The following is a 144,179-nucleotide window of genomic DNA, read 5'->3' on the forward strand; positions in this document are numbered from 1 at the left end:
TGACTCTAGCTGTTCTTCTTTCTCCAAATGAAAACCAGAGCCTGTGGTCTGAGTCACACAACTAAGGGATTGAGATAGTAATGTTTACTTCCCCGATCGCTGAGTGCATTTGGGAAGGACCTGACAGGTGGTGGCTTAGGTGAGATACTAGCTGCTGTGAGTTTGTGTGAGTCTTTGAACTTGTCTGAAAGCTGATTGTGTACTGGAAGCTCCTGGTAGAGGCTGGAGAGACCCGTTCCCACTTTGTCCATCTGTGTGCATGACTAGAAGTCCTGGGACTCATCACAGTTTCTCTCTAGGTTTGTGCCTCATACTCCTAGACAATAATGCTCCGTGAATTTCTTTAGCATGCAAACATGGTTCTCTCTCTCTCTCTCTCTCTCTCTCTCTCTCTCTCTCTCTCTCTCTCTCTCTTTCTCTCTTTCTCTCTCTCACTCACTCTCTCTGTCTGTCTTCCTTTTTTCCCCTCTCTGCTTCCTCTCCCTAATGTGTTTGTGATTTTATTTGTTTGTTTGTGTGCACGCGCACGCACATGCATTTTCAGGTTTGTGTGTCCATAGAGACTCTGGGATTCAGGGGTCTGTAAGGGACATGATGATTTGCCTGCACCAATTTCCAGGTGTTGCTAGTGCTGAGATCAGAAAACCCCACTTTAAGCAGCATAGCTCTTGTCCTACATACTCCCCTTCATGACCCCTAGGCATCCCTTGTGGGAGCTCATATCACTATCCTGTGTCATAGTCACAGGGGATCTAGAATCGCTGTTCCGAAGTGGGAGAAATGTCATTGTAATATTGGTGTGGCAAGACGTGTAGCATAAACCCTGGTAACATGGGGAGCTACACTGAGTCTCTAAGCATACACAGTGAACACAAGCAACCATGGCATCCTCCATCTGTGAGCCAGCTGATCTAGTGCCAAGATAACAAGTTTAAAAGCACCAGGAGGTCCCTGTACATAGGATGCAGAATGTGGCATTCACTGGACTGTGGTAGACCGGGATACAACATGCATTATCATGATCCTTGAGGCCTCTGATCACAAGGTTCTTTCCTCCTGTTTCTAGGCCCTACCACAAGCCATATCCTTTCTATGAAAAGCTGAATTGGAGCATGTACAGGTCATGTCAGACCTAAGGACCTCGGAAGTTGATTACACTGAGACCTCAGAGAAGTTCAGTGAGCTGACCAAGGAGACAGTTTTCTATCAGTAAGTGCCCATCTTGGCATGGACCCCAAAAGTTGTGAAATGGCCATCTTTGCCTTCATTTTTCTCTGGATTCAGTGTCCGCAACTCGGGATCTAGCCTTTCTGCTTCTTAGCAAGCAGCTCTACCATGCATCTCTTGAACTTTTGTCTCTTGGACCTAGTATTCCTCCATGTGAAAGAGATTGTTAGCTGGAGGCAGGGGTTCCTGGAGTCAGGGGTGGCAGGAGGATGCTGGCAGGATCTTACTATGCAGAGCGTCTCCAGCAGTCTGCACAGCTGGCTCCTAGGGGAGCTGACTCAACTGGAGAAGTTGTACATGCTGAGGCAGGAGAAAAAGAAACAGCTGGATAACTAGGTGACTGGCCTCCTACTGAAGCACCACTTGGAGGACTTGAATGTGATCTGTAAGGACCGAGAGGAAGAGACTAGTGGCCTCAAGACCCAGCAACAAGAGGTAGGAGCAGACAAATCAGGGTAAAGTTGGGCACCTTTTGCCCATTTGACTGCCTCTCTGCCCATCTACCCACCTGTGCTTTCACCCATCACCTTACTTATCCATGTTCCCATCCAGCCACCCACCTCATGCTACCTGGGGTGTTCATTTCAGTGTTCATGCACAAGTACTTCTGGGGCGTTAGCCTCTCATGAGAAACTGAATTATTGGCAAGCTATCCGTGAGTCTCTGTTTGGAGTTGCAGTCCAGTGAAGGAGAAGGGTCAATAACATATAATACACCCACATGTCATTATATAGGTAGCATTCTGTGCACAGAGCTTTGAGTAAGTGAGTTCCTGGTCCTGGGGCTCATTCACTCAGCAGGGCTCTTGTGAGATCACACATGGGCAGCAGTTTGCAAGGAGGAAATCCCCATGCACATGCCAAATGAGTGATTCTCACAGTCATGGATGTGGTTGACATGCGGCCCTCTCCTTTCTTCCTGCATCCCAATATTTTCTCTTCCCATTGCCCAGCTCTTGGTTTACAGTAATAGAAATTGAATAGCAGTTTGTCAGCCTCTTTTCTGTGAGTGGTGCTGGACAGTTCTGCCATCCAGTTGTATATAGTCTGGGATTATTGGATGATCTGCTGTGGGCTTTTGACAAGCTGGTGGTGGATGGGGTGAGACTTGGGCTTTCAGGAGGAAAATTTTCTAACTAGTTCAACACAGTCTGGTCAAGAATATCCTATTTTTAACAATAGTATTTCTCCCCAGGGAATTATGTGTGAGTTGTGAGATTCTTTTGAAAGGTTGGGTGTGGTTAGTCTGAACTGAAAATGTGTGTTGTTGGAGGCTGCTTGTTCATTTCCCAACTGCCCTGACTCAAAACAGCCACACAAAATATATATTATTTGCAATACTGTTTGGCCAATAGCTTAAGTATATTTCTGACTAACTTTTATATCTTAATTATCCCATTTCTATTAATCTGTGTATCACCACATGGCTTTGACTTACCGGCAAGTTGCCAGTGCATTTGACTCCTGTGGGGGGCTACATGATTTTTCTCTGACTCTGCCTACTCTCTCTCTTTCTGCTGGGCTTTACTCTGTTAAGCCATTGAGTGAAAATAGCTTCTTTGTTAACCAATGGCAATAAAACAGATTAACAGCATACAGAAGGGAATCCCACATTACCTCCCTATTTCTGTCCAATTAAAAAGGAAGGTTTTAACTTTAACATAGCAAGATTGCATACAACAAAACAGTTTTCAAGCAAGAATTATAGTTACAATATTTATATCTACTTTCTCTTTTATTATAACTAAGGAACACTATAATTGTAACTACCTATTCTTCAACTCCTTCAAAGACATCAAAGAGTTCAGAAGGATATATTACGAAAGTAAGCAGGAAGTGCATTGTAAGCAACTTCTGAAATTCCAGAATTGACAGAGACATCTCGTTGCCTGGACAGTCATGAAAATTTCTTCTGTAACTTTGAGGCATACCATTTTCAGACCACAGGCACATAGTATCTGGCAGACTTTTCCATGAAGCAGGAAATTTCCAAGACAGTTCCACGTATATTGGTAGTTTGTCAGTCACGGTCTTCTGTATCCTGCAGAATGTCTGGCAGACTTGTTCATGACACAGGAACCCAGAAAGACCATCTCACATTCTTCAGACAACTTCAGTAGTAATTTTTCTTTGGGTTCTGAAAGTCCAGTCAGGCAATTCAGGCAAGAGCAGTTTCTTGCCCTCGTGATTAACAAACTCCATGAGGAGACTCTTTGATGTCCATCATCCTCTTAAAGTAGATTGGTGCTGCCAAGAGCAGATGTGTCATGAGAAGTTTTAAGTTTTTAAAACATTTTAAATGCCATATTCTGTTAGTCTTTGAAAGGTTTGAAGATTATCTATCTAACTGAAATATATATATCTCTATATATCTAGATAGCCTAACTAACATAATGACATTCTTGATCACTGAAGATGAATATTATTAGCCTATATTTCTTAATTATTCACTACATTTTAAATGAGCTGCACAAACACAACACTTTAATCAAGAGCATAAATGTACAAATAACAAAACTGACCTAAAATTTGTATCATTGAACAAAGATCTATACCAATGCAAAGTACCCATCTCTATAGAGTATCCCCTTTAAATGTAAACGCCTTTATAAACAATCATTTAGGGAATTTGGATGTAGTTCTCTCCACTACTTCCTGCTTTTTGTTGGGTGAAGTAATTTTTTTAAATCTTTTTTTTATTGAGAAAATGAGAAAAAAAACAGGTTTCCACCTCCTCCCAGCCTCCCATTTCCCTCCCCCTCCTTCCCCTTCCCCCCTCCTCCCACTCCTTTCCCCCTCCCTCTCCAGTCCAAAGAGCAGTCAGGGTTCCCTGCCCTGTGATAAGTCCTAGGTCCGCCCCCTCCATCCATATCTAGGAAGGTGAACATCCAAATTGACTAGGCTCCCACAAAGCCAGCACATTACGTAGGATCAAAACCCCTTGCCATTGTCCTTGGCATCTCATCAGCTCTCACTGTTCGCCATGTTCAGAGAGTCCAGTTTTATCCCATGCTTTTTTGGTAACAGTCCAGCTGGCCTTGGTGAGCTCCCAATAGATCAGCTACACTGTCTCAGTGGGTGGGTGCACCCCTCGTGGTCCCGACTTCTTTGCTCATGTTCTCCCTCCTTCTGCTCCTCATTGGGACCTTGGGGGCTCAGTCCGGTGCTCCAGTGTGGGTCTCTGTCTCTATCTCCATCCATCACCAGATGAAGGTTCTATGATGATATGCAAGATATTCGTCAGTATTGCTCTAGGATAGGGTCATTTCAGGTTCCCTATCCCCAGTTGCCCAAGGAATTAACTGGGGACCTTGGCTTGGGAACCTGGGAGCCACTCTAGGTTCAAGTCTCTTGCCGACCCTAAGGTGGCTCCCTTAACTAAAAATTGTGCTTCCGTGCTCCCGTATCCAACCTTCCTTTATCCCAATCCTACTTTTTCCCCAAGTTCCCTCCTTCGTCCCCTTTTCCCTTTTCTCTCCCCATCTCCCCTTACCCCTATCCCACCTCACCCCCAAGATCTCAATTTTCTCCCCGGCAACTTTGTCTGCTTCCCATAGCCAAGAGGATAACTATATGTTTTTCCTTTGGTTCACCTTCTAACTTAGCTTCTTTAGGATCACCAATTGTAGGCTCCGTGTCCCTTATTTATGGCTAGAAACCAATTATGAGTGAGTACATCCCATGTTCCTCTTTTTGGGTCTTGCTTACCTCACTCAGGATAGTGTTTTCTATTTCCATCCATTTGCATGCAAAATTCGAGAAGTCATTGTTTTTTACCGCAGCATAGTACTATAATGTGTAGATATTCCATTTAATGCTTCTGCAGGCATTAGCATCCCTGACTTCAAACTGTATTACAGAGCTACAGTGATGAAAACAGTGTGGTACTGGCATAAAAACAGAGAAGTCGACCAATGGAATCATATAGAAGACGCGAATTTTAACCCACAAACCTATGAACACCTCATTTTTGATAAAGGAGCCAAAAGTATACAATGGAAGAAGGAGAGCATCTTCAACAAATGGTGCTGGCATAACTGGATGTAATATAACTTTCTTCATCCATTCTTCCATTGAAGGGCGTCTAGGTTGTTTCCAGGTTCTGGCTATTACAAATAATACTGCTATGAACATAGTTGAACAAATGCTCTTGGCATATGATAGGGCATCTCTTGGGTATATTCCCAGAAGTGGTATTGCTGGGTCCAGGGGTAGGTTGATCCCGAATTTCCTGAGAAACCGAAACACTGATTTCCAAAGTAGTTGCACAAGATTGCATTCCCACCAGCAATGGATGAGGGTACCCCGTCCTCCACAGCCTCTCCAGCAAAGGCTATCATTGGAGTTTTTTATTTTAGCCATTCTGACAGGTGTAAGATGATATCTCAAAGTTGTTTTGATTTGCATTTCCCTGATCGCTAAGGAGGTTGAACATGACCTTAAGTGTCTTTTGTCCATTTGAACTTCTTCTGTTGAGAATTCACTGTTCAGTTCAGTGCCCCATTTTGTAATTGGGTTAATTAGCATTTTAAAGTCTAGTTTCCTGAGTTCTCTATATATTTTGGAGATCAGACCTTTGTTTGTTGTGGGGTTGGTGAAGATCTCCCAGTCAGTATGTTGCCTTTTTGTCTTGGTGACAGTGTCCTTTGCTTTACAGAAGCTTTTCAGTTTTAGTAGGTCCCATTTATTCAATGTTGCCCTTAATGTCTGAGCTGTTGGGGTTACACATAGGAAGCGATCTCCTGTGCCCATCTGATGTAGGGTACTTCCCACATTCTCTTCTATCAGGTTCAGTGTGTTCGCACTGATAGTGAGATCTTTAATCCACTTGGACTTGAGTTTTGTGCACGGTGATAGATATGGGTCTATTTTCATTCTTCTACAGGTTTACATCCAGTTATGCCAGCACCATTTGTTGAAGATGCTCTCCTTCTTCCATTGTATACTTTTGGCTCCTTTATCAAAAATGAGGTGTTCATAGGTTTGTGGGTTAAAATTCGCGTCTTCTATATGATTCCATTGGTCGACTTCTCTGTTTTTATGCCAGTACCACACTGTTTTCATCACTGTAGCTCTGTAATACAGTTTGAAGTCAGGGATGCTAATGCCTGCAGAAGATCCTTTATTGTATAGGATTGTTTTGGATATCCTAGGTTTTTTGTTTTTCCATAAAAAGTTGATTATTGTCCTCTCAAGATCTGTGAAGAATTTTGATGGGACCTTGATGGGGATTGCATTGAATCTATAAATTGCCTCTGGTAGAATTGCCATTTTTACTATGTTGATCCTCCCAATCCAAGAGCAAGGAAGGTCCTTCCATTTTCTGGTATACTCCTCAGTTTCTTCCTTGAATGCCTTAAAGTTCATGTCAAATAGATCTTTCACTTCCTTGGTTAGAGTTACCCCAAGATATTTTATGCTGTTTGTGGCGATCGTGAAAGGTGAAGCTTCTCTGATTTCCCTCTCTGCTTCCATATCCTATGTGTATAAGAGGGCGACTGATTTTTTGGAGTTGATCTTGTATCCTGCCACATTACTAAAGGTGTTTATCAGCTGTAAAAGTTCTTTGGTGGAGTTTTGGGGGTCGCTTATGTACACTATCATATCATCTGCAAATAATGAAAGTTTCACTTCTTCCTCTCCAATTCGAATCCGCTTAATCCCCTTATGTTGTCTTATTGCTATTGCTAGTACTTCAAGCACTATATTGAAGAGGTGTGGAGAGAGTGGACAGCCTTGTCGTGTTCCTGAGTTTAATGGGATGGCTTTGAGTTTCTCTCCATTTAATTTGATGTTATCTGTCGGCTTGCTGTAAATAGCTTTTATTATATTTAGGTATGACCCTTGTATCCCTAATCTCTCCAAGACTTTTATCATAAAGGGATGTTGAATTTTGTCAAATGCTTTTTCAGCATCTAATGAGATGATCATTTGGTTTTTTTCTTTCAGTTTATTTATATGATGGATTACATTGATAGATTTGCGTATGTTGAACCAGCCCTGCATCCCTGGGATGAAGCCTACTTGATCATAATGGATAATTTTTCGGATGTGTTCTTGGATTTGGTTTGCCAGTATTTTGTTGAGGATTTTTGCATCGATGTTCATGAGTGAGATTGGTCTATAATTCTCTTTCTTGGTTGAGTCTTTGTGCGGTTTTGGTAGCAGAGTAACTGTAGCTTCATAAAAGGAATTTGGCAGTGCCTCTTCTGTTTCTATATTGTGAAATACATTAAGGAGTATAGGTATTAGCTCTTCTTGGAAGTTCTGGTAGAATTCCGCATTGAAACCATCTGGTCCTGGGCTTTTTTTGGTAGGGAGGTTTTTGATAACAGCTTCTATTTCTTCGCGACTAACAGGTCTATTTAGATTGTTCACCTGATTTAACTTTGATAAATGATATTTATCTAAAAAAGTATCCATTTCCTTTACATTTTCCAGTTTTGTGGCATATAGGCTTTTGTAGTAAGATCTAATGATTCTCTGAATTTCCTCTGTGTCTGTGGTTATGTCCCCCTTTCCATTTCTGATCTTCTTAATTTGTAAATTCTCTCTCTGCCTTTTGATTAGTTTGGATAGGGGTTTGTCAATCTTGTTGATTTTCTCCAGGAACCAGCTTTTTGTTTCATTGATTCTTTGGATTGTTTTCTGTGTTTCTATTTTGTTGATTTCAGCCCTCAGTTTGATTATTTCCAGTCTTCTACTCCTCCTAGGTGAGTCTGCTTCTTTTTTTTCTAGAGCTTTCAGGTGGGCTGTTAAGTCTCCAATGTGAGCTTTCTCTGTTTTCTTTTAGTGGGCACTTAGTGCTATGAAGTTTCCTCTCAGGACTGCTTTCATAATGTCCCATAAGTTTGAGTAGGTTGTTTCTTTATTTTCGTTGAATTCCAGGAAGACTTTAATTTCTTTCTTTATTTCTTCCTTAATCCAGGTATGGTTCAGTAGTTGACTGTTCAGTTTCCATGAGTTTGTAGGCTTTCTGGGGGAAGCATCGTTGTTGAATTCTAAGTTTAATCCATGGTGATCTGATAAGACACAGGTGGTTACTAATATTTTTTTGTAACTGTGGATGCTTGCTTTGTTACCGACTATGTGGTCGATTTTCGAGAAGGTTCCATGAGCTGCAGAGAAGAAGGTATATTCTTTCCTATTTGGGTGGAATGTTCTATAGATGTCTGTTAAGTCCATTTGCTTCATTACCTCCATTAATTCTCTTATTTCTCTGTTAGGTTTCTGTTTGATTGACCTGTCCATTGGTGAGAGAGGAGTGTTGAAGTCTCTTACTATTATTGTGTGCGGTTTGATGGCTGCCTTGAGTTTTAGTAATGTTTCTTTTACATACGTGGGTGCTTTTATATTAGGGGCATAGATATTCAGGATTGAGACTTCATCCTGATGAATTGTTCCTGTTATGAGTATAAAATTTCTCTCTCCATCTCTTCTGATTGATTTTAGTTTGAAGTCAACTTTGTTAGAAATTAGTATGGCCACTCCTGCTTGTTTCTTAAGTTCATTTGTTTGATAAACCTTTTCCCACCCCTTTACTCTGAGTAGATGTCTGTCTTATTGGTTGAAGTGTGTTTCTTGTAAACAGCAGATTGTTGTTTTTCTGTACCATTGGAACATCCGTCTTCGGCCTTTAGGTGCATAGTATCCATCAGACTTTTCCATGAAACAGGAAATTTCAAAGACAGTTCAGTCACTTTCTTTTGTATCCTGCAGAATGTCTTGCAGACTCTTTCATGAAGCAGAAACCCCGAAGGACCATCTCAACTTTAGGCAAGTTTAACAGTCCTCTCTCTCTATCGGTTCTTCATGTCCAGTTTATGCAACAGTCTAGGCATGAGCAGTTTCTTGCCCACATTGCCAGCAAACTCCATAAGGAGCCTTTGTTGATGCCCATCGTCCTCTTGAAGTAGATTGGTGCTGCCAGGAGCAGATGTGTCTTATTTTCATGAAAAGCCCTAAGTTGTTAAAACATTTTAATGCCATAGTCTGTAGTCTTTGAAAGATATGAAGAATGCATTTCTAACTAAAATATATCTCTATATCCAGAAAATCTAACATGACTACAAGCTTCACTATTATTGAAGATTATCCATTAACAACCTATACTTCCTAATTATACATTACATTTTTAAATGAACTACACAATCACAATACCTTAATCAAGATCAAATATATATACATATAACAAAATTGACCTTACATTTCTCTCAATAAACCAAGATCTGTACCAAAGCAAATTATTCATATTTATATCTTATCTTCCTTTAAATGTAAACAAACTGTTATAAACAATATCTGGGAATATAGGTACAGCTATTTCTCTCCAAACTGCTTCGTGCTGTATGGGGGAACTGTTAATCTGGTATGCTATGGTATATCCTGTGCGCTAGGTTTATCTCAGTCTTAAGTTGACTGAAGTAATTTTTTGAGGGTGTTCACAGCAACCTTTCAGGAGGGCGTGGTCTATCATACCATATTGGTCTAGAAGCAATCCACAGGGTCTCATCCTCTGTGAAAACAAAAGAACCGTTTTTCCAAAGCATCATATCCCTAGACCAAAATTTGGGAAGTCATAATATCTTTAAAACATATATGCTGGTTTAGCTTAGCAGACCACACAATGAAATGTCTCTCTGTATTTAGCTCCTTCACAGTTAAAACATTTAAAGAAAACAAAATAATATAGATAATCTAGACTCTCTGTGAATTTTTCATTTTTATGTGGCTTATTTTTCTTTATGTCTTTACTCTGTCTCTTCAAAGACTTTACCCTTTTTCTAAAAGCATTATTTTATGACTATATACTCTTGATTTCTTTTCTTTTTTAAGTCTAATATGTACCTTTATTCAACAGTGTGACCCATTTAGAGGTCTTTTATGTCTGAATCTGTCCTATTGTGAATCTGTAATTCTTAACTATCCAGGAGTACTTACTAAAATGCTAAGCACTGCTTAAAAACTTCAGTTGTGCCATATAGTGATAATAAGGTACCACCTGTTTCCTGCCAGTCTTAACTTTAACTGTGCTGTTATTATGACAATTATGATAGTTCCTGCCTGAGATCAGCCCAGTTCAGCATAGTGGAGCCGCCTCTGTGTCACACACAGTTCCAGGCACATAGCAGTGCACATTGCCATCAAGCAAGCCATAGTAACACTTTACTCACAAAACCCCATCCAAAATCTCTGTCTTTCGCAAGAGACAGAGGTTGCGCTAGGAGCATAGCCCAGAAAGCCAGCGTATTAAAACTGTGTAGCTTTTTTCCCCTACATCTGAATCCAGAAAATCACTCTTTGGCATGTTGCCAGCAAAGAGCAAAAAGCTATGTTTAAGTCTGTTTTTTTTTCTGTGTGTCTAGAATTTTTTTAAAGACCTCTCAGGTGTTACGTGATGTTCATTGGCCACATTGGGCAGCCACTCTGTTGAAGGAGGAGTGGGTCGTGAGCCACCGCCCAGCTAGCTTAACCCCTGAAGTAACCATGCCAAAATTGTATTAATTAAATTACTGCCTATCACATTAATTCTAGCCTCTTATTGGCTACCTCTCACATCTTGATGCAACCCATTTCTAATCATCTGTGTTCTCAACAAGGTTGTGGCTTACTAGGAAAGATTCAGCATGTCTGACCTGGAGGCTCCATGGCAGGTCTCCCTGCCTTTCATCTTTCTCCCAGCATACAGTTTTCTTTTGCATGAAATCTAAGTGCTGCCCTATCTAAAGGCCAAGGCAGTTTCTTTATTCAACCAATGAAAGCAACATATAGACAGTAGAACCTCCTACACATAACTCCCAGGTCCAAGAATCTTCAGGTTGGGCTTGATCAGGCTACAGCCCAGACTGAGGGCCACTTTCAGAAGGAGCTGCTAGTGTAATAGCCACCAGTTTATCCCCATTTCCAGAAGCTACTCAATTTTGGGCATGCATGTTGTTCTTCAAATTTGGTTTCCTTGGTGTAATAGGCCTTGATTATGTCTAGCCAGTATTCCAGCATGGCTGCTTCTGGGTCTTGACTCCTTTTCCCCCTTGACAACACTGTTGTAGGAACTGAGGAAGCCAAAGGAACCCATAGACATCTTGAAAACATCTTATTTTTACCCTAGGATCTAGGCCTCTTCATAAACAGGCACCCCTTCGTGACTGGGAACTCACAAGGAGGAAAATGCCTTCTCACCCTTGGGGAGAACGTGACATATAAAGCCCCAAAGATGAGTGGCTGTTTTCATTTTGGAAATTCTGTTACAATTGGTGACTGTCTTCCTCTTAGGTCTCCAAGGCAAAGCATATGTTGTCGCTCTGTGCTGCTCAATCTGCAGAGAGAGAATGCGACTTATGTTCATTTTCTTTGGTTTTTGGTTTAGGGTTTTGTTTTGTTGTTATATTGATTTAATTTGTTCTTTTTCTTGCTTTTCCCAATTTGCTAAGGTTTTTCACTGTTTATATTGACTGCCCATTTAAAGCCCCTTTTGAGAAAAAAAAATCTATGTTCATGAATAAAAAAGCAATTACAGCTTTTCACACTTAAGTCCAGCTTTTTTAGTCAGGTGTTGTGTCAAACTCCTAGAACCCTGAACTCACAGGCACAGATGCAGCTACACAAGATTCAGCCAGTTCAGAGCTGAGGAAGTTACACTGGATATAAACATGCATGGCTATGTGCAGGATGCCTAAGGAAAATGAAAGAGCTGTGGGGTTCAGGACAAAGCACCAGGGAGACTCAGACTGCTAGAATCTGTATGGTACAAAAGTATCAGTGCGCATTAAGAAGATGAAGTTTCAGAATGTTTATATCCTTAGGAATGGAATGATTGCAGATGAGGAAAAGCCTTGGCCCGGGTATACTTAAGATGTTTCTGCAAATGGAGGAGTTTGGGACACCACTCTAGCTAAGGATGCGCAGGGGAGGGCTTCAGAAAAGAACTGAAGCAAATCCAGAGCTTGTGGACCTCCAGGAGGAGTCTGCGAGTATAACCAATGCTTGTCCTGATGGACCATTTAGGGCACTTTAGCGGACATGACTCAAGTGAATTCAACAGTCTTTGAGACAAAGCCTGTAACATGTTAATCCTTGACCTTGGTGAGAACGTGACATATAGTATAAAACCCCAAAGAGGCATGGCTCTTCTCATCTTGAAAAGGTTGTAAAAATCAGTGACTGTATTGCTTCCACCTGTCCAAGGTCAGCCGCAAGTTCTAGGTCTGTGCTGCTCAATCTGCACTGAGAGAATCCTGCCAGCTCAATTTTTTTTTTGGTCATTTTGTTTAGGTTTTTATTTTGTTATTTTATTTGTTCTTGTTTTTTCATAATTTGCTAAGGGTATCATTCACTGATTGCCCATTAAAAGCTTCATTTGAGAAAAATGTAGTGTTTATTAATAAAATATAAAGTGATTTCAAATTTTTTCACACTTAAGGGCAGTTTGTTTTTTCTGGAATTGTGCTACACTGCTGTAACCCCAGAACTCACAAACAGACATGGATCCCTACATGTTCCAGGCAGCATCGGCTGAATAGAGACTTCCCAGTCAGTCAGAGCCACACAGGTTATTGGTGTCTTGGTTATGGATAGCCTGGCTTGCTCCCTGGATACACACTTTATGAGGAAATCCGGATCCATACTCTGTGCATCATCAATGATAAGCACACAACGTACATAATGACCTTCCAAGTCACTTAGGGAAGCAGCGTTTGTCTAGATGCTGTTGTCCTTGCCCATGCATTTGACGTACTTTTTTTATTTTTAGATTTATTTATTTTTTATTTTATGTGAATGGGTGTTTTTCTTATTGTGCATTTGTGTGCATGTGATGAACAGTTGATTCTGCCCCTTGCCATTGGAGATGTCAGAGTATATTGTGGAGAGGTTTCTTCTGGGTGAGTGTTTTATGATTGTAGAACTCCTGGGGGCAGATCCAATTTCTGAGACTGGAAGTCAATCAGAGAGTTCAGATGTGGAAGGAAGCAAGCCTGTGGGTCCCCAGACAGGAATTTGATGGGGGAGTGTCATATATCAATCTGTTGATTTCCTTGGTTAAGCAATAAAGAAACTGCTAGGCCCATTGGATAGGCCCACCCTTAGGTGGGTGGAGTAAACAGAACAGAATGCCGGGAGGAAGAGGAAGTGAGGTCAGACTCCACTGCTCCGCTCTCCGGAGCAGACGCAGGAGAGACGCCATGCTACCTGCTCCAGGGAAGACGCACACCATGCCCCAGCTCCGACCCAGGATGGACATAGGCTAGAATCTTCCCGGTAAGCGCACCTAGGGGCGCTACACAGATGATTAGAAATGGGCCAGAGCAGTGTTTAAAAGAATACAGTGTCCGTGTAATTATTTGGGGCATAAGCTAGCCGAGCCAGGCGGCTGGGGATTTGGGGACCCAGCCCCGCCGCCGCTCCCCATATTACTACAAATGACGCCCAGACGTGTGGCTAACTGAGTCCACAGAAAGCCTGAGAAAGCTTGGAAAAGAAAAGAGTAAAGCATGTTTTCTTGATTGTGACAATTTCTCTGGTCTACTCTGCTTGCCAAAGGCAAGCAAGTGCCTCATTTAAGAGAGGCTTCCTGACTCAGCTTTAGCTGCAAAGCCTGCAGCTCATTAAGAGGTCCTGCCACAAAACACTTAAACGGTGTTGATGAAAAGCTGAACGCATGCTTTTCGGTTTTCAGCCGTAGCAGGAATAAAGCTGTGCCGTTTAAAAATGCCGGCTTTCTGGGCCATCCTGCCAGGGCAAACTCTGACTGTTTGAGGCAGGAGGGCCAGCTACCAAGAGAGGACTGGAGTGTTGTCTGTTGTAGCTCGCTGGCTGGCAGGGACCTTGCAGCCAGTACCTCAGCCATGAGGCTGAAAAGCTAAGGAATGGACTGGATCTAGCTGGCAAAGCCAAGCCTTTAGTCCTACAGAGACTGCCTGGTAAATTAAAGGCTCTTGTGGTCAGAAAAAGAGAGATATACAGTAAAGAGAGATTCAAAGACAGAGAAAATTTCTGAATGGTTTAAAGTGTGTTAAAAATATATGCAGACTAAAAGTTAAAATTCTTAAAGTAAACATCTGTGACTTCAAGGTGTGGTGGCACACGCCTTTAATCCCAGTGCCTAGAAGGCAGAGACAAACGGATCTCTGTGAGTTCAAGGTGTAGTAGTGTATGCCTTTAATCCCAATGCCTGGGAGGCAGAGACAGGCGGATCTCTGAGAGTTCAAAGACAGCCTGGTCTACAGATGTACGCTCAAAAAGCAAAAAGTTAACCTAGAAATGTCATAGCTTAGATTCTTAAGTGCCTAGTGATTTAAAGATTTAAATCAAAAGTGCTCCTGGATAGTAAAAAATTGCAGATTCACAATAGGACAGATTCAGACCACTGAATGAGTCACACTGTTGGTACGTAGGCTTGGGGCAGAGAAGAAAAAGAATATAGAGAATAAAGTTAATGGTTTAAAAAAAAAAGGTAAAGTCTTTAAAGAGACAGAATAAAGTAAAGTGATAGAGTAAAAATAAGCCGCGTAAAGATGGGAAATTCACAGAGAGTCTGGATTATGTACATTGTGTTTTCTTTAAAATTTTTGACTGTGAAGGAGCTAAGTACAGAGAGACATTTCATTACATGGGCTGCCAAGCTAAACCAGAATGGATATAAGGGTATTACGATTTCAGAATTTGGGTCTAAGGATATGATGCTTTGGAGAGAGTCTTCTTTTGTTTTCACAGAGGATGAGACTCTATGGATTTCTTCTATTCCGATTTGGTATGATGGACCACGTCCTCCTGAAGGGTTGCTGTGAACATCTTCAGAAAATTGCCTTGCTCAACTGCCAACTGAGATAAACCTGGCACACAGGTTACACCCTAAATAATCTGATTAACGACGCCCCCATTCAGCAGGAAGCAGTTTGGAGAGAAAAAACTGCGCCCATGTTCCCAAATATGGTTTATAAACGTTCTTTTACATTTAAAGGGGGATATGATATAGATATGAATAATTTGCATTAGTATAGATTTTGCTTTATTTATAGAGATTTAAGGTCAATTTTGTTATATGTATAAATGTTTCTGATGTAACTTTTACTTGATAACTGTTTTGTTATATGTAATTTTACTATGTTAAAGTTAAAGCCTTTCTTTTTTGTTTAAACAGAAAAAGGGGAAGTGATGGGGGAGTGTCATATATCAATCTGTTGATTTCCTTGGTTAAGCAATAAAGAAACTGCTAGGCCCATTGGATAGGCCCACCCTTAGGTGGGTGGAGTAAACAGAACAGAATGCCGGGAGGAAGAGGAAGTGAGGTCAGACTCCACTGCTCCGCTCTCCGGAGCAGACGCAGGAGAGACGCCATGCTACCTGCTCCAGGGAAGACGCACACCATGCCCCAGCTCCGACCCAGGATGGACATAGGCTAGAATCTTCCCGGTAAGCGCACCTAGGGGCGCTACACAGATGATTAGAAATGGGCCAGAGCAGTGTTTAAAAGAATACAGTGTCCGTGTAATTATTTGGGGCATAAGCTAGCCGAGCCAGGCGGCTGGGGATTTGGGGACCCAGCCCCGCCGCCGCTCCCCATATTACTACAGGAATTGACAACCCCAGGCATTTACAAACTCAGCAGGCAAAGAATTATAGTAGAGGCTTTGGCTACTCTCTGCCATAGGTCAACTCCTATTTCTGAGATGACCCTGACACAGAAAGAGCCATCTATAGATACACTGATAACTATGCAAGACTTGGGCTAGGCCACACTGCTAAGTTATTACTATATTTATTGGGTCTCTTTGTCTGTTTTAGTACCTTGTTGGATCTTGGGACAGCTATAGCTTACTCACTTGTGTGTCCTCAGCAGAGTGGCTGCTTTGGTAAATGCTGCCAGATGGGTATTTTCCTGGATTCTTCTACTGGCATTTGTGTAGGTAGATGGCAATTTCTTGTCAGCCTTCCTCAGTCTAAACTACCCTTATTTCATAGTTTAGACTGTGGACTTCTTTTTTATCTCCCAGATAACTAAATACTTCCTGTCTTGAAAGCATTCTCTCAACCATTCTCAAGGACCAGTGTTGGGATGAACAAATCGACAGCTGACTACCCTTATCCAGCCTGCCCTGTAATTGTTGTAGAAGATGAGTTTAGACCTGGGATGTAACTCAGTGGTAGAATAGTCACAGTGTGGCTCCAGGCAAGTGACTTCATCTGTCTGAGCTTCCATTTATTCACCTAGCAAATGGTAATTCTGTTAGTGCCTCCTTCTGAAAGCTGTTATGATCAGTACATGGACAAGGCAGTGCTCAGCACGGAGGCTGGTACCATGATGTCCCTCCTTGCCAGTGCTAGTGAGAAATGACTAAGTGCCTAGTGCTGAAGGACTTTCTGCAGTTTTCTTACTAACTGAAACAAGAAGAAACAGGAATTTCCTCCAGAAAAGTGACCAGATGGACAGACAATGGGAGGGAAGGGTATCCACAGCAGCACCAAGATGGCTTATGCAACGGCTCTGTGGCCACAGACTTTGAATCCACATGCAGGAGCTTTAGAAATTAAAGCAAGGGAAAAACAGGGTGTCAGTAAAGGCAATACTAAAACTCCTGGCAATTCTTTTGCTTCGCCCTCCCTAGTAATGAGATTAGAGACAGATACTAATGCACCAGCTAAGACAAGTGTTTGTGTTATTATCATAATGACTCCCAATGGCTTCAACCTCTAATTGGGATGCTAGTGAAAGTGGGGACCAGCTGGATCTAGAGACAGGAGTCATGATGATAGTAAATGAGATCTAGAGGAGATGGGGACAAAGCCAAATCTTAAGGAATCTGAGCCACCAAGAGATGAGGCCACAGACTGGTAGATTTCAGTAGCAAGTGGGTTTGGGAGACTCAGGAACCAGTGTAAACTGTCATCTTGCAGCCCCAATCTCTGACCAAAGGCCTCATTCCACACATCCATTTTGGTCTCAGATAGTCAGCCGCATGCTCATGTATCCCAGCTTCTGTGTCAGGGGTACTCCCATTATTCCATCTGAGCATCTTCTGTTCTTCCAGGTCTAACACAACTTTCTAAACCATGCTCTGAGTCTCTTGGTTATAGTCCAAAAGCCAGTGCAGGGAGTGAATCAGCACAAAATATACCCATCAGTCAGAGGTGCCAACCATAGGGTATAGGGCCATAGCTAGACAAGACATAAACCTAGACCCCCAGTACTGGGAGATCGAGACAAAAATCTGAGGAACCTTAGGCAATTATAAACACATCCACCACCCGGAGGAAAACAAAGTCCTTCACATTGTGTCACCCTTCAAAACCACAGACAGGGATCCAAGGCAGATGGACCTGTGTACAGTCCAAATCACGTCAGAGGTCTCTGCGCTTGCTTCCAGAGGTGACATCCCAGTTCTCTGTCTCTTGAGTTGGGTTCTTAAAGAGGATATGGGCCTGTCTGAGCCTCAGCTTCTACATCTGTGACATCACCAAAACAGCAGCATTATATGTCCTGGAACCACCCTGTTACTTTTTGCCTGGAAGAAGCCACCTCCATGGCATAGCCCTGTGAGACCTACACAGGGACCCAGGAAATCCCATGCAAACTCTAATGGGAGCTCAGAAAATGCTAATACTGACAGAAGCAAAGCCTTCCTTCTGTCCTGTGTGCCCAAACTGGGTTCTGGCACCCTTGGCACATCTCAGCAAAGCTTCTGGGGAACCTACTACTGAGCTTTCGGTTCTCAGGATGGTAAGAGTCCCTGCATCCACAGCAGAACTTCCCTGCTCTGCAAAGGGAATTAACCACAAAGTTCTTGGCTGAAGCAATCATGCTTCCCTACTGACTCTGACTGTGAATTTGCCACTCCATTTGACTCTCAGAAGCAGGGGAAATTGTGGCCCATGGTGGGGTCTTCGATTTGATTCCGTTGGTCAACATCTCTGTTTTTATGCCAATACCAAGCTGTTTTCATTACTGTAGCTCTGTAATAGACTTTGAAGTCAGGGATGGTATTTCCTCTGGGAGTATTTTTATTGTATAGGATTGGTTTTGCTATCCTGGTTTTTTGTTTCTCCATATAAAGTTTATTATTGTTCTCTCTAGGTCTGTGAAGAATTTTGTTGGGATTTTGATGGGGATTGCATTGAATCTATAGATTGCTTTTGGTATATTGCCATTTTTACTGTGTTGATACTACCAGTCCAAGAGCATGGGAGATGGTTCCATTTTTTTGGTATCCTCTTCAATTTCTTTCTTCAAAGACTTAAAGTTCTTGTCAAATAGATCTTGCACATCCTTGGTTAGAGTTACCCCAAGACACTTTATGCTATTTGTGGCTATTGTGAAAGGTGATGTTTCTCTGATTTCACTCTCTGCTTCTTTGTTCTTTGTGTATAGGAGGGCTACTGATTTTTTGGAGTTGATCTTGTATCCAGCCACATTACTAAAAGTGTTTATCAGCTGTAGGAGTTCTTTGGTAGAGGTTTTCGGGTCACTTTTGTACAGTATCATATCATTTGCAAATAATGAAAGTTTGACTTCTTCCTTTCTGATTCGAATTTTCTTGATATCTTTATGTTGTCTTGTTGCTATTGCTACAACTTCAAGCACTATATTGAAAAGGTATGGAGAGAGTGGACAGCCTTTGCTTGTTTCTGATTTTAGTGGAATGGCTTTAAGTTTCTCTCCATGTAATTTGATGTTAGTTGTCGGTTTGCTGTATATTGCTTTTATTATATTTAGGTATGAACCTTGTATCCTAGTATCTCCAAGACATTTATCATAAAGGGGTGTTGAACTTTTTTCAAATGCTTTTTCAGCGTCTATTGAAATAGTCATATGTTTTTTCCTTCGGTTTATTTATGTTATAGATTGCATTGATAGATTTGTGTAAGTTGAACCAGCCCTGCATCTCTGTGATGAAGCCTACATGATCATAATGGATAATTTTGTGGATGTGTTATTGGATTCGGTTTGCCAGTATTTTATTGAGAATTTTTGCATTGATGTTCATGAGTGTGATTGGTCTGTAATTCTCTTTCTTGGTTGTATCTTTGTGTGGTTTTGGAATTAGGGTAACTGTAGCTTCATAAAAGGGGTTGGAAATGACTCTTCTGTTTCTATTATGTGAAACACATTAAGGAGTATAGGTATTAGCTCTTCTTGGAAGGTCTGGTATTGTTGGAATAGGAGCGGCGGGGCTGCATCCCCGGCATCCGGCCACCCACTTGGCTAGCTTATGCCCGAAATAATTACATGAAAACTGTATTCTTTTAAACATTGCCTGGCCCATTAGTTTTAGCCTCTTAATCCATTTTTAATAATCTATGTAGCACCATGAGGTGTGCTTACCAGGAAAGATCTTAACCTGCATCTGTCTGGAATGGGAAAACCATGGCGACTGCCTTGACTCAGCTTCTTTCTCCCAGCATTCTGTTCTGTCTACCCCGCCTACCTAATTTTATGTCCTATTAAAGGGCCAAGGCAGTCTCTTTATTTAACCAATGAAATTAACACAAAACAGAAGACTCTCCCCCATCATTTCCCCTTTTTCTGTTTAAACAAAAAAGAAAGGCTTTAACATAGTTAGATTCCATATAACAAAACAGTTATCAAGTAAGAATTATAGGTACAATATTTATTTCTACTTTATCTTTTATCATAACTAAGGAAAACTATAAGTAACCATTCTTCAACTCCATCAAAGACTCCAGAAGGATATAATATTACCTAAGCAAATAAGAAATCCAAAACTCTAGAAATGACAGAGACATCTCGATGCCTGGACAGTCACCCAAAGTTCCTTTGTACCATTGGGGCATCCATCTTCGTCCTTCAGGCCCATAGTATCCAGCAGACATTTCCATGAAGCAGGAAATTTCAAAGACAGTTCAGTCACTTTCTGCTGTGTCCTGCAGAATGTCTCGCAGACTCTCATGAATCAGGAACCCAGAAAGACCATCTCACCTTTAGGCAAGTTCAGCAGTCCTCTCTCTGTGGGTTCTCTGTGTCCAGTTTATGCAACAGTCCAGGCAAGAACAGGTTCTTGCCCAAATGGCTATCAAACTCTATAAGGAGCCTCTTCAATGCCCATCTTCCTCTTCAAGTAGATTGGTGCCGCCAGGAGCAGACATGTCTCATTGTCATGAAAAGTCTTAAGTTATTAAAATATTTTAAATGCCATATTCTGCAGCCTTTGAAAGATATGAAGAATGCCTATCTGAAATATATCTATGTACATCTCGAAAATCTAACTAACATGACTACAAGCTTTACTATTATTAATGATTATCCATTAACCTATATTTTCTAATTATACATTACATTTTAAAAATGAACTACACAATCACAATACCTTAGTCAATATCAGAAATACATATAACAAAATTGACTTTAAAATCCATACCAATGCAAATTATTCATACCTATATCATTTCCCCCTTTAAATGTAAAAGAACATTTATAAACAATATTTGGGAACATTGGCGCAGTTTTTTCTCTCCAAACTGCTTCCTGCTGAATGGGGGTGCTGTTATTCAGGTCTTTTATGGGATAACCTGTCAGCTAGGTTCATCTCAGTCGGCATTTGAGCAAAGTAATTTTTTGAGGGTGTTCACAGCAACCTTTCAGGAAAGCGAGGTCTGGCATACCATATTGGAATAGAAGAAATCCATAGAGTCTCATCCTCTGTGAAAACAAAAGAAGGACTTTTCCAAAGCATCATAACCTTAGATCCAAATTCTGAAGTCAAGATACCTTTAGAACATATGTGCAGGTTCAGCTTAGCAGCCCATATAATGAAATGTCTCTCTGTACTTAGCTCCTTCACAGTAAAAATTTTAAAGAAAACACAATAATACAAAGAATCCAGACTCTCTGTGAATTTTCCATTTTTATGTGGCTTATTTTTACTCTATCACTTTACTTTATTCTGTCTCTTTAAAGACCTTACCTTTTTTTAACATTAACTTTATTCTTTATATTCTTTTTCTTCTCTCTCCCAAGCCTACGTACATTCATCCAACACTGTGATCCATAAAGGTTTTTTTTTATGTCTGAAATCTGTTCTATTGTTAATCTGCAATTTTTTTTACTATCCAGGAGCACTTTGTTTTGTGCCTTTAAATCACTAAGCGCTTAAGAATCTAAGCTGTGACAATTCCTAGGTCAAAAGCAGGTACTGCCTGCTTGCCCCGCCCAGTCCAACATGGCTGAGCCTCTCGTGCCTCTGATCCTTGCACATTGCACCAGTAGTGTGGTGGAGCTGCTTGTGCCTCTGAGCCACAGCACACAATGACTTCCTTTTAGGCACACAGCGAGTCTAGTTGCCATCAAACAAATCGTAGCACTTTACTCCAAATGCTCCATTCAAAAGCTCTGTCTCCCGCAGGAGCCAGACAGAGATCGCAATGGCGGCACAGCCCAGAAAGCCGGCATTTTAAAGCAGCCAGTTTTTTCCTGCTGCTGAGTCAGGAAAATTTCAAAATGGAGGATGTACCATTTTGTGCTAGCTCTGGGGCCGCCAGGTAGGAGCGGCACTCAGCACTTTAATTCTGAGACTGAGCGTGCAGCACAGAAATTCTTTTCATCCAAGTTACAGCCAAATCTGACAGGGAGAGCACTGCACAGTCTGAAAACACGTCTCTGTATAGCTGCAGGAATCCGCCATGCTCTTCCGCATGCCTAAGCCTTATTCTGCCATCTGCCCAGGTGAAGGAGAGGAGCACTGAGCCATCAGCAGGGTCTCAGAGCACTCTCCTTCCCATCTCAAGTGGGAACACAAACATCCAGTCCCATTAAAGCCATTGAAATGCTTTAAAGCCAGAGTTCACGCTGGCAGCACAGCCCCAAGAAGCCGTGCTTTAAAATGACACAGCATTTTTTCTGCTGCTGTTGCCGAATCAGGAAATCTCTCTACAGCACGCCACCAACAAACAGCAAAAATCTGTGTTAAACTCTCTCTCCCTTATTTTTAAGCCTTCTCAGGTTTTTAAGTGGATTTAATCCATCACGTCTGGGCGCCACTCTGTTGTGATATGGAGTGGCGGGGCTGCGTCTCCGGCACCCGGCCGCCCACATGGCTAGCTTATGCCCCGAAATAATTACATGGAAACTGTATTCTTTTAAACAGTGCCTGGCCCATTAGTTCCAGCCTCTTATTGGCTAGCTCTTACATATTGAGCTAACCCATTTCTAATAATCTGTGTAGCCACGAGATGGCTTACCAGGAAAGATCTTAACCTGTGTCTGTCTGGAGTGGGAGAATCATGGCAACCCTCTTGACTCAGCTTCTTTCTCCCAGCATTCTGTTCTGTCTACCCCGCCTACCTAATTTTATGTCCTATTATTTAACCAATGAAATTAAAACAGAAGACTCTACCCCTATTATGTTATAATTCTGCATTGAAACCATCTTGTCCAGGGCTTTTTTTGGTAGGGAGGTTTCTGATGACAGCTTCTAATTCCTTGACTTATAGGTCTATTTAAATTCTTAACCTGGTCTTGATTTAATTTTGGTAGAGGGTACTTATCTAACAAAAAGTCCATTTCCTTTACAATTCCCAAATTTGTGGCATACAAGCTTTTGTAGTAAGATCTGATGATTCTCGGAATTTTCTCTGTGTCTGCGGTTATGTCCTCCTTTTCATTTCTGATCTTATTTATTTGCAAATTCTCTCTCTGCCATTTGATTAGTTTGGATAGGGGTTTGTCAATCTTGTTGATTTTCTCCAAGAACCAGCTTTTTGTTTCATTGATTCTTTGGTTAGTTTTCTCTGTTTTATTTTGTTGATTTCAGCCCTCAGTTTGATTATTTTCATTCTTATCCCCCTCCTAGGTGAGTGTGCTTCTTTTTTTCTAGAGATATCAGGTGTGCTGTTAAGTATAATGTGAGCTTTCTCCCTTTTCTTAATGTGGGCACTTAGTGCTATGTACTTTCCTCTTAGCACTGCTTTCATAGTGTCCCATAGGTTTGGATATGTTATATCTTTATTTTTATTGAATTCAAGGAAGACTTTAATTTCTTTCTTTATTTCTTATTTGACCCAGGGGTGGTTCAGTAGTTGAGTGTTCAGTTTCCATGAGTTTGTAGGCTTTCTGGGGTTAGAATTGTTGTTGAATTCTAACTTTATTCCATGCTGATCTGATAGTACAAAGGTGGTTCCTACAATTTTTTGTATCTGTGGATGTTTGCTTTGTTACCAATTATGTGATCAATTTTTGAGAATGTTCCATGAAATGCTGAGAAGCAGGTATATTTTTTCTGTTTGGATGGAATGTTCTATAGATGTCTGTTAAGTCCATTTGATTCATTACATCTGTTAGTTCTCTTTTTTCTTTGTTAAGTTTGTGTCTGGTTGACCTGTTCATTGGTGAGAGAGGATTGTTGAAATCTCCTATGATTACAGTGTGGGTTTTGATGTATGCTTTGAGTTCTAGTAATGCTTTTTTCACTTATGTGGGTTCTTTTATATTAGGTGCTTAGATATTCAGGATTGAGACTTCTTCCTGATCAACTGTTTGTGTTATGAGTATAAAGTGTCCTTTATCTCTTCTAATTGATTTTAGTTTGAAATCAATTTTGTTAGATATTAGTATAGACACACCACTTGTTTCTTTGGTCCATTTGATTAAAAAAAAAACTTTTCCCAACCCTTTACTCTGAGGTAGTGTATGTCTTTGAGGTTGAAATGTGTTTCTTGTAAACAGCAGAATGTTGAATCCTGTTTTCGTATCCATTCTCTTTACCTGTACCCTTCTATAGGTGAATTGAGTCCATTGTTATTAAGTGATATTAATGACCAGTGGTTGTTAAATCTGGGTTTTTTTGTGGTATTGTCTGTATGTTTCCCTTCTTTGAGTTGTGCTGGTAGAGGGTTGTCAGATGCTGGGTTGTTATGGGTGTTGTTAGCTTCCTTGGTTTGTGGTCTTCCTTCTAATATTTTCTGTAAGTCTGGGTTTGTGGCTACATATTGTTTAAATCTGTTTTTGTCCTGGAATATCTTGTTTTCTCCATTGATGGTGAATACAAGCTTTGCTGGGTATAATAGTCTGGTCTCTTAATGTCTGTAGCACATCTATCTATCCAAGACCGTCTGGCTTTCATGTTTTCCATGGAGAAGTCAGGTATAATTCTGATAGGTTTCCACTTATATGTTACTTGACTCTTTTCCTTTACAGCGTTTAATATTCTTTCTTTATTCTGTATGTTTTGTGTTTTTATTATTACATGGCAAGGGAATGGGATTTTTTGATCCAGTCTATTCAGTGTTCTGTATGCTTCTTGTACCTTCATAGGAATATCCTTCTTTAGGTTGGAAAAGTTTTCTTCTATAATTTTCTTGAACATATTTTCTGGGCCTTTGTGCTGTAATTCTTCTCCTTCTTCTACTCCTATTATTCTTAGGTTTGGTCTTACCAGGATGTCCCATATCACCTGGATATTTTGTGTTAAGTATTTGTTGGATTTGTTATTGTCTTTAATCATTGAGTTTATTTCCTTTATAGTATGTTCAGTGTCTGAGATTCTTTCTTCTATCTCTTGTATTCTGTTGCTTATACTTTTCTCTGTAGTTCCTGTTCATTTACCCAGATTTTCCATATCAAGCCTTCCCTCAGTTTGTGTTTTCTTCATTACGACCATTTCATTTTTCAAGTCTTGAGCTTTATGCATTACCTGTTTGATTGCTTTTTCTTGGTTTTGTTTGGTATCTTTGAGAGATTTATTCATTTCTTCTACATTATTGTTTGTCTTCTCTGTTTCTTTTTTATTTTTATTTATTTATTTATTAAAAATATCCAACTCCTCCCATCCTCCCATTTACCTCCCACTTCCCCCAGTCTCCCTCCCCTTCGCTCTTCAATCCTCAGGAAAGTCAGGGTGCCCTGCCCTGTGGGAAGTTCAAGCCCCCCCCCATCCAGGACTAGGAATGTTTTTATACAAACAGACTAGGCTCCCAAAAAGTTAGTACATGCAGTAGAATCAAAATATGGGCCCTTATCCTTGGCTTTTCAGTCAGCCCTCATTGTCAGCGACATTCAGAGAGTCCGGTTTTATTCCATGCTTTTTCTGTCCCAGTCCAGCTGGCCTTGGTGAGCTCCCAATAGATCATCCCCACTATTTGATTGCTTTTTCTTGATTTTGTTGGATATCTTTGCGAGATTTTGTCATTTCTTCTACTTTTTTGTTTGTCTTCTCTGTTTCTTTAAAGCAGCTTTTCACATCCTTTTTAAGGTCCTCTATTATTTTCATAATGTTATGTTAAAAGTCGATTTCTTCTACTTCTTATGGAATAGGATATTCAAATCTTCTTGTTGTGTGATCCATGGACTCTGGTGATGTCATGTTGCCTTTCAGGTTGTTGGAGGAATTCTTGCATTAGTGCCTGCCCATCTCTTCCTTCAAATGCAGGCAGGAGAGTCTTGGCGTCTTGGTCCAATCCTTCCTGTACTAACTCTGGGTGGATCTTCTCAGTGCAGAAGCAAGAATTGTTCCTGGTCCAAGGACCTCACAGACAATAGGACATGCTTGGAGTAGGCAGGGTCATGTGGAACAAAGAAACCCCTGCAGCAAGAACTGGCAGGGCCCTGTGCTTTTTTTCCTGATGATCCTCCCCACCCCAGGATGGTACCCACTCACCTCTTTAGCACAGGGACAGGGACTCCTGGAAGTCCAAGGACCCCACAGACAAAAGGGTGAACTTTGTGGGAGGGGAGGGTTATGTGAAACAAAGAAGCCCCTGCAGCAGGAGCATAAGGTGTGTTGCACTCCCTCACCACTCTGGGTGGATAGCCTCAGTGTAGGAGCAGGAACTGTTCCTGAGCCAAGGACATCACAAACAATAGGGCAGGCTTGGGGGAGGCAGGTTCATGTGGACAAAGAAGCCCCTGCAGCAGGAGTTGGAGGGCCCCTGTGCTCCTTTCCTGGAATGCCCTCCCAACCCCGCAATGGCACCCAGTCACTGGTCTGGATTGTTCTCCACATAAGGACAGGGAATCCCAAACTTGACTATTATAGAGGATTATCTATTAACCTAAATTTCTTAATTATACATTAGAGTTTTAAATGAACTACACAATCACAACACCTCAATCAAGAAAAGAAATATTCTTATAACAAGATTGACCTTAAATTGTATAAATAAAACAAAGATCCATACCAAATGCAAATTATTCATATCTATATCATATCCCCATTTAAATGTAAAAGAACTTTTAAAATGATATTTGGGACTATGGGTATAGTTTTTTCTCTCCAAACTGTTTTGTGCTAACTGTTATTCAGGCGTTTTATGGTTTATCTTGTGTGCTAGGTTTATCTCAGTCAGCAGTTGAGTAAAGTAAGTTTTTGAGGGTGTACGTGACAACCTATCAGGAGGCCTTGGTCCATGAAACCATATTTGCCTGGAGGCAATCCACAGGTTCTCATGCTCTGTGAAAACAAAAGAAGAACCTCTTTTCCAAAGTAACTTAGACTCAATTTTGGAAGTCATATACCTTTATGATATACATGTTGGTTTAGCTTAGCAGCCAATTAAATGTCTCTCTGTATTTAGCTCCTTCACAGTCAAAAACAGCAAAGAAAACACAATGAAATACATAATCCAGACTCTCTGGGAATTTTCCAGTTTTATGTGGCTCATTTTTCATTACTTCTTTTCATCTATGACTATATATACTCTGTCTCTTTAAAGACTTTACCCTTTTTTTAAAGCATTAAATTTATGACTCTTCATACTCTTTTTTTCTTTTTTCTCTTAAGCTTACATACATTTATCCAACACTGTGACCCATTTTTAGGTCTTTTATGTCTGAATCTGTCCTTACTGCGTTGTCTGTAATTTTTTACTGTCTAGAAGAGCTTTTAAAATGCTAAGCAGCTTGGTAGCTTGGTTTCAGCTGCTCTGGATGTTGGCTCCGCCTTTCTCCAATTTTAAAATGGTGGAAGCACCACTACTGTTAGCTCTGGGGCTGCCAGGCAGGAGTCATGTTCAGCAGTCCAACCCTGAGAATGAGTGTGTAGGACATTAACCCTTTTTTTCTGAGTTACAACCAAATCTGCCATGCAGAGCACTGCACAACCTGGAAGCATCTCTCTGTATGGCAATAGGAATTGGCCATGCTCTTCTGCCTGCCCAAGCCTAGTAGACCTGATCCAACTGCCTGCTCAGGCAGGAAGAACCAAGCCATGAGCATGGTCTCAGCTACTTTCCTCCTGACCCCGAGTGGGCACACAAACACCTGAGCTCACAAATGCCCCATAGCCAGAGTTTGTATCAGCGGCAGTGCCCAGGAAGATTTGTTTTAAAATGGCGTGGCTGAGTCAGGAAAATCTCTCTGTGGCACTCCACCAGCAAACAGCAAAAGCTGTGCTAAACTGTGTTGTTGTTTTTTGTCTAGAAGGAATTACTTTTTAAGCCCTCTTGGGTTTTACGTGGAATTAGTTGATCACATAGGAGCGCCAAGTGTTGTAGGGGATGAGGGAGAGTCTGCTTTTCGTCCTGGCCATTCAGCTAGCTTACACACAAAATAACCACACAGAAACTTCAGTCTGGGCTCCAATGTGGGTCTCGGTCTCTATCTCCATCCATCCATCCATCCATCCATCCATCCATCCATCCATCCATCCATCCATCGCCAGATGAAGTTTCTATCTTGATATGCAAGATATTCATCAGTATGGCTATAGGATAGGGCCATTTCAGGTGCCCTCTCCTCAGCTGCCCAAGGACTAAACTTTGGGGTTTTATGTGTATCTAGAGTTCCTTTTCAAGCTTAACTAGGTTTTACATGGATATAGTCAACCACATTGGAGCACCAATTTGTTGTAAGGAATCTGCTTTTTTGTTTCTGGCTGCTCAGATCTGAAATAATCACACAAAACTGTATTAATTAAATCACTTCTTGGCCCATTAGCTCTAACTTCTTATTGGCTAACTCTTACATCTTAATTTAACCCATTTCTAGTAATCTGTGTATTGCCACGTAGCTGTGCCTTACTGGGTCAAGTTATGTCTGGCTCCAGAAGACTACGTGACTTCTGACTCTGCCTCCGTTCTCCCAGCATTCAGTTTAATTTTCCCCACCTTGCTCTATTCTACTCTGTCACAGTCTCAAGACAGTTTCTTTAATAGCACATTAAATATTCACAGCATACAAAGGGGAATCCCACATCACTCATCCACTTTGTTTCTATACTCTACTCGATCCTCTACCAGGCTCTGTTCCACAGCACCCACTCTTGTTTTAAAGCCTTGAGCTGGATTCCCATTCACAGAGAGACAACCTGATGAGGGAATTAATATGAGAGCTCTAGAGTCAGCAAAGCAAACCTGACTTTACTTTTGCCTCTGCATCCAATGCTGAGTGTAAAACCTGAGCAGACAGCTCAGTTGACTGGCCTGTGCTTCTCCAGACATTCCACACCCAGATGGTGCCAATTTATGTAGGGGAGAAAGGAAATGTATTTGAAGAGAGTTAAAGTAAAGAAGAGACTCTGCCCAGCAGTGAACTGCAGGCATCCAGGAAAAACTTTCCAGAGGCAGGGGACTGGGAGACTCAGTTTGCAAGCTGACCTAAAAGAATTATTCCATAGCTGATCACAAGGGGAGTGAGGGAAGAGCTGGATAAGTCCCTGCTCTGCACCTGGCCCCCAGAGCATCTCTGTCAGGCTAGGATGTACAGGATCATTGGGTTTACATTCAAACTGGCCTCATTCTTACACTTTGTTTACTTTGTGGGAACCGGAATGAGGCTAGCTAAAGGGATGATTCTAAGTAGGAGGGAAAAGCTGCTACTAGTGAGGATTGAGCATCGGATGGGTGGAAACAATCTCGTAAGGTTTAGAGAAAAGCCTCAAGGGTAGAAACTTTGGAGTCTGACAGTTCAAGTTCAAGTTACTTTTGTTTGTTCAGTTGTGTTTTTAATCAGGATTTCTCCATGTGTCCATGGCTGTCTTAGAACTTGCTCATAGATCAGGTTGGGATAAAACACAGAGCTCTGCCTGCCTCTGCCTCCCTAGTTCTGGGGGTAAGGTATGTACAATCACCACCCCGCCAAATTCAAGGACATGACTTGTGACAAGACGTTAATGTCTCTGAGACTGTTTCTTCATTGAAAAAAAAACCCGAGAAACAAAGACAATCCAACTGTTGTGTTATTCACCCCTAAGCGGGCCTAGACTCAGTGGAGAATAAATTTTAAATAGTACACCTCCTCACTCAAATTAATTTAGCTATTATGGGGTGCCTCTAATGTAGTAATAAGGGTGGCGGGGCTGCGTTCCCAGCACCCCGGCCGCCTGCTTGGCTAGCTTATGCCCCGAAATAATTACAGGGACACTATTCTTTTAATCACTGCTTGGCCCATTTCTATCTAGCCTCTTCTCGGCTATCTCTCACACCTGGACTAGCCCATTTCTAATATTCTATGTAGCACAGCTAGGTGCGCTTACTGGGAAGATTCTAGCCTAAGTCCATCCTGGGTCTGAGCTTCATCGCTTGCATCTTCCCTGGAGCGGGGAGCATGGCGTCTCTCTGAGGCATCTGCTCCTGAGAGGAGAGCTGTGGAGTCTGAGCTCACTTCCTCTTCCTCCCAGCATTCTGTTCTGTTTACTCCTCCCACCTATCTTCTAACCAATGAGGGCCAAGCAGTTTCTTTTTATTTAACCAATGACCATCCTCCATCACCTGTAATGTTTGCATTTGGGAGATTAAGGCAAGAGAATCTCAAGTAGAAGTTTAGACCCAGCTTGATAGAGAGAATCTGTCTCAAAAACACACCAAATATACAAAGAATTACTAATATTGAGGGGTAAGGTGGAAGTAGATTTCTTGTACTTTTTTTGGACGAAGATAACAAAACCCAGCTATAGCTCCTTACTCTAAAACTCTATTCACCATAAGAAACAGACGGTGTGGGATTCTGCTCTGTATGCTGTGAATGTGTTTTATTGTCATTGATTAAAAAGGAAGCTGATTAACAACTTTACCTAAGAGAGTAATGCCAAGTGACAACTCCAAACTGAGATATAAAGAGAAAATAGGCAGAGTCAAGAAGAAGCCATGTAGCTACCAGAGGAGAAAATGCCCAGAACTTTACTGGTAAACTATGAGCCTCGTGGTTAAGTATCAAATAATAGAATTGGGTTAATTTAACATGTAAGTTAGAAATACACTTAAGCTATCGGCCAAACAGTATTGCAAATAATGCAGTTTCTGTGTGATTATTTTGGGTCTGGGTGGCAAGGAAATAAACAATCAGCCTCCACCAACAGGCAGATCTCCTTCCATCATCTCACCCCACTTACCCAGGGTGTGAGGAAGGACAGGGCCAAGATATCTGTGGGTGCATGTGTATATGTGTTTATCAAACTATGTGTACATATGTTTGTGTGTGTGTGTGTGTGTGTGTGAGAGAGAGAGAGAGAGAGAGAGAGAGAGAGAAACGGAGGGAGGGAGGGTGAGGGAGGGAGGGAGGGAAGGAAGGAGGGAGGGAGAGAGAGAGAGAGAGAGAGAGAGAGAGAGAGAGAGAGAGAGAGAGAGAGAGAGAGAGAGAGAAACTTAGTTCTCCTACCCATGGTCAGCATGTCTGGGGTTCTGTATCCAGTCCTAAATCAGTCACTGTGGCCTATGAATAAAGTGACCCATCCTTATCAATTAAGTTGTCCAGTTATTCATCCTCACCTCTCACCAACTGCCCCATCCACTCCTTTCTCTGTAGCTTCCCACCAGATATGTGCTTTCTCACCTCTGGCTGTTTGCAGGTACTGCCTCTGTCTTTCTGGCTTACTTTGTCTTCACTGTTCTCCACCTTAGAGCCTATAGTGCTGGCCCAAGTCTGACACATAAGCCTTCTGTGTGCTCCAGTAGTTGCCTGTACTAAACGTGCATAGAATATGACCAGTATGGACATGCTGACCATCTGATTTGGGAGAGTTATATCGTATGGTTGCTGAATAGTGGATCTTGTCATGAGTCTACTGCTTGTTTTAGTACATGGTTGTTGACTAGATAACAAAGGAAATCTATCCAGCATTTAGCTAGATGATAACAAAGTCTGGGTGTAAACATAAGCATATTGCATTCTTCTCATTTTGTAATGTAGGGGTACTTACATAATTTTATTCTCAGCTATGAGTGGTTCTCTTAATATGCCTTACTGGCTTATGCTAACCTATTTCTATGCCTTTGAGATTGAGCATATTACTCTTGCTTTTCTGTCTAGTTTCTGCTCAAATACATCCTTGTTCCTTGTAAGCTCCTCCTTCAGGATCAGTATGCTGACATTCACAATCTATGTCAGGAAGAATTAAAAACATGAAAATTTTAAAGAAAAGCATTTTCTGAATGATGACAAAAATTTACTGAAGTGTTTGCATATTTAAGAGTTTTCTATTAAAATGCACTAATTAGAAATCATTCATTTAAAACTCTTTATGGCATCAGTAGCTTTTTGGTGGATTTTTAACGTGGCAACCAGTCCTTCTGCCCAAGTGTTACCCCCTTAAATATTATTCATATCACTAAATATTTTGGTAGAGAGAAAAAGCAGTATATTAATGGTTTACATACATGTTTCTCCTCTGTAAAAATTTTATGCTGATCCCTCACCTACCCTCCATTAACTTCTCATAGTTCCTCATAGAGGGATGGGACCTTATGAGCCTTTCTCAATGAATGATGGAGTGGTGAAGCCCCAGTATTATATAGCTCTGCTTCAGGAAAACATGGCTGCATGGAATTCCTGAGTGCAGTCATTGTGTCCTCTCCTGAAGACCCAGTTTCCGGCAATTCTCCCCCAACTCTGACTTTTATACCCTTTCTTGTTCCCTCTTCTACAGTAACACCAGAGCCTTCGGTGCTGCTGTGGTGGTTAATTTTTGCCAGTTTGACAGAAACCTAGACATAATGTGGGACAAGGGAGGGAAATTCTCCATCACATTTTCCTGTAGGCAAGTCATTGGAGTCATTTTCATGATTAATGATTGATGTAGGAAGGTCCAGCATACTGTGGGTAGCAGCAATCTGTACAGATGGTCCTCATTCCCATAAGGAAACAGGCTGAGAAAGCCATAGGGAACAGGCCAATAAGAAGTGGTGCTCTTTGGCCTCTCTCTCTCTCTCTCTCTCTCTCTCTCTCTCTCTCTCTCTCTCTCTCTCTCTCTCTGTGTGTGTGTGTGTGTGTGTGTGTGTGTGTGTTTGTCTTTGTGAAAGACAAGAAGGATATGTAGAGTTCAGAGACACCGTCTGGGAGTTGGTTTAATTCTGCTATCATGGATTCCAGAAATGGAATTCAAGTTATCAGACTTGTATGGAATATGGCCTTAGGTGCAGAGCCATTTCAATGGCCCTTTTCCCATGTTTTCTTTCCATTAAAAAATAAAAACAGAAGTGTTTTTTTTATATTTCTCTCCCTCCCTAAATAAGCAAATGCTTGTAAAATGCTAGCTAGTAAGGAAAACATAGGGCTGTGCATGAGCTTGGGGGTAGTGTGAGCTTGCCTCATACATGGATCCAGAAGAAATCATTATATATCCCCTGCTCTTTGATTTATTCTCATGTGTTGTATATAACCATATATAGGCCTATAGGGAATTTTCTTAAGAATTTAAGATTTCTTATAACTGGCAGCCCAGTGACACAGAGGGAAATAAATGGATCTGAAGAGAAATTTTGTTAGTATTCAGGCACACCCTCACACAGCACCTCACACCATCTGCCTGGCTATATAGCAAATGGTATCCTGTCCCTTTAAGAGACCCTCCGTTCACTCTCAGTCTCTCTAGTGCTCTCCTTCCCTCCCTCCCTCCCTCCCTCCCTCCCTCCCTCCCTCCCTCCCTCCCTTCCCTCTTTCTCTTCTCTTTTTTTTCCCACTGAGGAAAGCAGGTCTCAGCCTCTTTTCCTTCTCCCTCCTCCCTCTCTCTCTGTTTCTCTTTCTCTCTGTCCCTTCCTCCCATCCTTTCCTCCCCACTACACCTCCCCTTTTAATAAAACTTCGCACTCAAACTCCATCTACATGGCATATTTGTCTGTCCCTTACCAGCGTGGTTTGAACCTCACCCACATGCCATGGGACTGGAAAGATTTCCAAATGTCCCACTGGCACACTGAAAGATGTTCAACACCATCAGCCGTCAAGTGTTGCAAATCAAATTTCAATGAGATGATACTTGATATCATTAAGATAGTGAAAATACAAAAGATAAGTCAATCCCGATGGCACAGCTCTACAATTCCAGCACTTGGTAGAGGAGTGTGTGTGTGTGTGTGTGTGTGTGTGTGTGTGTGTGTGAGTGTGTGTGTGTGTGTATCACATATGAGTTTGAAGCTGGACAGCAAAATATGGTCTAAAAATTGAAAAGTACATGTTGCATGCTGAGGATATAAGTCACAGGGAAAGCACTTGTCTAGCATGCACAGGTGCTGGGACACATGTGAGAGTGTAAACATACCAGAGAACAGGAACATGCTACATTACTGCTGGAATGTAGATTAAAATGGTGCAGCCACCAGCACCTGAGCATTTATATAAGAAAAAAGGGAGATACCCCAATTACCTACTGCTTGATGAGTAGGTAAACAAAGGGTGGTGTGTTAATACAGTGGTCTAGTTTCTAATCATGGAAAGGGGTAGAGAAATATACATCCTATAACATGAATAAATATCACAAACATTAAGTTCAGTTGAATGTAGCCAAAGGACTGAAGAGTGGGACACTTCTTTATTAGATGATTTGATTTCTCTTTAATACCCAGAATGAGACACTTGAAACAGAAAGTTAGAGTGGTAACTAATAGGTGGTGGGGGTCTGGAGAAATGGAGAATAACTACTAATGAATAAAGTGGTTTTTCTCAAATGACAAAATTATTTTAAAAGTAAAAAAATGATGGTTGCATAATTTTAAGAACATAGTAAAAATACCTACTGGCTTATATACTTTAAAAGAGTGAGCTTACTACATAAATGTATTACTTCTCAATATCTACAGATCACATTTATTTCATGTCCATGTATGTTTTGTCTGCATCTATGTATGTCTAGTGCCTGCAAAGAGACAAGAGGGTGTTGGATCCCCTAGATATAAATATCTGTGAGCTTCCTTCCATTTGTGTGTGGTTGTAGGTTGAAGGGTTTGTGCTGAGAGGTATTGAGGACTACTTTTCTCCTCCAGGGGCATGTAGAGTACCTTCCAGTACAGTGAACTGTGGTTAGTAGGTGAATAATGTAGTTAGACACCAGCTCAACTTCTCCATATTCATTGACAGAAGTGTTACCTCTAGAAACAAGACCTTAACATCAGCTTGTGTGAGCAACCAAGAGCCTTGGCAATAGCCTGTGCTATTTGGTGGTTTCCATGGGTCCCTTTGGTGAATGACTCAACAGGCTGTAACCTGTTCCTGGCACTGGAGGTTTAATTTGGTGGCACAAGATATCTAGTTGAAGTCTTCACTCCCCTGTTGTTTTTTGTCTCCCTGTGGGTTCCTTTCACATATGTAAAGGAAGATTCTAGGATAGTCAGTGTCCATATAGTTTTTCTAAGTGCCTTTAGTATTGGTTGTCTCTCTCCATTTTCCTTCCTTTACCTTTCTGCCCATCCCCCTTTCATTAAAACATCCAATTCTAGTTTCCCTTAATAGCTACATAACACTATAGACTTTTTCCTTTCCTTGAGAGATACTCTCTTTCTCCTGGTCCCTTACTAGGTTCCATACCTCTGTGGGTATTCAGATTGAAGTTCCCATATCATCAGAACCTTAACACCCTTAAAAGAGAAAACATACAATATTTGTCTACATGTACTGAGCACTGTATGCTTTTGTCGCTTGAGTCTGACACGGGCATGCACAGAACACACACATGGTGCACAGCTGCTGAGTAACATTGTGAGCTCATAGCGCATCACTATGTCCCTGTAACTGTGTTGCTAAGGAGGAAGCAGAATTCAGCTCACACTGAACCAAGGATCTGCCCAAGCAGGACGCTTATTTGGTTCAGTGGGAATCTTAACTAGATTTTGAACGTTTACTTGTTGGATTTGGGAGGGTGCGGGTGGCTAAAGGGGAAGGCAGGGAGGGGCAGTAGGACATGGAGGGCCGGGAGGGCTGGGAGGGCCAGGAGGGCTGGGAGGGCAGGAGGGGGATACGGGGTTGTCAGGAAGGCCAGCAGGGCCAGGAGGGCTGGGACGGCCTGTGGAGCCTTGAGCCTCAACATGCAGGAGGACTTCACTTATGATACCCTTACCATTCGGGCCCCTCAGCGGACTCGCAGGTATACCCGCCTGTGGTCTGCATGCCGGAGTTGCGGGTGCTTGTGTCGAAAAAAGCGGCGATTTCCCTTGTACCTTATTGGGTACGATCCTGTGGGACGGTTCCAAAGGGCAGCCGGTGTGGGCAATGTCGCTTTAGTGGAGAGATTGATCAATGCCAGTGAACACCATGTTAACGAGTGCGACCGGAGGGGCAGGTAATGGGGCCTGAGGAGGGGCGAGGGGCAGGAGGGGCAGAAATTGTTGGGGACAGTCAGGGTTTACCAGGGAGAAACATACCTTCCAGATCTTCAGCCTGTAAGAGAGCAGATGTCATGCTTAAGGCTCTTCTTTCATGGAGACCTCTGGGTTTGTACCTGCTTTAAGCTCCTAGGCACCTGAAACCTGCACACCTTGGAAGGGCATCTCTGAGACTTTCTTTAAGAGAAGCAAAACAAAGAACTTCAGTTAGTTTACAAATCCCTTTACATTGTCTCTTTTAGAGCACTTTATTGAGGGCTTTACAGGAAGTTAGCTAAGAAAACCACATACATCTTTTTATGTGTACACTTAAAATTTTTTAGGTTTGAGTGTTTTGGCTGCATGTATTTTCAGTATACCACACAAGCATAGGAAGAGGGTGTTGGATCTCCTGGAACTGGAGTCATGGACAGTTGTGATCTGCTGTGTGGGTGCTAGGAATCAAACCCAGGCCCTCTGCAGGAAAAACTAGAGCTTGTAAATGCCAAGCATCTCTCCAACCCTTTAATGTATATGTTTTTAATGCTATGTTATATGCAACACAGAAAATTGTATCATAAGATAAATTTTCACATAAAAAGCCAACTCAAAGCCAAAAAAAAAAACCCAAAGAATTACCAAGAAATCTTATGTCTGTTTCATGCTTGCTGAGGGATTTCATAAGGAAATTTTGAACTTGAACTATAACTCTGTCCCCGGCCCCTTATATACATGTGTGTGTTTTGGTACATACATGAAGGCTAACGGTTGGCATTCTCTTTGAAAATTTCTTTTCATCTCATTAAAATATCATATGTGTGTTTGCACCTGTGCCTCACACATGCCAAGTAAGTGTGTGAAGGTCAGAAGAGAACTAGCGACAGCTGTGTTCTGCCACATTGTGGATTCTGGGGTTGAACATAGGCCATTGGCTCTGCCAGTAGGTGACCTCACCTCATGAACAACCCTGTGGTTCCTCCACCTCAGCTTTTTAGACAGATTCTCTCACCCAAATCCCCGCTGTGTTTGACTGATTGTCTTGGAGTATACTGATTGACCTAGACTTGCTGGCAAGATAGATTTGGGTATCCTCCTTGTATCCACATCTCCAGCACCAGTTTCTCAAGGTGCTGGGGGTTCTGAAGTTGGGGTCTCAGGCTTTCAGGGTGAGTGATTTCCCAACTGAGTTGTAACAATCACTGCAGCCCTCTCTCCTAGTCCTTGTTTCCTGTTTCTCACTAGATGATAGGCAGGAAACAATGACCCTCAACAGTAGATTCTCCATAGCTCACGTGCTTCTTGATCATGTCTGTAGTTGTGAGGTTATTTAGTCTATAGTTATTCAGTCTTCCAAATTAGAGCATCATACAAATAATAGGACAGTAAATTATTGTTTCAAAGTATTTTTGCTTAATAAGTGTATTCTTTAAAAACACTGAATTTTCCAGCTGTATTTATCCGTTATGCCAATCCACTTATTCCCTGCACGTAACTTAGATATCTATTGTACAGCATACAAATCTACTAGCTTTCAAGACCTTCTCATTCTTAAAATATTACATTTCTCTGTCCAGTCAGTTTTCCTGACGTTCTATAAATTTAAATAGTGAAAACAAGGAATGATGCTCAACTGAATCCCTAGTATCTTTTTGTCTTTAAGCTTTTTGAAAATCAAAGCAAGGGAGCTATGATACCAAGAGTTATCTCCTTCTGGATATATTTGCTCAGTTTTGGTGCTAATTCATGGAGGTATAAGGCAAAGCCATTTGCTACCACCTGGTGTCTATATTAACATGGACATTCTGTCTATTGACTGAGGACTATGCTGTGTCCCTATTGGCAGCAAATATAGAAACATTCATTCTGGGCATTGAGAAACGAAAAAATTAAAGTATTGATGAATGAAAATTTAGATTTTTGTTTGTTATTGCTATTCTAAATATGTTTACATATCATAGTGTTAAGAGCTGAAATTTACATCGATACATGTGACCTTTAGAAGTGTCATGGGCCTGTGGATTGTGTCATATTTCATTGGATGTAAGGCACAATGGACTGCATGGTGACCTTTTATTTTGTATGGTAGCAAAGTAAAAAACATTGCCTATTATATTCATAAAATATGAATTATAAGTGGCAGACATCAGCGATGCTAAAGTGTGAAATAAAGAGTAAGGTGGGTGCGGTGGAACTGCCTGCATTCCTACCTACTGGGAGATTACCAAGTTCAAGGCCAGCTTAGGGAATATAGTTTTAAAATATTGTAAAGATACTTTAGTAAAAACTTTCACATCTGCAGTAGGTATAATTCTGCTATTTCTCTTCATTGAAATATTGTGTTTGTTACCATTAGGAACAAATTGTAATCGTATCCAGCAACACTGAGCTGTCAGGTGCTGGAAGCATTTGTATGTGCTCTTGAAGATGTGAGTTGAAGCGTCACAGCAGCACTGTGTAAGAGAGCTGCAGTGTTGAATCCCCATTCTACAGATGGAGAGATTGATTTGTGGAGTTCATAGGAGGTCTATGTTGTAACTAGTAACACTCAATGATTAGAGTAGGATTCAAATCCAATTTGAGTTCAATCTACTGGGCATTCTCCTGTTATCCAGAGAGGCTGCTCTGAGGAAGGGTGAAGCTTGTGATAGAGCACTCGCCTTGAATGGGACAGCCATGCACTGTATACCTAGCACAGAAAATGAACACCTGAGTAGAGAAATAAGTAAATAAGAAAATTTTAGTTTCTTCTCTTACATCAGAAGGAAATGCACATTGGTGTCTACTTGAGTGTGCTTTTACATAATAATCTGAAATTTCCTAAAATGTCCTCTCAATTTGTAGGAGTCCACTTCACTACGCCTCTGCCCATAATCATCCTAATGTAGTAACATTGCTGTCATCCAACGACTGTACCGATATTAATATGAAGGATGATGAAGGCTGCACGCCCCTAATTAAGGTAGCTATCGTGAAACACTTTTGGTATAAAATGGATTAGAAATTATCCTTGTTTGGTTTTTGTTGCTGTGATGAAACACTGGCCCAAACCATCTCAGGAAAGGAAAGGTTTATTGGCTTACAATTCCACATCACAGTTAGCCATGAAGGGAAAGCAGGTCAGGAGTTCAATCAGGACCTGAGGCAGGAAATGAAGCAGAGGTCATGGGGGAATGATGCTTTTCCGTGGCTTTTTCCAAGGCTTGCTCAGATATCTTATACTACTCAGGATAACCTTCCCAGTCATGCCACCACCCCTAAGAAGCTGTGCCCTCCCAGATCAACCTCAATCAAGAAAATACTATACACGCTTCCCAGAGTCCAGTCTGGTGGAGCCAATTCTTCAAGTGAGGTTCCTTCTTTCCAGGTGTCTTCAACCTGTGTCAAGTTATCAAAACAAGCAAATGAACAAGCAACCTCCCCCACTACAACAATGGCCAAACAGTGCTAGTGAAATCCTTTAATATCTAGGTGTGGTGGCACACCTCTGAAACTCTACCACTTGGAAAACTTTGGTGGGGAGGTTATGAATTTAGGAAAGTCTGGGTACTTGAGAGGGATAATATGCATGACCTAAACAATTGGTCTCATCCAAGGGTAACTAGTCAATGGAATTGTTGGAATGCTTATTAGAGTTCTTGATTTCAGTGTCTCTTTCTTTATCCCATACCCACAGGCCACCCAATGGGACAATTTAGAATGCATCTCTATTCTGCTCATGCACGGTGCTAATCCCAACATTGTAGATGACAGTGGCTATGCTGCCCTCCACCACGCCATTTGCAGAGGGAACATAAGAGTTGTCAGCAAACTTCTGGAGTATAATGTAGACATTAAAGCCAAAACAGAGGTAAGAATCATTCAACTTAATTCACAATGTACTTCTAGTAATGACACTCAGATCACTTTTCACATTCTGAAGCTCAAGCAGTCTCACTGAATCTGTTCAGAGTAAAGCATTTTTTCCCAAATCTGTTTTTCATAGTTTTGTAGGTAACTTAAAGGAACTCAGCACAGCACATTTTGTTTCAGACTTGGGCTTTTCTGTAAAATTCAAGAAGTAAAGGACTTGGGCCCACACATACTTCACATACACACAAACAATAGAAAAAAATAATTTTAAGCTAAATGTCTGTAGAAAAAAACAGAAATCTGTTGCAATTAAGAAGTTACTGATGTGACTTGTCTCTCAGAGATGAGGCTAGAGTGGGAAGGTCACAGGCACACAGGTAAATGTGGAAATTTGATCATTGAAGAAAACATGCTGAGAAGACATTTTCACTTAACTTTTTCAGATTTTATATGTACATAACAAAGGGGCCAAAATGGGACTCTATCTTAGACAAGGAGCAACTCCATTGTAATTAATGACCTAAGACTGAATTCAGGACGTTCCCCAGTCAAGTTTAGCCAATTGGGTAAACAGTTCCAAACCTGGCCATATAGGGCCGGGAGACCAGAGTTGCAGGATCTGGCTGCTACTGACTATATGTGACAGAAAAATCCCACAATGGATGAAACTGTTACTAATTCTGTCCAATCAACATGCCCCCCATGTAACTGCTCCCTGACTGCCCAATTATTGAAAAATATTTAAAAGATTAAAAAGATAGAATTTCCCATGTCCACTTTAGAAGGGCCTGTAGGTCTTTGTCCGTGGTCCTCATTATCACTGTATATGGGTGATGGACTGTTGCATGCTGGCTATTTCTGAAGAATAAGCATTCTTTGTGTTTACATAACACTTGAGTCTGAGGTCTTCCTCCAGCATCATTTGGACCACTGCAACAGGAAACGATGTTTGGTTTGGGAGAAAATTTTTAGGTTAGGGAAAATAGTTTTGAAAAACAGGTTGAGAAACTGCTCCAGAGATGCCACTTGAGTTCACTCATTCAAGAGAGGCATACCAAATCTATCTCCACGTTTTAGGATTGGGGCGATGGAGGCACATCTCCATGGAGCTAAGAAACTTGGAACCAGCAAGCGTTTGTGGGAAGTTCTGGAAATAGTGGTGTTCATGGGCATTGTTGGACAGGGGAAGATGTTTCAAAGGAAAGGGAAGCCCTGTGTGTGTGAATCTGCAGCAAGGGCTGAAGGAAAATCTATCCCTTTGTGACTCATTTTGTTTACAAAAATATGATACATTTTTCATTTGAGAAGCATGTCAATTTATAAAATGAAATTTTTCCTTTACAGTACGGGTTGACACCCTATAAACTCGCTTTGTTTGAAAATCAACTTAAAATGGCGCAGTTTTTAATTGATAACGGTGCGGATGCACATTCTGAGCTTACACCATACAGGTACTGTTTCTTTTTTACAATCTTAGTGCTGTTCTTGAGGGTGTCATTGCTTAAGTAATGAACACTAAAATGGTAGAGGGAAAATGGCTTCAACTCTTAAGCATATATTGAGAAAGACTATCTCACAGGGAGTGTGAGCTGGAAAAGAGACTGTTCCAACATAAACAAAGGAACAGTGTGTACCAGGGCTCAGCTTCCCATTTAAAAACAAGTTGTCATTTCTAATCTGATTTGATTGGCAATTTTCTACTTGTTAAGGCAACTTCACATTAATGTTGTTTACTTTGAAAAGTGTCAACTTTATTATCAAAACTGAAATGTATAATTTTATTATTTTTAGCCTGTTCCTTATATATTTTCTTCTTATATATGTTCAACTTAATTTTTTTTTCAAATCATGTTGTCTCTTTGATCACTCACTCTACTTTAAGTGAATTTTGAATCAGCAAATAGATTAGGGTATCCATCAATTAGATGATATTACCAGATGCTATTATTTTCCCCTGTCCTGTCTGAACTATCTTGACACTGTGTTAGTCAGATGTGAGTCTGTACACCCAAACTCCTGAAACAGCTAATCTGGATAGGGACACTTGTCCAAAATGAGTACAAAGAACTAAGACTCCATTGAGAAAATGCCTCCATAAGATCTGGTTGTAAGGCATTTTCTTAATTAGTGATTGATGGATAAGGGCCCAACACATCATGGGAGGTGCTGTTCCAGGGCTCATGGCCCTGAGTTCTATAAGAAAGCAGAATGAGCAAGCCAGTAAGCAACTCCCTTCCATGGCCTCTGTAAGTTCCTGCCTCCAGCTTCCTTCCCTGTTTGAGTTCCTGCCCTGTCTGTCTTTAATGATGGACTATGATGCAGACATATAAACCAAATGAATCCTTTGGTCCCCAAGTTCATTTTGGTCATGGTGTTTTATCACAGAAATAGCAGCTCTAAATACTTGGTATTTAAGATTAGTTCAGCATTAAAAATCAAATGATTACCTTTTTTGTTCATACATACAAGCTTAAAGTCAGATGAATTAAAAAGTAAAGCCTGTGTGTTATGTATTTTTTATTGAAAATACACTTTGTACATACCATATATTCTAAAAATGGTTTAGCATCCCTCATCTTCATGTACTTGTTTTTGTGTCAGAGGACATGCATGCACTGATATTCCCAACCAAGACACAGTACAACACTGTGTGATGGCTTTGTCTTCCATCTTATTTGAGGCATTTTTTAAATTTTTATTTGGCAGTTGGCCACTTACTCCAGGTAAGCAGGCTGGGAAGCCTCTTTGGTATCTTACTACCTCCACTCCCTTTGTACTATAAAAGTGCTGGGATTATAGATACATTACACAGTGTCTGACTTTTTGTTGAATTCCAGGTATTCAAATTCTGGGCTAATGTGACAATTAAGTATACCCACTGAGCCATCTGTCTGGCTGTAAAACACTCAATTTTTATTTCTTAAAATTTATTTATTTATTTATTTATTTATTAAGGATTTCTGCCTCCTCCCCGCCACCATCTCCCATTTCCCTCCCCCTTCCCCAATCAAGTCCTCCTCCCTCGTCAGCCCGAAGAGCAACCAGGGTTCCTTGCCCTGTGAGACGTCCAAGGACCACCCACCTCCATCCAGGTCTAGTAAGGTGAGCATCCAAACTGCCTAGGCTCCCCCAAAGCCAGTACGTGAACAGTCAATTTTTAAAAAGAAGAGTTTGAGCCTAAATTAAAGAGGTGGTTATAATTATGGAACTAAGGCTTCTGAGTGCAGAGCACTTTCAATTAAACCTCTAATCCAGTTAGAGGGCCTGTGTTTCCCTCTAAGAAGAACCATTTGAGGTCATTTATTCTTCCTTTAATACATAATAGACAGAAATTTGTAAAGCTGGTACTTTTGATGAAAATAAAGTATGCTTATGACTTTGACATGGAATAGCACAGTTTTAGGAATTCATGACTAGGAACATGTCTCAGGAATAAAGTACTTATCACACAAACCCAAGATTTCAGAGTTCAACTCCTCAGAACACAGAAAGGGCCTCATGTGCATATGTGTATCTTAGCCTCAGGGAACCTTGAGGGACATGGGAGATGGAGACAGGAGACTGTCTGGAAAGTTATACTTTAGACAGTCTTGCTTTGTACAGCTGTTAACAGGAAACTCTGCCTCAAAACTAAGTTAGGAGGCAAGGACTGCCAGTCAAGGATGTCCTCTGACCTAAAAAACATGCACTGGGATCAACAGACACAAATGCATACACAGATGTGAACAGGAACGCATATCAAATATGAAGATGAAAAAGTAAGTTTAGGTTGTTGAACTAGTAAGACTGGGGATAATTATCTGCTAAAAAGACATTGGAAATAGTGGTCAAGGTTGAAGGTTTTCTTAGTTTTCTGGAGATCACTTCAGCAGCAGTGCTCTTTTGGACAAGGTTCACACCGCAGGTGAAAAGTCCCCTGACGAGCTCCAAGACTGTGATGACAGCCAAAGCAGAAACTAGGAAAGTAAAGCTGCTGGTCTAGAGTATCCTAGCAATAGGCCCTGAAGTACAGCAGTCTTAGGTCTGACCTGGGAAGAATATAGCTGACAAAAGAGTGTTGCTTTCCTTGAGTTTTGAAGCTGGTTGTGAGTTACAAAGACTCAGGATTACACAAAAAGGCTTATGAACAAAGAAACAGCCAGGCGGTGGTTTCAGCATTCACACATGAAAGAACTGTTAAAACAATTTGAAGGTACCACAACTGTCACAGCTTCTGAGAATGCAGGCAGAAGGCTGCTTAGAAGCAAAAAAATAAAAATACTTTTTCATATACTGACCATTGAGAGCATAGTACTCAACAAAATACCTCCAAAGAGTTCTGACAGATAGGACTGTGGGGCCTTAGGGACAAGCAGGCAGATGAGTGGAACAGGAACACTGACTCCACGAGCATAGAAATACAAGGTTACTGGAGCATTCAAAGCAAATCTATGGAAAAAGCACTGCTACCATTCGTGTGTGTGTGTGCGAGAGAGAGAGAGAGAGAGAGAGAGAGAGAGAGAGAGAGAGAGAGAGTTTCAATCAAGAGCTAAATTTTCTCTGTTTCTTCTCTATGAGAAGAAGGTGGGAAGGACAGCAGTCATTAATCATCACCAACTGTTGAATGAATTTAGAGTTCTTAGGCTGGGCCTTGTTGCCCATGCCTTTAATCCAGAAACTTGGAAAACAGGAGGCACAGAGATCTCTTTGATTTCAAGACCAACATGATGCATATAGTGGGATTAAAGTCAGCTGGACTGCATAATGAGATCCTGTTTCAAAAAATTATTTGTAAATATCTAATGTAAGATATATTAGGGACTCAAAAATAAAGAATTTAGAAAACATGCTAAGTGTTTTTATATGAATAGTTAAATGATGATCACTTTTAAACATATGTCACAGTGGAGGAGCAGCTGCAGTAGAATCAGAACAATCAATGAAAACGTGTGCCAACTCCAACGAAGGTAAGAATGACTCCAACTGCTCCTACCTTCCCTAAAGAAAATAAGGAAGAGTGAAGATTTTAGATCCCCAAAAAGGAGTTAAGGGAATCAAAGATAAATGCCGTTCTGTGGTTTTCAAATATTCTGAAAAGTCAGAATTAATTAAGAAATTATTTCAAAGAACTTTCAACTGTGAAAATATATTGTCAAAACATTGCTTATTCTATATTAATGCTGATATCTGTACTGCCGTTGAATAAAGGAGAAATCAACTTTACGTACACGTGTCCTCCATAGTCACATTGCAGCAAATAGGATTATTAGAGATACATATTCTCCTTGAGTTTTATGACAAACTTTGTATTTTGTACTGCATAACAGTACACAGGTAGGTGTCACTAGAATGTCATTATGTCACAAACCAACCTCAGTAATCAATAACTTTCATTAAATAATTTCCTACCTTATGATATAATTAAAATCTTCTGACCTCTTTAATGTCTGAGCAATTTCTCAATTTGGACAGTTTTGTCCTACTGTATAATTGTTTTCTTTAGAAATTTCCCATTTTAGGGTGAAAGCTTCGTTCTGTAATGAATGTATTGAGTTTATGAAGACTTATCGATCCTAACATGTTTTCCTTTTCTTTTTCTTTCTTCCTTCCTTCCTTTCTTCTCTTTTTTCCTTCTTTTTTTGTTTTGGTTTGGTTTTCTAAAGTGCTAGACATTGAGCACAAGGCTTTGGGAGCATTCTAGGCAAGCACCCTACCCATTATCCCTACCTTCAGTACTTTTCTCTTTAGTTTTTCTGAAATAGAACATGGTAAGGGTGAATATCATTTCCATGCTGCAAAGCATGATTCAGGAATAAACATTGGAACAAAAATCAGAGTGTAGAAAATGACATCGTTCTGTATTTCAAAGAATTGTCTGCTTGTCCATTGAGTCTGGAGAGACTTTGTGGCAGTGGCAGGAACACCACGTAGTATTTACTTTCAGTGGTAGTATTTACCACAGTGTCTTTTATACCTCAGTTGCCAGTGGCAACCACACTAGGTAGAGAATCCAAAACCCTCTTCCCTCAAGAGGTAAGATGAAGAGAGTCAATATTATTGTAATGGAGACAGCTTTGTGTCACTGTATTATGAAGTTTGCTGCTCATGGCATCTGTGGTGGTGAGAACTGACTGAGGCCTCCTGCATAATAAGCATAGGCTTTCCTACTGAGCCGCAATCCCAGTCCACTAGTTGGTGGCTCAAATGACCTTCCTGAGTCATGAGGAATGCTTAAAAGCACATTAAGTTTCTCTGACTTTAATCAAGACAAAAACAATGAATAAAGGTTTCATTTCATTTTTGTTTTCTTATGTTTATTTTCGTTTTGTGAGACAGGGTTTTCCTGTGTGTTGACTTTGAGCCTAACCTGAAACTCATTCTGTAGACAAGGCTAGGCTTGAAATTACAGAGATCTGCCTGTCTCTGTTACCAAGGCTGGGATTAAAGGAGTGTACCATCGCTGCCCAAATCAAATGTTTATTTCTAAAAGCAAGCTGCAAGTGTCTAGGGAAGGAGTCAGTGAGTTTATTGTTTATATATGTAAACATGTACAATGATCCTATGTCAGAAGGAAGCCCATGGAATTTGCTGCTGCAGTCTCACAGCTTCTTCTCTGCTGATCTCTCACCTTAGGTAGAGCTCGGGTTTATTACTATCAAGGCAGGGATCTTTCCAACAATTCTTTTCAGGGTAGATGATGCCTGCTTTCTTGAGCATCCTTTAAGCTGCATATAAGTCTGGGAACACAGATGGAACTAAGGAACTTCTTTTCTCAATGGGGATGAGGAGAGGAAGCCTGTTGCACTCCCTTGAGCTGTTATGTAAAAGTCTTTGCCCCTCTTCTCTTTCTTTCTGTTAGGTTATACCCTGATACAAAAGACAGAAGCCATACATCTAGTCCCAGTGGTAGCAATTTGCACCATAAAATGAACAATTTTAACTAAAAAGCTGAACAAGATTCTTTGTTTCCCTGAAGAACAAGAATGTGTATAGGCTCATGGATTTTTTTTCCATTTTGAATCTGTTGTTTTGTTTGTGAGACACAGTCTCATTTTTACATAGTTCTGGCTGTCTTGGGAATCACAGGGATCGACCTGCCTTTGCCACCCATGTGCTGGGATTAATGTTGTGTGCCACCATCTAGACTCTAGAATTTTTCTCAAGTGTCATTATCTCAAAGTCAAACAAGAACCACAGAAGCTATTTTGTGACACAGTCAATTGATGCTTATACTGGTAAGGATGCTGTTCTCCATCTGTCTGAGAGAGATCATTTAGGATCATCTCAATTGTTTATGGGTGGGTGTTTACCCTTAAGTATTATGCTTGTTAAATTTAAGTCTTCTTTGATTTGAAATATAAAGAAAATGAATGAATTCCACCTGAAGACATTTCTTACAAGGAAGTACTTATTCTAGAATAATCTAGATTCACCTAAAAAATTATACTATGCGTCTAATAATTTTATATGTTATATTTTTCTATCATTGTAATGAATTAATTTTGATTTTTTCAGAAGAAAATTTCTGCACTGACATAATGCCTTCTTGCAGGTAAGGTCTAATGATATCTAAAGACTAAGGAAATTCAAAGATAACAAGCTAACTATTGGTTGTATTCTCAGATAGATACTGATTTATACACTCAATTTTTGTGTTGTCTTACAATCCCCACAGTATTATCTGTATTTTTAGGCTGAAAATTTATTGTTTTTAGATCATGGGCATGAAGTTTATACTCAACCATCATTTCCCCTGTACCAATTCTGTGTTTTGGAAAATGAGCTTCCTAATGTTTACCACACACACTATGTCCATCTGACACTCCTTGCCTTTTCAAAAATTGCTGAAATCAGCTAGTTAACTAGATCTTCATTGCATTTGTCTTTCTGATAGCTGACAGAATTTGGGATCATTCTGCATTATCACAGAGAGTTACAAGAAATCAACATCCCCATTGTCTCAGTGTGTGGGTGCACCCCTTGCGGTCCTTAGTTCCTTGCTCGTGCTCTCTCTCCTTCTGCTCCTGATTTGGACCTTGATATTTCTGTCCTGTGCTCCAGTGTGGGTCTCTGTCTTTGTCTCCTTTCATCACCTGATGAAGGTTAATATTCAGGAGGATGCCTATATGTTTTTCTTTAAGTTCACCTTCTTATTTAGCTTCTCTAGGATCACAAATTATAGGCTCAATGTCCTTTATTTATGGCTAGAATGTTCTATTGTGAATTCACCAAGGCCAGCTGGCCTGGGTCTGAAAAAGCATGGGATAAAACCGGACTCGCTGAATATAGCGGACAATGAGGACTACTGAGAACTCAAGAACAGTGGCAATGGGTTTTTGATCCTACTGCACGTACTGGCTTTGTGGGAGCCTAGGCAGTTTGGATGCTCACCTTACTAAACCTGGATGGAGATGGATGGTCCTTGGACTTCCCACAGGGCAGGGAACCCTGATTGCTCTTTGGGCTGAAAAGGGAGGGGAACTTGATTGGGGGAGGGGAAGGGAAATGGGAGGCAGTGGCAGGAGGAGGCAGAAATCTTTAATAAATAAATAAATGAATTAAAAAAGAAATCAACAAATTGTTAGCCTCCTTTGACACCATCTCCACATGCAGAGGCCCTTTTGTTCTGCGTAGGACCCTTTTATAGATGGTGGAAGATCCCGTACCTTCCTCCTACCACAGTGCTCCATCCATCACTTCTCCATTCCTGTGAGCTGTTTTCTACAGTAATGAAGTCTCTGGATCTCGGTAGATTATCTGGATGTAGAGAGCCAAACTGTGGCATGTTTACTCTTTATGTGTCTATAAAAGGGGTTTTGTCTTCACCATCAGTAGGACATGAACATAGAGTAAAAGGCCCCTTCTGTCAGTGAGCTGCTATCTCATACATTGATTTGGCAGAAAATTAAAGGTGGTATGTCAAGCTAGTTCTGTGCTCATCTTAATTGATTACTTTCATAGTAAAGGACAATTGTGTTATCATTTGTGGGAACATGTATCATAAAGCATTTGATACACATTAGTAAATTGCTTATTACTAATGATTTATTAATAAATTACTCCAAGTTAAAAGGTCCAAAATGCATCACAGTTAATGTCCAAAGTGCAGATTCATAATTTACAACTGTTCAAAGGCACACCTTGTAAAAACCATGTTCTTTCTACTAGGAATTCTAAACTGTCTCAAGCTAATAACCTGAAATTATCCACTGAGTTTATATTGCTGTTTATTCATATTTTCATCTCATTAAATTAATAGCAATGCTCATTTGGCATAGAAACAAGCCGATTGTGGTTTCAAGATTCACTCATGAATGGACTATGAAGGGACAGCCTGAGCATATCCTAGACCATGGTATCTTGTCAGAGTGCTAGCAGAAGCAGGAATCTATTCTATGGTCCACAAACAAACCTTGTGAGAGATAGCATCACGTGCATTGAGAGCCCACAAAGTAACCTGAGAGAGAGGGGTTCTGTGGTGCTCTAGGAGCAGATGATGACATGACAAGTGGAATCGGGGTACTAATTACATTGAGCACAAGAGTGACCATCAGCTACTACAGCATTAAAAAAGTGCTGTGGAGAAACTTGTCTCTTTCTTCGTGTGTGTGTGTTTCTATGTTTTTAGTGGACTAAATTCTTTTTTTCACATGAGAAAAAGTTTTAAGGAAATTGTCAACAAACCTAATCAACTGATTGAAGGACAATTTAATGGCTGATGGTAAATCTCTAATGTATTATAGGAAAACATTTGGTAAATGTTTTTATACGAATATTAAAATATTACTTTTTAAAATATACCACAGTGCAGTAAGACCAGCAAGACAGCTAAATTCCCTATTGAAGAAGTCTTTCCTGATTAAGAGAGGTAAGAGTGAAGGTGAATACTTGACTACCCCCTCCCTAATTTCAAATACAGCTTGGTTTTTGCAAAAATATGAACAGAGGAAATAATATAGCAATGTAATTCTATCTTCTTTTGATTCGCCTTCAAATGTCCTTTGGATTCAGAATTATTTAAGAAGTAGTTTCTGATAAATTGTCAGTCTCAAACTATGTCATCTGAAACGTTTGTTTATTTAATGTCAGCCTCTGACTTACAGGGTATCTTTGTATAAATAAAAAGATCTCTAACGAATCCACAGTATGTGTCCTCTATGGTCATGTAACAGCAAGTTGACTTGTTATAAATGAATTTTTTATTAAAACCATATTGTGTTTATGCTACATATTATTATATACATCAATGTCAATGTCAATAAGATGATCATGTTAAAAAACAAAAATACAGTATTCAATTAATTTGTTTCTTGAGGACTAAATTCTAATAAGTTTTTCTGGATTTTGCTCCTTTCTATAATTTCCCAATTTAGACATATTAGACAATTCACATATGGTATTATGTTTATCTTTAATTATCTGTTATTTAATCTGAATAATCTTGACAAAAATCTTGACCTAAGAAATAATAGACTTGCTCAACATTTTAAAGAAATGAATGGACTTTGATTCCTGTAGGCAGTTCAGGGGATAGAACACTGCTGTTATAAACATTCTCTGGTAGGACACGCCCTATTGACTATACCACCACCACCTTTTTCCTTTGGTTTTATTAGTTAGTTTAAGATATGATGATACTTGGTTTATATGCTGATAGACATAATTTTCAGAGCAATTTGCCACAATAGGAGGAAGGCTGAGAAAGTGCATCATTCTACAGTCGACAGCACTGATTGGTCCATTGAGTATATGGTATCTATCTAAAAAAATTGTTCATTTCTTTTACATTTTCCAATTTTGTGTAGTACAGGTTTTGTAGTATGATTCTCTGAATTTCCTCAATGTCTATTGTTAAGTCCTTCTTTTCATTTCTGATTTTGTTAATTTGGGTGATCTCTCTCCATCTTTTGATTAGTTTATATAACGGTTTGTCAATCTTGTTGATTTTTTTTTCAAAGAAACAGCTCTTTGTGTCATTGATTCTTTGTATTCTTTTCTGTGTTTCTGTTTTGTTGATTTCAGCCCTCTGTTTGATTATTTCCTGTCTTCTACTAATTCTGGGTGAGTCTGCTTCTTTTTTTCCAGAGCTTTCAGGTGTGCTATTATGTCGCTAATGTGAACTTTCTCCATTTTCTTCATGTGGGCACTTACTGCTATGAATTTTCCTCTTAGCACTGCATTCATGGTGTCCCATAGGTTTGGATATGTTGTGCCTTCATTTTTGTTGAATTCAAGTAAGACTTTAATTTCTTTCTTTATTTCTTCTTCAACACAGGGGTGGTTCAGTAGTTGACTGTTCAGTTTCCATGAGTTTGTAGGCTTTCTGGGAGTAGTATTGTTGTTGAGTTCTAACTTTACTCCATGGTGAGCTGGTAAGACACGTGTTTACTCCAAATTTTTGTAACTGTGGGGCATTGCTTTGTTACTGATTATGTGATCAATTTTAGAGAAGGTTCCACAAGGTTCTAAGAAGAAGTTATATTCTTCTTTGGGGGGGGGAGGTTCTATAGATATCTGTTAAGTCCATGTGTCATTACATCTGTTAGTTCTCTTATTTCTCTCTTAAGTTTCTGTCTGGTTGTTCTGTCCATTGGAGAGAGAGGAGTGTTGAAATCTCCTATTATTAGTGTGTGGGGCTTGATGTATGATTTAAGTTTTAGTATTATTTCTTTTAGTATATGGGTACTCTTATATTTGGTGCATAGATATTCAGATTGATACTTCATCTTGATGAATTGTTCCTGTCATGAGTATAAAGTGTCCTTCTCTATCTCTTCCTATTGATTTTAGTTTGAAATCAATTTTGTTATTTATTAGGGTAGCCACACCTGCTTGTTTCTTAGGTCCATTTGATTGGAAGGCCTTTTCCCAACCCTTTACTCTGAGGTAGAGTCTGTCTTTGATGTTGAAGTGTGCTTCTTGTAAATAGCACAAGACTGCATTCTGTTTTCATATCCATTCTCTTAGCCTGTGTCTAAGAGTAGATTGATTTAAGCGATATTAATGACCAGTGGTTGTTAACTCTGGTTCTCTTTCAGTAGTGGTGTTTGTGTTTTTCCCTTCTTTGGGTTATGCTGGTAGGGGTTTTCCTGATTTCTGTGATATTGTGGGTGTAGTTAGCTTCATTGGGTTGAAGTTTTCCTACTAGTACTTTCTGTAAGGCTGAGTTTTTGTATATACTGTTTAAATCTGCTTTTGTCATGGAGTATCTTGCTTTCTCCATAGATGGTGAGTGAAAGCATTGCTGAGTATAGTAGCCTGGGCTTGCATCCATGGTTTCTTAGTGTCTGCAACACATTTATCCAGGACCTTCTCGCTTTCATGGTTTCCATTGAGAAGTCAGGCATAATTCTGATAGGCGTACCTTTATATGTTACTTGACCATTTTCCTTTGCACCTTTTAAATATTCTTTCATTATTCTGTATGTTCTTTGTTTTGATTATTATATGGCTAGGGGATACTATTCTTTTGATCCAGTCTATTTGGTGTTCTGTAAGCTTCTTGTATCTTCATAGGGATATCCTTCTTTAGGTTGGGAAAGTTTTCTTCTATAATTTTGTTGAATATGTTTTCTGTGCCTTTGAGCTGGAGTTCTTTTCCTTCTTCTACTCCTATTATTCTTAGTTTTAGCCTTTTCATGGTGGCTCAGATTTCCTGAATGTTTTGTGTTAAGAATTTGTTGGATTTAATGTTATCTTTGACCAATGAAAATTTTCTTTATAGTATGTTCAGCACCTGAGATTCTTTCTTCTATCTCTTATATTCCATTGGTTATACTTGTCTCTGTAGTTCCTGTTCATTTACCCAGATTTTCCATGTCTACAATTCCCTTGGTTTGTGTTTTCTTTATTACATGTATTTCAGTCTTCAAGTCTTCAACTGTTTCTTTCACTTGTTTGATTGTTTTATCATGGATATTTTTGGGTTTCTTTGAGGGATTTATTAATTTCTTCCAACTTTGTTGTCTTCTCTTAAATTTATTTAAGGGAGTTTTTCACTTCCTCTTTAAAGGTATCCATCATTTTCATAAAGTTACATTCAAAGTCGTTTTCTTCTACTTCTGGGTTAGAATGGTCAAGTCTTCCTTTTGTGTGTCTACAGGATTCTCGTGTTACCATGTTATTTTTTGGGGATGTTGGAGGAATTCTTGCATAGGCACCTACCCATCTCTTCCTTCAAATGAGGCCAGCAGTGTCTTGGCATCTTGGTCCAATCATTGCTGTGGCTGTCTCTTAGGTCTCCTCAGTATTGGAGCAAGCTGTATTTCAGAATTCAACGGAGCTTGCAGGCACTTGGGGGCCCTCAGTATTGGAACAATCTGTGTTTTAGGGTTCCACGGAGCTTGCAGGTGAACAGGCACCACCTTGGATTTTCATTGTGGTGAAGAGGGTTGTTGGAGGTCTCCCACCTGCTAAGCCTCATTGGCAACCCATTTGTTGGTGGGACCAACACTCCGCTTCAGCCATAGGCAATGATAAGGAAGTTATATTACAGTTTATATACTGTGAATAAAATAAACAAGAATTTGCTTTATTCCTTTTCAGAGGGCAGGCTTTTAGCATGTATTGGGAGCTTGAGGCATTGTCTGTGGGAACTCTGATGTTTCTTGTAAGGTACTACTACCATGGAATTGCTGCTTGGTCCCCACATTTCTTCCATGCTTCTTACCCTAGAGATACAGTTCAGGGTGCATAACTACTGCAGGGTGCTTTGCAATAGCTCTTACCATGGAGGTGATAGCTACTGATGCTGAATTTCTTTGCACTGCCATTCACGAGGGACCAGAAGCTAGAACTGAGGGGCTTCTACATCTTCCTCAGAAGCACTTGAGGAGAGTATACACCTTGACCCCTCTCTGGAGCTTTGCCAACCTATCAGTTTGAAATTCTTTGCAGGGTCCTTTGTCCTTGGAATGCTTGTGGGGTTTGTTTGTTTGTTTGTTTTTCATTTTTCTATGCTGCAAAGGGCAGTCACCGTAGACTTAGCTTCCTTGTGTCTGGAATTTTCATCTTCAATGGAATAAGGTCAACTTAAACCTTAGAGAAACTCTTTTCACTTACATACAAGGTAAGTATGCTCACTTACAATTCTCCTACCACCACTAGTCCAGAGACAAAATCAACAGCAGCATTGTGCTACTACTGTAACACTTCAGCTTGTGATACTGATTCTGGTTAAGATGTCTATAGTGCTCAAGATCATAGGTGTTTTGTACACCAATTTATTATAAGTAGTAACTTTTGATAAATTTGTCTCATTTGAAACATACAAAGAAGTCTCAATTAATTGTTATCCATATATTTGTTGTCTATAAATCAATATTCACTTTAAATTTTAGCCTCATTTGGGGACAAAGTAAATGTAGTAAAAAATATTGGCCTTGGCATTTAATGCTCTTATATTTTACAATTGATTATAACATATTTTGTTTTTCCACTTTATAGCTAGTCGAAGACTAAATGATCAGATCTCACTCAGGTAAGAATGTCTGGATTTTAAAATACATTGAGTATGTAGAGAATATAAAGTTCAGAAGCTGTCATCATGTTTTTTTCTGTGTAAGCCAGTTTCAACTTCTTGATTATATGCTAATCAAAGCTGAATATTTATCTATGGAGAAGCATATAGTTTTAAATAATTGATAATTCCTCTGATACAGCATGAAATGCTATAGGACTCCCTGTCTGTGGAGGTGATTCAGCAGATAAAGTGCTGGCTGTGCATATGGGAAAATGGGAGATGGATTCCCAGGGTCTATATGAGGCCTGTTGGTCTTGTGCACTTTTAAAATTCTGGTGAGCTTATGGTTAGATTGCAGGTGGAGACAGAGCATCCCTGACATTTTCTGGATTGCTTGCCTGAGGTTTGCATTCATGAGTGAGAAACCCAGCTAGTAAACTAATGTTTAAGGTTAGGGTCAACTCCCAAGTCTATATTCCAATCACCGCACCTACACACTGGCATGTATGTACCTTTTAAATCACACATACATAGAAATACACAGCATATACCATATTTTGCACATATATGTAAAAGGATCCATTTTTAAGTCATTAATCTTTTACACTAATTTGCTTGGCTGAGTTGTCTGTGGGAAGAGTGTGAAAAATATGGCAAGGTTCAAAACTCTCCAAGGCTTTGCTAAAGATCACCTCAGAATGGCCTTATAGACATGCTTCTGTCCTACAGGTTAATAGCTCCCTTAATGAGTTCCCCAACTACGGTGAATCACAAGGTAGATGAAGTTAGAAAAACAAACTGGTTGGTCCAGAGCTTACCAACCAGAATTCCTGAAATTTGGAGCTCTTAGCTGTAGTTCAGATGGAGTAGAGCTGAGGGTACTGTATTGCTCTGCAGTGCCCTGTAAATACTCAAGACTTGTGCAGGAAGTAATGGCCGTTGAATATAAAGAGGATCATCATAGATCCAGGTGCATGCTTTTAATCCTAGCACTCAGGAAAGTAGAGGCAGGTGGATCTGTGAGTTCAAGGCAAGCCTGGTTTACAAGGAGCAGTTCCAGGACAGGCTTCAAAACTACAGAGAAACTCTGTCTCAATAAACCAAAAAAAAAAGGATAAAAAGGAAAAAAAAGAATTTCATCATGTACTTGTGCACAGACTTCCAATAAAGCAGCTTCAAATCACCAAAATATGGTGAATTCTGATATTGTTGGCAGCTTGATGTTTAGATGTTTAGATTTTTAGATGTTTGATGTTTAGATCAAGATGTTGCTCCCAAAGCAATTTCTTGGGAGAGAGTGAGTGACTAAATGTAATGCCTAAAGAGTTTCTTGACAGAAAACAGGACAAGGTGCTTTAGGTTTAGGGGAAGAAATGAAATAGGAGCATTAAGTACTTAAAGCACAAAACAATCAGTTACTGCAACCATCAGAACAAAGTATGTGGTAAAACCGCCATTCCCCTGTCTTGTGTGCTTGAATGTGTGTGTGTGTGTGTGTGTGTGTGTGTGTGTTTCAATCAAGAGCTAAATTTTCTGTGTTTTTCTCCATGAGGAAAGGTGGAAAGGAGAGCAGTCATTAATCATCACCAACTGTTGAAGAATGAATTCAGAATTATTTGGCTGGGCTTCTGTCCCATGCCTTTAATCCCAGAATGTGGGAGGCAGGAGGCATAGATCTCTTTGATTTCAAGACAAACATGAAACATATAGTGTATTAAAAGTTAGCTGAAAAACATAATGAGACCCTGTTTCAAAAAATGTTTTTGTAAATATGTAATGTAAGATGTGTTAGAGACTCAAAAATAAAGAATTTAGAAACATGCTAAGTGTTTTTATATGGATAGTTAAATGATGATCACTTTCAACATATGTCACAGTGAAGGAACAATAACAAGAGAGCCGGAGCAGAGGAAGGAAAAGTGTGTCACCTTCAACGATGGTAAGAATTACTCCATCTGTCCTACCTTCCCTGAAGAAAATAAGGAAGAGTAAAGATTTTAGATCCCAAAAAGGAGTTAAGGAAAACAAGTATACATCAAGCACTTTCAAGTGTGAAGTATTTTTGTCAAAACATTGCTTATTTCACTTTAATGCTGATATCTGTACAGCCTTTGAATAAAAGAGAAAACATCTTTACACAGCACATGTCTTCCATAGTCACATTGCAGCAAATAGGATTGTCAGAAATCCAGATTCTTCTTGAGTTTATGACAAATGCTTGTATTTTGTACTGCGTATTGCTACACATCTCACTGCCACTAAAATGAAATTATGTCAAAAAAAAACCTTAATCAATTGTTTTCATTAACTAATTTCCTACCTTATGATGTAATTAAATCATCTGAGTTCTTAAATGTCTGTGAAAGTTCTCAATTTGGAAAGTTTTGGCATACTGTATAATTGTTTTCTTTAGAAATCTCCTACTTTAGGGTGGAAGTGTTTCTTTTATAGTGAATGCATTGATTTTAGGGAGACTTATCAATCCTTATATGTTTTCCTTTTCTTTCTTTTCCTTCTTCCTTTTTCTTGGTCCCTGCCTCCCCTTGTTTCCTCCACCCATCCCTAAATCCCTCCCTCCCTCTCTTCTTTCTTTCTTCCTTTCTTCCTTCCTTCCTTCCTTTCTTTCTTTCTTTTCTCTGAAGTGCTAGAGGTTAAACATAAGGCTTTGGGAGCATTGTAGGCAAGCCCCCTACCCATTATCTCTGCCTTCTGTTTTTGTTAAATAGAACATGGTAAGGGTGTATATCATTCCCATGCTGCAAAGCATGATTCAAGAATAAAAACTGAAAGAAAAAGCAGAGTGTAGAAAATGACATCATTCTGTATTTCAAAGAATTGTCTGCTTGTCCATTGAGTCTGGAGAGACTTTGTGGCAGTGGCAGGAACACCACGTAGTATTTACTTTCACCAACTGTCACCACAGTGTCTTTTATACCTTACGTTGTCAGTGGCAACCACACTAGGTAGTGCATCCAAAACCCTCTTCCCTCAAGAGGTAAGATGAAGAGAGTCAATATTATCGTAATGGAGACAGCTTTGTGTCACTGTATTATGAAGTTTGCTGTTCATGGCATTTGTGGTGGTGAGAACTGACTGAGGCCTCCTGCATAAAAAGCATAGGCTTTCCTACTGAGCCGCAATCCCAGTCCACTAGTTGGTGGCTCAAGTGGCTGTCCTGAGACATGGGGGAATGCTGAAAAGGCACACTAAGTTTCCTTGACTTTAAACAACACAAAAAAATGAATAAATATTTCATTTCTTTTTTGGTTGGTTTATGTTTATTTTAGTTTTTTGAGACAGGGTTTTTCTGTGTGTAGATTAGAGCCTGCCCTTTAATGTATTCTCTACACAAGCTTGCCTTGAACTCCCATAGAGCCTCCTGTCTCTGTTTCCAAGCACTGGGATTAAAGGTGTGAGCCACCACTGCCTGTTTCATTTCTAAAAGCAAACTGCAAGTGAACAGTGAAGGATTGAGTGAGTTTATTGTTTACATATGTGAACTTGTACAATGATCCTATGTCAGAAGGAAGCCCATGGAATTTGCTGCTCCAGTCTCACAGCTGCTTCTCTGATGCTCTTGCACCTGAGGTCGAGCTTGGGGTTATTACTACCAAGGGAGAGATCTTTCCAGTAAGTCATTTCAGGGGAGATGATGCCTGCTATCATGGGCATCCTTTAAGCTGCATATAAGTCTGGGAAAACAGATGTAACTAAGGATATTCTTCCCTCAAAGGTTATGAGGAGAGGAAGCTTGATGCCTTCCCTCCCTTGAGCTGTTACGTAAAGGTCCCTGTCCCTCTTCTCTTTCTTTCTGCCAGGTTTCATCCTGATACAAAAGACAGAAGCCATACATGTAGTCCCAGTGGTAGGAATTTGCCTGACAAAATGAACAATTTTAACCAAAAGGTTCAACAAGGTTCTTCATTTCCGTGAAGAACAAAAATGTGTATAGGCCTATGGATTTTTTTTCCATTTTCAATTTTGTCAGAGTGCTAGCAGAAGACACAGTTTTATTTTTATGTTTGTGAGACACAGTTTTATTGTTAGATAGTTCTGGCTGTCTTGGGAATCACAGGGTGAGTGTTTGGTTTTAGCTATTATAATTGATAAGTTTAAGTCTTATTTGATTTGAAATAAACAAAATAGATTAATTCTACATGAACAAATTTCCTACAAAAGAGTATTTACTCTAGAATAGTCTAGATTAGTCTCAAAAATGGATACTATGTATCTAATCATTTTATATGTTCTATTTCTCTAGCATTGTAACAAATTCATTTTGATTTTTTTTTTTAGAAATACATTACAATACTGATAAGAAGCCTTTTTGCAGGTAAGGTCTAAGAATAAATTAATCCTAAGGAAATTCTAAGATAAGCCAACTATTAGTTGTATTCTCAGATAGATACTGATTTTTACACTCAATTTTTGCTTTGTCTTACAATCCCCATATTATTATCAATGTATTTTAGCCAGAAATACTGTTGTTTTTAGATAATGGACATGAAGTGTATGCTCAACCATCATTTCCCAAGTACCAATTCTGCGTTTTGGAAAATGAGCCTACTGATGATAACCACACTCACTATGTCCATCTGACACTTAGTGCCTTTTCAATTTTTTTTCTGAACTCAGCTAGTGAACTAGATCTTCATCGCATTTGTCTTTCTGAGAGCTGACAGGATTTGCGATCTCTCTGCATTATCACACAGTATTACAAGAAGCCAACAAATTTCTTCCTTTGACGCCATCTCCACATGCAGAGGCCCTTTTGTTCTGCGTAGGACCCTTTCATAGTTGGTAGAAGATCCCGTACCTTCCTCCTACCACAGTGCTCCATCCATCACTTCTCCATTCCTGTGAGCTGTTTTCTACAGTAATGAAGTCTCTGGATCTCAGTAGATTATCTGGATGTAGAGAGCCAAACTGTGGCATGTTTACTCTTTATGTGTCTATAAAAGGGGCTTTGTCTTCCCCATCAGTAGGACATGAACATAGAGTAAAAGGCCCCTTCTGTCAGTGATCTGCTATCTCAAACATTGATTTGGCAGAAAATTAAAGGTGGTATGTCAAGCTAGTTCTGTGCTCATCTTAACTGATTACTTCCATAATAGAGGACAATTGTGTTATCATTTGTGGGAACATGTATCATAAAGCATTTGATACACATTAGTAAATTGCTTATTACTAATGATTTATTAATAAATTACTCCAAGTTAAAAGGTCCAAAATGCATCACAGTTAATGTCCAAAGTGCAGATTCATAATTTACAACTGTTCAAAGGCACACCTTGTAAAAACCATGTTCTTTCTACTAGGAATTCTAAACTGTCTCAAGCTAATAACCTGAAATTATCCACTGAGTTTTATTGCTGTTTGTTCATATTTTTATCTCGTTAAATTAATAGCAATGCTCATTTGGCATAGAAACAAGCCGATTGTGGTTTCAAGATCCATTCATGAATGGACTACGAAGGGACAGCTTGAGAATATCCTAGGCCATGGTATCTTGTCAGAGTGCTAGCAGAAGCGGGAATCTATTCTATGGTCCACAAACAAACCTTGTGAGAGATAGCATCACGTGCATTGAGAGCCCACAAAGTAACCTGAGAGAGAGGGGTTCTGTGGTGCTCTAGGAGCAGATGATGACATGACAAGTGGAATCGGGGTACTAATTACATTGAGCACAAGAGTGACCATCAGCTACTACAGCGTTAAAAAATGTGCTGGAGAAAAACTAGTGTCTTTTGCTTTTTAATTTTTATTGAGAAAAAAAGTTTCTGCCTTCTCCCAGCCTCCCATTTCCCTCCCCCTCCTCCCACTCTTCTCCTCCTCCCTCCACTCCTCTCCCCCTCCCTCTCCAGTCCAAAGAGAAGTCAGGGTTCCCTGCCCTGTGGGAAGTCCAAGGTCCTCCCCCCCCTCCGTCCAGGTCTAGGAAGGTGAACATCCAAACTGGCTAGGCTCCCAAAAAGCCAGAACACGAAGTAGGATCAAAACCTCATGCCATTGTCCTTGGCTTCTCATCAGCCCTCATTGTCCGCCATATTCAGAGAGTCTGGTTTTATCCCATGCTTTTTCAGTCACAGTCCAGCTGGCCTTGGTGAGCTCTTAATCGATCAGCCCCACTGTCTCAGTGGGTGGGTGCACCCCTCGTGGTTCTGACTTCCTTGCTCATGTTCTACCTCCTTCTGCTCCTCACTGGGACCTTGGGAGCTCAGTCCAGTGCTCCAGTGTGGGTCTCTGCCTCTATTTCCATCCATCGCCAGATGAAGGTTCTATGGTGATATGCAAGATATTCATCAGTATGGCTATAGGATAGGGTCATATCAGGTTCCCTATCCTCAGCTACCCAAGGAACTAACTGGGGACATCGCCTTGGGCACCTGGGAGCCACTCTAGGTTCAAGTCTCTTGCCAATTCTAAGGTGGCTCCCTTAACTAAAATAAGTGCTTCCCTGTTCCCCTATCCAGCCTTCCTTTATCCCAATCATCCCGTTTCCCCAAGTTTTCCCAATCCTCCCCTTCTCACTGTGCTCTCCCCATCTCCCCTTACCCCCATTCCACCCCACCCCCAAAACTAGTGTCTTTGGTGTTCTCTCTCTCTCTTTATCTCTATCTCTCTCTGTCTCTCTTTCTCTATCTATCTATCTATCTATCTATCTATCTATCTATCTATCTATCTATCTATCATCTATCTATCTATCTATCTATCTATCTATCTATCTATCTATCTATCTATCTATCTATCTCTGTCTCTCTCTCCCTTGTGTGTTTCTATGCTTTTGGTGGACTAATTTCTGTGGACTTAATTCTTTCCTTTCTTTCACATGGGAAAAGCTTTAAAAAGTGTCACCAAACCTAATCAACTGAAGGACAAGTTAATGCTTGACTGTAAATCTCTAATGTATGTTAGGAAATCAAACAACATATAATCAAAGCATTCGGTAAATGTTCTTGTATGAATATTAAAATATTTCTTTTTAAAATATGCCACAGCGGCGTACGACCATCTGGAGAGCTGAAATCAATACTTAAGAAGTCTCTTCAGATCAGTGGAGGTCAGAGTAATCATGAATACTTGCTGCTACTTCTCTAGTTTCAATAGCTACTTAATTCATTCAAAAAAGGAACAAAGCAAATAAGATATAAACGTAATTTCATTTTTTAAAAATTTGCCTCCTAATGTTCTTCACATTCAAAATTATTTAAGAAATGATTTTCTGAGAAATTTCAGTATCAATCTATATTATCTGAACCATGTTTGTTTATTTAACATGAGCCTCTGATGCACACAGTATCTTTGTATAAATATAAGGACCTCTAACTAGTCCACAGTATGTGTCCTCTAGAGTTATGTGACAGCAATTTTGAATTTTTCTTTCATTTTTGTAATAAATATAGTATATTTATGCTACATATATTAGTGTCAATAAAAGGTGATCATGTAAAAAACAGAAATACAGTATTCAGATACTTTCATTAAGGATTTTGAGAACTAAATTAACTACATTTTTATGGGTTTTGTTCCTTTCTGTAATTTCTCTACTTAGACATATTAGACAATTTACATATGGTTTTATGTTTATCTTTAATTATCTGCTATTTAATCTGACTATTTCTTGGCATAAGAAATAATAGGCTTGCTCAACTTTTTAATAAATGAACTTTGAGTCCTGTAGGCAGTGCTGCGGATTGAACATTGCCATTCTAAGCATTCTAGACTAGCGCTCGCCCTAATGGCTATACCGCCAGCACCTTTTTCCTTTGGTTTTATTAGTGTAGGATATGGTGATACTTGGTTTATATGCTGATAGACATAATTTCCAGAACAATTCACCACAGTAGGAGGAAGGCTGAGAAAAGAGCATCATTCTGCAGGGGACAGCACTCACTGGTCCACTGAGTCTGGATAAGATTCTAAGAGTGGGAGGAACACTACAGAGTTTGGGCTCTCCGCTGTCACCACAGTGTCTTCACACCTACCTTGCCTATAGAGAGCACAGCATCAAGTGAATAGGAGTACATGGAGTGTAGAGGGTCTGAAAGACTTTATTGAAAAGAGTCAGTATTATTGTAATTTGGGTGACTGTCCTTTACATTATTTCCACATTAAATTTCCTTTGTGGTGACGATGGTTGATGGAGGTCTCCCACATGCTAAGACTCATTGGCAGTCCATTTGTTGGTGGGACAAATGCTCTGCCTCAGCCATAGACAATGCCAAGGAGGTTATACTGCAGTTCCCATTCTGTGAATGAAATTAGCAAATATTTGCTTTATTTCTTTGTAGAGGACAGGCTGTTAGCATGCAGTGAAAGCTGCTCACTGAAGCTGTATATGTGTGGACACAAACGTTTCCTGTGAGGTACTACTTCCATGGAATTGCTGCTTGGTCCCCACGTTTCTTCCATCCTTCTCACCCTAGAAATACAGTTCAGGGTGTATAGCTACTGCAGGGGGCTTTCCCGTAGCTCTTACCATGGGAGGTGATAGCAGCTAGTGCTGAGCTTCTTTGCACTGCCCGTTAGCGAGGGACCAGAGCTGGAACTGAGGGGCTTCTGCAGCCTCCTCAGAAGCACTTGAGGAGAGTACACACAATGCCCTCTCTCTGTGTGTAGCTTTGCCACCCTGGCATCTGGAAATTCTTTGCCCTTGGTCTACCTGTGTGTCTTAAGTTTTGCTATGCTGCAAGGAGCGGTCCTCGTAGACTTACCTTCCCTGTGTCTGGAATTTTCATCTTCAACAAAATAAGTTCATCTTAATCTTTAGAGAGGCTCTTTTCACTTCCCTGCAAGATGAGTATGCTCACGTGCAATTCTCCTAACACCACTAGTCCAAAGACAAATCCAGCAGCAGCAACACTGTGCTACCAATTAACACTTCAGCTTGTGATATTGATTCTGGTTAAGATGTCAGTTTCTCTGTTTGATAATGCTCATGATCATAGGTGTTTTGTACACCAATTTATTGTTAGTATTGACTTTTGATAAAATTGTCTCTGTATTTTAAACATACAAAGAAATGTAAATTAAGAGTTATCCTTGTATTTATTGTCTATAAATCAGTATCCACCTTAAAGGCTACACATATTCAAAGTATATGTAGTAACGAAGCATTGGCCTTGGCATTCAATGCTCTTTTTTTCTACGGTTGCTTATAACATATTTTGCCTTTCTACTCTGTAGATAATGGAAGAAATCAAGACCAGATCTCACTCGGGTAAGAATGTCTGGATTTTAAATACAATGAGTATGTAGAGAATATAAAGTTTAGAAGCTGGCACCATGTTTTCCTCTGTGTAAGACAATTTTAGCTTCTTGATTATTTGCTAATGAAAGCTGAATTATGCCTCAGATACAGCGTGCAATGCTGTTAGGACTCCCTGTCTGTGGCGGTGATTCAGCAGATAAAGTGCTGGCTGTGTAAATGGGAGAATGGGAGATGGATGCCCAGGGTCCACATGAGGCCTGTTGGTCTTGTGCGCTTCTAAAATCCTGGCGAGCTTTGGTGAGACTGCAGGTGGAGACAGAGCATCCCCTCACATTTTCTGGATGGCTTTCCTGGATTGCTAGCCTGGGGCTTGCATTCATGAATGAGATTCAGCCATATAACTAAGGCTGAGGGTGAGGGTCAACACCCAAATCTGGACTCCAATCACCACACCTACACACTGGCACGTATTTATCTGAAATCACACATACTTACATAACATGCCATGTACATATATGTAAAAATATTAGTTTTCAGGCTATTAATCCTGTTTACTAGTATGTTTGGGTCAAGTTGTCTGCTGGGAAGAGTGTGGGCAAAACTCTCCCAGACTTTGCTGAGAAAATCACCTCAGAATGGCCTTATAGACATGCTTCTGTTCAGCAGGTTTATTTCCCTCTTAATGAGTTCCACCTCTGTGGTGAATCCCAAGGTAGGTGGAATTTAGAAAAAGAGTTTGTTCCAGAGTTTGCCAATCAGAAACCCTGAAATTTGAAACTTTTAGCTGTAGTTCAGATGAAGCAAAGCTGAGGGGACAATGTTTCTCTCCAGTGTCCTATAAAATGACTCAGAAATACCCTTGAGTATAAAGAGTTCCAACATATGCATGTGGACACACTATCAAAACATTGCTTCAAGGTTCCAAAATATGGTGACTCTTGAGACTGATGGCAACTTAATGCTTAGACATAGAGTACTTTTCATGTTTTTCCAAAGCAACTCCTTGGGAGAGAGTGCTATGAAATGAAATGCCTAATTTTTTTTTTAACAAAAACAGGCTATGGTGTTTTAGGTTTAGGAGAACAAATGAAATAGGAGCATTAAGTGCGCAAAACAATCAGTTACTGCAACCATCATAACAAGTGTGTGCAAAACTCGCCAATCCTCCCTCTTATGTGTTTGTGTGTGTGTGTGTGTGTGTGTGTGTGTTGCATGTGTGCATGTGCATGTGCCTGTTGCATGCTTTGCATATTTCTCTGTGCAAACATGAAGGAAAGAGGAGGATATTGGTGTCTTGCATCATTCACTAACTTATCCACTTGACATAAGATCTCTGACTGACCCTGGAGCTGGTCTGGCAGCCAATAGCCCAAATGGTAGCCTCTCTTCTACCCACAGTACTGGGGTACATGTGCATGTGTTCATGCCCAGTTTTTTATGTGGATGCTGAGGATTCAAACTCAGGTTGATCTGTGTTGGCAGCAAACATTCTTATTGACTGAGCCATCTCCCAAACCACTGGCTTTTTAAATTTTCATTTTTAAATAGAACTATGAGTGAGTCTTCACTGAATGTTACATAGATTGAGACAAGTTTAAACTGCCAAAGCAAAAACTTTTTAAAACAGGGGTCAACATTGAATTACATAAATGCAAAAATGTCACTTAGTGCACAAATAACAAATCTTTCAAGAGAGATGCTCTAAGGACCAAACTCACCCCTCACTGCATGTTTTTATTCTAAAGGCTCTCTGAAAACCCTCATGTTACAACAGAGGACAAGGCCACCAACACTACTAAGGTAAAATTCTCCTTTGTGAAATTTGTTTCCTTATGAATTTTGTTAAAATGCAGCAGTACTCTACCTATCACAGTTTTATATGGAAAATTGGTCAGAGAAAAGTGTTTGGTATCAGTGAACCATCCTTTCTATAAATTCCAGTGAGCAGTAAGTCCTTGCAGATAGCGGTGGCCCAATAAGAGAATGAACTGGAAACACAGGGAGTGGAAGATTGAGTGCAGTTCTCATATATTAGAAGGTGTGAAGTAATACGAGTGGCAGGGCTGCATCCCCTGCACCCTGGCCGCCTGGCTAGCTTATGGCCCGAAATAACAACACACAATTGTATTCTTTTAAACACTGCTTGGCCCATTATATCTAGCCTCTTCTCGGCTAACTCTCGCACCTAGACTAGCCCATTTCTTATAATCTGTGTAGCCCACGAGGTGGCTTACCAGGGAGATTCTAGCCTACGTCCACCCTGGGTCGGAGCTTCATTGCGTGCGACTGGCCGGGCGAGAGGAGCATGGAGTCTCTGAGCTCACTTCCTCTTCCTTCCAGCATTCTGTTCTGTTTACTCCTCCCACCTATGTTTTAACCTATCAGGGCCAAGCAGTTTCTTTATTGCTTAACCAATGAAATCAACAGATTGATATATGACACTCCCACATCAAAGGTGCCTGGTGCTTGATCAAGGATGGTTTGCAGAAATAGATACACATTAGACTGATTTTAAAAACAACTCTGGTAATACATCTGAATACATTTTAAAGGGTCCAGTTATTGTAGTGGTCCAGGCATCACCCAGGTGCCTTTTCTCTCAGCATAATGGCAGGTAGGTTTTCTCTTCCTTTGGATATTTCTATTTCAGGATCACAGAGACCTCTGTTTGTCTCTTTTCTTCTGTATTTACATTAGCAAGAAATTTAGCTATTTGTAATCTGTTCAACTGAGTTTTCATTATAAAGAGATTACAGTGTGTTTTCTGTTTGATTCCACTAGGAGGATATTGACAACTCTTCCTCCAGGTACACGGTAAGTATTTTTCCCCAATTAGCCAGCAGTTGTAGATGTGAAGATTCAATTACCATATAGTAACACTTTGGTTTCTGGATATTTGCTCTGTATTTGACAATAATATACACTCTGATTCTTTGTATCATGTTAACCTATTTAAAATATTTTAGTGTTATGCTTAGCATTTATGTGTTCATAGTAAAATGACCTCATCACTGTGAGCTGCTGGAGGTTAGGAATCCTGTTTGTAACCTGGAGCCTTAGAGTAAGGGTTGTGTGACTCAGAAGTTGAATATTAATGACTTTTGAATGGGACTCAGCAGAAAAATGGGTTTCTATAAAGCAGTTTCACGGATCCTATGATATGGAGGACACTAGTGAGAGATTATTTATAAGTGAAAAATAATATGAATTTTGCCTCCCAAACATAGAAGAGAAACACTGATGAAAGGGGGGCTACCAAAATTAATAATCATCTCATATAAGATTCAGAAATTGTAAAATATAGTGAGTTCAGTTTAGTCTCAATCACAGGGAAAGGCCAAATTTCTTAGTTCATGATTTTCTCAATCTAGCTAGCAAGGAATAAAGTAGCTTTGATATTGTGCACCCCAAATCAAGAGTTCATTTCCTAATCAAACTAGGAAAATTGATCCTCTGTCTTTTCATTGCAGATCATACAGAAACAAATTTTGTATTCCAAGAAGATCGCTGCAATGAAGAAGCGGGACCAAGAAGGTCTTAGCAAATCAGTAATGGACCTAAGTAGTCTGGGAGAGGCACTGCCTAAATTCTCTAGAAAGAAATCATGCTTGATGGTAATTCCTATTAATTTAAAAAGTAACATACTTGCCTGTGAGGAGAATGTTGACTTTGTGTTTCTGAGTCTGTATAGTTGCAAATCATGTCAGAGAAGACAAAGCCTTGAACATACCTTTCACCTCCGTCATACTCTCATTCCTATGAATACCCATGCTAGCCTGTCCCCTTCTAAGACAGTAGTTCTCAATATTCCTTATGCTGTGAACATTCAACACAATTTCTCATGTGGTGATCCTAACTGTAAAATGATTTTTGCTGCTCCTTCATAACTGTAATTTTGCTAATGTGATGAATCATAATGTCGATATCTGTGTTTCCAGAAGGCCTTAGATGATCTCTGTAAAAAGGTCCTATGACCCCCAAATGGGTTCACAGTTGAGAATCCCTGTTCTAAGGTGTAAATGATAGCATATTAGACTATGGAAACAAAAATCAGAAAGTGAGTAACTTCTATCACAGTTGTGGAGGACTCATGAAATATAGAGAATAAAAAATAAAGACTCAGGGAGTCATAACTGTCAACATGAGTGCACATAACATACATACAATGTTTTAAACTGATTTATTTTATGTGTATAAATATTTTGCATGCATTCTCTCCATTCACCTTGTGTGTGTGCTGCCCACAGACACCCAAGACAGCATTCGATCTCCTGGAATTGGTGTTCCAGATGGTTGTCAGCATATGTGTGGGTGCTCGAATCTAGTCCAGGTCTCTGCAAGAGGAACAAGTGTCATAAACTACTGAGCCATCTTTCCAGTCCCCAGAATGAATCTGTTTGATACACAAATAGAGTAGATGATCAGTGGAAATGAGTAGTTAGTCTCAGGATGTTTGCTAACTTCCTAGTCCTAGGCCACTTTGACACACTGAAATCCAGAGAACACAGAGGCAGCACAAAGAGCAATAGGAGGCTGGGCATGTTGGTGCACACCTTTAATCCCTGTAATCACGAAGCAGAGGCTTACCGTTCTCTGTCAGTTCAAGGACACCCTGGTCTCTATTTATTTGAAGGATGGGGGGAGGCAAGGAACATGTGCACCAAGCAGAAGTGTGGAGGTCAAAGGATAATGTATATAGGGGTAAGTTTTCTCATTTCAGGCTCAGGTATCAAATTCAAGTAATCAGTCATGCTGGCAAGTGCCTTCATCCATTTAGCCATCACACTGGCTCTCTGATTTACACTTGGACTGAAATTTTGTAGCACTCACACACACCACCCGCACCACCAGCACCACCACCACCACCACCAAACAAGAGAAAAAGAGTGACAGAGAGAGAAGGGATATCATGTGTTTGAATACATTGTTACCTTTTAGGAGATTGGTTAACCTTTGGGATGGGATTTGGTCTGGTTAGCAGAAGGTTGTCTGTGGTGGGTCTTAATGGTTATCACTACTTCTGGAATCAGTTCTGAGTTGTCTTCTTCCTTGTCTACCAGCATGTGAAAAGCAATAGACCATTGCCACAGACAAAGCTTCCCTGTTGGCTTTCCCTACTTCAGCTGCTGCAGGGAAAGTCAGTCAGTTAGAGCAGGGAAGGCAAACTAGTTCCCTGTAGCCGTGAGCCTTCCTCCCTTGATTAAATAATCTGTCAGATATTTTGTCACAGCAACTATAAAAGTAATAGCCTTTTTTGTTTGTTATTTATTTATTTTACTTTTTTTATTCTTTAAGAGATCTATTTTTTTATTTACATACCAATTCCAGTTCCCTCTCCCTCCCTTCTGCCTGCTCTCCCAACTGCCCACCACCCCACTCCCCACTCCCCCACTCCCCATTCACTCCTCATAGAGGATTAGGTTTCCCACGGAGAGTCAACAAAGTCTGCCATATCCCTTGAGGCAGGACTAAAGCCATCCTCCCTGTATCTAGGCTGAGCAAAGTATCCCTCCATAGGGAATGGGTTCCAAAAAGCCAGTTCACACTCTAGGGGTAAATAAATACTGGACCCACTGCCAGTGGACTAACAAAACTGACCAAACCATATGACTGTCACCCACATTCAGAGGGCCTAGTTTGGTCCTGTGCCAGTTCCCTAGTTGTCAGTTAGGAGCCAGTGAGCTCCCACAACCTTGGGTCAGCTGTTTCTGCAGGGTTTTTTTCTATAATCAACCTCATATTTGATCACAAGCAAATCTCAACAGATAAAAAAAGTGGAAATGACCCCGTGTCTTATTGGATCACCTATGGGTTAAAGTTAGAATTCAGCAACACTAATGGCAAAACTCCCACATACTGATGGAAACTCAACAGTTCTCAACAGAATTACCCCTGGATCAAGGAAAAATAAAGGAAGCCTTCCTAGAATTTAATGAAAATGAATGCATGACATACCAAATTCTTTGGGATACTTTGAAAGCAGTACTAACAGGAAAATTCATAGCACTAAGTGCCTACATAAAGAACCTGGAGAAATCTCACACTAGCATCTTAATAGCACACCTGAAAGCTCTAGAACAAAAAAGGGAGTCTCACCCAGGAGGAGTAGATACCAGGAAATTATCAATTTGAGGACTAAAATCAATAAAATAGAAACAAAGTAAATGAAACAAAGAGTCAATGGGACAAAGAGATGGGTTTTTGAGAAAATCAGCAAGATAGACAAACCCTTATTCAAACTAATCAAAAGAAAGAGAGACAAAATCCAAATTAACATAATCAGAAATGAAAAGGGGGACATAACATCAGACACTGAGGAAATCCAGAGAATTATCGGGTCATATTTCAAGTATCTGTATTCAAAAAAAGTGGAAAATGTAAAGGGAATGGACAATTTTCTTTTGTGTTTTAACCCTTCAGAAAGTATAAAGCAAGCAGCAGAGCTCGCTCTGTTTGTATCCCCTACTTAACCAATTGCCAGTTTCCATTACAAATGGCTAACAACTAGCTAGTTACCTTGAACCATCTAAATTCAACATTAGGAGAGACAGGGCAGACTTGACATAATTATTACACTTAATAAAACCATTAGGAACTGTAATTTTAATATTGTCAGAACCAAACTCAAATGCTCTTTCTTTTAAGCCTAATCCAACTTGGTTTCTAAATTAATATTAGCTATTATGTATGCTCAAAGTGAGTCATTGGTCAAGGGAGGTCTTAGCAGGGAGACAGATCTCAAGTGATTTTAATAAACAGACATTTAGTTGCCAGACATCTTCCAAGATTTCAGTGAAAAATCATTAGCATATAAATTGACATGGTTAATACAAATGTAAATTTTAGACTAATGTCGAAATTTTAGGTTGATACAGAAAGTAAATGGTAATGTGATGAGTGTGGCGACCATGGAGTGTTCCCCTTGGCATGAAGGGACCAACATCTTGGATATGCAAAGGATTAGAATACAGACCACAATATACAAACCACAATATCACTAACAGAAATGAGATCTTTGCATATTCTTGAGTCATATAAAGCGAAAGGGCAGTCGTTTCTATGCTTCAAAGATGTGACTGAAATAAAAACAGACATCAATTTTACGACGTTAGATTTGCATAAAACCATATTAACACACGAGTTTTCCAGAACCCATTGCCTGGTGATTGCAGTGTAATGAGTATAAAATCACCACCTGATCTAGATAATGTCAGTTCCCCATGCTAACAGAATACTAAGCAGAAGTCTTCATGAAGAGCTACAGTCAGACACGCTGATAAATGACACAGGCTTCAAAGGCACAAAGATGATGCTTAGCTCAGGAGAAAGAAAAAGCTCACATCACAATGAGTTTTTCTCTATCTTCATTCTGAACTGATAAAAACCAATCTCTACCTCTATCTCTGTTTTTTCTCCTCTCTCTCTCTCTCTCTCTCTCTCTCTCTCTCTCTCTCTCTCTCTCTCTCTCACACACACACACACACACACACACACACACACACACTTCTTTTCATTGAAAAGCTAGAACACACAGACACACACACAGACACACACACACACACACACACACACACACACACACACACACACACACATGCCAGCCGTTCAGAGCCCTTACATTGCAATCCTATTGATCTGAGTTCATCCCAGAGAACACAACAAACAACAAGTGTCTCACATACGTAATCTCAACACCCCTAAATCCTGATTGGAGGCTGAGAGAGTAGAACAGCTCTGAAACCTACAAACCAGCCAGACTGGAACACACAGAGGCACAGAAACATTGAGAGACCCTGTCTCACCCAGTGAAAGCAGAGAGCCGCCTCCTGAAGGTTATCCTCTGCCCTTCACACACACACACGCATGCATGCACGTATACACACACGCACTAGCATAGCACAAACTGGCATATTAAATCAAGCACACAAGCAAACACACACTCCAATAGTAATTTTTAGGATGCTACAAAATTGATTTTCAGATAATAAATGGTGTCTATATATTCATTACCACTCCTGTTGTGTAACTAACATATAAGGAAAATATTTTCAGGGTCTTCTCAGTCATCTTCAGTGTTTCTAATTTCCATGTGACATGTGTCCTGGAAAACTATACTTGTACCATGTGGCCCTTTCATTCCCTTTTTATAACTGGCTTAAGCATATTTAGTTAACGATGAAGCAATGAGTGAAACATATGGTGTGTGAAAATGTGTCTAAGGCTCACAAATCTCGAGCTTTGATGTGTTCACGCTCATCATTCTCAAGGAAACCAATGAACTGAACATTTTCACATGATGCCCTTGAGCAGTTTGGACACACATGTAGTATGTGTACTTCCTCATCTGTTTTCCTTTACAAACAATGCTTCTCAAGCTATTTTGTTTACCATCTCCACGTTACATTGTTTGATCATGTTGGGTAAGCTTTGGAATGTTTGAGTATTTCACATAAGTAGCACAAATCCTCCTCAAACCTGGTACATGAGTCTGTTCTCATTCAAGCCACCACAGAGATGCTGGAACAGGCCATTGCATTCATCAGCCATATATAAAGACAGTCATAGCTAAGGAGTAAGAGTTTGGATGGCATCTCCCAGAACCCTTCCTTCAGCCCCATAGTTTCCATCCACTGTGGGAAGTGGCACACTATTCATGCATTTCAAAAGTCACCCTCACTGTTCTGTTATCCAGGGAACCTAATGGGCAATTGTGAAAGCCATGGGGAAAGCAGTAGTGTGGTGCAGAAGAGCGAGGTTCTTTTTGTTTCCAAAGCCCCCGATTGTCACATTCTCTTAATCTGGATGGAATGTAAAATCCTTGTCATAAAGACAGGAGAGGACACATTGTGTCTTTTTTCCATCTTTCCATTATAGAGAGGTAGCAAAGAACAGAATAAAAGAAGGCATAAAGCTGAGCAGGTCCTCTTTTAAGATTTTCAAACTCTGGGCCTTTGACTAAACCAGAATGGAAGCAAAAGTTTTAGGATACCAGCGATTATAATGATAAAATTAGCCTGAGAAAACAAACATTTGAGGACTCTAAATCAAGACCCTGACATTAACAGATAAGCTCTAAAATGAACAAAAATAAGTGAAGTTTTCAATGAAATCTAATATCTCAAAATTTCCTTAAAGGTTGAAACAAAGAAGGGAGAAGGTTTCCTTCCTCCATCCAATATGCATGACATCGTGCCCCAGCCTCCTGCCCATGCCAATGCCACATCAACTTCTCATGTTAGTGAAACAGGTGACAATCGTCAGTCTTCTGAGGAGACTACTGTTAACACCAGCAGCGTTAGTGAAAGAGGTGACAGTCATGGGTCACCTGAAAAAACTACTGTTAACACCACCAGCGTTAGTGAAACAGGTGACAATCGTCAGTCTTCTGAGGAGACTACTGTTAACACCAGCAGCGTTAGTGAAAGAGGTGACAATCTTCAGTCTTCTGAGGAGACTACTGTTAACACCACTAGCGTTAGTGACAGAGGTGACAATCATCGGTCATCTGAAAAAACTACTGTTAACACCATCAGCGTTAGTGAAAGAGGTGACAATCTTCCATCATCTGAGGAGACTACTGTTAACAACATCAGCATGGATCACACATCTTCTCTAGGTACTTATACTGGGCATGCAAGGGGGAGAACACATGCTGTCCCTGAGCTTCCTCCTGGTAGCCACAGTGGTGACACCATGGACCCTGTGCAATATTCTGACCCTGTTCTTGATACCTGCTTAGAAGAGAACACAGTGTCTTAGCTTCACTACTGACCAGGAATCTGCTCTTGTTTGTATCCCAGGTGACGCGTTGGACCCTCACAATGCTTGTATGCGGGTTCTTCCTTCAAGTCCCGCTGACTGCACCAACTATGCAGGAAATACTCACTCCAAGTTTTTTTTCATTTGGGCAGCAACCACATCCTTGCTCCTCCTAACATCATCAATGTGGTTGCTGCAGTTGGTGGTTTTGATGATGATGTGGGTATGGAGCCTATTTTAGAAATCCTGCACAGTTAAAGTGACAAGGAGCTTAACAAGGTAAGTTAGACCACACCAATGGCTTAAAATAGATAAATATTTCTGTGAGAGAAATCCAATTCTCTTTGGCTCTAATATGCATGATGATAAATAAATTTCATACTTTCTATAGGACTCTTTAGATATTATCTAAAACTAGAAAAAATGATTATCTTTTCTAGTCATATTGAAAATGCATCACATAAAATTAACAAAATCAGTTTAGTCCAAGTAAAGTTGGTAAGCACACAGTTGCTTCCCATGCTGGAATGAGGAAATGATTTTCACTCTTAATGTGAAACTTGTATTTTCTGAATGGCTAAGCAGGGAAATGTAACTGTTAGATATTAGTTGTTATTTTTCTGTGTCCATTCACTGTGACTTATGTGGACAGCAGTGTTTTGGAAACAAACACCCCAAAAGAAACAACCTCTGAGAATAAAACCAATGAAACAAGACTCCACATTCTCACCGTTCTCAAATACAATGATACTCATTGTGACATGACACTACATAGGATTCTACGGGTGATGCCTCTGTTACTGCTTATCTTGACGATGCCACCAATGATGTTCTTGATACTACTGATAATTCTTGCTTTTCTTTTTAGTTTCTGCTGAACAACCTAAGAGGAGCTCCTGTCATTAAGTGACAATATGTCAGAAATATTTTTTGAAGTTTTCTTTCATTTTATTGTTTGAAGAATATTTTCAGTTTACTCTTTGACATTTTAATGTATGTAATTCAGATCATCCATGTTGCTCATATCTTCCCCATCCCTGTCCTCTGCCTCCATCCCATCCCCTAACTTGTCCTCATCCCATTTTTGTGTCATTTATCTTAAGGAGTATGACTTCCAGTAGGATCCCCCACAGCCAAGTGCATGTGGATATTATCAGTTGGACTAAGTGAGTTATTAAAATAGGGAGGGAGACATAACATCCATCTTTCACCACTTTTGTGGATAAATTACATATAGTGTTTTGTTCCTTGAATTACTGGCCAGGCATTAAAACATTAAATCTTATCTGATTCTACAGACCTTATTATGCTTTCAGAACACGTAAAGCTTGCTAAACTTTCATTCACCTATTTAAACATGTACTGTACATGCATCCCCAGAGAGAGGACACAACTCAAGGGGATACACAATTCAATAGGAATTTGACTTTATCTAGTGGAACATACTGATAAATTCTGAAAGATAAACAAAAACACTTTGCTACTTGGACTTTCTCCCTGATCAGAGGTCTCCTAGTTGTGCGGAATTCTAAGAAGATTAAGGAGCTGTAATGGAGAGTTGAAAGGAGCAAAGGGCCAAAAGTATTTCCAAGAGGTCAATAAATTCATTATTCTGCCATCTGATAAAATATGGAAATCAATTTCTGCCTAGAATGAATTTCATGAGATTTTCAGAAAATGAGTAGAGTTGTTCATTAGTAACAAAAGATGACAAATATTAGATGCCGAGTTTGCCACATCTTTATGAATACAAATATAGATATGTATGGGTTCCTTGGCACCCTTCAACATTCAAAAATGAAAAATTCCACTGAGAATTGTTGAGGCTAAGAGGCCCAGCTAGGGCTAGAATATAAAAATCAACATGGCATATGTCTGTGGGGATTTATATATTTATATATGTACAATTAAAATACCTGGTCTTTTAAATGAGCTAAATATTTTCAGAATGCATGATTTTAAAACTGTGTTTTTGAGGAAGCATGTAGAATGTACTGCAGGGAATGAAAGAATACTGTAAAATATATAAAAAATAAATTATAATGTATTTCTGGTTCCTTCATATATATATGTAATCTAGTTCCTTCTTAGTTCACCTCCTTTTTGGTATTCTAAAAAAACTATTAACCTGTTGTACATTATTTTGAAATATTAAAGATATACAACATCTTTAAAAATGATGTTATTGTGATGTTATTACATTGGCTTTCAAGCGACAATCTGTCAGAAATATTTTATAAAATTTAGAAATTTTCCTCAATTGGACCTTGGGAGCTCAGTCCAGTGCTCCAGTGTGGGTCTCTGTCTCTATCTCCATACATTGCCAGATGAAGGTTCTATGGTGATATGCAAGATATTTATCAGTGTGGCTATAAGATAGGAACAGTTCAAGTTATGTGTGAGACTCAAACCAGTAACTGAGCACAAGTCATGTGTATACAGCAAGAGTCTCATGCCTATATCCAAGCCTTCATGGTACAAGCACTATCGTGGGCTCGTGGTTGTATCCCAACACTCAATGTGCATGTACTGTGGAGGGCTGACATGTTTCCAACCATGGATGGTGTGTGTACTGTGACAGGGTCATACATACATCCCACCATGTACTGTGGTGCTCTTAGTCTAGCTCTCAACATTAATCGGGCATTTACAATGGGAACTGGACAGCTGTATTGCAGCACTCATGATGCTATGAGGCTCAAACCATTAATCCAGCATTCTTATTGAACATAGTGTAGTGGACTTGTGTGCTCAACCATGTTCTCATTGTGAATGTACTGTCCCATAATGAACTCCAAACTCAAGCTGCATGCACTGTGGGTGGATCATGCCAATAACCTGGCATCCGTTGTGCATATACAATGGTAGGCTTATAGCTATAACCCAGAACTGATAGTGTATGTACTTTTGGATGGGATTTCCTATTACCCAACATTCATGGTATATGTACTGCTGTGGGCACATGGCTGTAACCCAGCTCTCATGGTACATACTGTGGGAGATATGTATCTCCCCTCTCATGGTGCATATACTGTGGTGGGCTCATGGCTGTCACACATATTTGATTGTGCATATAATGTGGAAGGCTGATGACTGTATCTCAGAAACACTCGTGTGGGAAGGACAAGCTGATGTAACCCAGGACTCATTGTTATTGTACTATGGATGCTGACACCTATATCCCAGACCTCCTTTGGAGGGTTCTGGGTGACCACCAACAAGTAACCCAGTGCTCAGAGTGCATACACTGTGAGAAGCTGATGAGTGTTTTCCAGACTCACATTGTAGATTCTCTGGTAGGCTGAAACGTGTATCCCACCTCTCATGGTGCATGTACTGCAATGGGCTCATGCCTATAGCACTAATGGTGCAGGAACACTAGACAAATTTCCAAACTACATATGTATATGACTCCATTAGATATAAAATGTATCAAATCAAGTGATTCAGAATTTGATCTCCTAGGCATCTGTTTTGTCACTATGAATGCATTAACTTTGCTCAGACTTATTAGAACTGTTGAACAATCTCTCTTCCAGAAAATGCCTAATATGTTCCCAATGTCATTAATACAAAAGCAGAATCCACTAGAAAATTAGAAGCATAGACATTACAATAGGAGATTTATACTATTATAATCACAAAAGGTATTACATTATGCAAAATGAAAGAATAGAGAGTGAATAGTAATACATGCGTAGATAGACGCAAAAGAAAGGGTGACAGAACAACCACACTGTATAAAGCATTTATATTTATGTAAAGAAACCTAAAAGAATAAACTATACTGCATGATCACTTCATAGAAGAAGGAATGTCTGATTATTTAAGAAAATTGTTTCATTAAAATACAGTAAAAGGACTCCCATCTGCTCTGACACCATCTCCACAGAGCTGGTCTGACTCCAGAAATGTGGCTCAAGCATTGTCTCTGCGTGCAAAGTTCCTCTGACCCCTCACTCACCCCTGCACATTTTCCACACCCACAGACCTATCCCCATCAGGCAAGAAGCTCATGGACCAGCAGTCCATGGCATTCTCTGACTACATAGCTTCTGCAGTGGAGCAGCTAAAGCCTCACCTCAGACCAACAGCAGGAGAAAGAAGTTCTTTGAAGACCATGTCACTTGTCATGGAGGGAGAACCATTAATTAATCAGGGATTTTGTAGATCTGAGCAGGAAAGGGGTTTGCAAGAGCCTTTAGCATTTTAGAGCTCTTCCTTAGTTCCACATCTAGTGGGGAGACCACTATGGCTACAAGTTCTTCAGTCAAGTGGAATATTTACCACCCTGTCTCAGTTTCCTTCCCTATGAACCATTTCCAGGTTAAAAGCTTTAGTTCTAGGTCCTCCCTGATCCATCCAGGTCTAGGAAGGTGAGCATCCAAACTGGCTATGCTCCCACAAAGCCATTTCATGTAGTAGGATCAAAACCCAGTGCCATTGTCCTTGGCTTCTCATCAGCCCTCATTGTCTGCCATGTTCAGAGAGTCTGGTTTTATCCCATGCTTTTTCAGTCCCAGTCCAGCTGGCCTTGGTGAGATCCCAATAGATCAGTCCCTCTGTCTCAGTGGGTGGGTGCACCCCTCACGGTCCTGACTTCTTGGACTTTCCACAGGACAGGGAACCCTGACTGCTCTTTGGACTAGAGAGGGAAGGGGAGAGGAGTGCAGGGAGGGGGAGAGGAGTGGGAGGAGGGGAATGGAAATGGGAGGCTGGGAGGAGGCGGAAATATTTTTTTCAATAAAAATAAAAAAATCCCATTAAAAAAAAGATAAAGTTATAAATATTGTAACTATAATTCTTAATATTATATCCTTCTGGATTCTTTGATGGAGTTGAAGAATATATAGTTATAATTTTCCTTAGTTATGGTAAAAAATAAAGATATAAATAGTGTAACTGTAAAAAAAAGAAAAAGCTTTAGTTCTAGTTTTTCCAGTTATTCTGACCAGAGGTAACAGTGGTGTGTAGTACTGTATACTTCTTGTTTTGTCTTGTAGCAGCAGGTTGAGCTTACACACACATGTTCACACACACACACACACACAGAAAGACACAGATTTTTCCTTTTTATATTTTGTATTATTTAAAAATTTTTAATTTAAATGTATTTTGATCATTTTTCCCTCCCTAAACCAATAACCCAAAGATCTATTGAAAACTGAAATAATGGTGGTCTTAAAATACATTAATAATATATATAAACAATACATTTTCATATTGCAGTTTATAATACACTTATGATAATGCAGGTTTAACAAAAATACATTAATAAAATTACTCCTAATGATATTTTGATAAACTCATAGATCAGTGTCTTGTTCTGATATTATCTGAGAAACTTCCCTCTGTAGCACATAAGAGCAAATACACTGACCCACAGCCAGACATTGTACAGACAGTGAGAGACTTTGAACCACTTTTCTATAAAGGGGATGTACCCATGAAATTTATGTCCTTAGGGGTCAGGGAACTTTATAAAATAGGAGGTGGCAAATAGTGTAAGAGCCTGACAGTATGGAGGATGCCAAGAGAAGAAGGCCCTCAGAGTCAACAGGAGCAAAGCTCTTATGGACTCACAGAGACTAAAGCAGCATGGACAAGGTCTGCAGGGTCTGCCTGCACCAGGTCTGCAGAGTTTACCTCATGGCTCCAGTTTAATGATTTTATGGGATTTCTAAGTGTGTAACTGAGTGGATCTCTGATTCCTATGCCCTCTCTTGGACTCTCTTCCTACTGTTGGTTTGTCTTGCCCAACTCGGATGCGATAGTTTTTGTTTTATTTTACATTTTATTTTGATATTTTTAAAAAAATGTATTAATGATTCAATGAATGAACACTTAAGACACTATAATAAAAGTTAACAAATGAATTGTCAGTTACGCTAGCTCAGACAAGGATAATCACTTTTCTTTTATAACGTGACACTGGATACCCATCCAGGACAGGCCTCACTTTCTAGAATAACTGACCAACACATAAAGGACTCCACATTTTGTGTGTTTATGCTTTAATTTGGTTAAGTTTGGTGGAGTTTTTGTTTGTTTATTTTCTTTTTCTTTTTTAGTCTGATTTTATTTTATGGTATTGTTTTTGGAGGGTTTTGTTGTTTTAAATGTTTGTTTTTTTGAAACTTTTGAACTTATTTGGAAAGCAGCATGACCAAGGTTATTTGGTAAACTGGAAAGGCAAAACACTTGACACATGAAGAGTGAAATGTAGTACAACCCCTCCCTTTTGAAATGTTAGTTTTATGTTAATATATTGTTTATTGCAATTTCATTAGATCAATAGATAAAATTGAAAAATAGAGGATATTTCCTTAATCTTCCAGCAAAAAAGATGCCATTACTCCACTTACCTAAATCTTTTGTTTTAATGTGTACTCACTCATAAGTGGCTTTTAAACATGAAGTAAAGAAAAACCAGCCTACAATCCACAATCCCAGAGAATCTAAACAACAAAGACGACCCTGAGACAGACAAACATGGATCTAAATAGGAAGGAGAAAAAGACAAGATCCCCTAAGTAAATTGGGAGCATGGGGATCATGGGAGAAGGTAGAAGTGTAGAGGGGAAGATGGGATGGAAGCAGAGAAAATATATAGTGCAATAAAAACAAAGAAAATTTAATAACAAAAAATATAGCTACAGACTATGTTGACTTCCCATGGGAAGTCTTATACACTCTGAGGAGCAAATGGGAGAGGGGAGGTGGGGAAGCAGGAGGAGGAAAGGGAGTGGGAACTGGGTTTGGTATGCTAAATCAGAAAAGATTTTTCTGAAAAAATGAAATGTTTTGAAAAAAAGAAAATAAAAATATGACCACATGCAGTAGTGGAGAACACATTTAATCCCAAGACTTGGGAGGCAGAGGCATGCAGATCTCTGTGAATTTGAAATCAGGCTAGTCTAAAGATCAAGTTCCAGCATAGCCACACCTGTTACACAGAAATATCGTGTCTCAACACTCTACCCACCTCACCCCCTCCCACAAAAAATATCCAAAACGGAAAAATAGGCACCCATAAAAAAATGCAGCGTTTTCTTTAATTCTGACAAGGTATATAGTTTATGTAATAATTTATCAAATCCCTTTTCCATATAGCAAGATCAACAAGGAGCAATGCAAAACATTAATTTTGTTGGTTATCATTTTTACTAGTGGAGAGTAAATTACATATAATAATTAATATAAAAACAGATATGTCTTTTATATGGGTTTTACAGTATAACACAATAACCAGATTTTGCAAAGTTTCTTTTCAACACAATGCTATTTTAATTATTTTTGCCTGATTGTCCTCAGTAGGATTGTATTGGGTCATCTATACTTCTCTACGTCATTATTTATATATTTTCACCCAACTTCTTCAATTCTAAACAAAGTGGAGATTTTCTACAAAGCACACTAGGTAGAACAAGAAGAGGCAATCTTTAATAGTTAGTTGCTTCTATTAATTTCATTAAAAATTACTGCTACTCTTTGAAACCATGATCTTTACAAAATCTATTGGTACCATCCAAAGCATAGGCAAATAAATACATGCCTTCCCATAGTTTTCTTTATAGACATTTACTGCAGCCATGTGACACTAGCCTCAGTTTGCATCTCTGTTTTTTTCACTGGGAATCTATGAAAAGAGGATTGCTGTAGGAAGTCTGACGACCAGTGATTACCCGCCCACTGGGGCATGACATCTTAAACTCTATATGCCGGTATAGAACATGCATCTGACCTCTTTTCCAGCTTCAGGATTTGGTTCCTGACCTCTGTTTAACCAGAGGAATCTGATTTGTGAGTCTACCCCTAAATAAATAACCATCTCTTTCTCAATTCTGAGCTAGTGTGGGAGTTCTTTTAAGTGTCCTTCCACATTGGGCGCCCACATGGATTCGGACTCCATGCCTACCTGGTGGACTGTCTAACAGCCTAGCCGGCCCATGGCCCAGGCATTCTCCCAAGTCTGCCTGCTTTGCTTGCTTTTATCTAAGCAGTTTTTTGTAGAACCCATGCCACGGCAAAGTTTACTGCATGTGGCAATTGGGAAAATTTCCTAGTGCATGCACAACTGCCACGTTCCTTTGCATGGTTCTTTGCAGCGTGGTGACTTGTGCAGCTTCCAGTTCCTGCTCCCTGCCTGTGAGTTCTGGTTTTCTTGCTCTGTGTATGGAATTGATTTAATTGCTTTTAATTTGTCAAGCAAAGCATATTTCTCAGTATTTAACCAGTACCAAGGCGGGAAACTATAGAAGCTGGGAACTAAGTGGCCCAGGACCATTCCTGTCACCTCTGGTAGCATTGCCTCTAGTCACAACTTTGCAACCACGACATCTGCTGGACAATAAAGATTACAGTTTACCAGATCACTTAACAGGCAATTAATAAATCAATATGGCATACTACACTAATATTGAAACTTTTAGAAACCTTTTTGTTAATAGTATGGATTGTATTATGTGAAGCTTAATGGTTATGGTGATATTTCAATTTATTGGGTATTGGGACTCAATTTTCTTTTCCATATGCTATCATTAAGAAAGAATATGGCACTTTAAGGAATGATACAGTCTTTACATTCTAATAATGAACAGCTAGATGACAGGACTAATACCATCAAAAATCAAAAGTTGCCTAAAAAATAATACTATTAAAAATAATAACATTAATTTGAAAGACAAAATTGAATCTATATATAAGGGTACTAAGAAGTTATTTGAAAGAATTAATACTGTTGAATTTGACAATCAAAATTTGTTAAAAATTTATGATAAGTTAGCAGATAGAGTTTCTCTCTAGGATGGTAATCTGCACACTATTCAAGTAATGTCCAAGGATGAGACGTTATCTTTAAATGAGAAACTTCAGACCTTGAAATCATATGTGCAGAATGAGGACAAGTGGCCAGGTGCCTCAATGAAATCACTAGAAAAATATACAGGCCAGGAGATTCAGGCTTTACAAAAGACAATAATAAAATGATTTGAAATACTTGAGGAAATTATTGGAGTTGATGAACATGGAAAGAAGGCACAAGGACAGGATTCAACTCTGAAACCTAAACCATAGAAAAAAACCCAAAAAGAAAGAAAATTACAGGCCAATACCCCATAACGACATATATGTAAACTGATAAACAAAATACACCACACAAACAATGAAAGACACAAACCATGGGGTCAACAGAGTAGAGTCATTAAAGACCTTTGAGGAATCCACCATCCCTTGATGATAAAAGTCCTGGAGAGACCAGAAGATAGGGGACATACCTCAACACAATGAAGGTGATATGTAGCAAGCCCACAACCAACATAAAGCTAAATGTAGAGAAGCTCAATCCATTTCCTCTAAACTCTGGAACAAGACAAGTATGTCTTCTCCATACCTGTTAATGCTCTACTTGAAATCTTAACTATAGCAATAAGACAACTGAAAGCATGAATGGGAAACAAATAGGAAAACAAGAAGTCAAAGTATCATAATTTGCAGGTGGTATGATGTTATACATAAAACACACTGGGACATTTCTACAGTTGATAACTACTTACAACGATGTAACAGGAAAAAATTAATACACAAAAATTTATGGCTTTCCTATAGACAAATGACAAACAGAAAAATATAGGGGAACAATATCATTCAGAGTATACTAAAAAAATCTTGGAATAAGTCTTTCCAAATATATGAATGACTTGCATGATATTATCTAAAAGACACTAAAAAAAGAATGGAAGATAGTGCCCAAAGGTGGAAAGATCTCCCATGTTCATGGATTGGTAGAAATGGGGTGGAAACAGCCAAACCACCAAAAGCAGTCTACAGGTTTAATGCAATTCCCATCAAAATTCCAGCACAATTCTAAACAGAAATTAAAAATAATTTTCCTCCTCATGTAAAAACACCAAACATCTCAGGAAAGCTAAAACAATCCTTCCCTGGTGGTATCACCATCCCTTATCTCAAGCTGTATTACTAAGCTTATGCTAATAAAATCATATAAATTGGCACACACAAAAAACATATACAGCAGGCAATAAAATAGAATTGAAGACCCAGACATAATCCTGGCATGCCTTTGGAAACTTACTTTTGATAAATAAGCCATAAATACACATAAGACAAAAGACAACCTCTTCAACAAATTATGCTTTTCATATTGGATAGCTGTATGCAGAAAAATGTGAACAACAAAACATAATACTTCATTTTTTCCCAGAAGTAGAGTAATAATATTAAATATAACTTATATTTGACACAATCATTACTTAACACAAAAAAATAGCATCTACCAGAGGCTTATATGAGCTGATAATTGGACCTCCACAAAAATTTCTATGATACACTATCTGGATTCTATTTGTCTAAGGCCTACAAATCAGGTTCTAATTCATAAAAATTACATTAAGATAATTTATTAATATATTTTAAAACATAATATTGTTTGTTGGGAACTGGAGAGATGGCTCAAAAGTGAAGAGCACTGGCTTTTCTTCCAGTGGTCCTGAGTTCAATTCCCAGCAACCACATAGTGGCATCATAACCATGAGATCTGGTGCCATCTTCTGGCATCCAAGTATACATGTAGACAGAATATTGTGTACATATTAAGTAGATAATAAAGATTAAAAGAAAACTTCCTTTTAAAAAACATAATATTGTTCAGTATTTTACATAACATATAAGTCTAATTTTTTATATGCAACTTATACATTAACAAAATTATATTTATTTACAATGATATTACACATGCATATACAAACACACACATATATATTTATCATTTATAGTTTGTTAATGGTTCAGTTAAGATATATGTACTTTCAAACTAAAAAATTTAAATGTAAGCAAGTGTATGGTAGATAATCAGAATATATTTAACAAATATATTTATTAAAACTTGTAAAAGAATTACATGAAATAATAGCCAAAAATAATTTTTTTGAAAAGGAAAAAATCAATATTCCTACTATTTTGTTTCATTAAAGTAATATGATTGTTAATTACAGCATCATTTTATCAATTATGAATACAATGGTGATCAGACTAGGAAATAGCCCCCTATATGGACTCTGTCTCCTCCTGACTTTGTCATATCCTCACACCTGTTATAACTCTGTGCTATGGACAGTGTATTATAAATTACACTTAGCATACTGAATTTAAATCTATTCAGGGAAAGTAGCAAAACCTTGCTTATAAAACTTTGTTTCAAAATCAGTGGTAGAGTCAAATTCAGAAACTTTGCCAGCATAATAATGTAATTTACATTACTCCTCAAATCTCTTTTAAATCTGTGTAAAGAGTACAAATTTCTCAAAAAATAATGGAGAGTATCCACAGGGCCTCAGTTTTACATGAAAGAGCTGCAAGCAGTTAACACCTTCTAGGGCATGAAAAACCAGCCTTTCCCAGGAATCAATCCTTTAATTGCTTATCCAGTGCTAAGGGGTCAGTATTGATAAGACATGCACTAAAGCTACACTAGAAGTCTCAGTAAAATGTATTTATATTGATTAGTTAGTGTATATGTAAATAAAACAAGAAACGAAGGGTCTAGAAATTTGGTGGGATGCAAGGAGAACATGGGAAGAAGGAGAGAGAGGAAAGGTAGCCTTGTGCGATTACATTTTAGTTAAATAATTGGTTTATTTGGTTTTCTGACTGATTTTTGAGCTCTTAGTACATTCTAAATATTAATATTCTGTCAGATATGTAGCTGGCAAAGATTCTCTCACACTCTGAGGTTTCTTTTTACTTGAGTAGTTGGTTTGTTGTTTTTGCACAAGCTTTGTAGCTTTTCCGAGTACCGATGTCAAATGTGAAACAGAATTTGCAGACAAAAGGAGTCCCATCAGGAAACCCTTTCCTCCACCTCCACATATAGGGTGCTGCTTGTGTTTTCTTGGAGCAGTTTCAGTGCTTCAGGTTTCACGTTTAGATCTGAGATCCATTTGATTTTAGTTATATGCAAGTGGTGATGAATATGGAACTAACTTTTTCTTCTACATGTGAACATGCAGTTTCTCCAGCACCATTTGTTGAATTGCTATCAAAGGCATTTTCTGAATCTGTTAAATGACCATGTGGTGTTTTTCCTTTAAAATAATTTATAAAATTTACTGATGACTGTGTGTTGAAACATCCTTACATTCTCAGGTTAAATTCACCTTGATCATGGGTTTTCTGAGCCTTATGTTCAGTGTCTGTCTAAAGCAGATGCTCATGGAGCTCCCAGCCAAACTGCCCACATGTCTCTAACAATCATGAACAAAATGAACAGTTCCCTGGCGTTGTTCACTTTTCCATCTCTGAAGGGTCTTTCCAGCTTAGACTACTGATGAAACCTAGGCCAAACTCAGCACCCAGGTTAGTATTGACACAGGCTGTCTGCACCTGAAGGCGTAAGTCACAAACAATGCCACACCAGTTTGGAATTATGATTAATAGGGTGGTATTTATTTAAAGGGGAAAAAACTTACAGATCTCCGTCCCAGACAACAGCCCTCTACGCAACCAGGAAGGGAGTCTAGTCGCCAGCGGAGCAGGAAGTGAAGAGAGAGAGGAGAGGGAAGTGGCTGCTTTTTTAAAGGGAGAGAGACCACGCCCCAATGGGCTGGTATCTCAGCAGCTATAGGCTGGAGGAGTGGGAGGACCTCCCGCAACATGCACCCATAGCCCCCATCTGAGCCCCTTTGATCAATTAGGTAAAACTTGGAAGTAAATCTGTCCCATCTCAGATTCCACGTCATGATCCCAGGCCATGGTGGTCCTTTTGACAAGCCTGATTTGGGCGTTCTTATTTGTCATCTTCAACTCTTGCACCTAGCCCCCATGCTGGCTTAGTCCAAGGGTTTCTCCTCCATTGCTTAGTCTAGGGATGGAGACCTTTTCTGAGACTCAGTTTAATAGCTAGGCCCTGAAAACCTAGCTCTCCTTCAGAGTGTAAATCTGGTACCCCATCCACTAGACAACAAATCCCACAGCTCTAGCCCATCCCCTTCTCATGACAACTGTCCCTGAATGAAGCTTTGTATGGAACTTCTGGATTTCCCACTGTTGAGTCCATCTGACTGGCTGCATTAGGATAAATCACGATTGTGATTTATTCTTTTTCACTGATGTTGTTTGTGTGGTAATGTTGGAAATCAAACTCATGACCTAGAAGAACTTAGATAAAAACTCTCCCACTGAGCTAAACCCCCTTCCCAGAAACAATCATTTCTGAAACCAAGTGTTGCCTGGTTTCCTGGTATCATTCCTAGGTCTAATGACCCTGCTCTTCCTTCCAAAGGTAGGGTCAGGTCAGTTGCTGTCCTCAAGGGAGGATGTACCTGAGAGCTGTGTCAGACAGATGTCAACGCAATGAGACTGGTCACCTCTGTACAGAGAGGTTGGAGAGATATAAGCATCAAACATGACTAAAGCTTAATCTTGTAAGGCTTTTACAGCTTCTTAGAAATTGGTCCAAGGCCGGGTGGTGGTGGTGCACGCCTTTAATCCCAGCACTTGGGAGGCAGATGCAGGCGGATCTCTGTGAGTTCGAGACCAGCCTGGTCTACAGAGCTAGTTCTAGGACCTAGGACAGGCTCCAAAATCACAGAGAAACCCTGTCTCGAAAAAAAAAAAGAAGAAGAAGAAGAAATTGGTCCAAGCCCCAAAAGCTGCTGTGGAAGGCTGGGCTTCTGCATCATCAGGTACTTCAGGTAGCTGACTCCCTGTGTCATTGTGAAAGAACAGACTAAATGCCCTTTGCCTGGATGCAGGCCATGACCCAGAGACAATGATTCAAATCAAAGTTCAGGTGGGCCCTTTGCTTATTTTATCGCATTTACTCCTCTCATGTCAGGTTGTCCCTGTTTTATCAGATATTTTTTTAAGCAACCTAAGGTTCATAAAGATTATTTTTTCAAAATGACTCTTCCAATAAAGTTAAGATCTATTAAGAATACAAACTTGGACTCCACCCACTAGCTACAAAGCATTTGAAGAGATCATTACTAAAAGGTCAGCCAGGGGCAAAGAGACTAACCAGACAACTACAGGGTATGGGGATCATCACAGTCCAGGGCAGTGGCCAAGGGAAAAAGAACTACCAAGTGACAACATGTAGCAATAGCATACTGGAAATGAGCTGATGTAAGCCATGTACCGAGTACATAATGAGTGTCTTAGGCTCACTAACTTGTAATACTTAGAACAGCCCCTAAACATGGAAGCATGTTATTAATAAATGAAACTAAGATGCGGAAATTTTAAATAATTTATTTTACTTCACTCAGCTAGTAGGGACTTCAAGCTTGCAATAAGGATCTGGAGTCTGCACCCTCAGCCCTTCCTGAAGACCTAAGTAAGAGCAGCTTCAGTGAAGTGATGCTGTCTATCCAATTTACAGCTTGTCTAGGAGAAATGGACAGAGATGAGAGGCTCAAAGTGGGTGCACTGCTCCCTCAAGTGTCTATCATGAAGCACTGCAGGCCAAGTGATTGGAAACCATGGAAATTTATTCTTGGAAATCTGTAAAACTCCAAAATCAAGAGTTGCTTGATAAAGGAGCTAAAAGTATTCAATGGAAGAAAGAAAGCATCTTCGACAAATGGTGCTGGCACAACTGGTTGTCAACCTGTAGAAGAATGAAAATAGATCCCTATCTATCGCCATGCACAAAAATCAAGTCCAAATGGATTAAAGACCTCAATATCAGGCTGAACACACTGAACCTGATAGAAGAGAAACTGGGAAGTACTCTACAACATATGGGCACAGGAGATCACTTCCTACATTTAACCCCAGCAGCACAGACATTAAGGACAACATTGAATAAATAGGACCTCCTGAAACTGAAATGCTTCTGTAAAGCAAAGGACACTGTCACTAAGACAAAAAGGCAACCCACTGACTGGGAGAAGATCTTATACCGACCCTGCAACAGACAAAGGTCTGATCTCCAAAATATATAAAGAACTCAAGAAAATAGACTTTAAAATGCTAATTAACCCAATTAAAAAATGGGGCACTGAACTAAACAGAATTTTCAACAGAAGAAATTCAATAGGCCAAAAGACACTTAAGGTCATGCTCATCCTCCTTGGTGATCAGGGAAATGCAAATTATAACAACTTTGAGATACCATCTTACACCTGTCAGAATGGCTAAAATCAAAAACACCAGTGATAGCCTTTGCTGGAGAGGTTGTGGAGGAAGGGGTACACTCATCCATTGCTGGTGGGAATGCAAACTTGTGCAACCACTTTGGAAATCAGTGTGGCGATTTCTCAGGAAATTTGGGATCAACCTACCCCAAGATCTAGTAATACCACTCTTGGGAATATACCCAAGAGATGCCCTATCATATGAATAAAGCATTTGTTCAACTATGTTCATAGCAGCATTATTTGTAATAGCCAGAACCTGGAAACAACCTAGATGCCCTTCAATGGAAGAATGGATGTAGAAAGTGTGGAATATATACACATTAGAGTGTATTTACTCAGTGGTAAAAAAAACAATGACTTCTTGAATTTGCATGCAAATGGACGGAAATAGAAAACACTATCCTGAATGAGGTAACCCAGACCCAAGAAGATGAACATGGGATGTACTCACTCATAATTGGTTTCTAGCCATAAATAAAGGACATTGAGCATATAAATTGTGATCCTAGAGAAGCTAAATAAGAAGGTGAACCCAAAGAAAACATATAGTCATCCACCTGGGTATGGGAAGTAGACAAGATTGCAGTGCAAAACCTTGGAACTTGGGGGTAAGGTGGCATGGGGCTAAGAGGAAATGGGGTGAGAAACGTGAGAAGGGGAGAATGGGGGGCAGCTTGGGGGAATGGGATGTTTGGGATAAAGGAAGGGTGGACACGGGAGCAGAGAAATATATATCCTAATTAAGGGAGCCATCTTAGGGTTGGCAAGAAACTTGACTCTAGAGGGGACTCACAGGTGTCCAGGGAGATGTCCCCAGCTAGTACCTTGAGCAACTGAGGAGAGGGAACCTGAAATGACCCTATCTTATAGCCATACTGATGAATATCTTGCATATCACCTTAGAACCTTCATCTGGCGATGGATCGAGATAGAGACAGAGACCCAAATTGGAGCACCGGAATGAGCTCTTAAGATCCAAATGAGGAACAGAAGGAGGGAGAAGATGAGCAAGGAAGTCAGGACCACGAGGGGTGCACCCACCCACTGTGACAGTGGAACTGATCTATTGGGAGCTCACCAAGGCCAGCGGGACTGGGACTGAATAAGCATGGGATGAAACCGGACTTTCTGAAGGTGGCAGACAATGAAGGCTGATGAGGAGCCAAGGACAATGGCACGGGGTTTCGATCCTAATACATGAACTGGCTTTGTGGGAGCCTAGCCAGTTTGGATGCTCACCTTCCTGGTCCTGGATAGAAGTGGGAGGACCTTGGACTTCCTGCAGGGCAGGGAATCTGGACTGCTCTTCATTCTCGAGAGGGAGGGAGAAAGGAGTGGGGGGAGGAGACAATGTGTGCGAGGATGGGGAGGGAAATGGGAATTGGGAAGGAGACAGAAATATTTTTTTTGCAACAACTAAAATAAATTAAATAAACAACAACAACAAAAAAACAAATACTACAAAATAATCATGTTTGTCTTGAAAACCAATTGTTAAACTCAACAGTGAGCAGTATGAACCTTGTGAGATTTTGTGTTTTCTGTAAAATCTGTGTTTTAAGTTTGTAACACCACAGTTATAATCAGATAGCCACCATGTTTATTTAGAATTAAAGTTGAGGAATTGTGGTTAATAGTTTTTTTTTTTTGTAAATGTGACACAAGCTAAAATCATTTAGGGAGATGGAACCTCAATTGAATTGATTCCTCAATCAGATTGGCCTGTAGGTAGGTCTGTGAGATTTTCTTGATTAATGATTGGTGTGAGATGGTAAGCACATAGTTCTGTGCCATCCATGGACATGAAATTCTGAGTTGTATAAAAAGCAGCTTGAAAAGCTATGAGAGGAAAGACAATAAGCATCAATTCACCATGGCTTCTGCTTCTGTTCCTATCTTCAGCATCCTTGAGTTCCAGCTTTGATTTTCTTTGTGATGAACTAAACTATGAATAAACTCGGTCTCCCCAAGTCTTTTGGCCAATTGGCAGAAAGCAAATAGGACAGATACTATAAATTTTATAAACTAATTTATATTTTCAAAGTTAAGAAACTTCCTTACTTTTATTTTGAGAGGTCATAAAATGTTTATCTGTTAGAAATTTCATTGATATAAAAACAGAACATAAAGAAATTGCTTACATATTTTTACATCATAATATTAAAAATGAAAACTGATCACTTTGATATTCTTTACTTTCTATCTTCTATATCACCGAGTAAAACACAGCATTGTCACCTGAGAGGCAGATGAATTTGGATCTCAGTCTCCCAGTGGGAAAGTAACTGAAGATCTAGAAATAGTTGTACCAGATTCTCAATCCACTGCTACAGGGAATAGCCAAATGGAATACTCAGAAAGAGTGGCCATCACCTGTGAGAATACAGCACCAGCACTGTTAGAAGTTAATATTTACAACTTAGCCTCCTCAGTGCTTCAGGTGGGGTGTGCTAAGTGAGCTAAGGGTCCTAAAATAATTGGTTTCACTGACTTTAATTTACCAGGAATATTCAAGTTCCCCTCCTCACTGTGGATGAACTAAATAAAGCCTCTAACTGATGACAGTTTTTTTTTCTCTTGTGATTCTACTGAGATGTAAACATAGCAGTCACTGTGACAAGGAATTCTCCTCAGAGGACAGAGAAGACAAGAGAACAGAAAACAGAAAGCATCCACAATTCTTCATTGCCCTCTTTCCTCTCTAAGGTCCCTTATATAGGTGTTCTTCTATTTTTGTCATGTAAAGTTTTTTTTTTAATTTGTAAAACAAATTGCTTTTTCATTGGTATGCAGCTCAGTGGAAGAGCACATGCCTAGTGTGTGCAAGGTCCTGAGATCACTTCCTAGAACCACGAAAGACAAAAATTTTTCCTCTGTTCTTACACTAGCCTTAAGTTTGTAGGGTTGAATACATGTAACTGTTCTCAAATTTTAACAAATTCTTATTGGTCATTTGATGGATGCTGACTCTGGCACCAGAGATACAGGCTCTGGTTCCTAGGAACCAACTCCCCCCTCAAGAAGACATAGAGCAAACACAGATACAGCAGTGGGTACAGAGACTACATTCTGAGGAACATTCTCAAGAAGCTAGAAAATGCCAGATGCTGGTACTCAGATGATGAAACTGAGGAAAGGTTTTCTCACAATATAAGGATTGAATACCATGATAAGAAACCCTCTTGTGTAACTGAGATCAATATTGACAGGAAGAGCAGCATCAGGAGAGGGAATAGAAACACCAAGATCATTACTGCAGGTATGCACAGGCTGTGTTCAGAAACCAGCAGAGAGGTCACTGAGGACTGGGGATGCGGTGAGGGGACACTAAAGATATTGGAAAAGATAGGGCTAATCAGACTTACAAATGTGATTTGTGACACATGGCGTGGTGACCATGGCAATCACATCCACATGCAAAGGCCACAAGTCCAGAAAAGGTCAACATACAGAAATTTTCGACAGACAGCATCAGGGACTCGGTGCTTGCTCCTTTTAGTTTGCCATGACTGAAAGGAACCATAAGAGTTGACGGTGCAAACTGTCAAGTCGGGATGTGCCTCCCTCCACAGAGTGTTGTTACCTAGCACGCATGAAGTTCTGGTTTGATCTCCAGCACCACACTCGTGTGGCAGCACATGATTGTGATACAGCACTCTGGAGATGAAGGCAGGAATTGCAGAAGTTCAAGGAGTTGGACATTACTATGGGCTACATGGAACCCTGTTTCTTAAGGAAGAAACAACAGAAAGTGAACTATAATACTGAGCAACTGTATTAGATAACTATTCAAGAAGATTGAGCAATACTTGGTGATATATCATATATTCAGAGATAAAATAAATATCTTGTTACACATGGCTAGGAGAGAGAAAAAAATGTGTCTAGACAGTACACTCTCTAACCCAATTTCATCCGTCTGGCCTCTCTGTGATAGAACATCTATCTCAGCAGCAGCTTCATAACCCACACTGACGCTTTGTTATTCTAAGGGGTTAGCTTTCCAGGAACTCAAACGTCTTGCTGAAATCATCCCATAAACACATGTTCCTAGCTGAACAAGGAGAGGATAACACGCTCTGATTTACCTACAAGCTGCTGATCAAACAACCACAGTGGGTGCTCAGATAATATGAGAGCAGAGATTAAAATTAGTTTCTTCAAAGCCAAAATTATTGCCCTTTAGGTCAGATCTTGTTTTCACTATTAATTACAAATATATCTACAGTCTGTGGTCACCAAAACTCAAGCTTTAATTTTGTTCAGAACTAGACAGGTACAAATTTTACTGACCTTCTCATAGGCAGACCTCAGCAAAGGCTGACCCAGGTTCTCTAATGTAGACACTTTTTTGTCATGCCCGAAAGACCAAAACACAGCGAGCACTTCCAGGTCGTCATTAACACATCATGGGAGTGAAGACGGCTTGCACGTGTGTCATTCCAGCACCAGGACAGGAGCGTGTCTCGTCTGCGTGACTCGGGACAGCTCCTCGCCTGCGCCCTCTGCCTTCTTAGAGCAGTCATTTTTCACCTGAATCCTCGCCTTTGGCCATTTTTTCATTAGTTTATGAGGCAGAGATCTCTTTTCAGCGACTTTCCTTCCCCTCTCTAGGCTGCAAACAGGATCTAAGGTAACAATGCACGTGAAAGCAGATGAAGAAGGGAACTTCCTGAGCTGAGCTGTGTTTGTCTCTGTCAGGTCCCTCTGAATGGGGACAGCTTTCAAATGAGGAAATGATTTTTAGTATCTGGGAAGACCATGCCAATAGATTTTCTAAAATGTAAAATTAAGGGGCAAATGAAAATATCTCAGTAAATAAAAGTCATTACCATATAAACCTGATGTTCAATGCCCAAAACCCATGATGGAAAGAGAGAACCAGCTCCCATAAATTGTTTTTTGACCATACACACAAACACAACACACACACACACACAGAAGAGAGAGAGAGAGAGAGACATGGCATTCATACCCTCCACTCACATATATCATATGTGTGAACATGCACACACAGCTAACCATATTAATAAACAATTTTTAGATTAAAAGTAACGTTGGTTAAAAATGTTTTTGCATGTGAGAATAGCTAAACCCCTCTGAAAGGTACTTTTATATCTAGATTGTTCTTAGGTTGAACATAAAATTGAGTGTGAAACTTAAAATCCAGACAAGGAAAACTTAAATTTGCTCTAAGGATAGGAAACAGTTCTCCAGCAGATGGCTCTCTAAGAACAGAGGAAGCCAAAGAACCTCACACATTCTGAACTACCACAAAATCCAGCTGCCCAAGACTGGTAAACTGGTCCTGATTCTAAGCCAGATGTGAAGATGCCAATGGAGACATTGTACGCTGACTGTTACTGTCTAGGAGAGCAGATTCATTTGGAGTGTGCAGGGTATAAGTACAAAATTAAGGCGAGACCTGGTGTCACATGTAATCTCAGCTCTAAGGAAGTGGAGGCAGAAGAATCACGAGTCTGAGTCCAAACTGAGCTACACTGGAGGATTCTGCCTCCAAAAATTGATAGTTACTTACAACAGATAATCATCTGAATTGATCCCTGACACACAAATGAGAATGTCCCCATGACAGTAAAAAGACTGGGCTTTTCTTAGGTCTGGCACCACTACGCTCAGGTTTTTCTCCTGACAAAACAAACCGCCTGTCTGGACCAGACGTGGTGTGCTCTCCTGCAGCACACGCCACTTCCTCCTGTCCTCCTGCCTTGAGCATTGCTGTTATCATGTCATCTACCTGCCCCCAGGGTGACTACATAGCGAGATGTGCTTTGCTATAAGGATGAGGACCCAGAAGTACATGATAAATGATATGGAATTTTGGGACATAAGGTCATCAATCATGAAACTAAGTCATATTACATATTACTCCACAAATAATATTGTATACAGTATCACATTAACTCCTCACAACCCAGGTGGAAATATCAAAGTCTTTGTTTTACATGTGGGAAACTGACGTCTAAAGATGGTAAAAACTTTGGTAAAAATTCAGTTCAGTTTCACAGTGAAGCCAGGACTTACACTCAAGTGAGTCCATTGGAAACCAGAAGCAGGGGAGTTTTCCCAGGACACTCTGTCACTCAGTGTTGGAGTTGGTTGGTCTGAGAGGCTCTACAGAGAGGGGTTTGGGCAGAACTAATTCTGTCTCTTTCTCCACTTTTAATTTCATTGCTCAATTTTTGGAATAATACAGTTCCAGTGGTTATTTCCCTACAATACAACAACATTAATATTCTGTAGGTGAAGATAGTCTTAAAATGTGTAGAAATGAATCGGGCTTTGTCTTGATCAGCTCTGATGACTGTCGTTTTGACACACAGCCTAGAATCATCTGAGGGAAACTGTGTAGACAATATGGTCTGTGGGAAACTATCTTGATTACTAATTGATCTACTAGGTCCCCGACCACTGTGAGGCAGCATCATTTCCTTGGCAATATAAAAAAAAGCTAATTTAGCACAATCCTGCCAGGGAGCCATTAAGCAGCATTCCATCCTGGTTTCTGCCGTTTTTCCTTAGCTGTGAGTTCCCTGATACGAGACATGCCTGCTTCCCAGTTCCTGCCTTGAGTTCCTGTCCTGATTTCCTCAATAATAGAATATAACCTGGAGTAAAAACAAATCCTTTCTTTCCCTAAATTGCTTCAGGCCAGAGAGTGTTTCATCACAACAGGCATGATGGCACTAGAACAGGATTCTATTGGAGATGGGATTGTCTCTGATAGTTCCAAGGTGAACTGTTGCTTTTTCATCATTGTTCTACAAAAATGATAGGAAATATATTCATATATGTGGGAAGCCAATGAGACCCTTCATTTTAGTAGCTTGGTTATACGAAGAAACACTAGGAAACATGGGCAGAACCTACCCAAATCAGAACAAATATGATGGTTTTAAAACGTCTTATATAGGCATTTAAATAGATCTATCACATCTTTTCTGATCTTTTCCTGGATGCAAGTAATGTCTAAATTCAAACATCAATAGGTAATATAAACCAAATATGGTTGCTCATGCCTGTAATCTCAAAACATGGAAGGCCTATACAGAAAAACTATCACAAGTTTAATGCCTGCCAGGTTATATAGTATGTTTCTGGATAGTCTCCGCTACTGAGAGAGACCTTGCCTTAAAAAATAAAATAAAGTAAAATAAACAGAGGTGTTATAATACCCACTAGTAACATCGTGATGAACTCAGCCAGGCAGAGTATAAAAAAAATCTTTTGAAAAAAGGAAAAGAACTTCCTAAACACAAAGCTGTACCTCCTCCCCTGTCACAGAGAAAGAATAATTTCAGGGTACCCTCTGTCCTTATTCACCTAGGACATGGCTGACTGCCCGTGAGCTTCCCTGTGCTCTGAAATAGCATGCCTGTAGCTCCAAACATTTGCACCTCCAACTCCTTGCCCTTCAGGGTGCTCACTGAAGCAGTCATGTGACCGTGGGCACTGTCTCAGTTCTGAATGCTGTTTGGGGATGTGCAGCTATGCCTCCATTACAGTTTTCATGGCTAAGGTCGAAGGCAGAAATATTGGGCGCTTAAAAGAATCTCATGCTGGCTCAGAACTGAGAGATAGATATTTATTTAGGGGGAAAACTTAAAAATCAGGATTATCTGCTTGAACGGTGGATGGAGATCGGATCCAAAACAAGCCAAGCGGAAGGAGCAAACAGGAACAAGGGGGGGCAGAGAGAAGAGAGTGGACACACTTAGGCATTCAGGTAAATAGTCTGTGAGGACACGCCCCAGTAGGTGGGTAAACATTCCTGCAGCACCTCCCCTTTTTGTTTAAATAAGAGAGTTCTAAACCTAGTACAAGAGTATATACAATAAGAACAAATATCCTATTCTAACTAGCTTAAGTCTTGTATAATAAATAACTTGGCCAAGTCATGAGCGGAAAGTAACTACACTAATCTAGTCTTCAACCCCACCGAAGATCCAAGAAGAGAAATAATGTTACTTGAGTGAGTAGGAAGTGCAATCAAACAACTTCCAAAACGTGCAACAAATGACAGAGACAACTGGCTAGCTGGACAATCACCCAAAGTCTTATTTGCAACATTGAGGCAACCAACTTTGGCTAAGGCCTAGAATAACTGACAGAACATTTTCAAAGGCAAGAAATTTTTTAAAACCGTCATACCCTGTCTTGGCAAGATTTGACAGTCCTGCTTATCCATTTCCCGATACAATCTGGCATGAACGTCTCTGCATTAATTAGCAAAGAGACTGTTTATATCTAGACAGTAACTCAAAGTTTTTCTTAAGAGAATAACCCAACACAGACAGAGTAGCTCTACAAAAACACAGTACACTTTTAAATGTTCATCAACCAACCAACCAACCAACCAATCAATCAATCAATCAATAAATAAATACAGCTCCTCCATTTAAGCCTACTATTCTCATCGAACTTACACAATGAAACCAACTAAGACACCCATTTTAATGTTAATGTTGTAAATTTAATTAGAATCACTGGGAGACACACAAGGTAGAGGGAGTCATGAAAAGTCTTTCCAGAATGAATCTAATATTCACCTATAGTTAAGGGTCACACACATATATAGATATATGTATGTGTGAGTGTATTTATGTATGTGATATATATATATACACAAATATATGTATGTATACATGTATATACAGGTGTATATATGTTTGCATGCCAGGGGCAGTAAACTTGTCTTTTAAAGGACAGTACTATGAATGCATTGAGCTTTTGGTGTCATTTAGTATTTATTACAGTTCTCAGTTTTGAGCTATGATCCCAAAGTAGCCACACACAACATGTAAACGAGACCTGTAGATGGACTCCAATAAAGCTTCACTCATGAACACTAAAGCTTAACGTTTACATAGCATATCCATGTCAAAAATATTGTTCCTGCATTTTTGTTCAGCCATTTAAAAAGGTAGAAACCATTCTTAGACCACAGGCGTGGGAAAACAGTGGCAGGCCACATTTTACTAGGCCAGTTTACCTAGTGAATTAAACTCACATCTTCTTTGTCATTTCTGAAATATGTGCTCAGAGACAAGGGTGTCTTCACAGTGAATTCACCACTTAGTTCAGCTCCTCTTGTCATGTCAGCCCAGCTACACACAGAAAACATTTCATCACCTGCGGAGAGACACAATCTCAAATCACAAATCTGATTTCAAAATTAATACCCAAAAATTAATAATATGTACTTGTAGTAGTAATTATAGATACATTGAACTTGGAGGTGGTATGGGGTGAAGGAGATTAGGAGAACAAAACTGAAGATGTTGGGGACCAGTCACATTTCTACAAGCAAAGAGAGTTGACCATCTTCCCAGGTAGAAACACATGCATGCTGGTGAAAAAGCCAGGTGCCTCATTCATCCCGGTAATTCACAGTAAAGGTCCACACTCCTGCTCCAAATGCTGAAACCACACTCGTGTACTGACCTTCCATGGAAGAGGTAACTTTGAGAGTCAAAGGGACAACAGCTGTGGAGGCTGGAGTGGCCAGAGACTCCCGTCTCCTGGAAAGCTCGGTGGCACCCACAGCAGCAGACACAGGAGAGGGGAATGGCATACCGTCTTCAAGCTCACCACTGCCTCTGGGGACCTCAACGTGCTCTTGTGTCACCAAGGCTAATGTGGGGTCTGGTTCTTGTGTGGCCATTGTCATCTCTTGTGTGATGTCTGCAAAGGAGGGAAAAAGTGTTTAAACAAACCAAATTACTATACATTAAAGCCACTAGGATGTTATAAATTGAAAATCAGCAAATACTGATATCAAAGTGCCACCTTGTTAACCTCTGTGGAAGTGGGGCTCCCCTCAGTCCCTTCAAAGCTCTCTTGTGCTCCATGTGGTGGCTCTGTTCTCACCCGAGTCTCTGCATGGTCTGAATCTGTGGTCCTTGCCTGACTTACACTCTCAAATTTGGTGTCATCCCATTCATCACTTGGGACAGAAGAAACCGGAACAGCTGTGCTGACACTCACTGTGACCTTGAGGTCCCCCAGAAGACTCTCAGCTGTTGGATCAATATTCAGAGCATCCTTAGGGGTTGTCTCCAAGTACGTGGTGGCAGTGGTCTGCACATTGTCATCTGATTCTTCCGAGGGCCTCTCCCCATCATGCTCTGGGTCTGCTGTGGAATCGACCCCAGGAAAGGCAGTTGTCCTCTTGGCTGCATCTGTGTCAGCTTTCTCTATTCTTGGACTGGCAGCTAGCATTTCTTTGGTATTTATATAAGATGAAGGTGTATGTCCCAAGCTAACTGCTTCCTGACTTTCAGGTGCAAACAACTGATTATCCACATACTTCAGGAAGTCACGTGTTTCAACTGTGATCCCTTCTACAATGGGCTGGGTGCTAGAGTTGCTCTGGGGCCCCTCCTGGTGAGGATTAAGAGAAGTAGGTGAAGAGACAGCAATGATTGACAAGGCCTTGGGAAGTCTCTGTTCAGAAGACATTCCTTCAAGCTGACTGGGACCATGCCCTTGTTCACTGGCTGAGACCGCTGGCTCAGTGGAAGACTGAAGATCAGGGATGTTAGGATTCAGAAGTCCAGCTCCAGGGAGGTGGTGTTCTTTGTTGACCGAGAAGACTTTATTTAATGGCATCACAGATGGTCCCGCAGACAGTACCATAGGAGCCTCAGAGGATGCCTGCTGGGACATGTGCTCTGGAGCAGAGGAGATGTTTTCTCCATCACCTGTGTCCATCTTCCAGGACTGCTCTGTCTGGGCATAAGCGTGTGCCGTCTCCCTCTTTTCCACTTTTGGGAAAGCTAGACATTGTGTGGCTAAGGTAAGGAAGAGAACCCTACAGAAAGGCACAGAGCTGGGCAACAGTGCCGGTCTGCTCATATCGGAAGAGAAATACAGGTGGAAGGAGTTGACAGTTCCAGCAATCGATTCCTGTAGAAAAGTAAAGAACAGCACACTGTCATGTGGATATATTTTGTAAGTAAGTTCCTTTAACTTAAGTCAGAAGTACAATATCTCCTTGACTTCCTCCCAGAAAAAAAAAAGAGATAGGAGGTGGCTGTTCTACATCTTTGTCCTCTTGAGACATGGATAACCCAGTTCACTTTTCCCCTGTGAATTCTGCAGACAATTTAACTTAAAGCTCCCTAGAAAATGGTACACAAAATGACTGTAGAAATAGCACCATGTCTAGGAGATAGAAAATAAATGTTACAAATACATTTAAAGAACTCTTGTGGTTCTGCAGTGTGTATGTTTGTGGCCCTAAAATTCATGTGAGGCCTAATAAGGACAGTGTTGGGAGAGGAGGCTTTTAGAAAATTTGGTCATCAAGGCAGAGCACTGATTAATGAGACCAGGTTCCTTGTGAAAGAGCCTTCATATATCCCCTTCCCCTCTTGCCTATCATGTGAGGGTACACAAATACCTGGCTTCTGTGAACTAAGACCTAACCAGATACACAGCTACTCTTGTCCTTAGCTTGGACTTCACAGCGCCCAGAAATACACGTTGAATTTGAGGAGTTTTACTGTTCTTATGTTGCAGCCCAATTTGTGTACAATTCCCGTCTTCTCCCCCTGCCCCAGTTATGGTATCTTGCTACACACGAGTTCTGGTTTGTTTCAGTTCTGTTCAGGAAGCTATCCATTCTTCTTTCCTTTCTTGAAATCTTACTAAACAAACCAAAGGATGAAAGGGGTGTTCTGGGAGCTGGAACTGCAGCTCAGTGACAGAGTGACTAATAACCATGCAGAAGGCCCTGAGTTCAAAACACAGAAAGGGCCTAAGAGCTTAGTCTACATGACACTATGTCTCTGGATAAAATCAGTGCAGCAGGAAACATCAAGGACTGTAAGAGAGTTTAGAGGGGCATGGACTAGCATCAGGAAATTATTTCTGAATCTATTTTTCTTGTTAAAAGCTGAACGAATAGCTTCGTTCCCCCTTGGATAAAACAGGGCATTAACAGAACACACTTTGAGAATCCTCTTCTTCTATGACTATATATGTACTGTTATCATGAAGGAAAACTAAACGTTTCTGCAGTCTCAATATGTCTCCTTCAGGGAGTGGAGGTACCCACATATGTGAGCAAGTATTGTACATTTTATTATTTGTGGTCTAGTTGGCTGAAAGAAGAGTTTAATGGACAAATTAGATTGAGCAGAAAAAAGAAAAATTAAAGGTTTAACTAGCCTCAAACACCTTTCCAAACAGAGTTCTCCTTCAGGGTCTTTTTCCATCTACATCTAGAATTCTAAAGGTCTGTGTGCAGGGAAATCTGCCTCTGCCCTAAAGGATGGTGTTTCTGTGATTAAGTGCTGGGCACCTGCTTTCTGAATCCAATTACAGCAGAGAAAGTGGGGGTGAGCCACAAGTCTTTTGTGTGTCTGTGTACTGAAGCCATATGCTCCTTTTCTCCACATCTGAACTTTAGGAGAGAGTGGAATAATGGCTGTACAAATGGCAGCAGCAAGTAGTCTTCTGCTACCCAAAGGAATTTGTAGATGACTTCAAATCCCTTCATCTTCCAGGCCCATTGCACATCCAATTCCTCTCATAGGAGTTAACATCAGACAACGGGAATAGCATGACATTAGAATATATGAACAAAAAAGTGACCACAGTACGGTAATAATAACATTATTAACCCCACATAAACCATATTTTGTGGTCTCTGGCCTTTTCTTTCTTCCCTCTACACTCTACCCTCTATGTGGCTAAGTGCCCAGAAGAGAGGAAATGCTGAACAAATATTGTCTGAACAGTCATGAATATCCTCAGGCTACTCCACTGGGGAAAGAGAAAAGAGGGAATATTTCACTGCTGATGAGCATCTGTGTCTTGCATTAAGTTATCTCAGTCATCAGAATACATATGGAAGAAAAGGAAGGAATGCCTCTCGTACTGTTCATCTTGCATCTCTGGGTGCTGTCTTGCTGCGTCTCTCAATAGCTGTTAATTCTGACAAACCTCAACAAACTGACCAAATTCCTACCAAGTAGTAGATGCTAGCTCCACCTAGCTTAGAGAGCATTTCTTAGAGAGCTAATCAGTATCACCTTGTCTGTCACTCCCTATCAAGCTTGCCTAATGGCTTGGCTGTCCTCTGAGCAATTTGCCACCAGTGGGTGGGCAGATAAGCTGTTCTGCCAAGCATTATCTTTCACAATCTTGAATAGACACAGGCTTCTTTTTCAAGCCTGGGTAGAGTCAAGCATCAAAGACCATTTTTAAAAAAAGTACTACTGTAGCCTTAGACTTAACCAACAGCTATTGCAAACACTTACTTGGTCACTGTGTTCTCTGCTGAGATAGTGTTAGTGCTTCATATGACTAAGTGGACATAAGGAAACCCTTACTCAGCCATCGTCACCAGCACCACCATTGCCACCAAACCCAAGGGTAGAGAATGGAAAAAAATGTCTGGAGACAAGAGAGCGGTTTGGAAAACTTAAGTATCATGTAAAGTAGGACCTATCAGTACCACTCCGAAAGTACATGTTCCCAAAGTGCACAGATAGGGCAATCTGAAATATCTACAGCACAGTTAAATGTGGAATATTTAGTTTTCACCCAACCTCCTTTTTAAAACTTGCAATGCTGAATCCTGGCTCTATTAATCCAGCTATGGTCCTTTGGGTTAAGTCAGCACATGCCTGATTCAATGTAGTATTGGCAACTGTCATTGGTCTAAAATACAGGGTCTAAGAACAGGGCTGGATCCATCCTTTACTGTAAATTAAAGAGTTGAGATGACAGAGGATCCTTTCAGCAACCTGTCCCATCACAATGGACTGAGAAAGAACAAAGCAGCTGCAGGAGAAGTATGTTCTCCAGAGGTGCAGCAGACCAGGCCAGTGCTGACTGAGAAGAGGAGAATGCCCAGGTCAATTACAAGCAAATGCCCTCTCCACCCCACAGATCATAAATGAGTTCCTCATATTGCTTCTTTCCTGAGCTACGGTCTATTTGATGATGCAAAGAAACAAAATATCCATGCTTCTCACTCTCAAAATATCATTCTATCCTTGGCAGGAGAAACTGGCCCTGATGGTTAGAGAATTACATTCCAGTTGTAGTGAAGCTTGGGCGAATTACTACAACAACATTATTAAATGAAGAAAGAGAGGTAAGGAGACTCCTGCCACTCCATCATCATCACCATCTATATAAGGTCATCATAAGCACATTCTTTCTTCAAAGGCAGAAGACAGACAAAACCAAATGGCCACACACATGATAGTAGTTTGAAGAAATATAAATATCATGAAATATAAAACATGTGAACACAGTTCCAATACACAAGCCCCTAAAAGTTCAAAGATGGAACAATTTGGAGCATCTACAGAATGAGTCAACTGTGGAATATTTATTCTTCACCTAACTTCCGGTTTCCCATTTTCAGTGCGAAATCCTGTCCTGCGCAGTTTCCTCCAGCAAGCAGCTGCTTCCGTGTCAGGCAGTTCTTATCAATGGCCAATGTGACACTTTATTCCTCTCTTTTGTGATTCAAGAAACTCATTCACTTGGTGAGATCTCTACGCACTACTTGGCCTTTACAGGAAAGCCAAAAGAAGTTTCACAGAGTTTTCTCATTGGCAATAAACAAAGTCAATATAAAAAAATAAAACTGACCACACATCTTAACTGAAAAATATGTCTTTATCTTAGAGACCAATCCAGACTAGCATTGACGGGATTCTTTGCCTGTGCTAGAATAAACAAATCAACAACAACGAATGCAATGCACCAAGCATGGTGGCCCACACCTTTAGTCACAGCACGAGGGGGGACAGAGGTAGGCAGATCTCGCTGAGTTCCAGGACAGCCTCATGTTTACATCTATGTCTAACCAGCTGGGTCTACATAGTGGACCCTATCTCGAAGAGAAAAAGAGAAAGAAAGGAAGGAAGGAAGAAGAAAAAGGAAAGCCATATACAACTTGAAAATTAATATTTGAGCTCCTGAATAGGATGGGGCACATCAGCAATTAACAGGTAAACTTTATCATAGAAGATGAATTCATCTTCCTCATTGTTATTATAAAAACTCTTAGCACAAAAATGCTTCTATAGTGGCAAATTTTCGCAGTGCGACAGTCCAGAAGTAAACACCTACAATTCCGCCACTCAATTGCCACTTCTGCTGTAGCTACCTTAGACTTGCTGAGCCTTGGAAGTTTTGCAATCAATATTAGCACTGGTCATGCATGTGGTTCATTATTACAGTCAATGTAACAAATTCAACTTCATCCGCACAAGTGAATCAGACAGCTTTAATCTCTCCTCTGCACAATAGAAGCAGTGTTCCGTCACTGTGGAACCTCCCTCCCAGGACTCTGAATCTTTCTGAATGATGCTGCTAATGATTTGCTGGCTTCAGTGTGGAAGCTGCCAGCACAGAAGATGCTTAGCTGAGGGAGACGCACACAGGAGCTCAATAGGTGACTTGTGATCAAGGAAAAACACAGAAAGAAGGGGAGGCAGGCAATTTCTGACCACGTGCACTGGTCTTCAGTGAAGAGTTCTCTCAGAACTCTGTCGGTGGTTTCTGAACTTGCCTTAACTCTCCTTATGTTTCAAAGGGAAAACATTGGAGGCACTTGAAGCAGCCTTCTTTGCGATCTTCCCCAAGAGATCTGCATTTTAATTTGGTACCCAAATTTTCTTTCTAAGTAAAGAAAAGGATGTCTCATCTTGGAAAACTCCAAATTCTCCAGTATCCCACTTTGGCTGACCCCTTGCTTAGCCAGAGATTTATCTTCTACATGATTATATATACATTGCCTGGACTCTGTCAGTGACCAGGATGCACAACGCAACATCTCTGGACCTCAGGACGGTGCCTCTGTCTTATACCTCAGTATTAAGTGCAGCAGAGCAGCAAACTGGGTTCTGAATTCAAAAGATGGTGCAGGGATCTCCCCTGCTCAGCCCCTGCCTGCTCCACTCCCAGGCAACTCCAAAGTATCCAGGATTTCTGCTCCTCCCTTGCTCCTGTGCCAGGTCTGCAGGAGCCGAACTGGACCTCATCTGTGATCCTTCAACACAGCTGAGCTCAGAGGTCATTGGAGGCTCCATCATACAGGAGCCATCACTGCAGCAACCCATACAGAGGCCTTCAACTCCTTTGGCTGTCTGAAACTCCAAAAGGAGGCACTTGGCTTTCTTTCTTTCTCTGTCTCTCTGTCTCTTTCTCTGTCTCTCTCTGTCTCTTTCTTTCTTTCTTTCTTTCTTTCTTTCTTTCTTTCTTTCTTTCTTTCTTTCTTTCTTTCTTTCTTTCTTCCTTTGGTTTGCATAAGCTAAGGACTGGGCAGAGAGGAGGTATGCCCACCCCGGGACAATGACAGGAGAAGCCTTAGCACTGCGCCCCTACAGCTTCTACTAGGGCAACTCCACTTCCACAAGCAGCTGGATCAAGGAGGAACCCTGTGGCTGGGACACCTCCAGAAACTCTGCCCCCAGCTGCTCCTATTTACATCCTGGGCTTCTGAGGCAGCTGTCTCTGTACCTACAGAGAGGACACCAGAGTACTGTTCCTATCAGAGCAGGGATTTCTCTGGGGTCTGCTAAACAAGGGCCATTCAGAACTCTGTTGCAGAGTGGTCCCTGCTGCAGAGTTGTCCCTGTGGGAACAGAGGACAGCTTGGTGGAGCCCCTAAGGAGAGCTTTAAAGGAACTCTGAAAGAAATGTTCTGTTGCGGGAGGTCCTCCCGCTTCTCCAACCTATAGCTGCTGAGATACCAGCCCATTGGGGCATGGTCTCTCTCCCTTTAAAAAAGCGGCCAGTTCCCTCTCCCCTCTCTCTTCACTTCCTGCTCCGCCAGCAACTACACTCCCTTCCTGGTTGCGCAGAGGGCTGGGACGGTGATCTGTAAGTTTTTTCCCCTTTAAATAAATACCACCCTATTAATCATAATTCCAAACTGGTGTGGCGTTGTTTGTGACTTACGCCTTCAATGTTCCTTTCCTATCACTCAAGGCGAAAACAAGAGTTAAAAATGAGTACTGGCTCCTGACTCTTGGCTCCTTCTCCCACAAAGCAAGGTACCACATAAATCACTTTGCGGCCTGAACAAAATCTCTGAAAAGTGCTGTGATTCCTTGAAGCTGAAGATTCTAGAGTAAAGTTAGTTCAGTGACTTAAGGCAGGGATGCCCATGACTACCATCTTTGATACTCTCAGGGACTCAGTTTCCCCTTTTCGTTCCCCTATTTGTGAAGACAGAGAAGTGTCTGGAATCTTAGCTTCAGAATGGGTCACAGAGCACTTTCCCTCAGTTCTGAGTCTTACATGAGCTCGCTCCTTCAGGAAGGCCATTTTAGTCTCAGTGGTGTGCGCAAGCATGCAAGTGTGTGTGTGTGTGTGTGTGTGTGTACACTCCCATGTGTGGCTATTTGAAAACACTTACTCCCACAATTCCTACTGTGCAAGAGTAGACACTGCCATCTTATTAATCATACCCCTCTTCAGAACAGAACAGTTCTGTATTTTTTTGAAAGATAGCCAAAAATGGTTTTTGAGTAGAATATGATTAAATTTGATGGATGCATGAAATCTGGATACTATGTGTGTTCAACTTAATACATAATACATTGTGTGGTAACCAGGAGTCCTGCTAGGTCAGCCACAGCCAACTAAGTTAGGTTTCAGCATTTTCTTTTAATGTCAGTGTTTTGAAAATTAGGTCATGAGAAGCCTCCCCACTTCGACCCCACTGCCCTCTTTCGACACATAACATCACCCAGCCCACCTGTCTGGGCACTGGGTCCGAATCCTCGGGGCACCAAAGCAGGTGGGAGTTCCTTTGTTTCTATGGCCTGCCTGCACCAAGCAGGGTAGGCGCTTTGTTTGCAAGCTGCCCAACCAGCACGGAGACCTGATCTCTCAGCGCCAGGAGAGCCAACATTGGGGTGAGTTTCTGACTCCGCAGCGCCAGCCCGGGACAGGGAAGTCAGGGGTTCCTCAGCCCCCTATCCTTCTTGGGCTCTCTGCAGGGCCTCTACTCCCTGCATACTGCCTCTTTCTTTCTATCCCACCCAGCTTGCATCCAGAACCCTCCCCACTTTGGCCCCCGCTACCCTCTTTCGACACATAACATCACCCAGCCCAGCCTTTCTGGGCACTGGGTCCGATTCCTCAGGGCACCCAAGCAGGCGGGAGTTCCTTTGTTTCTATAGCCTGCCTGCACCAAGCAAGGTAGGCACTTTGTTTATGAGCTACCCAACCAGCATGGAGACCTGATCTGGGTGCCAGGAGAGCCAGCATTGGGGAGAGCCATCATTGGGCATGGAGATCTGATCACGGCACCAGGAGAGCCATCACTGGGGAGAGCCATCACTGGGAAGGTACATCAGTAGGCAAGGAGACCTGATCCTGTAAAAGAAGATCCATAAGGGAGCATTTGAAAGAAGATATGGGCAGACGCCAAGGCAAGAATTTGCCCAACAAGCTGAAAAGCAACATGAAGCCACCAGAAACCAGTGACCTTACAACGGGAGGACATGAAAACCTTAATCAAGAAGAAGTAGAAAAGATTGACTTCATGAAAGTGATTGACGCCCTTAAACAGCATGTAAAAAACGCCCTTATAGAAATGGATGAGAAATATAACAGAAAGTTTGAAGAATTGAATAAATCAGTGAATGATACCCTAGAAAACCAAGGAAAAACAATCAAACAGATAATGGAAACAGTTCAAGACTTGAAAACTGAAATGGAGGCAAAGAAGAAAACACAAACAGAGGGCCGGCTGGACATGGAAAATTTAAGTAAACAGAGTCTACAGAAACAAGCATAACCAACAGAATACAAGAGTTAGAAGGAAGAATCTCAGATTCTGAAGATACCATAGAGAAAATAAACACACTGATCAAAGAAAACAGCAAGTTCAACAAACTCTCATCACAAAACATTTAGGAAATCTGGGACACAATAAAAAGGCCAAACCTAAGAATAATAGGAGTAGAAGGAGAAGAAGTGCAGCTCAATGGTCCAGAAAATATATTTAATAAAATTATAGAAGAAAACTTTCCCAAAATAAAGAAAGATATACCTATGAAGGTTCAAGAAGCATACAGAACACCGAATAGGCTGGATCAAAAAAAAAAACATCCCCTCGCCATATAATTATCAAAACACAAAGCATACAGAATAAGGAAAGAATTTTAAGAGTTGCAAAGGAAAAAGGCCAAGTAACTTATAAAGGTAAACCTTCAGACTTACACCTGACTTTTCAATGGAAACCATGAAAGCCAGAAGGTCCTGGATAGATGTAATGCAGAAACTGAGAGACCATGGATGCAAGCCCAGACTACTATATCCAGCCAAGCTTTCATTCACTATAAATGGAGAAAATAAAATTTTCCAGGATAAAAACAAATTTAAACAATACGCAGCCACAAATCCAGACTTACAGAAAGCAATAGAAGGAAAATCACTAACAAAGGAGTCCAACAATGACCACAATAACTCAGACATCTAGAGACCCTTCACCAACACAAATCAAAGAAGGGAAACACACAAATTCTACGACTAAAAAAAAAAATGACCGGAGTTAACAACCACTGGTCATTAATATCACTTAATGTCAATGGACTCAACTCACCTATAAAAAGGCACAGGCTAAGAGATTGGATAAGAAAACAGGATCCAACATTCTGCTGTTTACAAGAAACACACCTCAACCGCAAAGACAGGCACCTACTCAGAGTAAAGGGCTGGGAAAAGGCTTATCAAGAAAATGGACCTAAGAAACAAGCAGGTGTGGCCATACTAATCTCTAACAAAGTTGACTTCAAACTTAAATCAATCAGAAGAGATGGAGAGGGGCATTTTATATTCATAACAGGAACAGTTCATCAGGATGAAGTGTCAATCCTGAACATCTATGCCCGTAATATAAAAGCACCCACGTACATAAAAGAAACATTGCTAAAACTCAAGGCAGACATCAAACCACACACACTAATAGTAGGAGACTTCAACACTCCTCTCTCACCAATGGACAGGTCAATAAGACAGAAACCTAACAGAGAAATAAGAGAACTAATGGAGGTAATGAAGCAAATGGACTTAACATACATCTATAGAACATTCCACCCAAATAGGAAAGAATATACCTTCTTCTCTGCAGCTCATGGAACCTTCTCAAAAATCAACCACATAGTCGGTAACAAAGCAAACATCCATAGTTACAAAAAAATATTAGTAACCACCTGTGTCTTATCAGATCACCACGGATTAAAGTTAGAATTCAACAACAATGCTACCCCCAGAAAACCTACAAATTCATGGAAACTGAAGAGTCAACTACTGAACCATACCTGGATTAAGGAAGAAATAAAGAAAGAAATTAAAATCTTCCAGGAATTCAATGAAAATAAAGAAACAACATACTCAAACTTATGGGACGCTATGAAAGCAGTGCCAAGAGGAAAGTTCATAGCACTAAGTGCCCACTTAGAGAAAACAGAGAAAATCACATTGGAGACTTAACAGCCCACCTGAAAGCTCTAGAAAAAAAGAAGCAGACTCACCTAGGAGGAGTAGAAGACTGGAAATAATCAAACTGAGGGCTGAAATCAACAAAATAGATAGAAACACAGAAAACAATCCAAAGAATCAATGAAACAAAAAGTTGGTTCCTGGAGAAAATCAACAAGATTGACAAACCCCTATCCAAACTAATCAAACGGCAGAGAGAGAATTTGCAAATTAATAAGATCAGAAATGAAAAGGGGGACATAACCAAAGACACAGAGGAAATTCAGAGAATCATTAGATCTTACTACAAAAGCCTATATGCCACAAAACTGGAAAATGTAAAGAAAATGGACACTTTTTTAGATAAATACCATATACCAAAGTTAAACCAGGACTAGGTGAACAATCTAAATAGACCTGTTATTCGCGAGAATTAGAAGCAGGTTTCAAAAACCTCCCTACCAAAAAAAGCCCAGGACCAGATGGTTTCAATGCGGAATTCTACCAGAACTTTTAAGAAGACCGAATACCTATACTCCTTAATGTATTTCACAATATAGAAACAGAAGAGGCATTGCCAAATTCCTTTTATGAAGCTACAGTCACTCTGATACCAAAACCGCACAAAGACTCAACCAAGAAAGAGAATTATAGGCCAATCTCACTCATGAACATCGATGCAAAAATCCTCAACAAAATACTGGCAAACCGAATCCAAGAACACATTAGAAAAATTATCCATTATGATCAAGTAGGCTTCATCCCAGAGATGCAGGGCTGGTTCAACATACGAAAATCATTCAATGTAATCCATCATATAAACAAACTGAAAGAAAAAAACAATATGATCATTTCATTAGATGCTGAAAAAGCATTTGACAAAATTCAACATCCCTTTATGATAAAAGTCTTGGAGAGATTAGCGATACAAGGGTCATACCTAAATATAATAAAAGCTATTTACAGCAAGCCGACAGCTAACATTAAATTAAATGGAGAGAAACTCAAAGCAATCCCACTAAACTCAGGAACACGACAAGGCTGTCCACTCTCGCCATACCTCTTCAATATAGTACTTGAAGTTCTATCAATAGCAATAAGACAACATAAGGGGATCAAGGGGATTTGAATTGCAAAGGAAGAAGTTAAACTTTCGTTATTTGCAGATGATATGATAGTGTACATAAGTGACCCCCAAAACTCCACCAAAGAACTTTTACAGCTGATAAACACCTTTAGTAATGTGGCAGGATACAAGATCAACTCCAAAAAATCAGTTGCCCTCTTATACACAAAGGATATGGAAGCAGAGAGGGAAATCAGAGAAGCCTCACATTTCCAGATAGCCACAAAAAACATAAATAATCTTGGGGTAACTGTAACCAAGGAAGTGAAAGATCTATTTGACAAGAACTTTAAGGATTGAAGAAAGAAATTGAGGAGGATACCAGAAAATGGAAGGACCTCCCTTGCTCTTGGATTGGGAGGATCAACATAGTAAAAATGGCAATTCTCCCAAAGGCAATTTATAGATTCAATGCAATCCCCATCAAGGTCCCATCAAAATTCTTCACAGATCTGGAGAGGACAATAATCAACTTCATATGGAAAAACAAAAAACCCAGGATAGCCAAAACAATCCTATACAATAAAGGATCCTCTGGAGGCATTACCATCCCTGACTTCAAACACTATTACAGAGCTACAGTGATGAAAACAGTGTGGTACTGGCATAAAAACACAGAAGTCGACTAATGGAATCGTATAGAAGACCCCAATTTTAACCCACAAACCTATGAACACTTCATTTTCGATAAAGGAGCTAAAAGCATACAATGGAAGAAAGAAAGCATCTTCAACAAATGGTGATGGCATAACTGGATGTCAACCTGTAGAAGAATGAAAATAGACCCATATCTATCACCATGAACAAAACTCAAGTCCAAATGGATTAAAGACCTCAATATCAATGTGTCAGAACACATTGAACCTGATAGAAGAGAAAGTGGGAAGTACCCTACAACAGATGGGCACAGGAGATCGCTTCTTATGTGTAACCCCAGCAGCACAGACATTAAGGGCAACATCGAATAAATGGGACCTACTAAAACTAAGAAGCTTCTGTAAAGCAAAGGACACTGTCACCAAGACAAAAAGGCAACCTACTGACTGGGAGAAGATCTTCACCAACCCCGCAATTGACAAATGTCTGATCTCCAAAATATATAGAGAACTCAGGAAACTAGACTTTAAAATGCTAATTAACCCAATTAAAAAATGGGGCACTGAACTCAACAGAGAATTCTCAACAGAACAAGTTCAAATGGCCAAAAGACACTTAAGGTCATGCTCAACCTCCTTAGTGATCAGGGAAATGCAAATGAAAACAACTTTGAGATACCATCTTACACCTCTCAGAATGGCTAAAATAAAAACTCCAATGATAGCCTTTGCTGGAGAGGCTGTAGAGGAAAGGGTATCTGTTGCACTAGGAGCGGTGGGGCTGCGTCCCCAGCACCCCGGCTGCCTGCTAGCTTATGCCCCGAAATAATTACACAGACACTGTATTCTTTTAAACACTGCTTGGCCCATTATATCTAGCCTCTTCTCAGCTAACTCTCACATCTGGACTAGCCCATTTCTAATAATGTGTAGCACCAAGGTGGGCTTACCGGGCAGATTCTAGCCTATGTCCATCCTGGGTCGGAGCTTCATCGCGTGTGCCTCAGAGAGAGGGGAGCATGGCGTCTCGATGAGCTCACTTCCTCTTCCGCCCAGCATTCTGTTCTGTTTATTCCTCCCACCTATGTTTTAACCTATCAGGGCCAAGCAGTTTCTTTATTGCTTAACCAATGAAATCAACAGATTGATATATGACACTCCCACATCAGGTACCCTCATCCATTGCTGGTGGGAATGCAATCTTGTGCAACCACTTTGGAAATCAGTCTTTCTGTTCTCAGGAATTTCGGCATCAACCTACCCCTGGACCCAGCAATACCACTCCTGGAAATATACCCAAGAGATGCCCTATCATATGACAAGAGCATTTGTTCAACTATGTTCATAGCAGTATTATTTGTAATAGCCAGAACCTGGAAACAACCTAGATGCCCTTCAATGGAAGAATGAATGAAGAAAGTGTGGAATATATACACATTAGAGTACTATGCTGCGGTAAAAAACAATGACTTCTCGAATTTTGCATGCAAATGGATGGAAATAGAAAACACTATACTGAGTGAGGTAACCCAGACCCAAAAAGATGAACAGGGGATGTACTCACTCATAATTGGTTTCTAGCCATAATAAGAGTCACGGAGTCCAGAATTGGTGAACCTAAAGAAGCTAAGTAAGAAGGTGAACCAAAGGAAAAACATATAGTTATCCTCTTGGCTATGGGAAGTAGACAAAATTGCCAGGGAGAAAATTGGGATCTTGGGGGTGGGGTGGAATGGGGGTAAGGGGAGATGGGGAGAGAAAAGCGAGAAGGGGAGGATGGGGGAACTTGGGGAAAAAGGATGATTGGGATAAAGGAAGGTTGGATAGGGGAGCACGGAACCACAATTCTTAGTTAAGTGAGCCACCTTAGGGTAGGCAAGAGACTTGAACGTAGAGTGGCTCCCAGGAGCCCAAGGCAATGTCCCCAGTTAGTTCCTTGGGCAACTGAGGATAGGGAACCTGAAATGACCCTATCCTATAGCAAATACTGACGAATATCTTGCATATCACCATAGAACCTTCATCTGGTGATGGATGGAGATAGAGACAGAGACCCACACTGGAGCACTGGACTGAGCTCCCAATGTCCCAATGAGGAGCAGAAGGAGGGAGAACATGAGCAAAGAAGTCAGGACCATGAGGGGTGCACCCACCCACTGAGACAGTGGAGCTGATCTATTGGGAGTTCACCAAGGCCAGCTGGACTGTGACTGAAAAAGCATGGGATAAAACCGAACTCTCTGAACATGGCGAACAATGAGGGCTGATGAGAGGCCAAGGACAATGGCATGGGGTTTTGATCCTACTTAATGTGCTGGCTTTTTGGGAGCCTAGCCAGTTTGGATGTTCACCTTCCTAGATATGGACGGAGGGGGGAGGACCTAGGACTTACCACAGGGCAGGGAACCCTGACTGCTCTTTGGACTGGAGAGGGAGGGGGAGAGGAGTGGTCGGAAGGGGAGAAGGGTGGGAGGAGGGGGAGAAGGTTGGGAGTAGGGGGAGGGAAATGGGAGGCTGCGGGGAGGCAGAAAATTGTTTTTTTCCCTTTTCTTAAGAAAAAAAAAGAGTATAAAAAATACACACACACACAAAAAAAGAAAATTAGGTCATGGCTTCTCATCAAATAGTGCTCTATATTATGGGAAGGTCTCAGCTCGCACAAAAAGATGTGTCAGAATAAGCTAAGTTCTGGTAACTAAGGGGACTGGTGGAAACCACCTGAATGGTGGATGTTGAATAAGAAGACAAGGCGATATTTGCAACCCCCTTACATTCAGGGCCTGACCCCCACACACATTTTATCTCGTCAACACATCTTTGGCATCTTTCTGTCCCTGTGTATGTATCACTTGCTATGGTACCCCCTAAGCCAGAAAAGCACACTGCCACTTGGATGTACCAGCTTAACACTGTCTGTCTCCATAATAGCTCTTTCCCACAGGAATTTTCTTCTCCAATCTACAGCAAATAACATCAGCTGTGTTTTACAACTAAAACAATCTTTCTGAAACTCACTTATAATAGTCCTTTATCCTGTCCAAAGTGGTTGGCACTGCTTTAAAACAGTCTAGTGGATTTGGTTCATCTCATCAGCTGCTGCAGAAGTCCTTAATAAAAAAATAAATTTAAAAAAATTAAAAAAATAAAAATAAAATAAAAATAAAAAACAAACAACAGGTGATCAAAGAAAAAAAAAGAATCTCTTCTCTCCCACACCAACGTACATAGATGGCTGTGTACTACGTACATGCATTGCCCAACACGGCCAGTAGGGGGCAGTAAGTTCTGATTCTGACTTACTGGAGTTACAGATGGATGTTGTCTGTCCTTTTTGGTTGGGAATCAAGCCCAGGTCCTCTGGAAAAACAGCTGCTGTTGCTAACTGCTGAGTCATCTCACCTGTCCCTTCCTGCTCATTTTAATAATAGTCTCTCTCTACATATATCAAGCTTTTATTTTTAAAGCTTCTCCCATGATTGACATTTGTATAATCACTGTTTGTTTTGCTTTTGAATTGGGTATTCTAACTAATTCCCTTCTAACTCAAAGGATTTTTTTTTTTGGTCTTTCGAGACAGGGTTTCTCTGTGACTTTGGAGCCTGTCCTGGAACTAGCTCTTTTAGACCAGGCTGACCTCGAACTAACTAGCCAGAACTAAGTAATACCCCAGAACTGACAGATCTAATGAAATGAAAGATTCCTAGTGAAATTTGCATTTCTGATAAACCCCCTTGTAATTTCAGCATAGTTTGGCTTAAATATAGAATCGGATATGCTGATGTTATTTATATTAATTTATAAAGCATTTTTATTTCATGTGTTTTTGTGTTTTACCTGCACGTATTTATGTGAGCATTACTTGTATGTCTGGTGCAGACCCAGGAAACTAGGAAGCATTGGGTTTCCTAGAGTTACAACTGGTTGTGAGATATTTGTGGTTGATGGAATTGAACCATGTTCCTCAGCATGTGTAGCAAGGGACCTTAGTACTTAATCTTTTCTCCAGATCATATAGTAAACTGTTTTTAATTGCTTACCATGGGATTATCTGTGCACACTAGTGTTAAAAATTAGATACAGTTTATCAAAACTTCAAATTTAACCAAGAATTCTCAAAATAGTTATTTGCTGACTCCATCAAACCCCAAAAATCTTTCCTGAGCTTCTTGCCCTATTTGGTAATCTTCTGGATTTTCTAGCTGACCCAAAAATCTCTTTATAAGTGAAGGAGCAAAATTTTGTGTGACTTACAACATCTGTTTTAAACATGTACTGTTTTGCCTCTTGTTCACAGTTTTGTCTTCAGGGTCTGAACTCCCTGATTCAACTGTAATAAATGGAGTTTTGACCTTTGCCTTGACAAGACGAGAGTGTTGAAGACTGAGGCAGATACAGAGTGAAACAAATGTCTAGACCAGTGCAGTCCTTTGAAGGGGATCCTGTGAAGATGACGGCTGAGGCTGACACATTTCCATACAGAGATCTTGGTCTATTCGGCAGGCATGCCCTTGCGAGGTGAGTTCTAACAATACGTTTCAGAAGCTGTGATCATCATGTCTTTCAAGGAACAGATCCTTTCATATCAAACTGATTTAGGAAACTATGTTCAAAATGGTGTTTATGACATATCTTTCATCTTATACCCATTCTTGTCTTTTATTTTTCAATAAAATCAATGAATTTCAGAATTAGTCTTTTAAACAATGGGTATGCAATGTTTATTAGTGAAATAAGGGCATACCTATGTTCCCCCCCCAAAAAAACCCTTTGATCCAATTGCAAACAAAAATTGTTTGCAAAGACAAAAAAAAAAAAAAAACCTCAGGACCAATAAATTACTATGTTTCTCATGTTTTCTGAGATAAAGTCTTTCTTTGTTGGCCAGATTTGTTTGTCTGAAATTGAAAGTACTCTTGTTTCAGCCTCTCAGCTAGCATCACAGAGGAAGTTGATCCATTTGGAGACAGTGCAGAGTGGTGATGGAACATCCTGAGCTTCCTCCATAAGAGAGTTTTGAAGAGAGTTACAGACATGCAGAGACTCCCAAATAGATTTACTAAAGTGTTCCTTTTTATTATCTGCCTTCAAACAAACATGGCTATTTTGGTTGTCAAATTGACTACATCTGGAATTAAGTGAAATCCAAAAATGTCTGGCCATACCTGTAAGAGAATATTAGCTCAATTAAATCACATGAAGTAGAAAGATCCACTCCTACTCTGGGTCTTTGGAGGGGGGAAGACACAGCTTTAATTCAGGTCTTGTGAGGTGGAGAGACCAACCTGTAGTCTGGGCCACACATTCTTTCAAAACCTATATATAGGTCATGGAAGAAGGGAACCTCTCTTTGCCTGCTTGCTCTTGCCCTTGCTAGAACTTCCATTCCTTTACTATAATTAGAGACTACTTCTTTAGGATTCCAACATATACTGAATACCGGCTGAGACATCATTCAGTCTTGTGGACATAAAACTACTTGATTCTTGGAACTAGCATTTATAGGCAGTCATCACTGGAATAACTAGACTACAGCCTAAAAGTATTCTAAGAAATTTCTCCTCTATATGTACAGAAAGACTTTTTCTATTAGTCTAGAATATCCTGACTAATACAATTGCTCATGTTGCTTGTAAAGAATAAAAGTCAAATGTTAACACCAAGCTCAAGATATCCAGATGTCTAAGAGGACATTCCACTCACAACAGGTAGACTGTGAAAGCTCAGTTTGAGCAATCCAGGTGTCTGTGAACATTCCCCTATTTCCATGCTGCTTTTAATCAGAATATATCAAAATGTAAATATGTCTTTATCAAGATTTCAATGCAGAATGGAATTCTCACTTGGAGAACTGAGAAAGAGGGCGTGGAGGCCAGGATGAGCTACAGATAAACAGAAGGTAGGAGTGGAGAGGGAGGAAGAGAGAAAGAAAGAAAAAAGAAGGGAAGAAAAAGAAAGGAGAGCAAAAGAGAAAATGGGTGCTATAAGAAATTTCTTCTTCTATGCAGCTCAAATTCTTTCAATTATTATCTGAATAAATATTGGAAAATCACATAGGTAAATAATATTAAAATTTGCTGTCTTACCTAAGAATTAGCTAATATGCAAGGGATCATGCCACATGAGTTATGCTTCTTTTCATCACTGAATTTAATTCCATGATCAGCCAATCAGCAAGTGTTTTTTTTTTGACCTGCAGAAGGTATGGAGTATAATGCAAGGGCATGCTTAGAGAGCTTGAATTGATTAGACAAGAAAAGGTCATCTACTAATAAACATTATTAATTCTACACAGCATCAAATTTCCCACCTTCTTCATCAGTGTTCTCAAAATGGCATTTCATTTCATCTTCTCTCTTCATCCTAGCTCAGGGAAGAACCATCTGATGAAGTCTGGGTGAAACGCTAATGTCTGATTACAGTTAAGTGTGTGGAGCTGCCTTCCCCCTAGAAAGGAGCTCCTTGAAGTAAGGCCCTGTGCTGTAAATAGTCTCCCATCTCTCACAACACCTACAACAGCACCTGACAGCTGCTGTCCAAAAAGGGCTCAATGACTAATTCCATCCAGGAGCTCACAGCAAAATAGGTGTGGACAGCTGTAGTGCATGGGCTTTACAACCGAAATCTGAACTGCAGGTAAAGGCAACTGTGGCCAATCTCAGAATAAAGAATCTTAATGCCTGACAAAGGAGACCAGCTCAGGTGTAATTGGCTCTGACATATGGGGTTTAATTGGTTTTTTTCTTTACATCCTATCAAAGAAGGTTGGCTCATGAACATGTGTGTGGTGTCTGAAACCAGAGAACAAAGCCATCTGCTGTCTTAATTCCCTTTCTGACCACAAGTCTGCGATCTTTTTTATTGGTGAAAATTGTGTTTGTTTAAAGAGTAGCTGTGCATGAACAAGAAGTACTCCATGTATAAGACTTTAAAAGGGGCAGGGAGAAAAGAGTAGAAAGCCTTGCTTCAGGCTGAATCCAGAATTCATACATTATGCAGGCTCAAATCCTTTGACACATCCAGAGCAATGCTTCATTTTATTTGTTCTTTCTGAAGACCTGAAACATAAAGTAGACATAAAACATTCACTTCACAGAATCAGATCAAAGCAATTCCTCTCTAATTTGTTTACAAAAAAATAATGCCAAGGGATGAAGGGGAGACTTCCTTGGAATCAGAATGATTGAAAGCCTGTCTCATACCAAGATAATTATTTACTTTGGGAAGTGTCTAACACATGAGGCATCCACATAAGGGAGCAGATAAACTTGTCCCCATAAGAGTCCCAGCAAAGGCAAATGGAGTGGTCATATGACAACCTTCCTCCCTCTCCCTCCCGCTTTTAGAAGTGCTCTGTGAGTGGGATTCAGGCAGTAACATGTTTTCTTCCCTTCTCTTGTAAAAGGCACTTTAAGGCACTCATGGTTGTAGCTTCTGCTCAGTTTATGACACTCTTCCCACATCAGGGTCTGCTCAGTTCAGGAAACGAAACAACAAACAAACAAAAATCTCAGCCAGCTTCTCTCTTGTTCCTCTCCATTTTCAGTTTTGATTCTATTTCACTGATTCCTTTTCTTGTGCTCCATTGACTTCCCAGATTCAATCTTTGCTAACTCTTACTTTTAATGTCTTCTCCAGTGTATGCAGAGGAATGGTTGAGCATGTTGGTCCAATCCAGACTTTAAGAGTCTTTAATTCTGTCATGGAATAGCTGATCCCTGATGTCTTTTCTGGTGTTAGCCTGGTGAACTCTCCGGAAAGCATGAGCAGATGAGCTGTGATCAGAGAACAGGGTTCGGTCCTGGATGATGGATGCCATTGCCACATTTCTCATTTCATCCTTTCTCTCCCTGTCTTACTTTGAAAAGGTCATGGTTTTAATGAGTGCCTAATTTCAATCTATCAGGCCAGTATTCTCAGGAAACCAGAAATGGCGATATGTCTTTTCTTCTCTCTCTCTCTCTCTCTCTCTCTCTCTCTCTCTCTCTCTCTCTCTCTCTCTCTTTTAATGCCAGCCCACAGAAGTCACTCCTAACAAAACCAGCTTCAGCTTTGGCAGAGAGTACGCCATAATTAAGGTGAGGATGTGGGCTTTTGCTTAAATTTTCAAGGGAGTTTGCTTGACTTTCTTTTTCAATGGAGAGATGAGCTGAGAGAACAATGTGGTAAGACGTTTTAGTTCTCAGTTTCTGGGGGAAAAATGAAAAAAAGCTTTTCAGGAATAATAGCGACTGGAAATCTAGGTTCACTGCAATCACAGTTTCTACCTTCTGTCTGCTGCGTTTGAACTCACACACACACTGCCTGTGGACAGTGGATAGCTGTATATAGAGTGCCTAGCTGTGCAACATAGTTAATATTAGCTGCACAATTTCACACTTAATAATGGCTACAATGGCATATTTTGTGTATACATGTATACATTCTCTCTCTTTCTCTTCCTCCTTCCCTCCCTCTTTCTCACTCCTCTCTCTCCAAGTATCTTATTCTGCCTCAAAGTCATGGTCATTAGCAGCTAGTTATTTTTTAAGGCAAGTGGGAGGGGAACTACTGACTGCCAATCATAGCAGCCCTAAGTACTCTGAGTCAGTGGAGAAGAGCTTGACACTCTGGACTCTGGGTGTCTAATTTGAGTTTGCTTCATGCTCGCCTGATACAGCTGATTTGTTCAACTCATAGATTCTAACTCATAGATCCTAGGAGCAATAGAAAACTGGAATAAGTTCCTGGGTGGATGAGACATAACAACAAAGAAGTACACTATTTGGTGTCTGTTATAAGACTCTGAAAACAGCGTTAAGAATTTGGCTTCTGCCACTGGCTGGAAAGCTCCTGGCTGAGATTACATAGAATCTTTGTCCTTTTCTCCACAAACTCTGGTAACTGTGCTACAGTGTCCCCATGGATTCCATCTGTGCAGTTAGCCCTGCCCCAGGCCTGGGGAACAATCAGAGAGCCTGTCTTCTGCTGACTTGGCATTAGGTCACAGTGACTCAGCTCCATGCGCCAGCTGGTCCTCCAGAGGTGACCTTGCTCTTGTATCGGTCCTGTTTCAAATTGGGTCTTTTTTTTTTTTTTTTATCACCAAACTCCTATCTTCTCCTTGTTAGTTTACTTGGGAGTGTTCCCTTAAATCTCGGTCTTAGGATAAATGTTTCTCTGCCTCCAACTCAATGATTGTGATTGACAGTACTCAGTCACAGGGCATCTATAGGCCTCATTCTACTCCCTAGACCTTCCCCATTCCAGGCCTCCTCCAAATATTTAAGCTTCTACTATTACACACGCTTTCTTAGCATAACGGTATTAGAAGTGTATGCTTAGTGTGCTTGTCCACAACACAGTAATAATAAATAAGCACCATTTTCTCTCTACTGGATCTCAGTGTTTGGTGCCTTCCTTGCAGACCCAACTCCTGAGGTTTTCCCCCTCACTCCACAGATTCTTCCTAGAACCTTTCTCACATGCCAGCAGTGTAGGACCCTTGCTCAGACTTGAACCCCTCTACTGCTTTTGTTTTTGTTGATGTTGGTTTTTTTTTTATTCCCTGGTCCTAGGCTCTATCCAGATGTCTGAAAGAATGATAGAACACCTCCTGCTTTTTGCTAAGCCCAAGAAGGAACACGGGAAAGGCATTAACTGTTTCAAGTCTCCTTGGTGATCTGTAATTATCTGGTGCATTACAGAAAGCAGTTGATGGAGGAGATTATTTTCATTATTTGTTTTTGGATGGTATGACCCAGAGAGGCAAGGTGAATTGCCCAAGTTAAATGCAGCCAGTCGATGGCAAGAACTGGTTTATATCATATGGACTCCAAAGTTTCTGCTGTTTGGTTTTGTCATGCAGGTCTAGACTGTTCCAATAAACAGATTTCAATATTCTCTCCACGCTCTGTCCTTACTCCATTCAGTCTGCTGTGCCAGGTGGGAATTGGAGAGCAGGTACCTCTCCTGGGTTGTATGGACTAGCATTTCTGTTGTGTATCAGTGTTGGTACTTAGCAGTACATTTTCTTCCTCTTTCTGTCTCTCTTCCTCCCTTTCTCCATCCCTTCCTTCCTTTCTTCCTTTCTTTCCTTCTTTCTTCAGGGTCTCATTCTCTAATTAACACTGACCTTGATCATCTTTTGATGTTCCTGACTCAGCCTCCCAAGCGTTGGGATTGCAGGAACAGGCTACTATGCCCATTAAATGAGCACTACTCATTTAATATTTTCATTTATTACAAATTTCCTCTGTGGAGGGCAGAGGTAAAAGTGGATATTTTAGGTTGCATATTCATAGCAACTAAACTCCTATCAATACTTTAAAAAACAAGATTTCAGCGTACATTTAATCTCAGCACTTGAAAGGGAGAGGCACATGGAGCTCTGTGAGTTCAAGGCTAACCTGGTCTACATGGTGAGTTCCAGGCCAGCCAGGTCTATATGGTGAAAAATTGTGTCAGAACACACATCAGAACACAAGAAAGCATAAACAAAGAAAATGAGACACAATGAAATGTCTGACAGACTAAAGAGAGTTAAGAGCTATAATATATAGCCACTGGCCAACAATGATTCCCGTGCTTTCCACAAATTAAACCTGCTTTGTCTCATCAGAAGAAGAAACTTAAGCCAGGGCACAGTGTTACACAGCAAACACAGCACAGGAGGGTGGAGGCAGGAGGGTCAGGAATTCAGGGCTGTCCTCAACATGACAAATCTGAGACCTGTTTGAGCTACATAAGATCCTATTCAAAAAACCAAACCAAACCAAACCAAGCCAAAGTGCTCCCCTCCCACAAGGAACTTTCTCACATGTTAGGAAAAAAATCTTATAGTTGAACCTGTCAGTTGTCCTATGTTTTTTACTTATTTATCCATTTATCCATTCATTTAGTTTGTGTGTGTGTGTGTGTGTATGTGTGTGTGTATGTGTGTGTGTGTGTGGTGTACAACTCCCCTCTGTATGCTGTGTATATGTTTTATTACCATTGGTAAAAAGGAAACTGCTTCAGTCTATGGCAGGGCAGAATATAGCTGGGTTGGAAGAGATATATAGAGAGAGTAGGCTGAGTCAAAGAGATGCCATGTAGTGGCCGAGAGAGAAAGACACCAGAACAAGAACTTACCTGGTAGACCACAGCCTTGTGGTGACACACAAATTAATAGAAATGGATTAATTTAAAATATAAGAATTAGTTAATAAGAAGACCGAACTAAATATTCATCTTGTAAAGAAAAATAAGCCACATAAAGGTGGAATATACACAGAGAGTCTGGATTATGTATATTATTGAGTTTTCTGTGAATTTTTTTGACTGCAGTTAGACATTTGATTCTAGATGCTTCTAAGTTAAACTAACATAAAGATATCATGACTTCAAAATTTAAATCTAAGGATATGTTACTTTGGAAAATAGGTTCTACTTTTATTTCTATAGAAGATGAGAACCTGTGGATTTTTTCCAGGTTAATGTGTTTTGATGGAACAACCCCCCCCCACACACACAAAGGTCTCTGTGAACCCTAAAAATACTTCACACAGCAAACAGCAGGAAGCAGTTTGGAGAAAATAATTCCCAAATTCCCAAAATGATTGTTTATAAATGTTTGTTTTCACTTAAAGAAAGATATGATATAGAAATGAATACTTTGCATTGGTATGGATCTTAGTCTAATGATACAGATTTAAGTCAACTTTGTTACACTATATAAGTATTTCTGCTCTTGTTTAAGGTATTGTGTTTGTGCAGCTCATTTTAAAATGTAGTGTATTGTTAAGAAATGCAGATTAATAGTCATCTGTAATAACCAAGCTTTTAATTATGTTAGTTAAGTTTTCTAAATATATAGAGATATATTTCAGTTAAATATATCTTTAGCATTTCAAAGACCTACAGAATATGGCATTTAAAATATTTTAATAATTTAGACTTTTCTCAACAGTGAGACATGTCTGCTTCTGTCAGCACCAATTACTTCAGAGAGGTTGATGGGCATTGAAGAAACTCATTATAAAATTTGCCTTCAGTGTTACAAGGTTAGCCATTTGGGCATGAAACTGCTCTTGCCTGGACTACTTGATGGTATACTGTATGAACTGGACAGGCAGGACTCACAGAAAAGTGACTGCTGAATATTCCAAAAAATGGGATGGCCCTTCAAAGTTCCTGCTTCACAGAAGAAACTGCCAGACTTTCTGCAGGACATAAAAGAAAGTGACTAACAAACTGCCTAGGTAGGCAAGAAAGCCTTTCCGATTTCCTGCTTCATAGAAAAGTCTGTCAGATACTATGGGCCTGGTGGCTGAAGATGGATGCCCCAATGTTACAGAAGAACTTTGTGTGACTGTTCAGGTAGCAAGATATCTCTGTCAATTCTAAAGTTTTGGAAGTTGCTTACAATGTACTTCATGTTTAATTAGGTAATATTATATTTTTCTGGGGTCTTTAAAGAGTTGAAAACAGATAGTTATTGTTTTTCTTAGTTATGATAAAAGATAAATTAGATAAGAAACTTTATACTCACAAACACAAATTAGATGATATTTCTTTAATTTTGCCAGATACAAATAGACTAAATATTGTAACTATAATTCTTGCTTGAATCTGTTTTGTTACATGTAATTTTACTACGTTAAAGTTAAAACCTTCCTTTTTATTTAGACAGAAAAGGGGAAATGCTGTGGGATTCCTCTCTGTATACTGTGAATATGTTTTATTACCATTGGTTAATAAAGAAGCTACTTAGGCCTATGGCAGGGCAGAATATAACCAAGCTGGAAGACACATATAGAGAGAGTAGGCAGAGTCAGAGGCACCATGTAGAAACCAAAGGAGAAAGACATCAGAAGAGAAACTGACCCTGACCCTATAAGCCACAGCCTTGTGATGATACACAGATTATTAGAAATGGGTTAATTTAAGATGTGTTAGTTAATAAGAAGCCTAAGATAATAGGTCAAATAGTGTTGTAGTTAATATAGTTTCTGTGTGATTATTCAGGTCTGGGTGGCCAGGAAATGACAGAGCAGTCTCGTGTGTGTGTGTGTGTGTGTGTGTGTGTGTACATGTACATGTGGATGCATGTTTTTATGAGTATACATGTGTGTTGACTGAAGGTCAATGTTGTGTATCTTCCTGTATCACTCTTTATTTTTTGATCAGGGTTTGTCACTGGACATTCAACTCATCAGCTGTCTAGACAAGCCAGACAGTAAGGCACCAAGATCCAGTTTTCTCTGCCTTCTGATGTTGGATCTACTGGCAGGCATTGCAATACTCTGCTCCCTCACCCCCATGGGAAGTCAGAAATCTGAACTCAGATCCTATGTCTGTAAAACAAGCACTTTACCCACTGAACCATGTTTTCACTGCTTGCTTTATATGGTTAAAATAAGGGAATGGTCAAAGAATGATTTTACAAATTGTGCTTGTTTTTTGTCATGTGGAGACATTTCAATTTTCTCACAGTGCTTTCAAAAGTGCTGAATAATAAGAGCAAGCTTCAAATGGAATGCACTTGATAAATATGCCTCAGCTACTTAGTGGGTAGGTTCTAAAATTATTATTATTATTTTTGTTAAACAGCTTAAATTTTATTGACCTCCCAGTTTAAAAAAAAAAGTTAAAGGTCGCACCTCTAAGTCGATGAACTATATACAGATTGTGCAGAATAAATATGAAGGGATACAAAATAGTCATGCCCAAAAGATTGACTAGAGTCATCTTCATAAATACATATAAAATTCTTATGAAGATAGAGGGACTGCCAGGTTTTCTGAGACATTTTTCAAAGTTATTGAAGGCACAAAATATATATCATTGTGAATATGTAGACTACGTACCTCTGGTACAGCCCAAAGATTTGGCTCCATGACTACTATAAAACTAAATACACTGGATGAAATTCTGTTTCTCAGGTGAAAAAGCCAGACCTATAAATATCAAGTAGATAATTACCCCCAAATATGAAGAATATAAGCACTTTATTTTAAAAAGAAAACACATAAGATTGTGTAAATCCAAAAGTGTTAACTGCTTTCAAGCTTCTATTTTGGATTATTTAGTACCTATACAAGTTTGTTCCCAGAAGCTTATGCATCACTAGTCTCTACTAAGGAAAATGATTCTAAAAATTAACATGGTTTTCAGTATTTAAAATCTTACTATTTATATGAAAGCCCAGAGAGACAAACAAATATCCAGTAGCTTCAAAAGATAAATTAAAGACTCTTAAGTGTAATCAACTTTACTAATGTTTATCCAGATCTGTTTAATGCAACCACTTCCCCTCATACTTAAGCTTTGCCCTACATATGAAATTTTGTTCTCAAATCCATTCACGTTAATGCCTGTTTGGTCACTGGATTCCTTGTTCCTGTCAGATTGGTTGGGTCCCATTAGTATCATTAGTTTCAGAATTTCTCAGCAAATGCTGTCCCTGCAGCCTTACCAGGATCAGACACGTTGTTGTATGGCTAATAATCTGCTTTGCTCTGTGGCTCATAACCTGCTTTGTTCTTTTGTCCTCCAAGAAGTCCAACAGCTTCTACATTTTTTTTGTTCAAAATTTTACTTGGCTGGGTGTTTCCACCAACTCTAACTGATACTTCATCTTCATAATTTTCAGCCACCCGCCTTGCTTCTTCATTCAGTGGCTCTGACTTACCTATCTCACACATCTGGTCAATCACAAAATTCCCTTTATCCAGTTCCAGACTGTTAAGGTTAGTGACTTTAACAGAAGCAGTATAGTGCCCACTGCCAGTGGTAATGCCACTGTGCATCACAACAGCAGATAATCCATAGCTGTCAATAGTTGGCTTTGTGCTCCATTCTTCTAGGGACAGTTTAAGAGGTGTCAACAAAGGAGTGTTGATTCTGCAACGTCCACCACCATTGCAACCAAACCCCAAGCCGCTGGCAGCAAAGCCCTTCAGACGGATAGTGATAACTTCAGGCATATTATCAAATAAGAGCCTTTGCTGTGCTTCCATATAATGATGGCAATTTTCACAGAAATATTTGTCTGCCCCTACAATTCTTTCCACTGAAGCAAATTGTGAAATTGCCCATCTCAAGGTCTTCATTTCTGTTTTTGGCTCTGGAGAAATTTCAGAGCTCTCCTCAACTTTAGAAACCTCCTCTTATAGTTCCAGGACACGAATATCCTGGAAATCGTCTCCTCTTTCTGTTAAGCTTTCATATTCCAAACAGCGAGTCCTTAATTCTAGCTGACCTTGAAATAATTTCTCTACAAGTTCAAAACCAATTTGTTTTGCACGTTTGTTTACGGGCTTCCTATCACTAGCAGCCACAGGTGTACCACTGCTTCCTGGAGAGTCGACTGTACCACCATTAGCTGTAGAATCACCTTTATGTTTCCCTGGGTCCTCAACAAGATCAGACTCATTTTCTTTTGATTGTCCTTTGGATCGCTGGTTTGTTATTATTTTCCCCAGACTTCAGAACTTAGAAAGAATGCTGGGTTGCTTAGTTGTAGATTTTAGCCAGTTTATTTTAACTTTTGCTTTCTTTTGGGAGGGTCTTACACTCTCATATTCAGAAACACACTCGGGGACAATGTTAGGAGAAGCCTCTAATGTGTCGCCAGCAGCTTTTCTTTTTGATCTAGCTTGTCTCTGGTTCTCTTCCAATGACTGAGACTCCTTGGACAACTTAACTTTCTTCTTCATTGTTACCAGGCTCACTATCACTTTTCCTTTTCCAGTTTCCTTTTAAGAGTTTTTCTTTAAAATCCTCCAGATTCCTCATACTGTCAATATCCGTGCTGTTGACTCCTCTCATTTCCTCTTTCTGATGAGATTTTTCTTCTGTCTGTAGATAATTGAGGCAAACTTTTCTCTTCATCTTTTTTTTTTCAGGAGTTGTCATGTTTCTTGAATGTTTCCTAGAATACACTAGAACACTCCTGTGCATCATGCTGTAGATGACCTTCATACATAGGGTTGAGCTCCCTGAGTGTGGTAAGCAGTCGCCTTGACTGTGTAGCAAGTTCATGTGTATATTTCTCTGGATTGAAGAGAAAACTAGCCTGAAGTTGTTCAACTGAAATTATTAAGGACTGTAAACTGCATATAAGCTTGCCAAAGGATCTTCTTTGCAGCTTCCCTTATTTTTTTGATTAGAGTCATCCTTCATAGCTTCTTTCTTCCTTGAAATAATATTAAATAAGTATTTCACTCCAGATTTAAAACCAGGACAAAAATATAACACCTGAAGAATGCTAGTCAGATAGCAAGTGTTGCGGACATTATTTAGTCCCACAAATGGTAACGAGCTCTCTCTCCCTTCTCAGTTTATCGGTGAGGACTGTGCAGCAGGAACAAGCTGGTCAATCTCAGATCCTCTATATTCAGAAGATTTTCTCCATTTTCTTGAGAATCAGTGAAATCTAAGGCTCTTTTAGTTTCCTTTTTTCTGAAGTATGACACCAGGCATTTTCTTTTAAAGTTGAGAAGAGTTGACGAGAATTAACTTTTAGAAGGCAGCTGTAATCACCAATTGTGTCCGGTCATGGCCCTGAGCCAGTCCACGGTGCCGCCTCTGGGGAGACCAGCCCGGCAGAGTGAGGGTGCAAGAGATAGGCCCCACTGTCTGCGGAGCTGGAGCTGGGCCACCCCTTGGTCCTGCCTGTAGCGGTCCCTCTACGTCCCAGTTGGAGCCGGGCCAGGGAAGGCTCTCCTGAGCCGCAGGGTCCCCACTCCTCTAAAATTATTGATACCATAGTCCTAGATACTTGGGAGGCTGCAGCAAGAGGATCACGTGAGCCTAGGAGTTTGGGGCACCTGGAAAACAGACTCTATCCCTTATAAAACAAACAAACAGAAAACATTGGTGTCTAGTTCCCCAATTATGATGGAAAAAGGCCCCTGTGGATATAAAATCTAATAAAAGTTTGAGACATACATTCTGGGAGAGGACACTGCTATACAACTTGGGTATTGAATATTCCCTGTGCTAGTTAGGTGGGGTTTTTTTTGTTTTGTTTTTGTTTGTTTGTTTGTTGTTTTATCAACTTGACACAAGCAAGGGTCATCTACAAAGAGGAAACCCCAACTGAGGAAGGAAGCATTTGATGGAGGAGGACCCAGTCTACTGTACATGATGCCTCCCCTGGGAAAGGGGTTCTGGTTGTATCAAAAGCAGGCTGAACAAACCAAGGTAGTAATTACATAGCGCTCCTCCTTGGTCACTGCTTCAGTCCCTGCTTCCAAGTGTCTGATTTCTTTTCATGATGGACCACAACTACAAACTGAAATAAGCCTTTTCCTCTCAAGTTGTTTTTGAGGTAGCTATAGTCACAGCAATAGAGGACAAACTAAGGCAACGAAGCTTTTGGGAATTGGCAGCATCTTCGCAAGAGCGAGAGCTTCAGTGTGTGCTCTTGGGTCAGTGGAGGTGTACCCCTGAAGCTACTGTGGGACCCTGGTATAGTCCTGTCCCTCTCTTGTGCTGTTTTCTCATTCATGAGGTGAGTGGTTCACTCAAACACTCCCTCTTGATGTGTTTGTGGTCATCAAAATCCCCAAACATTGGAATCAGTCCATTTTCAATTAGAACCTCCAACACTGTGAGCCAAAATAAAACTATTTTCTTTTTAAATGAACTGACTTGGGTTGTTAGTTTTAGAGATGGTATTTTGAATGAGACAGAGAGAGTGGAGATCTGTTAAGACAACCACAGTTCCACAGCACTGAAAAGCAATGCCAGTAATGGGAAACAAGGCTTCACAGGTCATCATCTTGAGCTTTTGGTTTGGGACTAGTACTTGAGGTTAATATGCTTTTTCATTTTATTCTTTAATAATTTGTTTGCAATTAAAATTTTGAGTAAGTGAGGAAAATTCTTAGTAGCTTTTCTGCTTTCACACATTCTTGGCTCATGCCCATCCCTCCATCACCTTCTCTTGATAATAACGCTCACTTGGGAGTCTGACAAGCTAACACTCAGTCAGGGATGGAGGTCACAGGCCATGTTTTTATCACAGTAAAACGCCGGCTACTTATGCAGCAAACTATGTGTACGAGCCTACTTCCCACAAAGGTAACAAAATACCAGATACAATTAGATTATAAAGGAAACAGACTTATTTTGGCTTACAGGTTTGGGAGGTTCAACTCATGATTGGCCCCACTGCTTTGGCCTGTGGTGAGGCAGCTTATACCTGTGGGAGTCATGAGAAGGGAATAGCTTATATCGTTCTCTAGGAGCAAAGGGAAAGAGGGAGAGAATGGGGTTTCATAGTCCTCTCAGGAACGTGCCCCTAGGAACTTAAGGACAAGCTATCACCTCCCAATCATGTCTGTGTATCTTGCCTACTTACTCTGTAGACCAGGTTAAAAAATATATGTAGGCTTGGGAGAGAAAATAAAAAGGATAAAGTCCTTTAAAAAAAAAGAAAGCATTGATGGGCATGGTGGCACACACCTTTAATCCCAGCACTTGGGAGGCAGAAGCAGGTGGATCTCTGTGAGTTCAAGAACAGCCTGGTCTACAGAGTAAGTAGGCAAGATACACAGAAAAACTCTGTCTCAAAAAAACAAAAATTAAAAACAAAAAGAAATAGAGTTTAAAACAGAGCTACATAAAGATGGAAACTATGCAAAGAATCTGGATACTGTATGTTATTGTGTTGTCTTTGAATTTCTTGATGGCTGAGGAAGAAGCAACAACTGCTAAAAGACATTCGATTATATTTGCAGCTGGAGTAATCCGACATAGATATTTTTTTTTGATAATTTTTTTTTATTTTTTTATGTATTTTTTTTATTGATAAAAGGAGAATAAAGAAAAGAAAGAAAAAAAACAAATTTCCACCTATTCCCAGCCTCCCATTTCCCTCCCCCTCCTCCCATTCTTCTCCCCCTCCTCCCACCCCTCTCCCCTTCCCCCCACTTTTCTTCCCCTCCCTCTCCAGTCCAAAGAGCAGTCAGGGTTCCCTGCCCTGTAGTAAGTCCTAGGTCCTCCCCCGCGACATAGATATTTTAAAAGCCTTGACTTTAAACTTTAAGTCAAAATATATGTTACTTTGTATAAGAAGTTTTGCTTTTGTTTCCACAGGAAATGAGAGGCTGTGGATTCATTCTGGCTTAAGAAAAATCAGGTTTGATCAAGGAAGACCCCCCACCCTGAGAAATCTCCGGTAGGAATGGATGACCCAGATGTCTGAGTTCTACATCCAGAACAGCCTCAAGACTGCTGGATGAGATGATCAAGCCTCATAGAATATTCCAGTCAGGATTTGACCATAATTCTAAATTTTCTTTAGGTCCCCATAAGATTATCAACACCCCCAATCACCAGGAAGTAGTCTAGAAAACTATGCCCACATTCCCAAAATTGGATTTTGGATTTTTTTTGTTTAGAGTGTTGGCTACAAGTTGTTATGGATAATGTTCAGGAAAACAGGTAAACAAAGGAGATCAGATTCTGAGTTTTTGTTTTGAAAAGAAGGGGGGAATGCTGTGGGACAATTGCCTTATATCCTGTAAAGATTTGTCACTTGTATTGTTTTAATAAAATGCTGATTGTCCAGTAGACAGGCAGGAAGTATAGGCAGGGTGACAAGAGCAGAAGAACTCTGGGAAGAGGAAAGGCTCAGTCTGCAGTCATCACCCAGACATAGAGGAAGCAAGATGAGAATGCCTAGCTGATAAAAGGTACCAAGCCACGCAGCTAACACAGGCAAGAATTATGAGTTAATGTAAGATGTAAGGATTAGTTAATAATAAAGTCTGAGCTAATAGGTCAACTAGCTTAAAATTAATGTAGGCCTCTGTGTGTTTCTTTGGGGCTGAATGCTGTGGGATCGGGTGGGACAGAAACCTCTGTCAACAGGGAAGTATTTAGTCTTACAGTAACTTGATAAGCTGTGTTTTGTTGATATCCATGTGAGATCTGCACTTTCCTGAACACAAATAGAGGAGTGGATTGCAGGTGGTGGGAACAGATAGTACTGAGGGAAAGGGACTGAGATGAGAGGAGGAACACTGCACCCAGGATGGAAAATGACTGACTGACTGACTGATTGACTGACTGAATGAATGAATAGTGTGTAGATAAACAATACATTATATTGTACAAGATTCTGCTAATCTCCTAAAAGCTGCCTACAACACAGGAGCTCTGTGTTGTCTAGAATTAAAGACTCAGACTTAGATTGGACCAATGAGCTCAGTCATTCCTTTAGTATACACTGGAGAAGACATTAAAATTAAAGTTAGCAGTGTCCGAATTTGGGGAGTCAATGGAGCATAAGAAAATAAATCAGAGAAATAGAATCAAAACGGAAAATGGAGAGGAACAAGATAGAAGTTGGCTGAGATTTTTGTTTGTGTGTTGTTTTGTTTCCTGAACTGAGAGGAACCTGACGTGGGAAGAGTGTCATAAGCTGAGCAGAAGCTACAACCGTGAGGGCCTTAAAGTGCCTTTTACAAGAGAAAGAAAGAAAACTACCAGAATCCCACTCACAGAATGCTTCTAAAAGTGGGAGGAAGAGGAAGGAAGGTTGTCATATGACCACTCTATTCGCCTTTGCTGGGACTCTTATGGGGACAAGTTTATCTGCCCCCTTGTGTGAATGCCTCATGTGTTAGACACTTCCCAAAGTAAATAATTATCTTGGTATGAGACAGGCTTTCAATCATTCTGATTCCAAGGAAGTCTCCCCTTCATCCCTTGGCATTATTTTTTTGTAAACAAATTAGAGAGGAATTGCTTTGATCTGATTCTGTGAAGTGAACGTTTTGTGTCTACTTTATGTTTCAGGTCTTCAGAAAGAACAAATAAAACGAAGCATTGATCTGGCTGTGTCAAAGGATTTGAGCCTGCATAATGTTTGAATTCTGGATTCAGCCTGAAGCAAGGCTTTCTTCTCCCCTGCACCCCCCGCCACTTTTAGAGACTTATACATGGAGTACTTCTTGTTCATGCACAGCTACTCTTTAAATAAACACAATTTTCACCAATAAAAAAGATCACAGACTTGTGGTCAGAAAGGGAATTAAGACAGCAGATGGCTTTGTTCTCTGGTTTCAGACACCACACACATGTTCATGAGCCAACCTCCTTTGATAGGATGTAAAGAAAAAAACCAATTAAACCCCATGTGTCAGAGCCAATTACACCTGAGCTGGTCTCCTTTGTCAGGCATTAAGATTCTTTATTCTGAGATTGGCCACAGTTGCCTTTACCTGCAGTTCAGATTTCGGTTGTAAAGCCCATGCACTACAGCTGTCCACACCTATTTTGCTGTGAGCTCCTGGATGGAATTAGTCATTGAGCCCTTTTTGGACAGCAGCTGTCAGGTGCTGTTGTAGGTGTTGTGAGAGATGGGAGACTATTTACAGCACAGGGCCTTACTTCAAGGAGCTCCTTTCTAGGGGGAAGGCAGCTCCACACACTTAACTGTAATCAGACATTAGCGTTTCACCCAGACTTCATCAGATGGTTCTTCCCTGAGCTAGGATGAAGAGAGAAGATGAAATGAAACGCCATTTTGAGACCACTGATGAAGAAGGTGGGAAATTTGATGCTGTGTAGAATTAATACTGTTTATTAATAGATGATCTTTTCTTGTCTAATCAATTCAAGCTCTCTAAGCATGCCCTTGCATTATACTCCATACCTTCTGCAGGTCAAAAACGAAAAACCAACCAACCAAACAAAAATGCTTGCTATGCTGGGTGGTGGTGGTGCACACCTTTAATCACAGCACTCAGTAGGCAGAGGCAGGTGGATCTCTGTGAGTTCTAGGCCAGCCTGGCTAACAAGAGGTAGTTTCAGGACAGCTAAAACTGTTACACAGAGAAACCCTGTCTTGAAACAACAACAACAAACACTTTTCTTATTGACTGATTGTTGACAAGAAGCATAACTCATGCGGCATGATCTCCTGCTTATTACCTATTACTTAGGGAAGAAGACAAAGAAGAATAGTATTTGCTCCCAATTTTCAAAAATTTATAGGGATAGGAATTGAAAGAATTTTGAGCTACATAAAAAAATAAACCTTTTCTGTGGCACTGATTTTCTCCTTCTTCCTCTTCCCTCCATTTCCTGTCTTTCTTCTTCGCTCCTCTCTCCTTCCCTCCAACACTCTCCCTCTTTTCACTCCTTCCCCCTGTTTATTAGGGAAGTATCTCTCTTTGTAGCTCATGCTGGCCTCCATGACCCTCTTTCTCACTTCTTCAAGTGAGAATTCCATTCTGCATTAGAATACTGATAAACAGATATTTACATTTTGATAATATTCTGATTAAAATCAGCATAGGAATAGGAGAATACCACAGGTGCCTGGATTCCTCTGACTGAGCTTTTACAGTCAACTTGCTGTGGGTGGAATGTCCTCTTAGATATCTGGATATCTTGAGCTTGGTGTTAACATTTAACTTTTATTTTTTAAAAGCAACAGAAGCAATTGTATTAGTCAGGATTTTCAAATTAACAGAATTTATAGAATGAATCTCTCTGTATGTATAGAGAAGGAATTTCTTATTATGCTTTTAGGTTGTAGTCTAGTTATTCCAATAATGGCTGCTTATGAATGCTAGGTATACGAATCAAGTAGTTTTATGTCCACAAGACTTAATGTCTCAGCCGGTGTTCAGTATATGTTGGAATCCTGAAGAAGTAGGCTCTAATTATAGTAATGGAATGGAAGTTCTAGCAAGGGCAAGAGCAAGCAGACAAAGAGAGGTTCCCTTCTTCCATGACCTTTATATAGGCTTTGAAAGAATGTGTGGCCCAGACTACAGGGTGGTCCCCACCTCACAAGACCTGAATTAAAGCTGTGTCTTCCCCCTCCAAAGACCCAGAGTAGGAGTGGATCTTTCTACTTCAAGTGCTTTAATTGAGCGTATATTCTCTTACAGGTGTGGCCAGACAGTTTTGGATTTTATTTAATTCCAATGTAGTCAATTGACAAAAAAATAGTCATGTTTGTTTAAAGGCAGACAATAAAAAAGGAACACTTTTAGTAAATCTAATAAATCTATTTACGCATCTTTCCATGCCTGTAAATGTTCTCAAAACTCACTTATTGAGGTAACTGACAATGTTTCATCACGACTCTATATCTAAGGACAAAATGCATCTGCAAATGTTTTCAAAATCTACAGTAATAGGCAATACCTCCCCCTCCTGTTGCTCTATCCAGGATATTCTTTGAACAAAGTTTCCTTTGTGAAGGACAGAGCAGCCTACATCTGCAATGCCAACACTTGAGCAGCTGAAACAAGAGTATTGTGAATTTCAGACAAACAAATCTGGGCTACAAAGAAAGACTCTGTCTCAGAAAACATGAGAAATACAGTAAATTATTGATCCTGAGTTTTATTTGTCTTGGTAAACAATTTCTTTACTTTGACTCTTCAGAATGATCTAAGTTTCTTGAAAGCAAAACACAGGTATGCCCTTATTTCCCTAATAAACATTGTATACCCATTATTTAAAAGATTAACTCTGAGATTCATTCATTAAAAAATAAAAGACAAGAATGGGTATAAGATGAAAGATATGTCATAAACACCATTTTGAACATAGTTTCCAAAATCAGTTTGGTATGAAAGGATCTGTTCCTTGAAAGACATGATGATCACAGCTTCTGAAAGGTATTGTTAGAACTCATCTCGCAAGGGCATGGCTGCCGAATAGACCAAGATCTCTGTATGAAAATGTGTCAGCCTCAGCCGTCATCTTCACAGGATCCCCTTCAAAGGACTGCACTGGTCTAGACATTTGTTTCACTCTGTATCTGCCTCAGTCTTCAACACTCTTGTCTTGTCAAGGCAAAGGTCAAAACTCCATTTATTACAGTTGAATCAGGGAGTTCAGATCCTGAAGACAAAACTGTGAAACAGTACATGTTTAAATTAGATGTTGTAAATCATACAAAATTTTGCTTCTTCACTCATAAAGAGGTTTTTGAGGCTAGGTTGGAGAAGCCAGAAGATTGATCGGTGTGAATCCAGAATAAGTGTTAAATCATATAGATACATAAATAGAGAAAACCTTTGTATTTTGACATTAAAAGCAAATGCTGTATATAAAATTTTTCATCCCAAAAGCACGGTAAGGAAAATCTTTTTATTACTGATTTTATTCCACCAGCTTATCTTACAGATAAACTGTGCACCCAGAACTATTTTGTAAGTTTTCCTGTAGTGAAGTAGTTTAAGATTGGACGTGGCAAGTATTCTGAAGAGTTTTGAATGCAAAAAAAAAATCAGAAATCATAAAATGTGTTCTAACCATTTTTATACCATTATCACCCCCACAATCAGGAAATTTCATTAAATACTCAGATTCAATCCCATATTCCTTGGAATACTGCTCCACACCAAATTCCCCAGAAGTTCAGCTTAAAACATCAGAAGCATCCAGGAAATTCCCACTGTAAAATGAATCAAAAGGTCAGGGAAGAAAGCTTTGGAGGAAACCACAAGGCTCACGTGGATCCACTTTTAGGAATGCCAAGAAGGAAAGACAATCAGAGCAAAGACATAAATATCCCCTTTGCAAATGGAACTTTCTACTCCCTCCTTTCATGACTACACCTTCAACAAGTAGAATAAAATCTGTAGGATTCCGAGGACAACCACAAAATTACCATCTTGGATGAATGTTTCCACATATGCCTTTTAACTTCTCATTCTGTCCCAGTGCCTCAAATTTTTGTTGTGGGTTTTATTTCAAATGAAAATACATCAGACTTCAATTAATCATTCTCTACCAACAGTAGCACGAAACCTGTATAAGTTCTGTCATGTATTTATCAGAACATCTTGATCATGTATTTTCAAGCCCAGAGATGCAATCTGTGTGTGTATTAGTATATCTGCTAGGAACACACTTCTACAGAACAGCTGCAATGGTACAGAATAACAGTTCCCACACACAGAGGTCAGGTGAATGGGCACACTGACTCGAGCGTCCTGTGAGATGGGTGACAATAGCAGTGTGGCCAGCAATGCTCTGGTATTTTAAATAATCAAAGAAGGGACCGATTTCAAACAGTATAAAATACCCAAGCTTCTTGTTCCTCATTTTCTAGTGCTGGCCTGATCAGGTTAGATTAATAATAAACCAGAATTTGCCTTTGGCAAATGATAAAGATTCACAGGATGCTTGTAACTTATTGTGAGGATTAAAAGGATCCTTGTAGTGGTTTCAGACTGGCTACAGAGACAAGAGTAAACCGTTGAGAGTAAGCACAAATAGTTCTTTTGTAATGGTATATAACACGGAATGTGCCAAAAGCAAACTGGTGTCAACACAAAGCTGAGAGGTGAACTGTCCACAGCAAACACAGCAAGCTGTCTTAGTTTCTGTCTTAGACACATCCTAACTTCCAGACTTCATGGAGCATCTCTTTGGTGATTTCATCCTTGATGATACTGAAAGGCTGTAACATTGTCTTAGCACCAAAGACAAAAATCACCATAGAGAAGGACAGTTGTGTGCCTCCTTCAATAAGAGTGATGAGGAACAAAAGCTCTGGATACGGTTTGCTTTTGGCTTTCTTGATGTGCCCAGCTTTTCCTTTTAAACTTGTTTTATCAACAACTTGTTTTATAACAAGAACCCTAAAAGTGGTTCTATCCCCTTGTGTCAACACCTGAGGGTCATATTAAAGAGGTGATACATTTCGAATAATTTCTATGCCTTTCAAATAGATTTTAATTAGTTAATTAACTTTTAGGTGTAAAGATGTTTTGCTAGCATGGGTAGAAAGAAGATTGTGCACTGCGTACATGCATTGCCCGACACCGTCAGTAGGGGGCACTGAGTTCTGGTTCTGACTTACTGGAGTAACAGATGGCTGTCATCTGTCCTTTTTGGTTGTTGGGAATCAAGCCCAGGTCCTCTGGAAGAGCAGCCTCTGTTGCTAACTGCTGAGTCATCTCTCCAGTCCCTTTCTGCTCATTTTAATAATAGTCTCACTCTACATACCAAGGTTTTATTTTTAAAGGTTCTTCCATGATTGGCATTTGTATGATCAACGTTTGTTTTGCTTTTGAATTTGTGTTTTCTACCTAATTCCCTTCTGACTCAAAACTTTTTAACTAGCCAGAATTAAGTAATAATCCAGTACTGACAAATCTAATGGAATGCAAGATTCCTAGTGAAATTTGCATTTCTTATAAACCCCTTGTAATTTCAGCATAAGTACAGCTTAAATATTGAATAGGAGATATTATTTCTAATAATGCTATTTTTATTTCATTTGTATGGGCTTTTGGTTTGAATAGTGTTTGTGCACCCTGGGACACCTCTGGAGACCCTGCCACCAGCCACCCCTACTCACATCCTGGGCTTCTGAGGCAGCTCTCTCTGTACCTTCAGAGAGGATGCCAGAGCACCACAACCTGCATTACTGGTGCTCACTTAGGCCACCGGAAAAAGCTGAATTTCCTGGACCTGGAATACAGTGGGTTGAGAGGTGTTTGCGGTTGCTGGGAATTGAACCGTGGTCCTCTAGCAGAGCAGCCTGTGATCGTAGCCTCTGAACCTTATCTTCAGACCTCATATTAATTTTTTAATTAGGTATTTCCCATTAGATATCCTGCGCATTGTGAATGTAAAAGTTAGATTTAGTTTATCTGACATTATCTGATATCTGCCTTCTCATCTCATCTGACATTATTTGACATCTGAGAATTATCTAAATAGAGGATTGGTGAATCTATTGATTCCTCATATTCTCTACTGAGTTTGTTGCCTTATTTGGTAAAGCGGTCGGTGTGTGTACATGCACAAATTCATGCGTTTTACACACACACACACACACACACACACACACACACACACACACACACATGAACTTGCAAGCACACACACACCACCGCGATTAAAACGGCCATCCTGAAGAAGCGAGTTCATAAGACTCAGTACCGTGGGAAAGTGCTATGTAATCCGTTCTAAAGCTCGGGTTCCAGACACTTCTCTGCCTTCATAATTAGAATGAAAAGGGGAAACAGTGTACCTGAGAGGCTCAAGGATGGCAGGCGTGGGCGTACTTGCCTTAAGTCATTGAACCAGCTTCACTTCGGAACTTTCAACTTTGAAGGGACCACAGCACTTTTCAGAGCTCTAGTGCAGGTTTCCCAGTAACTCATGTGGTACCTCCTTGCTTTGCATGAGATGGAGCAAAGAGTCAGTAATCTGTCCTCATTTTTAACTCTTATTTTCTCTTTAATGAGAAAGGAACATTTCTTACAGAGTTCCTTTAAGACTCACCTTAGGGGCTCAACCAAGCTGTCCTCTGTTCCAGCAGGTACCACTTTGCAACAGGGGACTGAATGCCCCTTGTTTACCAGGCACCAGAGAAATTTCTGCTTGGATTGGAACGGTACTCCTGTGTCCTCTCTGAAGGCTCAGAGAGAGTGACTCCGAAGCCCAGGATGTAAATAGGAGCAGCTGGGGGTAGGGTCTCCTGAAGTGCCTCAGGCGCGGGGTCCCACCCTGATATAGCAGCTTGTGGGAGTGGAGTTGTTCGAGTGGAAGCTGTAGGGGCGTGGTGCTAAGGATTTGCCTGTCGTTGCCCCGGGGCGGGCATACGTACTCGCTGCCCAATCCCTAGCCTCAGTCTCAGCCTTATGAATAACAATAAAGCCAAGCGCCCTCCCTCTGGCATCCCAGACAGCCCAGGGAGTGTGGGCGGCCTCTACGTGGGTCGGTTGAGGCAGGGATGCCTAGCACCGGTGCTGCGGCTGTCCTCTGTGCTCAGCTGTACTGAACGCTCACAGGTGAGGACAAGCGAGGCTTCTGCAGACTCGGCGAGAGGAAGGGGTGGAGCGGGATTCCAGGGCGGTACGTGGTCGCTCTGTGTTTGGGGCAACCCTGCGGTTGGCTGTGGAGCACCCTGTACCCTCGCCGGAAAGGAGTACCCAGGCGCTGACTGAGCAGGGACAGCTTTGTGAACACTGGGAGAAGCTTGCAGGCCTGGAAGGACTTCCAGCACTACTTGGTCCACCCCAGACTTACAGGTCAGTACCTGGGATCGGCCTTTGTGCAGACAGAGCTTCTAGGCTGGCTGCTTTTGTGTGGGCTTTGCTCCTTGGCTCTCCCCTCTCTTGCATTTCAACCTTGAGGAAAAGAAGTTCCTCAAGACTGTGAATCAGTCCTTACAGAGCTTGGATCGCAATGCCCCTGTGACTCTTAAAACCTAGCAATGAAGGAGAGAGATTGGGGGTTGGGTGCGTTGGCCTCCAGAATGGGTCTTGCTACTTTACAGAAAACAAACATTTCAGTGTTTGATGCTATGATGTCTGCGAGCCTTCTTGCTCTACCTGAGTTCCCCAGAACAGATGAAGGACGCTTCTAGGGAAGGTCACCTCATTAGAAAGAAGGCCTACGGGTCAGGCTGGGAAAAGGCTTCACTGTACTTGATTCTCCAGCATGGCACATGGGCACTGTCCTGAGGTGCTGAGATGTCGCACATGCATCCTGGTCACTGACAGAGTCCAGGCAATGTATATATAATCATGTAGAAGATAAAACTCTGGCTAAACAAGGGGACAGGCAAAATGGGACTCTCGAGAATTTGGAGCTTTCCGAGATGAGACATTCCTTTCTTTACTTAGAAAGAAAATTTGGGTACCAAATTAAAATGCAGATCTCTTGGAGAAGATCGCAAAGAAGGCTGCTTTAAGTGCCTTCAATGTTTTCCCTTTGAAACATAAGGAGAGTTAAGGCAAGTTCAGAAACCACCAACAGAGTTCTGAGAGAACTCTTCACTGAGGACCGGTGCACGTGGTCAGAAATTGCCTGCCTCCCCTTCTTTCTGTGTTTTTCCTTGATCACAAGTCGCCTATTGAGCTCCTGTGTGCATCTCCCTCAGCTAAGCATCTTCTGTGCCGGCAGCTTCAGCACTGAAGCCAGCAAATCATTAGCAGCATCATTCAGAAAGATTCAGAGTCCTGGGAGGGAGGTTCCACAGTGACGGAACACTGCTTCTATTGTGCAGAGGAGAGATTAAAGCTGTCTGATTCACTTGTGTGGATGAAGTTGAATTTGTTACATTGACTGTAATAATGAACCACACACTCTTATGACCAGTCTGAATATTGATTGCAAAACTCCCAAGGCTCACCAAGGCTAAGGTAGCTACAGCAACAGAACCAATTAGGGAAATGTGGATTTGCCTTTGTTTTCATGCAAAGCATCTGACTATATATTGCGGGTGTTTCCTTCTGGAGTTTCACACCATGGTAATTTGTCACTATAGAATATTTTATACTGAGTGTATGTAGAGAATAAAACTGAGGAAGATGGGCTCATCTCTGATAAAAATCATTTGTCAGTTGTAGATGTGCTTCACCCTATTCAGAAGCTCAAATGTCACCTTTCAAGTTGTATATATGTCTTCTCCCTCTCTCTCTTTCTCTCTCTCTCTTCCCCCCCTCTCTCTCCCTTCCTTTCTTTCTCTTGTTCTTTCTGTCTTCCTTCCTTCCTTTATTTATTTATCTATTTTTCTTTTTCTTTTTGAAATTAGGTCTCACTGTGTAGCCCCAGCTGGTTTAGACACAGATGTAAACATGAGGCTGTCCTAGAACTCAGAGAGATCTGCCTGACTCTGGCCCCCTAGTGCTGTGACTAAAGGTGTGGGCTACGATGCTTGGTACATTGCATTGTGTTGTTGTTAATTGAATTTTGTTTATTCTAGCACAGGCAAAGAATCCCTTCAAAGGTTGTCTGGGTTTATTCTCTAAGATGAAAACATATTTTTTCAGTTACGATATGTGTGGTCAGTCTTATTTTTTTATATTGATTTTATTTATTGCCAATGAGAAAACTCTGTGAAACTTTTTTCGGCTTCCCTCGCCAAGTGAACGAGTTTCTTGAATCACAAAAGAGAGGAATAAAGTGTCATATTGGCCATTGATAATAACTGCCTGACATGGAAGCAACTGCTTGCTAAAGGAAACTGCACAGGACAGGATTCCGCACTGACAATCTGAAAATGGAAGTTAGGTGAAGAACAAATATTCCACAGTTGACTGGTTCTCTAGACACTTGCAGTTGTCCTGTCTTTGCACTTTGAGGCACGTGTCCATGGTACTATGTCGATATGTCTTATATTGCACAATGTTTGTTTCTTCAAACTGCTGCCAGACACTTGCAGTTGTCCTGTCTTTGCACTTTGAGGCACGTGTCCATGGTATTATGTCGATATGTCTTATATTGCACAATGTTTGTTTCTTCAAACTGCTGCCAGGTTGCAGTCATTTCTTCTGTCTGTCTTCCACCCTTTGAAGGAAATAGCATGGGTATGATAATGCTGGTGGCCGTGATGCTGACGGCTTAGCAGGAGTCTCCTTATCTCTATGTCTCCATTTAATAACATTGTTGTAGTAATTTGCCCAAGGTTCTGCTAGAAATTGAATATTCTTTTTTTTCTTTTTTTCTTTCTTGTTTTTTGTTTGTTCGTTTTGTTTGTTTTTGTTTTTTGAGACAGGGTTTCTCTGTCTTGAAACAGTCCTACCTGTCCTGCAACTAGCTCCTCTAGGCCAGGCTGGCCTCAAACTCACAGGTATTCACCTGCCTCTGCCTCCCGAGTGCTGGGACTAAAGGCATGCACCACCACCACTCGGGTTGAATATTATTTTCTAATCGTCAAGGCCAGCTCCTCTTACCATTCCTCCTCAGTCGTTCACAATATTTCTGTAAACATCCGTCAGTTGTCACAGCTTACCTATGTCTTCCATACTCTTAGGACAGTGTTCATGGTCCTTTTATAATAGATATGAAATTTAATTTTTCCTTTGAGTTTGGTTATAATAAAAATGATTGACATGCTGGGTTCCCTGTCATGTCTTTGCTTTGGTAACACAGTGAAGCAATAACGCTCTTCATCTCAGCTGGAAAACACAGAGAAGTAAAAGTGTACAAAACCTGATGATGAAGTCTAAGGCTACAGTATTTTGTTTGTTTGACACTTTTCAATGTCACTGAAGCTTGACTCTGCCCAGGCTTGACAAAGAAGCCTGTGTCTATTTAAGATTGTGAAAGATAATGCTTGGCAGAACAGCTTATCTGCCCACCCACCGGTGGCAGAAATGCAGCAGATTGCTCAGAGGACAGCCAAGCCATTAGGCAAGCTTGATAGGGAGTGACAGACAAGGTGATACTGATTAGCTCTCTAAGAAATGCTCTCTAAGCTAGGTGGAGCTAGCATCTACTACTTGGTAGGAATTTGGTCAGTTTGTTGAGGTTTGTCAGAATTAACAGCTATTGAGAGACGCAGCAAGACAGCACCCAGAGATGCAAGATGAACAGTATGAGAGGCATTCCTTCCTTTTCTTCCGTATGTATTCTGATGACTGAGATAACTTAATGCAAGACACAGATGCTCATCAGCAGTGAAATATTCTTTCTTTTCTCTTTTCTCAGTGGAGTAGCCTAAGGACATTTGTGACTTTTCAGACAATATTTGTTCAGCATTTCCTCTCTTCTGGGCACTTAGCCACACAGAGTGTAGAGTGTAGAGGGAAGAAAGAAAAGGCCAGAGACCACAAAATATGGTTTATGTGGGGTTAATAATGTTATTATCACCGTACTGTGGTCACTTTTTTGTTCATATATTCTAATGTCATCTATTCCCGTTGTCTGATGTTAACTCCTATGAGAGGAATTGGATGTGTAATGGGCCTGGAAGATGAAGGGATTTGAAGTCATCTACAAATTCCTCTGGGTAGCAGAAGACTACTTGCTGCTGCCATTTGTACAGCCATTATTTCACTCTCTCCTAAAGTTCAGATGTGGAGAAAAGGAGCATATGGCTTCAGTACACAGACACACAAAAGACTTGTGGCTCACCCCCACTTTCTCTGCTGTAATTGGATTCAGAAAGCAGGTGCCCAGCACTTAATCACAGAAACACCATCCTTTAGGGCAGAGGCAGATTTCCCTGCACACAGACCTTTAGAATTCTAGATGTAGATGGAAAAAAGACCCTGAAGGAGAATTCTGTCTGGAAAGGTGGCTGAGGCTACTGTTAAACCTTTGCATTTTAATCCTTTCCACTCAACCTAATTTGTCCATAAAATTTTTTTCTCAGTCAACAAGACCACAAATAATAAAAAAGTACAATACTCGCTCGCATGTGTGGGTACCTCCACTCCCTGAAGGAGACATACTGAGACTGCAGAAACATTCTTAGTTTTCCTTCATGGTAACAGTACATGAATGTATACTCACAGAAGAAGAGGATTCTCAAAGTGTGTTCTGTTAATGCCCTGTTTTATCCAAGGGGGAACTGAAGCTATTTGTTCAGCTTTTAACAAGAAAAATAGATTCAGAAATATTTTCCTGATGCTAGTCCATGCCCCTCTAAACTCTGTTACAGTCCTTGATGTTTCCTGCTGCTCTGATTTTATCCAGAGACATAGCATCGTCTAGACTGAGCTCTTAGGCTGTGTTTTGAACTCAGGACATTATGCATGCTAAGTAGGCATTCTGTCACTGAGCTGCAGGTCCAGACTCCAGGGTACTTCCTCCCTCCTCTAGTATATTTAGTAAGATTTTGTCAAATGGAAGGAAAATGGGTAGCTTCCTGAGGGGATCTGAAATAAACCAGAAACTTCTATAGTTATTATCAATTATTTGGTCTCTTACAATTTCAATAGAATTTTCTAGTTCAGTTTGTCTACACAGAACCCCAAAAGTATGGACTCATTGTCCATGGATACTTTATATTCACAGTTCTCATTTGTCCTTGTTTCAGGAAAGAAAAGTGAGAAATCAGGACAAACACTCTGTAGGCACATGTCACCTGGACTAAGATATTTTCTGGCACATCTGAAATAGAATGATATCTCAAATGTTGGCATGCATTGGGATGTGTTATTTCTTCTTCTTTTTAAAATCAAATATCTTCTCCATATTCTCTCTTTTTAAAATGATGCTAGATAGAGATAAGTTAATATTTAGTTAAGGTTATTTCATTTTATGCTGTCTAAATGATATTTTTTCACTTCCTTATGATCTTGGTGGTGTGGTGGCGTGGGAGGTTGGACAGGATTGTTTCTGCTAGTCTCTCTGGCTTCAGCTTCCCTTGGCTACTAACTATATGATCTTGGATGACACGGTCCTCTTCTGTGATGTGGCATTCCCCTCTGTATGCTATGAATATATTTTATTACCATTGATTAATAATGAAGCTGCTTTGACCTATGGCAGGGCAGAATATAGGTAGGCAGGAAAATTAAACTGAATGTCAGGAGAAAGAAGGCAGAATCAGAGATACCATATGGCTGCTGAAGGAAAAAGACACCAGAAACTTACTGGTAAGACCCAGCCTCATGGCACTGCACAGATTAATAGAAATGGATTAATTTAAGATGTAAGAGCTAGTTAGAAATATGCCCGAGCCACTAGCCAAACAGTGTTGTAATTAGTAGTTTTTGTGTGATAATTTGCATTCACACAGACCTGTGACAGCTCATGAGTGGGTTCTCTTCCTGTATTTCCCAGAAGCTCTGTGGAATCATGATTCATTGTAGCACACTCCTTTAGAAATGCTGGTGTTCAAGGAAGGCAAATGTCTATTTCATTATCCATTTCTAAACATGGGGAATTTGGATGCTGCTCATCTGAGTTCTTCTGACTCAAGCCATTTCAGGAAAGCTTGAGAAGGGCTAGAATTCAGCTCACCCATGGTTCCCTGAATGATACTGGTGTTGTTATGCAGCCTCAGGTCCAATCTGTAGATTCCTTTCTACATGTTTTTTTTTTTTAAATCTAGTTTTCTTTTCTTTTTCAGACATCTAGATGCCTCAAGAAGCTAGCTTTTCCTTTTTCTGTTTTAAAACAACCTTTAAGACTAAATGGCAGCCCAGGCAAGGTGGTGCTTGTGTTTAGACCCAGCACTTGAG

At 40.3% G+C, this 144,179-nt stretch overlaps 3 protein-coding genes and 1 pseudogene across 5 annotated transcripts in view; 2 read left to right on the forward strand and 2 right to left on the reverse strand.

The window, feature by feature from the left end:
* Positions 1 to 1,069: 1,069 nt before the first annotated feature.
* Positions 1,070 to 75,045, forward strand: LOC142835962 (uncharacterized). Its single transcript, XM_075949810.1, has 19 exons — positions 1,070 to 1,209; positions 38,517 to 38,634; positions 39,349 to 39,522; positions 40,869 to 40,975; positions 42,480 to 42,626; positions 44,409 to 44,470; positions 47,019 to 47,055; positions 49,310 to 49,371; positions 53,949 to 53,982; positions 55,842 to 55,903; positions 58,261 to 58,297; positions 60,960 to 61,021; positions 63,148 to 63,181; positions 64,918 to 64,972; positions 65,954 to 65,986; positions 66,643 to 66,786; positions 72,308 to 72,788; positions 72,973 to 73,210; positions 73,800 to 75,045. The coding sequence occupies exons 1-18, from the start codon at positions 1,124 to 1,126 to the stop codon at positions 73,170 to 73,172; spliced, it is 1,935 nt and encodes a 644-aa protein (XP_075805925.1). The 5' UTR covers positions 1,070 to 1,123; the 3' UTR covers positions 73,173 to 73,210; positions 73,800 to 75,045.
* Positions 75,046 to 97,887: 22,842 nt separating this feature from the next.
* LOC142836105 (armadillo-like helical domain-containing protein 4) lies at positions 97,888 to 105,411 on the reverse strand. Its single transcript, XM_075950122.1, has 2 exons — positions 105,385 to 105,411; positions 97,888 to 99,018 (listed from the first exon to the last, which is right to left on the reverse strand). The coding sequence occupies exons 1-2, from the start codon at positions 105,409 to 105,411 to the stop codon at positions 97,888 to 97,890; spliced, it is 1,158 nt and encodes a 385-aa protein (XP_075806237.1).
* A 19,141-nt stretch (positions 105,412 to 124,552) lies between these two features.
* Positions 124,553 to 126,222, reverse strand: LOC142836106 (ubiquitin carboxyl-terminal hydrolase 1 pseudogene; annotated as a pseudogene).
* An 11,719-nt stretch (positions 126,223 to 137,941) lies between these two features.
* The window catches only part of Armh4 (armadillo like helical domain containing 4), an 89,835-nt gene continuing 83,597 nt past the window's right edge, over positions 137,942 to 144,179 (forward strand). For 2 of the 3 annotated variants that reach the window (XM_075949527.1, XM_075949526.1), the window contains exon 1: positions 137,942 to 138,290. The gene's annotated coding sequence lies outside the window, so the exon portion shown is untranslated. The remainder of the gene's footprint in view (positions 138,291 to 144,179) is intronic. The other variant, XM_075949525.1, reaches the window with a different exon arrangement.

The sequence above is a fragment of the Microtus pennsylvanicus genome, chromosome 15 (assembly GCF_037038515.1).
Source record: "Microtus pennsylvanicus isolate mMicPen1 chromosome 15, mMicPen1.hap1, whole genome shotgun sequence".
Classification (NCBI taxonomy): Eukaryota; Metazoa; Chordata; class Mammalia; order Rodentia; family Cricetidae; genus Microtus; species Microtus pennsylvanicus.

What these genes read in the sequence shown, in the direction of transcription:
- LOC142836105 (XM_075950122.1), bottom strand. Translation starts at nt 105,411, where the DNA reads ATGGCCTTCCTGAAGGAGCGAGCTCAT. An exon ending in TCCTGAAGGAGCGAGCTCAT is followed by an intron (nt 99,019 to 105,384) that starts GTAAGACTCAGA and finishes ACTTTTCTACAG; the next exon opens with GAATCGATTGCTGGAACTGT.
- LOC142835962 (XM_075949810.1), top strand. Translation starts at nt 1,124, where the DNA reads ATGTCAGACCTAAGGACCTCGGAAGTTGATTACACTGAGACCTCAGAG. An exon ending in GCTGCACGCCCCTAATTAAG is followed by an intron (nt 38,635 to 39,348) that starts GTAGCTATCGTG and finishes CCATACCCACAG; the next exon opens with GCCACCCAATGGGACAATTT. An exon ending in ACATTAAAGCCAAAACAGAG is followed by an intron (nt 39,523 to 40,868) that starts GTAAGAATCATT and finishes TTTCCTTTACAG; the next exon opens with TACGGGTTGACACCCTATAA.